The 144,179-nt window shown below is 38.3% G+C and overlaps 4 protein-coding genes and 1 long non-coding RNA gene across 10 annotated transcripts; 2 read left to right on the plus strand and 3 right to left on the minus strand.

Annotated features, from left to right (window-relative positions):
* The first annotated feature begins 273 nt into the window (after positions 1 to 273).
* On the plus strand, positions 274 to 60,194 carry HERC6 (HECT and RLD domain containing E3 ubiquitin protein ligase family member 6). 2 transcript variants are annotated; one of them, XM_071221259.1, is made up of 24 exons: positions 274 to 475; positions 2,600 to 2,759; positions 4,440 to 4,516; positions 7,893 to 8,117; positions 10,483 to 10,577; positions 15,681 to 15,808; positions 16,510 to 16,637; positions 25,201 to 25,268; positions 29,361 to 29,482; positions 30,200 to 30,259; positions 32,563 to 32,656; positions 35,369 to 35,558; positions 37,810 to 37,964; positions 40,899 to 41,012; positions 41,332 to 41,436; positions 44,970 to 45,125; positions 46,937 to 47,080; positions 51,947 to 52,113; positions 53,960 to 54,026; positions 55,229 to 55,299; positions 56,624 to 56,807; positions 56,895 to 56,997; positions 58,054 to 58,109; positions 59,816 to 59,988. In XM_071221259.1, the coding sequence occupies exons 1-24, from the start codon at positions 283 to 285 to the stop codon at positions 59,846 to 59,848; spliced, it is 2,895 nt and encodes a 964-aa protein (XP_071077360.1). In that variant the 5' UTR covers positions 274 to 282; the 3' UTR covers positions 59,849 to 59,988. The 2 variants fall into 2 exon arrangements, with proteins under 2 accessions (XP_071077360.1, XP_071077359.1); XM_071221258.1 differs by lacking the exon at positions 58,054 to 58,109 and having other exon boundaries at positions 59,816 to 60,194.
* Positions 52,330 to 63,476, minus strand: LOC139440852 (uncharacterized). Of its 4 annotated transcripts, none has more exons than XR_011651124.1 (4): positions 63,263 to 63,475; positions 62,049 to 62,219; positions 61,383 to 61,474; positions 52,330 to 54,669 (listed from the first exon to the last, which is right to left on the minus strand). It is a non-coding gene; the product is annotated as an uncharacterized lncRNA (long non-coding RNA). The 4 variants fall into 4 exon arrangements; XR_011651123.1 differs by having other exon boundaries at positions 52,330 to 54,696; positions 63,263 to 63,473; XR_011651122.1 differs by lacking the exon at positions 52,330 to 54,669 and adding an exon at positions 58,124 to 58,520 and having other exon boundaries at positions 63,263 to 63,473.
* Positions 63,477 to 63,588: 112 nt separating this feature from the next.
* On the plus strand, positions 63,589 to 106,425 carry HERC5 (HECT and RLD domain containing E3 ubiquitin protein ligase 5). 2 transcript variants are annotated; one of them, XM_071221256.1, is made up of 23 exons: positions 63,589 to 64,012; positions 66,021 to 66,141; positions 66,805 to 66,881; positions 69,366 to 69,587; positions 70,822 to 70,913; positions 71,179 to 71,309; positions 73,591 to 73,736; positions 75,088 to 75,164; positions 75,868 to 75,971; positions 77,338 to 77,397; positions 79,057 to 79,150; positions 81,903 to 82,089; positions 83,251 to 83,405; positions 86,309 to 86,422; positions 87,332 to 87,442; positions 90,078 to 90,248; positions 92,836 to 92,979; positions 93,860 to 94,026; positions 96,104 to 96,170; positions 97,062 to 97,132; positions 105,047 to 105,230; positions 105,311 to 105,416; positions 106,147 to 106,425. In XM_071221256.1, exons 1-23 carry the CDS (start codon positions 63,745 to 63,747, stop codon positions 106,350 to 106,352), a joined length of 3,075 nt encoding a protein of 1,024 aa, XP_071077357.1. In that variant the 5' UTR covers positions 63,589 to 63,744; the 3' UTR covers positions 106,353 to 106,425. The 2 variants fall into 2 exon arrangements, with proteins under 2 accessions (XP_071077357.1, XP_071077358.1); XM_071221257.1 differs by lacking the exon at positions 87,332 to 87,442.
* A 7,082-nt stretch (positions 106,426 to 113,507) lies between these two features.
* On the minus strand, positions 113,508 to 114,197 carry PIGY (phosphatidylinositol glycan anchor biosynthesis class Y). The gene has a single exon (XM_024574854.3). The coding sequence runs from the start codon at positions 114,195 to 114,197 to the stop codon at positions 113,982 to 113,984; it is 216 nt and encodes a 71-aa protein (XP_024430622.1). The 3' UTR covers positions 113,508 to 113,981.
* Positions 114,198 to 114,262: 65 nt separating this feature from the next.
* On the minus strand, positions 114,263 to 116,112 carry PYURF (PIGY upstream open reading frame). Its single transcript, XM_024574853.4, has 2 exons — positions 115,817 to 116,112; positions 114,263 to 114,437 (listed from the first exon to the last, which is right to left on the minus strand). The coding sequence occupies exons 1-2, from the start codon at positions 116,017 to 116,019 to the stop codon at positions 114,296 to 114,298; spliced, it is 345 nt and encodes a 114-aa protein (XP_024430621.2). The 5' UTR covers positions 116,020 to 116,112; the 3' UTR covers positions 114,263 to 114,295.
* Positions 116,113 to 144,179: the final 28,067 nt, after the last annotated feature.

A 144,179-nucleotide genomic window follows, 5' to 3' on the forward strand; every position in this document is an offset into this window, starting at 1 on the left:
TGTCACACAGCTCATAAACGGCTTACTAGGCTGTAACTCTAGGTGCTCTTCCTCCGGAGTCGCTTTCTGCTGCTCCTCAGCACTTGGCGCTCCTGGCTTTAAGTATTTGGGCCCCGAAAGTCATTCGCGGGGAGGTGTCCGGATGACGTAGGGCGCCAGGGCAGTCCACCGCAGGGTGAGGCCGGGGTGGGATTGACTCATTCTACTACCCGTCACTAGTTCTTGGGAGCCGGTTGACACTGAGCAGCCAGACCCGAGCAGGCGGCCGGGCTCGGTAGCGGGATGTACTTCTGCTGGGGCGCCCGCGCCGGCAGGCTGCAGCGCCTGGCGCCAACTTGGGGCGCCGACCTGCGACAGGCGGCCTGCGGGGAGCGCCACTCACTGCTGCTGCTGAGCAACGGCACCGTCCACTCCTGCGGAGACAACAGCTGGGGCCAGCTGGGCCGGAAGGGCGTGCCGCGTGGTGACCAGCCAGGTGAGCGCGGTGGTGCAGGCGCTGGGAGCCTTGGGTCCTCTGGGGCCACAGCTGACGGGAACCCGCGCTCGGCGCAGTCGGAGCGCAACTCCGGCAGTTTCGCTTTCCCACAAGCCTCGGGTTAGTTTCGGTTTCCAATTCTTCAAAGAAAAACTGAAAGAGGAACTGTGTGCCCAAACAGGACCGCTCTCCCCTGAACATTTTTTCCTCCATGTGGTCCTTCCTACTTGCCTTTTAATACTTGCCTGCGGCCAATCTCCGAAACAGTGGCCTTTAATATGTGGTTTGTGGGTTTTGCACTTGTAACTCCCTCAGAAATACCCTAGGGCGCCTTATTTCTTAATATTAAAAAATGTACAAAGTAGCATTTTTACCATTACTAATTATTGTAGAAACACAGGGGAAGAAATCTCCTATAATTCCAACACCCCAAAACAACTCCTAATATTTCGATGCATTACCTTTTTGCTTCTTTGCACTATATATTTAATCTTTATAAAATTATGTCATTATACTGTTTGTATACTCTATTTATATAATTCTGTAAACTGCATTTTCACCAAATATAGTATCGTGAACATATTGCCTTTCATTATGTATTTTTGAAAATATATTTTAAATTGTTGCATAACATTCCAGGCTCTCGGAGTACAATTTAATTATTCTCCTTTTGTGGAAATTAGTTTTGTTTTTGTTTCATGAGGGACTTTTATAAATAATTCTCTGTTCGATGTTACTGTAGGTAAGTATTTGACAAAATTTCTGATTACTCAGAATAAAGTTTAAGAGTACTGTGTGGGAGCAAAAATTTCTCCTCTATTCTTTCAATTCAGGCAGTAAGGACCTGCAAACTAAACTGACAAAGACAAATTCACAAAAGAAAAGCCATACAACTTCATTAATATTTTTGGTGCACAGGAGTTCACAGAAAAGAAATTAAACTCGAGAAGTCCTTAGACCCAGGGGCATATTGGCAATTTTAACAAAAATATGGGGTTTGGGCTTTGAGGGATGATCAGTTGTGGCGAAGTATATGCAGGAAACTGGTGGAAGACAAAGGTTGTTTTACTAAGGGCTGTTATACAGACTTATCTCAGTGACAGCTCTGATGACGAGTCATTATTGCTGGCGCAGGAGAGGGGAGACACCTTCACAAGGAAAATTTATGCCTTTCTTTCAGGTGGATAAGGGGAGGGAAGAGAACTCTCCCTTCATCTATTGATTTTCAATTGCCTTTTGCTCAAAATAATCCTCATGCCAAAGTGGCATATTCTTGGGTGGCAAATCCTGATCCCCTTCAGGAGGAAAATGAGGGGCAACATGATACTTAATGCCGAAGTGTTCTTCAGGAAGGTGGTACCAGTTTCTACCTCTGTGAGCGCATAAATCTTTGGGAAATCTTTTTACTATTGAAAAGATTTACAGTTTGAAAGTAAACGATTAAAAAGGGATAAGAGCACAAAGACTTTTAAAAAGAAAACTTAAGTGTCAACTAAAACTTCACTGATAATGATGTACTTAACTCCAAACCTTTGATAATACAGAGACACCACTTTGGGAAACAGTCTAGACTGGCGTGTAGGGAAATGTGATCGGGTTTTCACCTGCGGGCACATTTGGCTCATTTAGAGGCATATTACTGCACTCTTTGTTGTGAGAAGATCTGGTGTCTGCCTCTCACACTCCACACTCCTGAGACAGGCACCCTGCTTGTTTCCTGCTGAGCAAGGGATTCCCTGTTCTCTCTGTTTAAGGTGGGGAATCCAGAAGAGTAGAGTGGAGTCAATCCCATCTTCTTTCCAGCTCCCTTTATTTTGCTGGGTTTTGCTACCATCACGGTAGAAAAAAACACTAGCTCAAATACCCTAGTTCCTACAGGTTCCCCTCCTTCACTATTCCCACCCTTCTGAATACGAGTTATATTATGCTCCTATAAAGACAGTATAACACACAATGAGCTAATTCCTTCACACCTTCAGCATGGATTTTAGGCCTTGATTTAAAAGCCTGTTGGAAGAGACAAGCAATCCGAATGACCCTTCTTTTTAAAGATAAGTACTGTCTTAAACTTGCTGTTAAATTAATCTGTGGAGTTTTTGTTTTGTCTTGTTTTTGTTCCCAAAGAGCCAATTAAGGCATTGGAAACTCTCCAGGTGGTTCTTGTGAGCTGCGGGAAGGAGCACTCCCTGGCTGTTTGTCACCAAGGAAGGGTCTTTGCATGGGGAGCTGGTTCTGAAGGACAGCTGGGAACTGAAGAATTTAAGGAAATAGTTTTTACTCCTCAGTAGGTATTTCAACTCATTCATTTATTCATTCATTCAGTCAGTCAATATTTTTGAATTCCACGTGCCAGGCACCATGCAAGATGTCAGGGTACAAAGATGACCATGACAGATGCAGTCTTTAACCTCAGCCGTTACAGTGTAGTGAGGAAGGAGGCAGGAAAAAACTTAAAACACCAATTATTATTTAGAGTCCTATGATGGAGAAGGACATGGAGAAATGAGAAAATGTGACCCTTTGAATATAATCCAATCTATTGGAAAGAACTTTATACCACTTGGACTCCCAGAGTTGGCATAAAGATTATTTTAAAGTGAAAACATTTGAGCTAATGAAGATGCAGAAAGCAATCTTACCTGAGTTCCCCTATTTGACTGAAGCAGTGCCTCCTAAAATTCAGCTGCCCCTAACCATCCTGGCAGGAAGTTTCCTGTGAATTCAGCTGCTGTGAAACAGACTGTCCAGTCAGCATCCAAAAGCCCAGTAGAACCTTCCATACTCTCCCCTGGAAGTTCTAACCCCCCAGTCCCTGCTTTTGCTATGTTGATATATGTAAACCTTTACTCAGGCTATTCCACAAAGTTTTTATTACTGGGAGCTCCCAAGTGTACATATAAATAAACCATGTTTTTTTCTCCTGATAATCTGTCTACGGTCAATTAACTGCAGGTCCCCAATCACAGCACCCAGGTTGGAAATGAAAAAGTTTTTCACCTAACATAACCTTTTTGTTATAAGCCACTGGGTCCTAATATCGTACTTAGTAAAATGGAGAAAAAATTATATCCTCACAAAGAGCTTTCTGGGGCAAATACTATGACAAGCAGTCTGAATTTTGTGTTCATGAATTGCATGCTTTGGAAGTGTTCAAAAGCATGTTTTTTAATACTAGGAAGTTACCTTTTTATTCCCTGTGGTTATTAAATTGTGAGAAATCACTGTGGCTTGGGAGAATGATCATTGAACTTAGAATGGAGAGAACAAGGTTTGAGTCTAGTTCTACAGCTTGAAACTTATTTGATCTCTTTGAGTTCTACCAGGTTCAACCATATGAAAGTGCTGATAGTCATGTTTTGATCCACAAAAATGAAAATTCAATCCAATGGTTTATTTATCTCACAGCACTTAGATTAGGTGATGTAGGTGACAGTGCTCACTAAAATCTAAAGTCCTGTGCTATATGTGTATGATGAAATTTATTCTTTTAGGCCAATAAGTATATAAGTTCGTACATTAAATAATATGTTAAAAGTCCAGTAAAAATCACTTTTACATTATATACTGTTTTGGATTCTGCCCTGTACCTCTGTATATGTTGATGTTGTATTAAAAACAGTGTTCAGAGCTCCCCAGTTCAGAGCTTGCTCTGGCTGGGTAGCTCAGTTGGTTAGAGCGTTGTCCCGATATGCCAAGGTTGCAGGTTCTCTCCGCAGTCAGGGCACATGCAAGATCAACCAATGAATGCGTAATAAAGTGGAACAACAAAGCGATGTCTCTCTCTCTCAAATCAATAAATTAAAAAAAATAGTTCAGAGCTTTTGGAAAAAAGGTACTACAGAAATATAAGAACATAAAATTGTTTTCCTACACCAAAAGTATTGGGATGTCTTAAATATCTGTAGTTCACTTGACAATCCGATCTAAAGAAAGATTAATAGATTTTGTGTCATTTTTATTATAGGAATATAAACACTCTGACTGATAAAAAAATAATACAAGTTTCCTGTGGAGACTACCATTCCCTGGCATTATCAGAAGGTAAAAAAAGGCTTTTTGGATCTCTTAAGTGTCACTAAAAAGTAATTTTTTGAATACAAATAATATCTGTTGATTTTCAATGTATTGAGGTTCATTTTAACACATTAAGAAATTTTTAACTTTCCAGATTTCATAAGATGTATTGTTCTTCATATTTTTTCAATTTTCTTTGTTCTTATTATACTCTAGGTAGTGCCTAATTCATATTTCACTGCCATCTCTGTTTATATGACCTGATTGGCTGATTCTCTCAGAATTGGTTTTATTCCCAGCACTTTGCCCTTTATGCTGAATGCCTGTCTACACTGGCAAACTCAGATGGCAAAGGCCTATTTATCTTTTGTACAATCCTTGGATCAAAGAAAGATAAGTCGAGATGCCAAAATCATGACTCTACCTTTTTTCTATCAACATCCCCAATCCTTTGTCCATCTTGCGGCCAGATTTCTCCAAGGAGAGTGCCAGCGAGGAAACACTTTCCTTTACCCTCTAAGTTTTACCCTTAGAACTTGGGGGGCTACAAATTTAAGAAATGACAGATTACTAAAAGAAAAGGCATATAATTTTTATTGGTACTTTACTTCTTTTCACAGAAAAGAAGTAAAACTCAAGAAGTGGTTAAGTTCTGGGGCTCATATACCATTTTAACAAAGGAAAGGAGGTTTGGGCTGGGAGAGCTAAAATGGGAAACCGACTTGGAAATACGTGGGAGACACTAATGGAAAGTGAGGGCTAGTTTGGTCAGGATTGTTTGTGCACCCTCATGTCAGTGCTGACTCGCCATCTCTGTGATGAGTCCTTCTCCCACTCCTGGTACAGGAGAGGACACTCTCATAAAAGGAAATGGGTGCCTTGCTTTTGGGTGGATAAAGGGAGGGCAGAGAACTCTCTCTGCATCCGTTAATTCTCAATTGCCTTCAGCTCAAAATAATCCTTATCACAAAGTGGCATATTCTGTTCCCCTTTAAGAGACATGTATCATTTGCATGTCCCTCAGGTGGTTTCTTATGCATAATTGCAAGTGTACCACAGGGGCCATGGACAGTCAACATGTCTTGGTTGCCTTCTATGTGACAGTTACTATTAAATGATTTACATGTGTTGTCTCGTGTAGTTGCTTGTGACACAGAAGCTAGGTACTACTTGTATCCTCACTTCAGAAATGAGGACATTTGGGCTCAGAGACTTGCACTAATTTGCCTGAGGTCACACACTAATAGAAGAAGTGGGATTTGAACCTATACTTGTTTATATCCCAACCCTAAGTGCTTAATCACTGTGCCATATAGGCTGTGCAACCAGGGCAATCCCATGGCTTGCTTAGTGTGATTCCTTCTACCAACCATTTCTAGCTCTTTGACCTAAGGCAAGTTATTTAACTTTCTTGGGTCTCAATTTTCTCACCTGTAGGAAAATTGATGCCTAACTTAAAGGTTGTTTAGAAGGTTCAGTGAGAGAAGGTACACAATACAGTAAGTATTAGTTTCTTTTCTTCTCTTTGAAAATTAGAAAATTCATATTTTTATTGAGGTATAATTTACATACAACATTATTTAGTGTCAGGTGTACAACATAACAATTTAATATTTGTACACACTGTGCAATAATCACCACAATAAGTGTAGTTAACATCCGTCACCATACATAGTAACAGAATTTATTTTCTTGTAATGAGAACTTTTAAGATTTATTCTCTTAACAACTTTCGAATACGCAATACAGTATTATTAACTCTAGTCACCATGCTGCACATAATATCTCCTTGACTTACTTATTTTACAACTGGAAGTTTGTACCTTTTGACTCCTTTCACCCATTTTACCCCCAACCCTCGGCAACCATCAATCTTTTCTCGGTATCCATGAGCTTTTTTTTAAAAAAAGGATTGCACATATAAATGAGATTACCGTATTTGTCTTTGTGTGATTTATTTCACTTAGCATATGCTCTCACAGTGCATTCATGTTGTTGCAAATGGTCCTTCTTACTTACTGAAATGATTTGAATTATTTCCCTGGAGTAATGATTTGTCTTTACATTGGGCTGGAATGTAAAAGCCGTGTAGAACCCAGCACTCAATGCATTTGCGATGGTGAACTGTGAGTTCTCCAACACTTTCATGAGAGTTTGACATTTTGCAGTGTACTCTCAAAAATTTTTTTTAGTGATAAGGTAACTTAGAAGAGTTCAAAATAAAAGTTAGATATAATAACATAAAAATCTGGATGTGTTGGCATTTCTCTAGGCAACTAATTAAGCATTAGAATAGCTTTTTTTTGAAGTGATATTAATTATCCATCTCTCGTCAAATTCAACATAAAATGTTCGTTTTTCCCCCCTGTAGAGTCATTTCACAAGTATTTATCAAGTGCCTACAATGTTTCCAGCAAAGAGGAATATAGCAGTTAACAAACCTAAGATCCTGCTTTCGTGGAGCGAACATTCTGAGGGGAAGTAGGGAAATGAACCTTAAATACAGAGAAAAATAGTTATATAGTTTAACAGATAGGGATAAGGAGCATGAAGAAAAGTAAGTCAGGGTAAAGGACAGCGTGCAAGTACTTAGTTGGAGGAAAAGGGTCTTTCTATTTATAAAAGAGGTCAGGGAAACTCTCTTGTAAGGTGACATGAGCAGAGACTAAAAGGAAGAGAGGGAGGGAAACATGATATTAAGGCTGTGATCCAGAAAAATGATCCAAAAACAAAGGTTGTGATGCCAAGTGGTGTGATCAGCAACAGCAGGGGATCTGGAAAGGCATGAGCAAGGGGGAGATGAGGTCGTGGGGAGTAATGGGGACGTGGGGCTTGTGAGCCATGGTAAGAATCAGTCTATTACTGAATAAGCTAGACGCTCCCGAAGGGTTCAATCTGACATATTTTTAAAAGATCACTCTGGCTGCTGCTGTTTGGAGAACAGACTGCTGGGGACAAAGGTGGAATTTGGGAGTCCAGCGAAGTGCTGTTGTAATTTTGTAGGATGTAAATGATGGTGACCTGGCTGCTAATATGCTAACAGTGGGGAAGTGAGAAGTGGTTGGGTTCTGGATAAACTCTGAAGGTAGAGACTTAGGATCTGCTGGGTTGGCGAGTGTAAAAGAGAGAGAGAAGAGTAAAGGATGACTCCCAAGGTTTTTGGCCTGAGCACCTGAAAGAACACAGGTGCCCTTTACTTGGAAGGCGAAGAGGAGCAGATGTTGTTGGAAGAGATTTTTGAAAGTGATCTTGACCATCCCCCTTGCCTGTAATCAGAACACTTTAGCCTCCTTTATCCATGTTTTATTCTTTAAAGATTTTTAGAATTAGGGTGGTAGTTTCTAATTGAATTTGGTATTCCAAAGTGTGTGCAATTATGAATTTCTCTTCTTTATTTTTGTAGATGGCCAAGTGTTTTCATGGGGGAAGAACAGCCATGGGCAGCTGGGCCTGGGGAAGGAGTTTCCCTCCCAGGCCAGCCCGCAGAGGGTGAGGTCCCTGGAGGGGATCCCACTGGCTCAGGTGGCTGCAGGAGGGGCCCACAGCTTTGCCCTGTCTCTCTCTGGGACTTCATTTGGTTGGGGAAACAACAATGCAGGGCAGCTGGCCTTTACAGGTAAAGCCCCAGGTAAGGAGATAGTCTTGTTCCTGCACTAAATTATTATTTCTTTTTGGTCGGAGGACCAACTCTGCGAAGGGTAGTCTCAATGGTTTGAACAGTAGTTCCCAAACTTTATGGCACATTAGAATCACCTAAGGGGCTATATTAATTTTTAAAAACATTTTATTTATTTATTTTTAAAGAGGGGAAGGGAGGGAGAAAAAAAGGGAAAGATCAATGTGTGGTTGCCTCTCATGTGCCCCCTACTGGGGACCTGATCTGAAACCCAGGCATGTGCCCTGACTGGGAATCGAACCAGTGACCATTTGGTTCACAGGCCAGCACTCAATCCACTGAGCCACACCAGCCAGGGCTATGTTAATTTCTGGTAGTTGCTGTAACAAATTACCACGACTTAATAGCTTAAAACAAAACAGATTTACTCTCTTATTGTTCTGGTGGCCTGAAGTATGACCCAGTTCTCACTTGGCTAAAATCAAGGTGTTAGCAGGGCTGTGTTCCTTTCTGGATGCTGTAGGACAGAAGTCTTTTTTTTTTTGCCTTCTCCAGCTTCTAGAGACTACCTGCTTCCTTCATTTACAGCCTCCTTTCTTTTTCAGAGCCAGCAATAGCTGGGTAAGTCTTTCTCAAGTCACATACTCTAACACTGACTCTTCTACCTCCCTTTTCTTCAGTGAAATGACCCTTGTGATCTCCCTGTTTTAAGGTCAACTATTAGCAACTTTAGTTCCATCTGCTTCCTTAACTCCCCTTTGACATGCACCCTAACATACTCTCAGGCTCTGGGAAAAGGGCGTGGACATCTTTAGAAAGCTATTATTCTGTCTACCACAAGAGCATTCAAAAATCCCAATGACAAAATTGGACCCTATACCAATTAATCAGGATGTCTGGGGATGGAAGCCAGGCATCAATCATTAATAAAGGTCCCACAGGTGGATTCCAATGTGCAGCAAAGTTTGGGAACCACTGGATTAGAAGCCTGCTAGTGGTGGGGGAAGCAACCAGTTCCTCAGGAAACCTTTAAAACAGGGGTGTCAAACTCATTTTCACCGGGGTCCACATTAGCCTCGCAGTTGCCTTCAAAGGGCCAAATGTAATTTTAGGACTGTAAACATGTAACTACTCCTCAACAGTTAAGCGAGAGCTTGGTGCTGTCACCAGGTAAAAACAACGTGCTGGGCTAGATAAGACAAGGTGGAGGGCCAGATTCGGCCCGCAGGCCTTGTGTTTGTCACCTGTGCTTTAAACAAAACTCACCGTGAATTCTTCCCCGTGGACCCTGTCCTCTGTTCAATTTTCTTCATTTAGCTGACATATATCTAGTACCTGTTAAGTGCTAGTACCATGCTGAGCACTTATATCTAATTTCATTTAACTTTGTCAAAATGAATTAGGTGCTTTTATTTTCTAAATTATTATTATATATTCACAGAATACATACCGTGTGACAGAAATGAATACAACATGATAACACTGTAATTAGGAAAAAGGTCTTAAAGCTCAGCTCTCCAGGGCCATAGACTCAGGCATTCCTGAAGAGTAAATATTGGGTTGGCCAAAAAGTTTGTTTTTTTCTGTAAGATGGCTCTAATAGTTCTTAGTTGTCTTTAACTTCATTCAAAACAATTTTGTTGGACTGTATTGTGACAGTGGTCATATCAGTGTGCATTTTTTAAAAAAACATATCTAAATTGGTGAATTTTTGTGTAGCCATTTTAATATTGAAGATGGAAGAAAATATGCAACATTTTAGGCATATTATGCTTTATTATTTAAGAAAGGTAAAGACATACCTGAAATGCAAAAAAAGATTTGTGCAGTGCTTGTACTTGAAATGTACAAAAAGATTTGTTTGTAGTTGCAGAGAAGGTGCTGTGACTACAAACATGTCAAAAGTGGTTTGCAAAGTTTCATGGTGGAGATTTCTCAGTGGACGGTGGTCCACGGTCAGGTAGACAAGTTGAAGTTGATAGTGATCAAATCGAGACATTAATTAAGAACAATCAACATTATACCATGTGGCAGATAGCCGATGTACCTCAAAATATCCAAATCAATAAAGTTATTGGTGAATATGAAATATGTGTCTTTTATTTTACAGAGAAAATCATATGGACTTTTAGGCCAACCCAATAGTTTCCAGAAATAAATGCTAAAAGACCGCTCTTTTTTCTTTCCTTTCCTTTCCTTTTCTAAATCAGGGCTTTCCCTTTGTTTTATAATAGTTCTGATTAAATACTTAAAATACTTCTAAAAATTACGTTAATGAATTATAAGGTAATAAAAATATGAAAAATATAATAATATAAAAATTCATAATACCTGATTCTGCTTCTTATACTCTAGAAATTCTGCTTTCTTTCAACAGTGCAAAGGTACAAGCCTTATTCAGTTGGTGCGCTGAAGCGTCTAGGTGTGATTTATATCAGCTGTGGTCGTGAACACACTGCAGTGCTTACCCAGGTAATCAGAAATGTCTTGCTATTTTTTAAAACAAAGACAAATGTTACCATAAGGTACAGTTACTGATTATTCTTGAAAACAAGATGTGGATCAATATCTCAACATATCCATTCAGTGTACAAATATTGGAGAGGGACATTAACCCAGTATAAACCATGAAGTTTTCAAGATCCTATAACAAAAGCTAATTTCAGCTTTAGAATATATTTTTAGATAGCTACTAAATTAGATTAACAAGGGAGACAGTCCTATTAGCAATTATTCATAATGTGGTTCTACAGGTAAAAATTATAGAAGCACAAAATAATTTTTACAGTTTTCAATAACCCACATTACAGACTAGAACATATTTTGTTTCACTTCTCGATTGTTACAGATATGAGCTGGTTTCCTGAATGTTTTCCTCCTCCTCTTGTACTGACCATGTAGGATATTCCATTGTGATGGATTTTCTCCATAGCCATAAGGAATAAAAATGAAAACTGTATGGTTGAAATGTTTATTTAAAAACTAAATATCTAAAATAATTTTTATTATGTTAAAGTCGTGTTTGGATTATATTATTCTTAGTTGACAAGGGAAAGCTAGAGTTGTTTTAATCAAGAGTCATCTTTGGAAGGTACCTTGAGACAAATAAAAAGGAAAACACTGTGACACAAGTTATGGGACACAGTCTAAGAGGGAACTTCATAGCAATACAGGCCTACTTCAAGAAACAAGAAAAATCTAAAATAAACAATCTAACCTTACACCTAAAGGAATTAGAAAAAGAAGAACAAAACCCAAAATGTGTAGAAAGGAGGAAATAATAAGGGTAGGAGTAGAAATAAATTAAATAGATATTAAAAGGAAAACAATAGAAAGGATCAATGAAGTCAAGACCTCATTCTTTGGAAGATAAAAAGATAAAAGGTAAAACTGATAAACTTTTAGCCAGACTCATTAAGAAAAAAAGAAAGAGGGCTCAAATAAATAAAATTAGAAATGAAAGAGAAGTGACAAACAACACCACTGAAATACAAAGGATTATAAGAAAATACTATGAACAACTATATGCCAAAAAATTGGACAACCTGGAAGAAACGGATAAAATCCTACAACCATATAGTCTTCAAGGATGAAACAGAAAATCTGAACAGACCAATAACAACTACTGAAGTCAAATCAGTAATCAAAAAACTCCCAACAAACAAAAGTCCTATATCAGATGGTTTCACAGGTGAGTTTTACCAAACATTCAAAGAATTAATATTTGTACTTCTTAAACTATTGTAAAAATTTGAAAAGGAGAGAAGGCCAATATTACCCTGACACCAAAACTAGACGAAGGCACTACAAAAAAAGAGAAAATTATAGGTCAGTATCCCTGATGAATATAAATGCAAAAATCCTCAACAAAATATTAGCAAACCAGCAATATCTTAAAAAGATCATATACCATGATCAGGTGGGATTTATTCCTAGGATGCCAAGTTGGTTCAATATCTGCAAATCAATTGATGTGATACACCACATAAACAAAATGAAGGATAAAAATCATAGGATCATATCAATAGATGCAGAAAAAACATTTTAAAAAATCCAACATTGATTTATGATAAAAACTCTCAGCAAAGTAGAGGGAACATATCTCAACATAATAAAGACAGTATATGACAAACTCACACCTAACATCATACTCAGTGGTGAAAAGCTGAAAGCTTTTTCTTTAAGATCAGGAACAAGACAGGGATGTCTGATTTTACCACTCTTATTCAACATATTACTGGAAGTCCTAGCAACAACAATCAAACAAGAAAAAGAAATAAAACTTAAATCAGAAAAAAGGAAGTAAAACTGTCATTATTAATAGATGACATGATACTTTATAGATATAACCCTAAAGATGCCAACAAAAAACTATTAGAACTGGTAAATGAATTCAGTTTTAGCAGGATACAAAATTAATATTCAGAAATTGGTAGCATTTTTATACACCAATAATGGACTATAAGAAAGAAAAATTAAGAAAACAATTGCATCAAAAAATACCTAAGAATAAATTTACCAAGGAGGGAAAATACCTGTAAGCAGAAAACTGTGACACATTGAAGAAAAATACTGAAGGAAATACAAATAAATGGAAGTATATACTGTCCTAGTGGGTAGGAAGAATTAACATCGTTAAAATGTCCGTAAGTGCTACTGAAGGCAATCTACAGATTCAGTGCAATCCCTATTAAAATACCAATGGCATTTTTTACAGAACGAGAACAAATAATCCTAAAATTTATGTAGAACCACAAAAGACTTTGAATAGCCAAAACAATTGCAAGAAAGAAGAAAAATGTTGCAGGTATCATGCTACCTGATATCAAATTATCCGTATTATGCTGCGTATAACACATACATTTTGCCCAAGTTTTTGAGGGAAATAAGGATGCACATTATACACAGGTAGTACTAACTCCATGTCTATATAAATGTTTTTAGTTCTTTTTTTATGTTTATGCATTAAAAATGTACATCTAGAAAGCAATAACGATATCTGTATGCAGAATAATACACTGAAATACCATAATTGGTTTTGTTTCTAAATATAAATAAGTAAATAATTGAATTCCAAAATTAAAAGGAAAGATATTTTTCCTGAAAGTTTGGGCCAAAAACGTGGGTGTGTGTTATAAACGGGAGAGCATTATATACACAGCAAAATACAGTATGCTACAAAATTATAGTAATCAAAATAGCATGGCACTGGAATAAAAATAGATGCATATTTCAGTGAACAGAATAGAGAGCTCAGAAATAAACCCATGACTATATAGTCAATTAATCTATGACAAAGGAGGCAAGAATGTACAATGGGGTAAAGATAGTCTCTTCAATAAATGATGTTGGGGAAAGTGGACTGATAATAGGCAGGCCAAAAAGTTCATTTGTTTTTTCCCATAAGATGGCTCTAGTAGCACTTAGTTGTCTTTAACTTCATTCAAAACAATATTGTTAGATTGTCTTTTTAAATTTTATTTATTTATTTTTAGAGAGAGGGGAAGGGAGGGGGAAAGAAAGGGAGAGAGACAGCAATGTGTGGTTGCCTCTCTCCAGTTCTCCACCAGGCACATGGCCTGCCACCCAGGCATGTGCCCTAGACTGGGAATCAAACCAGCGACACTTAGGTTCTCAGGCCAGCACTCAATCCACTGAGCCATACCAGCCAGGGCCAATTTTGTTAGATTGTATTGTGATAGCTGTCATATCAGTGTGCATTAAAAAAACTTATCAAAATTGGTGAATTTTTGTGCAGCCATTTTAATATTGAAGATGGAAGAAAATATGCAACATTTTTGGTATATTATGCTTTATTGTTTCAAGAAAGGTAAAAACACAACTGAAACACATAAAAAGATTGTGCAGTGTATGGAAAAGGTACTGTGACTGACTGAAAGTGTCAAAAGTGATTTGCAAAGTTTCTTGGTATTAATGACGTTTTGGCCAAATAATTCTTTGCTGTGGAGCTCTCTTATGCATTGGAAGGTGGTAAGCAGCACCCCTGGCCTCTACCCACTAGAAGCCAATAGCAGGAGATAGCTGACATTGGAGACAACAGCTGGGGACAGCTGGGACACAGCCCCACTGCCAAGAAGAGTGGTCCACAACATGTGAAAACTACCATATGACCCGCCCTGGCTGGCATGGCTCGGTTGGTTGGGTGTCATTCCTCAAATAGTGGCACATGCCTCTGTTTGGGACCCTGCACCTCGTTTGGAGTGTGTGTGAGAAGCAACTGACCAATGTCTCACACATCAATGTTTCTCTCCCTTTCTTTCTCCTTCCTTTCCCTTCTCTCTAAAAGTAAATAAATAAAGTTAAAAAAAAAACTACCATATGACCCAGCAATCCCACTTCTGTGTATTTATTCAAAGAAATCCGAAACACTAATTTGAAAAGACATATGCACCCCTATGTTCATTGCAGCATTATTTACAAAAGCCAAGATATGGAAGCAACCAATGTGTCCATCGATAGAGGAATGGATAAAGAAGAGGTGGTACATATATACGATAAAATATTACTCTACCAGAAGAAAAGAATGAAATCTTACCATTTGCAACAACATGGATGGACCTAGAGGGTATTATGCTAAGTGAAATAAGCCAGACAGAGAAAGACAAATACCATATGATTTCACATATAAGTGAAATCTAAAGATAAGTGGAATCTAAAGAACAAAATAAAATAATAAACAAAACAGAAACCAAGTCATAGATACAGAGAACAAATTAATAATTTCCAGAAGGGATGGGGTTGGAGGACTGGGTGAAAAAGGAAATAAGGAGTACAAATTGCCAGTTATAAAAAATAAAAATAGTCATGGGGATGTAAAGTACAGCATAAGGAATATAGTCAATAATACTGTAATAGCTATATATAGTGTCAGATGGGTAGTAGACTTACTGGGGTGATCACTTCATATGATATATAAATGCCTAATCACTATACTGTACACTTGATACTAAAATAATATTGTATTGCCCTGGCTGGTGTGGCTCAGTGGATTGAGCACTGGCCTGCCAACTGTAAGGTCGCCAGTTCGATTCCCAGTCAGGACACATACCTGGGTTGCAGGTCAGGTCCCCCTTTGAGGGCATGTGAGAGTCAACTGTTTCTCGCACAGCAATGTTTCTCTCCCTGTCTGTCTCCTTCCCTTCCACTCTCTCTAAAACTAAATAAATAAAATATTTAAAAAATATTGTATGTCTAATGTAACTGAAAAATAAATTTTAAAAAGAATCATCTATTTAGAAAAGATTATTTTCAGAGGAATGCACAAATAAATAAATGTTAGTGTTATTTTTGAACCAGTTAATTTGTCTGTCCATTCATTCTACAAACATATTAAGTACCTAATTCGTAATGGAGTGCCAATGATTTTTTGTGTTTAATGTGTTAACTCTACATTCACCATTAGAAATAGTAAGTACAGCGCCCCTCCTCCAGAGCTCATATACTCATTATTTCACACTCTGCTTTCATATAATTCCGTTATGAAACATAATATGAAACTCTTTTTTAAGTTACTTTCTTTTACTTGAAATTAGCTCTCTTTCTTTTTTTGGACAGAATGGGAAAGTGTTCACATTTGGAGACAACAGCTGGGGACAGCTGGGACACAGCCCCACTGCCAAGAAGAGTGGTCTACAACATGTGGAAAGAATTGATGGCCTAGTTTCACAGATAGACTGTGGAAGGTAATAGGCTTTTTTTTTTTTTTTTAGAATGAGTAGAAACTGTTATATGTTATGACTTAGAAATGACTCATATGGAATGTTTTCAAAACTTTTAAAACCCTAAAATATATAGTTATTTTGTATAGATGACTTTCTTTTCTGAAATTTACTTTTTTCAAATAAATTTTAACTTTCCCATTTCTTTTTCATCCTAGGCATTTAATTTGTTTAATAGGAATTTATTGGAAGCTTACTGTGTATGGACCACCTAACTAGGTGCAAGGGCAGGGAGTGGGTTTATAACAAAAATAGTGGTACTTGTCTACTTCAGGTGGTTGAACAAAGTTAATTTCATGCTCATGCATGTAGAAGATGATGTATATTTGCATATATAGTCAGAGTGTGGCATAACCTAATTATGAGGACACTTTGAGTATCATCTACCTAATTCATAAAATAAAACACCTGCATTTAAGCACAAGCGATAGAAACCATAGTAAAGACTGCTCAATAATATTCTATACTGAAGGTAAGTAATAAATTAATATTCACCTACCATTTGTTTAGCCACATCATTTGGTACCCCCTAACCCTGACATTGTGATAAGGGATCTGCATACTTAGTGTAAAATAAGTCTATTTTTGTGTGGGTTAAGAGACATCATCTTTCTCAAAAGGTGTAAGTATCCTGGACTTCACTTTATGTATTCTCTGTCTTGCAGTTATCACACCCTTGCATATGTCTACACTACTGGTCAGGTGGTGTCTTTTGGTCATGGATCAAGCAGCCTAACTGATCCGGAGGCCCAGATGGAAAACTTTGGCATTAGCTGCATGATTTCTGCTGATGGTATGCGTGGTCCCACTAACTCATGATTTTCTGTTAATTGATGCCACTGAAGGAGAAGTATTATTCAGCTTTCTCTCAAAGGAGTGCACAGAAGTATAGGTCATCGAGTATGCTTATTTTTTTCATTTGTAAAATATATATTTTTTCTTATGCTGTGATTCCTGGAGTGTTTGGTAACCTTGTCTAAAGATTAAGGTAATACAAAAGAAGATCCCAAATTATCTACTCAAGCATCAGAACAATATACTTATATACATGTAATCCAACCTCTTCTAAAGCACATCAGCCTGGTTTCATGATGCAAGTGCATGAAAATTAAATTTTGGGCTAAGTGAATATATGACATGTAACCTGATCACAATCTTTTCTACTGTTCGTAGTCCACATCCATTTAGAAGAACATAAGTTGCCTATAAATAAGTAAATTTGGCTTGGGAATACATTTGATTTTTAAAAATTACCTTGTTGTTCAATTACAGTTGTTTGCATTTTCTCCCCCCCTTCCACCCCACCTCATCCAAACCCACCTCTCTCCCATGCTTCCACCTTCCCCCATGGCTTTGTCCATGTGTCCTTTAGAGTAGTTCCTGAAAATCCTTCTCCCCACTGTCCCCACCCGCATCCTTCAGGCTATTATTAGATTGCTCTTAATTTTAATATCTCTGGTTATATTTTGTTTGCTTTTTTCTTTTGTTGATTATGTTCCAGCTAACAGTGAGATCATATGGTATTTGTCCTTCACTGTCAGGCTTATTTCACTTAGCGTGATGCTCTCCAGTTCCATCCATGCTGTCAGGAAGGGTAGGAACTCCTTTCTTTCTGCTGCATAGTATTTCATTCTGTAAATGTACCATAGTTTTTTGATCCACTCATTTCCTGATGGGCACTTAGGCTGTTTATAGCACTTGGCTATTGTAAATTGTGCTGCTATGAACATTGGGGTGCATAGGTTCTTTTGGATTGGTGTTTCAGGGCTCTTAGGGTATAATCCCAGCAGCGGAATTGCTGGGTCAAAAGGCAGTTCCATGTTTAGTTTTCTGAGGAAATTCCACACTGTGTTCCACAGTGGCCTCACCAGTCTGCATTCCCACCAACAGTGCACTAGGGTTCCCTTTTCTCCGCATCCTCTCCAACATTTGTTTGTGGATTTGTTTATGTTGGTCATTCTGACCTGTGTGAGGTGATACCTCATTGTGGTTTTAATTTGCATCTCTCTGATGGCTAGTGATACTGAGCATCTTTTCATATGTCTCTGGGCCCTCTGTATGTCCTCCTTGAAGAAGTGTCTGTTCAAGTCTTTTGCCCATTTTTTAATTGGGTTTTTTGTCTTCCTGGAATGGAGTTCTGTGGGTTGTTTATATATTTTGGAGATCACCGAAGTATCATTGGCAAATATGTTTTCCCATACTGTTGGTTCTCTTTGTATTTTAGTGCTGTTTTCTTTAGCCATGCAAAAGCTTTTTAATTTGATGAGGTCCCTTTTTTTTTCCATTATGCTTTTTTTTAATATCTGTTTTTATTTATTTATTTATTTAAAATTTTAAAATATATTTATTGATTATGCTATTACAGTTGTCCCATTCCCCCCCTTCACTTAACTCCATCTTGCACACCCCCTTCCTCCCACATTCCCCCCCCCTATAGTTCGTGTCAATGGGTCATACTTATAAGTTCTTTGGCTTCTACATTTCCTACACTTTTCTTACCCTCCCCCTGTGTATTTTCCACCTATCATTTATGCTATTTATTCTTTATACCCTTCCCCCCTCTCTCCCCCTCCCACTCCCCTATTGATAACACTCCATGTGATCTCCATTTCTGTGGTTCTGTTCCTGTTCTAGTTGTTTGCTTAGTTTGCTTTTATTTTTGTTTTAGGTATGGTTGTTAATAACTGTGAGTTTGCTCACAGTTCATATTTTTATATGAAACACTGTTCATATTTTTTATCTTCTTTTTCTTAGGTAATTTCCTCTAACATTTCATATAATAAGGGCTTGGTGATGATGAACTCCTTTAACTCGACCTTATCTGAAAAGCTCTTTATCTTCCCTTCCATTCTAAATGATAGCTTTGCTGGATACAGTAATCTTGGATGTAGGTCCTTGCCTTTCATGACTTTGAATACTTCTTTCCAGCACCTTCTTGCCTGTAAGGTCCCTTTTGAGAAATCAGCTGAGAGTCTTATGGGCACTCCTTTGTAAGTAACTGTCTCCTTTTCTCTTGCTGCTTTTAAGATTCTCTCCTTATCTTTAATCTTGGCTAATGTAATTATGATGTGCCTTGGTGTGTTCCTCCTTGGGTCTAGCTTCTTTGGGACTCTCTGAGCTTCCTGGACTTCCTGGAAGTCTATTTCCTTTGCCAGATTAGGGAAGTTCTCCTTCATTATTTGTTCAAATAAGTTTTCAATTTTTTGTTCTTCCTCTTCTCCTTCTGGCACCCCTATAATTCAGATGTTGGAACATTTCAAGATGTCCTGGAGGTTCCTAAGCCTCTCCTCATTTTTCCGAATTCTTGTTTCTTCATTCTTTTCTGGTTGGATGTTTCTTTCTTCCTTCTGGTCCACACTGTTGATATGAGTTCCAGTTTCTTTCGCATCACTATTGGTTCCCTGTACATTTTCCTTTGTCTCTCTTAGCATAGCCTTCATTTTTTCATCTAGTTTTCGACCAAATTCAACTAATTCTGTGAGCATCTTGATAACCAGTGTTTTGAACTGTGCATCTGATAGGTTGGCTATCTCTTCCTCGCTTAGTTGTATTTTTTCTGGAGCTTTGAAGTGTTCTGTCATTTGGGCCATTTTTTTTTTTTTGTCTTGGTGCGACTGTTACTTAAAGGGGTGGAGCCTTAGGTGTTCCCTGGGGGTAGGGTAATGCTCGTCACTGAGCTGTGATGCTGTATGTGGGGGAGGGGCCGGGAGGGAGCAATGGTGCCTGCTCCACTGTCCACCAGATTTCAGTCACTGCCTCCGCTACCCACAATCAAACTGGGCTCCTCTGGTGCTGGTTCCCGAGTGAGTGGGTTTGTGCACACTCTAGGCCCCTGTGGGTCTCTCCAACAACCTGTCCTGTGAGGCTGGGAGTTTCTCCTGCTGCCACCCCAACCCCCACGGGTGTTTTCAATCAGAGGTTTGAGGCTTTATTTCGCCACGCTGGAGCCCTGGGTTGCGTGGTCTGCTTTGCTCCCCTGCCGTTCGTCCCAGTTTGTCTATGCACGAATGTGGGGCCGCAGGGTGCTACCCACCGCTCTGCCTGCCCCGTTCTCCGCCACTCTGAGTCCTGCCCTCTTGGTTTATCTGTGTGCGAATGTGGGGTCGCAGGGTCTGCTAGTGGTCATACTGCCTGCCCAGTTTGTCCCACACTCCACCAGTCTTGGTCCCACCACGGCAACGCGAGTCCTCTCCGCCCCAGCTGCCCGTCTCCGCCCCTCCTACCGGTCTGGATGAACATTTATTTTTTATCAACTTGGTGTCGGACTTCCTTGCTGTTCGATTTTCTGTCAGTTCTGGTTGTGCGAGGAGGTGCAGTGTGTCTACCTACGCCGCCATCTTGGTTCTATTTGAGGTCCCATTTTTTATTCTTTCCTTTATCCTTGCTTTAGGGAACATATCAGTGAAGATGTTGGTGCATGGGATGTCTGAGATTTTCCTGCTGATGTTTTCCTCTAGGACTTTTATGGTGTCACGACTTATATTTAAGTCTTTTATCCACCTTGAATTTATTTTTGTGTATGGTGTAACTTGGTGATAGAGTTTTGGGGGGTGTTTTTGCATGTAGCTGTCCAGCTCTCCCAACACCATTTGTTGAAGACGCTATTTTTGCTCCATTTTATGCTTCTTTCCCCTTTGTCAAATAATAATTGACTGTAGAGACTTGGGTTTATTTCTGGGCTCTCTGTTCTGTTCCACTGGTATATGTGCCTGTTTTTATGCCAGTACCAGGCTGTTTTGATTACAGTGGCCTTGTAATACAGTTTGATATCAGGTACTGTGATCCCTCCTACTTTGTTCTTCTTTCTCAAAATTGCTGCAGCTATTTGGGGTCATTTATGGTTCCATATAAATTTCTGAAATGTTTGTTCTACATCTGCGAAATATGTCATGGGTACTCTAATAGGGATTGCATTGAATCTATAAATTGCTTTGGGTAGTATGGCCATTTTGATGATGTTAATTCTTCCAATCCATGAGCATGGTATGTGCTTCCATTTGTTTGTGTCTTCCTTAATTTCTTTCTTCAGTGTTGTGTAGTTTTCTGAGTACAGATCTTTTACTTCCTTGGTTAGGTTTATTCCTAGGTACTTTCTTTTTCTTGTTGCTATATCAAATGGGATTTTTTTCCTGATTTCTGTTTCTGATGTTTCATTGTTGGTATACAGGAATGCCTTTGATTTATGAGTATTGACTTTGTATCCAGCTATTTTGCTAAATTCATTTATTAGGTCAAGTAGTTTTTTGGTGGAGTCTATAAGATTTTCTATGTACACTGTCATGTCATCTACAAACAATGAGTTTTGTTTCCTCCTTTCCAATTTGGATGCCTTTAATTTCTTTTTCTTGTCTGATTGCTGTGGCTAGGACTTCCAATACTATGTTGAATAGGAGTGGTGAGAGAGGGCATACTTGTCTTGTTCCTGATCTTAGTGGGAAAGCTCTAAGTTTTTGTCCATTGAGTATGATGTTGGCTGTAGGTCTCTCATATATGGCCTTTGTTATGTTGAGGAATGCTCCCTCTATTCCCACTTTGCTGAGTGTCTTTATCATAAATGGGTGCTGTATCTTATGAAATGCTTTTTCTGCATCTATTGATATGATCATGTGATTTTTGTCTTTTATTTATATGGTGTATTATGTTTATTGATTTGCGAATATTGTACCATCCTTGCATTCCTGGGATGAATCCCACTTGATTATGGTGTATGATCTTTTTAATGTACTGATGGATGCGGTTTGCCAATATTTTATTGAGGATTTTAGCATCTATGTTCATCAGTGATATTGGCCTGAAGTTTTCTTTCTTTGTTATGTCTTTATCTCGTTTTGGGTTTAGGATGATGCCAGCTTCATAAAAAGAGTTTGGGAGTCTTCCATCTTCTTGGATTTTTAAAAATAATCTGTGGAGGATGGGGGTTAGCTTTCCCTTAAATGCTTTGTAAAATTCTCCTGTGAAACCGTCTGGTCCAGGGCTTTTGTGTGTTGGAAACTTTTTGATTACTGTTTCAATTTCATCAGGTGTTATTGGTCTGTTCAGGCTTTCTGCTTCTTCATTGAGTTTTGGAAGATTATATTTTCCTAGAAATTTGTCCATTTCATCTAGTTTTTCAAATTTCTTGGGATATAGTTCTTCATAGTAATTTATTACAATCCTTTGTATTTCTGTGGTATCAGTTGTGATGTCTCCTCTTTCATTTCTAATTGTGTTTATTTGGGTCCTCTCTCTTTTTTCCTTGATGAGTCTACTTAAAGGCTTGTCGATTTTGTTTATCTTTTCAAAGAACCAGCTCCTGAATTCATTGATCTTTAGAATTGTGCTTTTAGTCTCTATGTCATTTAATTCTGCTCTGATCTTGGTTATTTCCTTCCTTCTACTTGTTCTGGGTTGTCTTTGTTGTTGTTCCTTGAGTTCCTGTAGGCATAGGGTTAGGTGGTTTATTTGAAATGTTTCTATCTTTTTTAGGTAGGCCTGTATTGCTATGAACTTCCCTCTCAGGACTGCCTTCACTGTGTCCCATAAGTTTTAGATTGTTGTGAGTTCATTTTCATTTGTTTCCAGAAAGTTTTTGATTTCTTATCTAATATCATTCTTGACCCATTCATTGTTTAATAGCAAGCTATTCAATCTCCACAAATTTGAGTGTTTTGGGTTTTTTTCCTTGAGGTTGGTTTCTAGTTTCAAGTCAGAGAAAATTCTTGATATGATTTCAATTTTCTTGAACTTGTTGAGGCTTGTTTTGTGTCCTATTATGTGGTCTATTTGAAAATGTTCCATGTGCATTTGAAAAGAATGTGTATTTTGCTTCTTGGGGATGAAAGGCTCTATATATACCAGCTAAGACCATTTGATCTAGGGCATTGTTCAATGGCACAATGTCCTTGTTGATATTTTGTTTGGAAGATCTTTACATTTTTGACAGTGGGGAGTTAAAATCTCCTACTATAATTGTGTTGCTGTCAATATCTTTCTTGAAGTCCTCCAAGATTTTATGTATTTGGGTGCTCCTATGTTGGGTTCACATATATTTACAATATTTATGTCTTCTTGATGGATTCTTCCCTTGAGTATTATGAAGTGACTCTCTGGGTCTCTTTTTATGGCTCTATTTTTGAAGTCTGTTTTGTCCGATATGAGTATTGCTACCCCAACTCTTTTTTCCTATCCATTTGCTTGGAATATTTGTTTCCAACCCTTCACTTTCAGTCTGTGTAGGTCTTTTGTTCTGAGGTGGGTCTCCTGTAGGCAGCATATGTGTGAGTCATGTTTTCTTATCCATTCTGCTATTCTGTGTCTTTTGATTGGGGCATATAATCCATTTATGTTTAAGGTTATTATTGATAGGTACTTATCATTGCCATTTTTTCGTACCTGTGTTCCTCTTTCTTTCACTGTTTTGTTTCCTGTTCTTAAAGCAAAGCCTTTGTCATCTCCTGCAGAACTGGTTTGGAGGAGGTATATTCCTTGAGACTTCTTTTGTCTGGGAAGCTCCTTATTTGGCATTCCATTTTAATTGACAGCCTTGCCAGATAAAGTAGTCTTGGTTGCAGGGTTCTGGTTTTCATTACTTGGAATATTTCTTGCCATTCCCTTCTGGCTTGGAACGTTTCCACTGAGAATTCAGCTGCTAGTCTTATCAGGGCTCCCTTTTATGTTACTTCCTGTTTTTCCCTTGCTGCCCTTTTGTTTTTCCCTTCCCTTCCCTTTAAGATTCTCTCTTCATCTTGGAATTTTGCCATTTTAATTATGATGTGTCTTGAAGTGGGCTTCTTTGGTTCCTCTTGATTGGGACTCTCTGTGTTTCCTGGATTTGTGTGACTTTTTCTCTCATCAGATTAGGGAAATTTTGCATCATTACTTTTCAAACAGGTTTTCTATCCCTTGCTCTTCTTCTTCTCCTTCTGATATCCCTATTATATGGATATTTTTACATTTCATGTTGTCCTGCATTTCCCTTAACCCCTCTTCATTCTTTCTGAGCCTCTTTTCCTTTTCTTGCTCATTCTGGGTGTTTTATTCTACCTTGTCCTCCAGCTTGCTGATCCAATCCTTTGCTTCATAGAGCCTGCTTTTGATTCCTTCTACTGTGTTCTTCAGTTCAGAAATTGTATTCTTCATTTCCTCTTGGCCCTTGTTAATAGTTTCTATTTCCTCTCTCATATTGATATAGTTTGTGGTGAGTTCATTGTAGTTCCCCTGTAGTTTTTGGTAGTTCTCTGTGAACTCATTGAGCTTCCTGATAACCATTGCTTTGAACTCAGTATCTGATAGTTGACTTGCGCTTATTTCATTTAGCATTCTTTCTGAGACTTCCGCCTTTCCTTTCATTTGGGGATTGTTTCTTTGTCTTCCCATTGTTTGTGAGACTCTTCTTGTTAGCCTCTGCTTCTTAAATTGATCTTTTCTGACTCCCTGGGTCTGTGGTGTGAACTTCGATGGTAGGAGACCTGTGAGGTTCAGTGGTGCAGTCTCCTTGATCTCATGAGCTAGCTGGTCTTGGGCTGTGGTTTATGTTGCCTCTGTCTTTGGGTTTTGACTGGTTTTGGGTCCTTCCTGGTGGGTCCTTCCCTCCAGCTGGTTAACTGAACTGAAGGTCACTCTGTCCTCCACCTCTTGTTTTCTGTTGTGCAGATGTGGGCAGGTTGTGTTGAAGCTTCTTCTTCCATGTGTACAAGGTTTTGAGGAGTCTCTCTTGCTCTTGTTCAGTTGTTAGTTCTGAACAATTTCTCCAGTATTTAGTTGTATTTCCAGATAGGTCCTGGGTTGAGTTAGTGTGGCTTCCACTCCCTCCTTCACCTTCTTCTGTTGTTATCTGTTGGTGGTTCCTTTGTTGGTGGGTTTCCTCTTCCAGCAGGTATCCTGGTGTTCGCAGCTTCCACCTACTCGTCTAATTTTTCAATGTCCTCTACAATTTTTGGTCTCCAGTCTTCATATATGCGGGGGTACTGTTGGCTGTTCGCTCTGTTCCTCAGTAGATCAGCCAGGTGTTTCACCTGTGTGCAGGGGGTAAATGGACTCAGTTCCCACCTATCTCATCGCCATCCTCACAAAAGCCAAATTTAGAGGGAATCTTAATGTAGGCCACAAAAATTGAATGAGGAAATTAGAAATCCATAGTTTCCTCAAGAGTCGAATGTTAAGTACTAAGAATCTACACTAATTCATGGTAAGATCTGCAACAGATTTCCAGCTCCTGACACTGAGCTCAGCAACCCCTCTGTGACCCAAAGCAGTTGGAAGCCACTGTGCAGCCTCCAGATTTTTTTAAAGACTATTTTTAAGAGTAGTTTTAGGTTTACAACAAAAGATTTTTTACTTATAAAAACAATAAGCATGGATTTATGACTTTCTTTTAGACCTTGTGGATGTTCAAGTCAAACACATTTTTGCTGGAACGTATGCCAATTTTGTGACAACTTATCAGGTATCTATTACATTTTGTTTGTTTTAAAAATCAATTTTCTCCTCTAGATTTCAGAGTCATATTTGAAATATTATATATCATTTATATGTATTCAAGTTCTTACTTAAATAATAAAATCCTCTCATAGAATGCTTTTAAAAAATATTATGTAATTCTCACTTTCTCTTCTGGTTTCCTGTTAGCTGACACCCCCAAATTCATTGCCTTCCCACTAACTTTTTATTATTAAGAATATGAAAAATGATATTAAAGGTAATGAATAATGTCAGTTGTAGTCATCATGAATTAAGCACCAATCTAAGTACTCCAAATGGATCAACAGGTTTAATCCTCATATCAATCCAGTTGGTATTACTTTCTTCCATTTCACAGATGACAAATACTGAGTCTCAGAGAGATAGACTCCTCCACAGTTGCCCTGCTAACAATGGGCAGAGATGATTCGAGGCCAGGCAATGCAGCCTCAAAGTTTACACTGTTACCCACCATACTAGTGCTTTCCTAATTGCTAATTGTTAACAGAGAGGATTTTATTATTGTATTTTTGAATTGTTTTTGTGGAGACATGTAATAGTTATTTTCCTAATCTGTACTTTTTTCTATGATCAGGAATGTTTTAAACTTGACATTCATATAGACCCTTACTATATTCCCTGGGACAGAAAATGGTGAGAAGCAGACATTTCTGTGTTGCTGGGGATAGTCAGGAGATTGTACTTGCTCTGTCATAGCCATTCAATTGGCCAGTCAACAAATGCCTCCTGTGTTTAAGGTGCTTGGGATGAAAGTAAATAATACAAGGATTCTATTGTTTGTACCCAATAAGGTTGCACTCATTCATGGCATTTGGAGTCTACATGGAAGGACAGATAATAAACATGAAAATGCAAAATAAATAAGATTCTGTTAGAGAGTGACCAGTGCTCTGAGGAAAACAAAATGGGTCATTCGAAGTGGGTTTCTTTAGAAATGTCAGTCAGGGAAGACCTCACAGAGACTGTGGCATTTGAGCAGAAATCTTCACCAAGCTTAGATCCAGAGAAAGAGCATTTCAGGTAGAGGGAGGGACATGTAGGAAGCCCTGGCGCAAGAATACAGCTAATCTGTGTAAGGAACAGAAAGAAAGCCAGGCAGACAGAGCTTGATAGGAAAGGATGAAGAATTCCATGAGATGGAGCCAGGGATGTAATGGGGTCAGTTACGTGGGATGAGGTCAGTTAGAAATGTCTTTGGAGAGGGCATCAGAGTCTAGTTGGACGTCTAAATCTGGAGCTCAGGGAGGACATCAGCACTAAAATACGAATATGGTGTCGAACTCCTGATGGTATTTATTTATTTTTTAATAAAGATTTTAATTTTAATTTAATTTTTTTTTAAACAGGGGGGAAAGGTTGGTTGGTAGGCCGGCGCTCAATCCACTGAGCCACAGCAGCCAGGGCAACAGGGGAGAAGGGAAGGAGAAGGAGAGAAACATCAATGTGTGGTTGCCCTTCACCTGCCCCCAACTGGGGACCTGAACTGAAAACCAGGCATGTGCTCTGACTGGGAAATGAACCGGTGACCCTTTGGTTTGCAGGTCTACGCTCAATCCACTGAGCTACCCTTTGGTTTGCAGGTCTACGCTCAATCCACTGAGCTACACCAGCCAAGGGTCCTGATGGTATTTAAAGGCAGGACCCTGGGTGAAAGGCCACCTAGAGGGAAAGTAAAACTGAGAAGAGGAAGGGAACAACATCCAGCCTTGAGGGCTTCTCCAGTTAGAGGTCAGCCAGTGAGGAGGAGCCAGAAGAAGAGACTGAGAAGGACTGGTTTCTGGGGTAGGAGAACACCAGGGGAGGGTGCCTTATCAAGCCAAGAGCAGATAAAGAACTATATCTAGAAGGAGGAAGTACTAATCATATCACATACTGCTGAGAGGTGAATGAAGTAAGATGAGGAGAGTTCCTGTTTGCTTTGTTAAGACTGAGTCATCTCAAGGGAGAATGGATGAAACCTGACTTGGTGGGATGGACAAAGAGTAGGAGAGGAGTAAATGCAAACAATGCCTGTAGCAATTCTGAGTTTTATTTTGAAGGGGAGTAGAGAACTGTGGGAGGGTTTTGTTATTGTCTAGAGAGGTAACAGTAATGTATGTTTGTGTGCCAATGAGAATGAATGATCCATTTCATATGGAGAAAGTAATGATGCATTAGAAAGAGTGAACAACTGTTGTAACTGTAGAGAGACAGTTACACCCCATTGCGGGTGGCTGCTACTGCCATCCAGTGGGTAGAGGCCAGGGATGCTGCTGAACATCCTACAGTGCACAAAACGGTCCCACACAACAAGGAATTATCTGACTCAAAATACCAGTAGTGTCATTTTAGAAACCCTGATCCAGGGCATGAGTGGCTGAGGTGGAGCAGAGGAGAAGATTGGAGATGAGGTCAAGAACTGAGAGATCGAAGTGGGAAATGAGTTAATCAATTCTGAAGTAGCCAAGAATGACAGGAAGAATGATGGCAGGCATACTGGTGCTGAGGAAGACAGTCAGCAAGGTGCTGAAGTTTTCAGTGATTGAAGGGTAGAGACTAGGACATTGGGAGATGATTTCAGAAGGAGAGACAGATGATACAGTCTGATGCCATGCCCTTCGGAGGAGTCCGGAATTTGAAGTAGAAAGTAGAAGAAACGGTATGTAGGTGCCAGTAGGGAGCACCTTATTGTCTTAAAGTTCCTGGCATGTGGGAAAAAAAAAGCTGCTTCATGACTGAACTACATGGGATACCCAGGACTCATAAAGAAACTGGAGGGAACTTGAGGAGTCATGGTTACACCTTTTTTTCAAAATGTCTTTATTTAAGCATTAAAAGACAGTGATGCAGAATTTCCTGACTCATTACAAGTTCAGTGGAGACGAAGGTATAATATAAAGCAGAGCACTAATGTTTTTGGAAGACTATATTAGAGACTGATTATTCTTTCCAAGATGGTGATTTCTGACACCTCTGGCTGAGCCATTTGGTTTCAAGTGTTGTATAGAACCGTGGTTTCTCAAAGTGTGGTCCTCAACCCAGCAGCATCAGCATCACCTGGAAATTCACCATATATATATTCTTGAGCTCCACCCCTGCCATATTGAATCAGAAACTGTGGGGATGGGCCCAGCAATCTAAGCTTTAACAAGATCACCAGATGATTCTGTTGTACACTGACGTTTGAAAACCACTGATATAAAAGTAAAAATCTGTGGCTGGTTAAAGAGGAGAAAGAAACTAGTCTTCATTGAGTACCTATTATAATACAAAGCTTTGTATACCTAATATCAGTTAATATTAATAAGTTCCCAGGGAGGGAGGTATTGGGTATTATAATCTCACTTTTTTATTGTGGTAAAATATATATCTACATATCTATATCTATATCTATACATACATGTGTAACAAACTTTGCTCTTTTAACCCATGTTAAGTGAACAGTTTAGTGGTATTACTTGCATTCACAATGTTGTTGAACACAACCATCACCACTATCTGTCTCCAAAACTTTTCTTCACCACAAACAGAAAACACATTAAATGTGTAACACATTATCTCCTACCCCCATCCCGAGATAATTTGTAATCTATTTTTTGTGTACATATAAATGTTTCTACTTAATATAAGTGAAATCATACAATATTTGTCCTTCTGTGTCTGGCTTATTTCACTTAGCATATTTTCAAAGTTCATCCATGTTGTAGCAGGTATCAGAATTTCCTTCCTTTTTATGGCTGAATAATATTCCATTGTATATATATACACAATATTCATCTGTTAATGGACATGACTATTGTGAATAATGCTGTAATAAATATTGGCCTACAGATTATCTGTTTGAGTTTCTGTTTTTAATACATTTGTGTTATCTCATTTTTAAATGATAAATTAAGGTTCAGACCAAGCAAAGTGGCCAAAGCTAGGAATTGGAACAACCAGACCAGTCCGATGCCATATCTCCTCCCACCAAACCCCACTGTCTAAAGCTGGTCCTATCTATCAGCTTTACTGGGTCATCTGTTACTCTGCACATGTGTGTGTGTTCCTGATTGTTCTATTTTTTTCTTCCTTGAAGGATACTAGTTCTGCAAATGTTTCCAGGAAAACCTTGCCAGAAATAAGCCGAATTAACCAGTCCCAGGTGGAACAGTGGATGGCAGTGACAATTGGAAGTACTGAACATGAAGTGGCTAAGAGGTGGCTCTGTCCGATAATTATAAACCACTCTTATTTAATTCTGAAGCCATGGTCATTTTATCTTAGACATAAGAGAGAGGGCTTAGCTTTGTTGTGAAGGCATTTGCATTTCCCATGATTCTCTTCAGCCACATCTTAATTTGAAGAAGTCACTGACTTATTCATTGATTCATTGCTGACTTAACAGAGGTATACAGGGTGGGGCAAAAGTAGGTATACTGTTGCTAGTATGGAAAATAGTACAATAATTAATAAATAATAATACAAGAATAAACTCTGTGTTTCGCATACTCACAACTGTAAACCTACTTTTGCCCCACCCTGTATTGAGGACATACAATATTCCAGACACCTTAATAGGTGAAGGAGATGTAGGAGAGAATCAGAAATGCCTCTGACTCTCAAAATCTTCCCTAAAGTGAGCTTTTTTTAAAAAAAAAATCTTCATAGTTTATTCTCTGGAGCTGCATAAATTTCTGTTTTCAGAAGGATGGATTTTATTTACATCTAGGTGACTTGACCAAATCAACTAGGAAGGCTGTTGGTGAGACTCAGCAGTACATGCACAAAATATAACCAGCCTTTGGAGGACTCTCAGCAGAATCGTTATTTTTATTGTTAATGGTTGCATATCATCAGTTATCTTCAGACATGAGATAAGAGGAGGCAAACTTTACAGTATTTTATGACTTAATCCTTATGTTATTACTTTTGCAGTGAAATTACAATAATATTTTCATCTCCTGCTTGTCTGACTGCAAGTTTTTTAAAGAAAAGGTAATATTTACATGACATTTACCTTCATTTAAAGCACTGGGGAATATTTTAAATGAAATCTTTGGAGTCGGTCAGTTCAATTTGTGAATTTTGCTATCTACAAACAAAACGCCCAAAACAAAACTCCATGGGTTGTTACAGAATTCTTCCATATTATAACATAATTATATATCAGACCACTATTAAGTTGTAATACCTAATTCACATTGATTACTGACTCTGTTCTGCCCTCCTTGGTTCTCTGACTTGGAAGAATGGTGTTTTTTTTCCTGGATCTTTGTTTCTATGGGTGTCATTTCATTGCCCTAGTACTTAAGAGTCCAAGGCTGTACTTTGCAGTTCTCATTGTGGCGGGATCATTAAGGGAAATAGACCCTATTTATCTTTAGTCTCACTACTACAGAGGAAAATCTAACTTCTCTTTGGTTTAAGAGTTGGTATAACCCAGTAATTTAAACAATTCCTTTGCAAAACGCTCAACGTTTGGTCTTCTATTGCTTCCCCTCCTTCTATACTCATCAGTACTGTGACTAAGAACCATTAAAAGATAAACTGAAGCATGTTAAACATTTAAGAGTTTATTTGAGCAAATATTGATTCAAATGGGACAGTGCCAAACTGGAAGTGATTAGGAGCACTCTGCTGAGAGGAGCCAGGGGAAAGATTGATGTAGTGATAGTGCAGAAGCAAAGAAAGGAAATTATTTGATTGGCTATAGCTTTAAGCATAAGAAAAGCTTTGTAGCATAAGCATTTGAACAGTTGGCTGTTTGTGACTATTGTCTCTAGGTTTTGACTTCATAACTTTGAAGCATTTACAAGCTTAGATTTTGGTCTGTTTATGTAGGCCTCCATGGCATTAGAGCCAACACAGTCTAATGGTTTCCTTGTTTAGTTAATTTAACAGTATAGAAAAGGAGAAGATGAGGAGATTGCAGCATGAAGGGGCCCTTAGGCTGCCCTCTGCCTTCTCTGGAGGCTGGTCCCCTGCTGGTCAATCTGCAGCCCATATAACTCATCCCAGTCCTTGCTAGGTCAGGTCCTGTCCCTCCTCTTGTTGAGCTGGCCTCAAGTTGGCTCATTGGTTCAGATAATACACATCTTGTAACCCCTCCTGGCCACTAGGTGGTGCTGGCTTAACCCCTGTTGCAGCTATTCCTTACCCCTACACAACCCACAGTTATCGTTTTTTTTTTTTAATTTTTTCGATTACAGTTTACACTCAATATTGTTTTGTATTATTGTCCCATTGGTTCCTAAGCCAGATGCATTCTCAGCCACTCCAACTACTTCATCAGGGAGCCAGAGAAGCCCAGGGAAGTTAACTGTCATGGCTTCCCACTGGTAGCTCAAGGGGCAGTATCTTTCTAGAGCTCAAAAAAGCATCCCTGCTCACATCTGCATATCCTGGACAAAGGCAGGAGAAGAGAAATTAGGACACTGCTTCCCTCTGCCATTTCTCCCATTTGCTTTCCTCTTTTTACCATCTTTCCAGGCTGGAATCGAGGGCTTTACCATACAAAGTACCTTCTTTCTTTCTTACTCTAGTCTGCTTCTACACTAAGAATATCATCTTTTAAAGTAGAAATGTATCCTCGCAGGAGTGATGAACCTCAATAAAACGTGCGGTTTTAAAATGTCAAAGGCTGAAAAGGAGGATATATTTAACAATATATTCTTTGATTTAGTTTTTCAATATGGGAAGGGGAGGTTAGGGCTTGACTACAATTGGGAAAAGATACTAGAATCCTGGATGAATGGAAACAACAAGGTTATGATTTGTGAGGCAAGAGATTCAAAGAATTAGCATAAACTGTTGATGCTTTTCTTTGAAGAGTTAATGGGTCCTTTCAGGAAGTTCCCATTATGCACAATCAAACCATTTGCTTGGACAAGTGTCTCTTGGAATAGTGAAGTCATGCTAATGAAACAGTGGAATCCCACAGTAATGTAAATGTAGATGGTAAGGAATGGGGGGGGTATTGGAGTGGGGGAGTATGTAGTTTCAGTTCTTTGTGTGCCACTGAGAGTGGGGGAAATGCTTTCAGCTCTCGGACCCAGCATATAAAACTTTGCTGTTATTGCAGCTACTCTGGAGGTAGTATATTGTTACTTACTCTCTCTTAGCAGAACACAAATTTCATGTAGTTTTTGCCAAGTAAATTGATTATTTTGAAAGGCAGGCTTTAAGAAAAAAGTTTATATCTGACATGTAATAAAATAAAACTAAATAATGACATATGAAGTATAGAAATGTTCCTTTCCATTTATTTATGTGGTTTTTCGCATTTCTTCTATCCAAAGAGAATCTGGAGACATAACTTCCATTGATGTGGACTTAGAACTGGCAAGTGATACCTTCCAGAAGTTAACAAAAAAGACATGGATTTCATTCATGGTAATAGTCAATATTTACTTGAGGGATAAAGTAATAGAATTTCCTTCCAGAAGCAAATATGATTGTAGTTTAATTTTGTTGGGAACTGAGTCGGGGGGCCTGATAGGTGGGGGCTAGTGTTCATTTTGTAGTTGCTATATTTCAGACACTGTATTAGTTAAACTAGAAAAGCTGGCTTTCATGGCTGCCCATCCCTATCAGAACCAATAAGCAGAGACAGGGATTGAATCTCTATGGGTGCTTTATTCAGATGGCCAGAGATCTGAGGAGATGGCGGATTATGTACCCTAACAGACCATCTTAAATTCCATTTCAAACTGACCCTTTTTATAAGAAGAAGAAAAGTATAGATAAGGGGTTTGGAATTCAGGGAAAAATTTAATCAGATAAAAAGCTGCAGCATTCTTTCATTTGTGGACGGGTAATTCTTTATCTGTCTGCCTAGGCAGTGAGCATCTCTCCCTGGAACACAGAGGCTCAGATACCATCTTGATTATTTGCAGGCCTCCTGGGGCACACAGGTGAAACGGCTTGCAGTTTCCCAGAGTCAGAGTGGGTCATACCATCAGTTCCTGAATCAATAGCTTTTTACGTGCATTAATTACTAAGCTTATTGACTATTACCTAAAACTGAAATTTTCCAACTCTTGAGCCCCCCATCATTAGGTGCTGGCTCTTATCTTATTTTTGAACACTTAAATGTACAAATGACAATATTTTTATTTTCAAGATGAGAAAACTAGTGCTTGAGAGGTGAATAACTTCTAGCATAACATGAAAAGAACACTAGTTTGGGAAGCAGGATAAAAAAATCCTTTATCCTTTATAATCTTTGGGTCACACTTATTCACCTATATAAGTTAAGTTCATCTTTAAGGTCTATTCCAATTTAATACTTTGTGGTTGTGGGTGGTATTGGAAGGAAAACTTTCCCTCTACCAATTTAGGTTCAGGGTGTTTGGGGGCTTGAGAACTCACAATAGACAGATTAACAGGAGCACAGAAAACAAGCTTTATTCCCATGCGTGCAGAAGCATTTGTATGAAAAGTTTCCATTAATAGCTAGGGATGAGGGCTTATATACCAACTTAATAGGGAAAGGGAGGGTGGAAAAAGAGAAAACAAACGGAGTTTGGAAGATATGATAGCTTGTGATAGTGTTTGTTTATGCAATTTCTCATCCAAGTGCAATTGAAGCTTGCCCACCTGCCGGAGAAGGGGTTTATGGCTGCTTTATGCTTCGAAGCCTTTAGTCAGAGAAGCTCTGAAGGCTTCTTTCTGCATCAGCTGTATCTCAAATGTCTTCAGTTTAAAGTTATCTTTATATCATTATAACTTTACATTTGAAGGGAAAGGAGGAGGGTGTTCCTTCATGTGTAGTGGACACTATCTTTTTATTTTCAAGATGAAGAATAGTAGATTTTATCAAGTGTATTTTAAAAACAATTTTTTTCAGGTGATACGGGAGATAACTTGGAGTACTATATTCCCAGTGTGTGTTTCAAAGAACATTAGTTACACAGAATTCTCCATGAGAAAGGGTTCTTAGTTAAACAATTTGAAAACACTGCATACTTAGTTTCATTGGCTGGGGCCCTACAAATTAGATGGAGAAAAGATAGATTAATAGATGAAAAACAAACAGAAGTTTGTTCATGGGTGCATCCTTCATATACACTTAATGATGGGAAATTTAAAGGCATAGTTAGAACTTTGGCTTATATAATATCTTAGTACAATAATTTTGTAGAGAAGTGACAAGACAAAGGAAAAGGACTTTGAGCTTCTGGAGGCGCCAAATTGTGGAAAGGCAAATATCTGGGGAAACTAATGGTAGGAAAGGGCTAGTGAGGTTTGTTTGTGTAGACTCTTTCTCAGTGCTAGATCATCCAGATCATCTCTGCCGATATGGTTGTTATTTCCTCCTGGTACAGGAAGTTGGGAGCAGGTGGCCATCTTCACAAAAGGAATTTCTATTCTGTTTTCAGGTAGATAGAGGGAAGCCAGAAGCTTGCTGTCTGTTTTTTTTCACTTGCCTTCAGCTCAAAATGATCCTCATCCCAGAGTGGCATATTTTGGGATGGCATATTCTGCTACCCTTCCCATCTCTGCAGGGGTGACTTGGGCTCCTTCTTTCTAGAGTTCTAGGCTCTGGGACTATTAAATCCTTCAGTAGATCTTTTGTGTTTGGTTGGCAGATTAGGAAAGAGAGTATATAAAATCATATGAGAGGATGTAGGGGCGCCGTGCCTGAAAGTGTCATATATCACCTTCACTCACACTGTGTCAGCTAGAACTCAGTCACATGGACCCACCTAACTGCAGGGGAGGCTGAAAGACATCTTTTGTGAACCCAGGAGGAAGATGAAACATGATTGGTGAGGCGAACATATGGCATTTTCTCTGCCGTGGTAGATTTTAGTTGAAATAGATCTGGGTATGGATGCCTACTCTGCCACTTTCTAACTTGAGCCACCTTCACGAGTCACTCAGTATGACATGCGCACGTGATTCACTTTTACTTCCTCATGCACCCCAGTATAAAGTAGGGAGGATGGTTCTCACATCCTCAGGGGCATTTGGGATGCAAGGAGTGCTGAACAATAGGTTTCAGGAAAACTAAAATGATCATTCCAATCCAAAAGTGGTGGAATCAAATCCATGGTCCAAAAACTTATCCTGGGCCTTTCTGTGATCGTGTTTCAACTGCAGATAATGACATGTCTCCAGGAGAATCTATTCGGAGCTCTTCCACGAGATTCTGTACACCAAGAAGCACTGTCAATTTTCCTTCTGCTCCCACAGTGTCCTGTGATGCAAGATTCTAGGAATTCACAAATTCTGGTGCTTCCATTTGCACAGGTCATTTGTAAAATGAGTACCAGATCTTTAGACATCCTGAGTAAGTTTGATTACTTTCATGTCACTTTATCTGTACTCTCAATAGAGAATCACTGTCTGAAGTAGATGTTGTAGCAAATTTTGGATAGAAGATTTCAAAATGCAAAAATATTTGAGTATAGGATATGTGAATTACTGAAAAGATAAACCTAAAACTGTTATAAACATTACTGTTATCATACAAGGCATGTATAATTCTTAGACTTGGACATGGCTTTGACATCAGAGTTTAATAGCCAGAGGATCCAGTTAAGACGATCCATTTTAAAACTTACTGCTCATGTTGTTTTAAGTAAAACTTTAAGCATTTTAAAAAGAAGTGATGAAAAAGAAATATTATGATTTGTGTTACTTTTTTTATTCACTACTATAAGATGTCCTTTTACAATTTTAAGCTAGTGTTCAAGATCCAAAGCTTAAAAGGTATCAATGATATATACTGTGAAATATCAGACACCCAGTTCCCTTCCCAGAAAGCCATTGCAGATTGTAGTTCCTTGTGCAGCCTTTGAAAGAATGTATTGTTTCTTTTTAATGGTAGCATACCATTCACATTATTTAGCAACTTGCTTTTTCCTGTATAACAGTATGTCACAGACAGAATTCTGTTATTGGACATATGGAACTGCCTCATTCTATAATATTTAATGACTGAATAGTATTCTATTGGGAGGATATATTATGAATAGTTGTTTCTAAACTTTTGCTATTATAATAATGCTAACATGCATTTCTTTGTACATATATAAATTTATACAGGCAGGGAAAATTCTAGAAAGCAAAATTACTGAGTCGAATTGTATATGCATTTTAAATTGGAGATTTTGCTGAGTGACCCTCTGCAGAAGTCTGGGCCACCATGTTGCCCAACATTAAGTAGCCACCATTTACATTATAGCCTAAGTAAATTGCACCTGGGGTTTGGGCAACATGGCAGCCCTGACAGATGTATCAGTTTATGCTCCATGAACAAATATGAGAGCATTAGCCCATGCATTTTTCTACAGTGTTATCAAACTTTGGTATTTTCCAAATATGAAAAAAAGAATCTCTTAATTTTAATTTACTCATTGTGAATGAGGTTGTGCTGGTTTTCTTATATCTCAGTTCCATTTGTATATCATATTCTGAGAACTATCAGTTCTCTCCTCCTGTCCTTTGTTCCATTTGTTGTATTTCTTTTATCTTTAGGGGGTTTTAAACTACTGAGGCAGCTAATCCTTTATTAACAATATGCTACAAATTTTTTCTTTACCAATAATATAAGTTATAAATTTTTTTCTTTAGGTTATTAAAACTGTTTTTAGTTTGTGGTATTTTTTGCCATGCATAATTATTTTTAAACATTTTTATGAAGCCTACTGTATTAATATTTTCTTTTATGGTTTCTGAGTTTGGGTCATACTTCAAAAAGACTCCCTCACTCTGAAACAAACAAAAAAATTCCCATGCTCTTATTAGAATTTTTATTGTCTCAATTTTATGTTTAAATCTTTGATCCATATGAAATTTATCTTGATTAAATTTTTTTCTGGGTCAGTTTCCATCTGTGCACAGACATTTATTGAATGACCTATTTCATTCCCACTAAGATGCAATGCCACCTTTGTCATATACTAAAGTTGCATGTGCATTTGGATCCGTGTATGGAATTTGTGCATTTGGGTCATACTATTTTAATTACATTAGATGGACAATGTATTTTAACATTTGATAGGTTTGTTTTCTGAGAATTGCCCTTTAAAGGTACAATATCTAGGTTCTAATGTCAGTTATATTAAAATATTGTTTTCTGATATTATTTAAAAACATATCCATAAATACCAGGTGTTCATAAAGTGTGAAGACATAGATATTGTTTTTTACAGATTGAAATATATATCTTTGATGACATGGTATGTGTATGTATGTATGTGTGTGTATTCACCTATGTATCTTTTCAGACTTTTTAAATAACCCAAAGAATTTTCAGTTTGAAAATCATGAAATCAATCAAGTAATCAGGCATAAATACCTTTCTTCAGAATCTTGAAAGTATCCAATGATACTTAATCATGAAAAAAAAATGTTACCTGTGAGTAACAAGTGTCCAGGATGATATCCTTAGAAAACATATTTTATGGAGTATTCTATCAGAAATGGAAAATGTGATCTATTTCTCACATTGAAGAACCCAGTAGAAACTGAGGGAGTTTTCTTTGGGGGGATATGGGGGAGTATATATTTATCATGGCTGACTTTACACCCTTCAGGGCAGTACTGGGGATCTTTGCAAGAATCTACTCTCAACACACTGGTCCAGATGCTTAAATCAGCCATCATTGCTCAACTGTATTGTTGGGATGCAACAGATCAGAGTAACTGCAATATTAAAAATCTTCTAGAAGTAATGAAAAAAGTGTATAAGGTAAGGGTTCATCTCTAAAGGGATGTATATGCCATTTTACTAAATCAAAATCTCTGAGGTTTCAGCCATTTGGAGTCTTGTTTTATTATATTTTTCACAACAGAAAGAAAATATTTTATTCAGCCCTTAATAATTCAAAATTTTGCTTGTCTTGCTAACTGGATAGATGGGAAAAATATATATTTTATTAATGTATTATTATATTGTGTTACATATAATTATATGTAATACAATATATAATATATATTATACATATTAGTGTATATATAACATAATATATAACATAATATTGTATTGTATACAATGTTGTATACAATACAATATACAATACATATTGTGTATATATACATACACACATATATTGTATATGTGTGTATATATATACAATACTATATAGTGTATACATAATACTGTATATTACATTATATATTGTATATATAATTGTATTATATTATATATCATTATGTTACATATAATATATACTAGTATAATAATTGTGTATATTATACTATTATATAATAGTACACTAGTATAATATATAATTATACTATTATATAATATATGCTATTATATATAACATATATGGTGCACAAATACAGGGTGGTGCAAAAGTAGGTTTACAGTTTGAATGGAAAAAATACAATAATTAATAAATAATAAAACAAGAATAAACTCTGTGTTCCACATACTCACAATTGTAAACTTATTTTTGCCCCATTCTGTACTCAAACATGAGAGTGATTTAGCATTTTCAATAGAGTACACAGCATAATCTAGAGTAAACAGCATAACCTAAGGTTAGGCTACTAAAAAACTTAATGATTGTTGGAGGTAGGGGGGAGCCCGAGCATTTTAAATGAAACAAGAGATTTAAGTTGATAATGTTCAATTAAAAAAATTAGCTAAATAAGACGCTTTTACAAATATAAATTGCTAAATGGCAGTCAAAGCAAATTTCACCACAAAATATCAGTCTCAGTAGGAGAAAACATGTACAAGAGTTAGCGCTTTTCAGAAGTACTAATGTAGTACTGATATTTCTAAAGTAGTATATTTCTTCTCCAGCTTTACCAAGATATAATTGACATATAACACTGTGTAAGTTTAAGGTGTGCAGCATGTTGATTTGATACATTTATGTATTACAAAATGATTACCATCATAGCTTTAGCTAACACTTCTACCACTTTGCATAACTAACATTTCTTTATTGTGGTGATAACACTTACGAGCTATTCTCTTAGCAACTTTCAAGTATATAGTACAATACAGTTAACTATAATCACCATAATGTACATTAGATCCCTTAATTCACTAGAACTTAATTCATTTTATAACTGGAAGTATGTACACTTTGAAGCCCTTGACAACCATCATTCTAATTTCTATTAGTTCAGCCTTTTTAGCTGCCGCCCCAACCCCCACGGGCGTTTTCAATCAGAGGTTTGAGGCTTTATTTCCCCACGCTGGAGCCCTGGGTTACGTGGTCTGCTTCGCTCCCCGCTGTTCGTCCCAGTTTATCTATGTGCGAATGTGGGGCCGCGGGGTGCCACCCGCCGCTCTGCCTGCCCCATTCTCCGCCACTCTGAGTCCGGCCCTCTCGATTTATCTGTGCAAATGTGGGGCCGCAGGGTCTGCCGGTGGTCAGACTGCCTGCCCGGTTTGTCCCACACTCCACCAGTCTCAGTCCCGCCACGGCAACAGGAGTCCTCTCCACCCCGGTGCCCATCTCTGCCCCTCCTACCGGTCTGGATGAATGTTTCTTTTTTATTTCCTTGGTGTCGGACTTCCTTGCCTTTTGATTTTCTGTCAGTTCTGGTTGTGCGAGGAGGCGCAGTGTGTCTACCTACGCCGCCATCTTGGTTCTCCCTATTTGCCTTTTTTTTCCCTTCCTGGATTAGTCTTACCAGGAAGCTGGGTTTTTTTTTGTTGTTTGTTTTTTAAGAACCAACATTTAAAAATTTTTTATTTATAATTTTTTTCAATTAGTTTACATTTAATATTATTCTGTATTAGTTTCAGATGTATAGCAAAGAGGTCAGAAAATCATGTACTTTACAGAGTGGTCCCCTGTCTCACTGCTTCAGCATCCAAGAACTCCCCCATTTTATTTGTTGATCGTTTCCCCTGTCTATCTGGTTTTTCTCTCCTTAGTTTATGTTCTTAGATTCTTTATTTCCTGCCTTCTGTCTTTTGAATTCATTTGATTCAACAGAGCTTTAGATAACTGATTTTCCAGCATACTTCCTCTAAGAGGCCTTCTTGAAACCTGTAAGTACTACTCCAATGAGAAACTGTATCCTAGATGCCTCTTTACTTGTTTTTGCCAGTTGGCAGTTTACGCACACAGACAGCTTATGGAAACACATCCACACTCACTTGTTTATATATTGTCTATGACTGTTTTGTGCTACAAAATGGCAGGGTTGAATAGTTGCACCAGAGATTGTATGGTCCCAATCTCAAAATATTTACTATCTGGATTTAAGAAAGAGTTTGCTGATTATTATATTAGACACTAAACTCTGTGTAAGCCAGGATAATTTTTTAGCTTATGTTTTGTCCCACACCTGGGAAATAGTGTATACTAAATTAATATTCATCAATTAATGGAAAAGGGCTGAATTTGTCAAAAGTACCTTGGATTTCTATAGTGCTTTTATTCTCAAAGTCTAGAAATTGTATCCAGTAAACCTGTGTCCTAAGAATCGCTTTACTATTTCCACTGGCAACATCTTACATCTTTTTAAATACTTGTGAAATTGAAGAAATAATAGATTAAAAAATGGAAGTTTTATAAAACTTTACTTCATCGTTGATAAATGTGTTGTTTTATTGAGCTCTATTCTGATTACCTATATAATAGCCATATATATAATAGGTTACATAATTTATTGATAAAAAATGATATTCACAGATCATTTTCTTTTTAAGGTCAACAACGCTAACCGTCAACTACCAGAGAATACTTTCAACATAGAAAAACTCTCCGACTGGTTGAACCATTATAAAAAAATACATATAAGGTCCATTATGTATAATAACCTGGTAAGAGTAACATTTTTACTTCTGAATATTTTCATACTTTAAAGGGGACATATTAGTAACTATGTAGGTATCTCTTTGGTAAATCAGTATTTCAAAATATCCTATTGCAATGCAAAATTTGCTAAATCAGATGATCATGATAACTTAAACATCTTTCACTCACAAAACAAATACCTTTTCTTAGAAATTTATTTCTAAGTAATTTGAAGTCTTAAAAACAGATTCCAAAAAAAGTATAAAGGAAAATAAGGTGATGAGGTAAAGGGATGAAGTTTTTCCTCTTTTAATTATCAAAACTGTTACTTTTTTTGTTTTTTAGATACCTGCAGAAAACTGTAACATTATTCTCAGTAAATTTCCCTTTATCTTTAATTTTCTATCCAAAATGAAGTTCTGGAAAGCTGATTCCGACATAAAACAGCTGGTATGTATGCCTTACCTTTTTGTTATTATGCAAAATGTGAAACATATACAAAATAGAGATAATGGTTTAATGAACACCCTCACAAAGTTTTAGTCACCAACATTTTGCCATACTTCAGTTTATTACTTTTGTTGTTTATGTAGGTGTTAGTATTTTTGCTGAATTGTTTTGAAGCAAATCCCAGGCCCACTTTCTTTTCACCTGTCCATGCTTCAGTGAATTATTTCTGGTTGTTTTACTCTTATTTATGTTGAGATTCATCAGTGGGTTCAGTTGGTGACCACATGATTTTTCCATTGTAATGTTTCCCATGGACTATTATTTTATTTATTTATTTATTTTTAGAGAGGGGAAGGGAAGGAGAAAGAGAGGGAGAGAAACATCAATGTGCGGTTGCTTCTCACACACCTCCTACTGAGGACCTGGCCCACAACCCAGGCATGTGCCCTAACTGGGGGTCGAACCAGTGACCCTTTGGTTTGACATCTGGCACTCAATCCACTGAAACACACCAGCCAGACCATGAACCTTTTATTTAATAATTCCATCCATTGTTTTGGTTGAGGTTTGCAAAATAGTGGTATTTCTATTATCATTTATTATGAAGTTATGAACTGAATCCTGTATAGAACTTTTCCTCATCAATCAGGGATGTTTGGTTACCCTGAAAAATCATTCACATAGGGAGGTAGAATGATGGTTGATCCTTTATCTTTAATCATTAAATGTTCTGCCCTGGCTGGTGTGGCTCAGTGGATTGAGCACCAGCCTGTGAACTAAAGGGTCACTGGTTCCATTCCCAGACAGGGTACATGCTTGGGTTGTGGGCCAGGTCCCCAGTAGGGGGCGCTCAAGAGGCAACCACACATTGATGTTTCTTTCCCTTTGTTTCTCCCTCCCTTCCCCTCTCTAAAAATAAATAAATAAAATATATTGTTTTTTAATTTAAAAATAAATGTTCTGTGCATAGAGTTTGTACCAATTTATGTTACCACCTGCAATGTATGAAATGCTTCTTCTACTCTCTCACCAATGCAATGTTACCAAGCTTTGGGATCTTTTCCAATTCAATGGGTTAACCATGATACTTCAACTTAATTTTAATTTACATTTCCCATTATTATATGATGCCTGAGTCCTCACTTTCTTTAGATAATATCCCTTATTTTCCTACTATGAGTGATACTGAAATGATTGTGGAGCTGCTTTTTTCCTCTCCTCTATCCAGTTTTAGTGACTACACTATGTTCTTAGTTGTTAGTCTTTGGATTTCCATATCTGCTGAGTCTTAGAGATTGATTTGTAAGCCCCAACTGATATTCTTTTATTCCCATTGACTTTATTCTGTTTTCCATTTACTCTCTCCCTTCTGTTCTTTTTCTTGTAGTTGTATTATTCCCATATAACACTTACATGCTATTTTGTCTCTCTTATCACCAGCAGCCTTAGTTCTCATTTTTGCTCACCCTGTGCCCAGACATTATGCTAAAGCATTCTAAACATTTTTTGATTGCTGAAGCTTGTTTTCTAGGCCATTCCTTTGGAAAGTTTCATATCTATTTTCTATGATGTTTATACTTTAAAGACTCACAGGAATCAGAAATATACCCATTACTTTTACTAATAATTCAAAGGATATGGACCATCTAAGTGAAATATAGAAAAGCCTGGGATATCACATGCACAAAAGGAGTCATTTCAGTAATAAAACTTTTCCTTTTTATACCCTATTAATTATAGAGCTTCTATGACATTTTCCAATGAGCCATACCTGATAAATTGGTAAATGCAACATTTATTTATAATAACCAAGCTAGAGGGACAAAGTACATCCTACTAAAAGCATTCCACCAGTAAGGACTCTCCCTCAAGTTACTATTATTAGTGTCTATCATCAGATTTGACTTTGTCATTTCTTCGGTTTCTCAGAAACCACCTCTTTTCCCCCCACCAAACATTCCTGGTAATGGGAGAAAATAGATTAAATCTTTCCTTCCCAAACCTAACTTCCCCTTACATTTCCTTTAAGTGAATCTTTCCCACTATGTTATTTTCTTCTATAGCAATTTTCTGTATAAATTATCTACTCTCTTAGTAAGGGTTGAGTGGAGAGTGGACCACGCAGGTCACATACCATGAGGGACTGGGAAATGTCTGAGGACAAGAAAACTCTTAGTTGTAGTTGTCATGAGTGAAGTCAGCAAGCAGACTCAAGAATCCTGCCCTCCAGAGGAGAGATGATGGACATAATCAAAATTGTAAGCTCCAAACTAGATTATGAATTCAAATGCACAAATGTAGAAATAGGAAAACAATACATGGAGAATTGATTAAGTGAGAGAAGGCTGGGCCTACAGCAGGACACATACACCTCTCCCTGCTGTAGTGAGTGCAGGATATTGCGGGCCTCCCTGTCTCTCCGAGCCACGGAACATGTTGCTTAGCAGTCAGTATTGCTGAAGTGTCCCAGAGCTGCAGATTCCTGTGCCACAGGAAGAGATGACACACCACCAAGAAAGACCAGAAATGGCACTTGTTCTATCCCCTTACAAACTGTGGAGCTTCTTTACAACAAACATCTTAGGGAAAAGCCAGAAAAACCTAGTGGAATCACATGTAATTTTTCAGTATATAGTGGTGGCAGAGATCTGGGACAGGGCTTTTCCAAGCCCAGAGCCATACGCACACTTCGTTGAGATGCTTGTAGAGTGCTAATATGGGCAACCACACCCACCCTGGAAACCTGGAATAGGATAGACATCCACCTGTCTTGCTGTCACTGTGGTGGCATTGGTTTATGAGTCCTAAGTCCTCCTTTATTGTCCTTGTGATATAGCAGAAGCCCTCCTAGAGAAGTGTTAAAGGTCAAAGCAAAGATACTAATTCCAAAGCTAGATATCTCATTCAAGAGAGTTCAGCAGAAACAAGGTAGGCGACTAAAGTGGTGAGGACATATTGAAAATCAGAAAAGCTGATTGGAAGTACTGTGTAGGGTGACAGAGAACAATGCTAGGTACAAAATGAGGCCACCAGTAACATGTTTTAAGGGAGTTTCCATGCACATTTAGTAGGTGGATCATAGTTATTTGAAGGAGAAAAGTGAATCTTTTCTGAGCAAAACTTTCCTCTAGTCTTTTTCCTACACCTAACATTATCCCAAAGCTCCTAAACTGCCCTTAATAATCTTGAGGAACACTCTGCTTCTTAAGACTGGTGGGTAAATGTCTCAGTGTGTTGAACACTTCTATTGCCTTTAAGGATCATGTTTAAGTGATCTGAGATAGCTTTTAATTGCTTGGCTGTACATCCGTGATGATTAATACCCTGCACACAATTACCAGTACCATAGTTTCACACATCCTACCATCTTTTTATCTTCCATAGTGTACATATGATGCTCTTTGCCTTAAATAATTACAATATGAGTATATATAGCAATGGTGGGCATAATTGTATGTTAAACAAAATAGATTTATTTGAAATATTAAATACTTATATTCCTACGAGGATTCCTAAAATATTTATTTTTATAGAAGTTTAAAAAGATTGGGCAAATGATTCTACCAGAAGAGAGTGGATTCTCTACATCTTCCATATTTTTACTTCGACTCAGACGAAGTCACCTAATTGAAGATGCCCTGCGTCAGTTAAGCCAAGCTGAAGACACTGACCTCCAGAAAGAATTAGTGGTACAGTAAAAAGTCTCATTAGACATTTCTACGAGTGTGGGAGGGAAGCATTTATATAATGTATCAAAGAAAGAGCGTGCATTTGCAACTATAGTTATCAATCTTATGATTTCCAGAATTCTAGTTATCAATCTTATGATTTCCAGAATTCATCACTTACCCTTCAGAGAAAAGCTATGGGAGTTTACCTGAACATTGGAATTATGAGTTAATCAGTATGGCTATAAAAATGCATAATGAACCATCCCAAAGCTTAATTACTTAAAAGTAACAATAATTTCTCTTAACTGCAATTCAGTTGAGGATTTGCTGATCTAGGTTCAACTCATCTGGTTGAACTCAATATAAGCTAGGCCTGGCTGGGGCAGTCTGGCTCTCCTTCCTGTTTCTCATCTTCTTCTTGGGACTAGCAAGCATGCTCTTCTCACAGCAGTGCCAGAGGTATGAGAAAACAAGCCCAGTCACACAACAAACATTATTTTGGTCAAAGCAAGTCACATGGCTGAACCTACATCAAGGGCTGGCAAAATATACTTAGCCTGTTTAATGGGAAGAACTGCAAAGTCACATGCAAAAAGACGTGGGTCAAGAAAGAATGAAGATTGGGGCCGTTAATACAATCAACAAGCAGCAGGTGAAACAAATACTTTTCCTGCATTTTGGCTCTAGTTTTAGTTATAGACCTTCTACTACTGTATTGGTTCTAACTTGCTATGCTTCACTTCATCCTTTATGGGCACCTGTAGGAATTTTATTTTGTGGTGCCCCAGATTATCTGTCATATTGAGGTCATAAAATAATGACTCTGTAGATTACAGCTGTAGTCTATTCAGAAGGAAACAAAGAAACTCTTTTATAAGCCAGACTCTCTAGTTGTATGTCTCCCTCTGCACCTACTTTCCTTTAAATCTTGACTATGAGGAAATGAAGAGAAAAGGGGCCTACCTACAGCAGATGGCAATCAGGTAAAAGGTGAACTTCAAGACAGATCCAGTCAAAATAGATTCTGAACAAGGCAAGGTTGTCAAGGCCTTTTATGAGTGGGTCCTGAACACAGCGAAGGTAGACCTGCTAGAGTAAACGAGCAGAAGTAAGAACATTGGAAGTAAGCTTAATTTGTTACTGGGATATCCAGGTGGAATGTGAGGCAGGCCCTTGGAGATGATGGTCTGTGGCCAAGGAATTGGTGGATCAAAGTGGCCACAGATAAGATCTTCCAGGCAAAAAGAGAACTCTTAGTCAAGCTTAGTGATGCTAATACTAAAAGGATAAAAAGAAATTAGCCAGCCAGGAAAGGAAGTAGACTTCAGAAAACAGGGACTAGTTGTATTAATTTCCCACACAAGGGATATGGACAGTCAGGTCTGATGGTTTCTGCAAAGGGCTGTTTATCAGAAGTCCTAATGAGGGAGAGGCAGGAGAAATCAGTTGCTGTCTGAAGCCAAAGTTGTGAAGTCTGAATGATGGGATGTAGGCTGCAAGATAAAGGAATCAGGGGATTTGGTGGCTCAGGGGATTGAAGCACATCAAAATCTGGTTTAAGATGGTGGTCAACATAACTGGTGAATGCTAAGTCTTGCTGCAATCCCCCTTCACTGATTCATGTGGCAGTGTAAAGGACCTGTGCACTCAATATACAATAATCTGACAGTAAAGTTCACAGCTGTTCAGTAGCAAATTGAGGGAGTACAGATTGCAGTGAGGTATGGGGTGTGGGATTCTGGGAATTCTGGTGACTACAGGAGGTTTGAAACTTTTCCATAAATGTCAAGGCATTATATTTTAATGCTGCTAGTGTTCTCTTTCTTCAGATTGAATTTACTAAAGAAATTCGTTCTGGGGGTAGAGGAGTAAAGTCCGAGTTCTTCCACTGTGTATTTGAAGAGATGACCAAGACAAAATATGGACTGTTCATATATCCTGAAGAGGGTTCCTACATGTGGTTTCCTGTCAACGTGAGTCTTTTATTTATTTTCTTATGGTTTTTCAGAAGAGAAAGAAGTATACCATATGCTGCACCATGAGAACCATACAAAGTAATGTAAAATTAGGTCATAGAGAGCCTTGCTACTCAAAATATGGTCCACAGAGCAGCAGCTTCACAACCACCTGGGAGCTGTGTGAGAAGCAAAATCTCAGGCCCTACCCCAGATCAGAACATGTATTTTATAGGATTCCCAGGTAATTCATATGCACATTACACTTTTAAACAGTTTAAATGAAGTTACTTGAGATACAATAAACAAGACATAAATTGTCCAATTTGATCCATTTTGATAGACATACATACCCATGAAACTCACCATAATCAAGATAATAAATATAAACATCATCCCCCAAAGTTTCCTCGTATCCCTTTTTAACCTTACTACCCCCTCCCTGCCCCCTACCTCATGCCCCAGCAACAACTGTCACTATGGAGTAGTTAGAATTTCCTAAAATTTTATATAAATGAAATCATAAGTAATCTTTGTGTCTGCCCTCTTTTACTCAGCATGATGATGCTGAGACTCATGCATGTTGTTGCATGTATCCATAGTTCATTGCCTTTTATTGCTGAGTAGTATTGCATTGTGTGGATGTACTATATTTTGGTTATCTAGTCACCCCTGATGGATATTTGGGTGTTTTCCTAAATTTTGAGAGGCAGTAATCTAGAATGTTTCAGTTAGGAAAGAAATTATTAATAGAATCCTAGAGATAATTGCTAATTCTCATAAGGTGATTCATTTCTGCAATAATTATAGTTTTACAAAAATCCTCAAAATGTAAACATTTCCTTAAAGTAACAACAAACACATCTTCATTTCTCTATTAGTAACACAGAGGAAGTAAATTCTAAAAAGAATCACATTGAGCCTCAATTTATGGATCCCCTTTCTAATAAATTTCCAAATGTTCTTCCCACAGCCAAAGTTTGGAACCTATGGGACAGGGAAGAGGAGGAGAAAGATGAATGGGGGTGAAAAAGTACTGAAAAGTGTTGTGTATCTTTTTGAGAAAGAATAAACCTCTAAAAGATAGATATGGCCAACGTGGTATACAAGTGGTAGGAATTTTATGGGTCAGTTAACAAGCACTTATTGACTGTTTCTTGAGGTTCTACACATTGTACTGAATATTGTGGGAGATTCGAGTTAGTATGACACAATGTCTTTCCTCCTTTTGTATATGTCGATGGAGTGATAAGACTAAAACACCAGGAACTTCAGCAACTGTTTCTAAATCAGGGATTGCTGACTTTATGTGTAATAGTTGTTGAGCACAGTAGGGTGGAAAAGGAAGCATTGATGCAGAATTGGAAGCCCAGAATTCTAATCGTGAGTAAAGGTGGGTGGGTCATTTAGCTTCTCAGTTTTCTTCTGAATTTTCAGTTTCCTCACCTATACAATAGCTGTCATAATTTCTGTGCTGCCTGCTTTACAGGACTGTCGTGAGAATAAAACAAGACAAGGCATATATCCAAGTGTGAAAGCACCATGAAAATGTTAGGGCACTATCCAAATTTAAGGGATTCTTTGTTAGGACGAAAAGAAATCAGGGGGACTAAAGTGATTGGAGAAAGTGTAATGGAAAAGTGGAGATCTGAGGTTGATATTGAAGGACGGGGACAAAATAGATCAAAGAGATGCAAGGGAGGTATGGGGAGGAGGAGAAGAAACCTTACATCAACTCTGTGAAGTAGATGGTTTGTCCCCATTTTAGATAAACTGAGGCCCAGAGAGATTAAATAAACTAGGGACATTCAACTAGCAAGTGACGAAGCTAGGATATGAATTCAGTACTGGACAAAGTCCTCACTCTTATGCATAGTGCTATACTGCTCGAGAGAAAGCAGACAAAAGTCTGATTCGTCTATGGCTCAGTGAAGAGACTAAATCAACTATAACCAGGGGATACATTACAGACATGTGAAATAACACTAAATAGGTTAGAAAAAGCCACCTTTGGAGAGTAGTTGTATTGTTTTTTTAATGCATTTTCAAAATTCCAAGGCATTTTAACCTTTATCCTCACAATTACTCTAAGAAGAAAATAGGGCAAGTAGATTAAGGCACAAACTATTAAGTGAGTGGCCCAGAGTCATGCAACTACTAACAGCAAAGCTGGTGCTAGAATAGAAATCTTAAAAGAACTAGCAGGCTATTCATCTATGGCTGGGCTGCAGTGATGGCCTGGCCAGATGTGGCCAGTGCAGAGAGGAGAGTGAAGCCAATATCATCAAGACTCTTCTTCCTTCAACCAACTTCACTGTCAACAGCATCAGTCACCTTCCCTGACTCATATGCTTGTCCCATAAGGACACCTAGGTTGAGAGCTATATTGCTGGAGGGACACCACTCATCTGACACATATCTGACATGCATGATGTGTACTGAGAGTGTAAAATTCACCCTTCCTCCCACAGTGTCATTTTTCTACATGAATTTGAAGGCAAAGACTATAAAATTAAATATTGAAACCTTACTTTATAAGGTATCTGAGCATATTTTTTATATTCCAGACATGCTGTTACTAATAAAAAGTAACTTCAGTTATTTAGTATTGTGAATTCTTAATTTTTATTTTAATTTATGGAAGAGTTTTGAATTGTATTATAGCCTGTTTAAGAATCTCAGATTTTGGTGACTTCTGGTCAAGATGGAGGCATAAGTAGACATGCTTTGCCTCCTCACACAACCATAGAGAGAATTACAACTAGATCTCAAACCAAATAACACCCAGAACCATCAGGAAATTGAGCTGTGAAGAAGTCTGACAACCAAGGATTTAAAGAAACCACAGTCACCCAGGTGGATAGGAGGGGTGGAGTCACAGAGATGGGGGGAGAGGTGCAAATATGGGGTTTGGCATTGAGAGGCAGCAGCAGAACTGATGATCTCACATTCACAAATGGTGGACAAAAATCGGGAGGGATACCTTGGGAGCAGGTGATTCCAGCCCCACACCAGATGGCACAGCCCAGGGTTCTAGCACTGGGAAGATAAATCTCCATAACTGCTGGCTATAAAAACCAGTGGGGGTTGGGGCGTTAGAAGAAACTGCAGGTTTCTCAGGAGACTCAGCTTAAAGGGCCCAAATGGACTAAAATGTACACAAACCCACCCACTCTGGGATTCACCACCAGAGCAACAGCAGGAAAGGCACCAGTTGTATACAAGAAGTGGATGAAGTGACTAGAAATGGGGTGAGTGCCAGGCAAACCTCCAGAAGCCAGGCAGTGGCATTTTTCCCTTCCTGAGCCCTCCCCACACATAGAGCCACGGAGCAGTGAAGCAATTTGGCCCACCCTGGCAATTACCTAAGGCTTCACCCCACACAGTTTTCAGGTGTCTTTTCTACAATAGGCCATGCTACTAAGACAAAGTCAAAGTAGGCCTACCTAATACACAGAAACAATCAGGGAGGCTGCCAAATTGAGGAGACAAAGAAATATGGCCAAAATGAAAGAACAGAACAAAACCCCAGAAAAAGAACTAAACAAAATAGAGATAACCAACCTATCAGATACAGAGTTCAAAACACTGGTGATCAGGATGATCAAAGAACTCATTAAGTAAGGCCACAACACAAATGAAGAAATGAAAGTTACACTAAATGAAATAAAGAAAAATCTACAGGGAACTATCAGTGGAGGGGGGGAAGTTTGGATTCAAATGAATGATTTGGAACATAGGAAGAAATAAGCAGTCAACCAGAACAGTAAGAAGAAAAAAATAATTTAAAAAACAGAGGATAGTATAAGGAGTCTCTAGGATATCTCCAAATGTACCAACATCCAAATCATAGGGATGCCAGAAGGAGAAGAGGAAGAGAAAGAAATTGAAAATTTATTTGAAAAAATAATGAAAGAAAACTTCCCTAATTTGGCCAAGGAAATAGACACACAAGTCCAGGAAGCACAGGGAGTTCCAAACAAGTTAGACCCAAAGAGGACTACACCAAGACACATCATAATTAAAATGCCAAATGTTAAAGATAAAGAGAGAATCTTAAAAGCAGAAAGAGAAAAGCAGAGAGTTACCTACAAAGGAGTTCCCATAAGACTATCAGCTGATTTCTCAAAAGAAACCTTACAGGCAAGAAGGGACTAGCAAGAAGTATTCAAAGTGATGAAAAGCAAGGACCTACATCCAAGATTACTCTATCCAGCAAAGCTATCATTTAGAATTGAAGGGCAGATAAAGTACTTCCCAGACAAGGTAAAAGCTAAAGGAGTTCATCATCACCAAGCCCTTATTATATGAAATGTTAAAGGGACTTATTTAAGAAAAAGAAGATCATCAAAACTCTGAACTTTAAAATGGCAACAAATTCCCAACTATCAACAACTGAATGTAAAAAAACAAAGTAAGCAAATAACCAGAACAGGAACAGAATCATACCTATGGAGATCATTGGAGGTATATCAGCTGGGAGGAGGAAGGGTGAGAATGGGGGAAAAGGTGCAGGGATTAAGGACCATAATTGGTAGGTACAGAATAGACAGGAGGATGTTAAAAATAGTATAGGAAATGGAGAAGCCAAAAAACTTATATGCATGACACTTGGACATGAACTAAGGGGGAATCCCTGGGATTAAGGGGGGGTATCAGGCTGAGGGGGGCAAAGGGGGAAAATTGGAACAATTATAATAGCATAAGCAATAAAATGTTTTTTAAAAAAGAACCTCAGATTTTTATTTTCCTGAAGTCCATTGTGTTTCTAATTTGTGATTTTTAGAAAAGGAAACCAAAAACATTCTTCTACTAATGTAATTATCCCATTAGATAACTGATTTAAGTACATTAGGTTTGTTTTTTTCCTTCTGTTTTTTCCAGACCAAATTTGAGAAGAAGAGATATTTCCTCTTTGGGATGCTGTGTGGACTCTCCCTATACAATTTAAATGTTGCCAGTATTCCTTTCCCACTGGCTCTGTTTAAGAAACTTCTGGGCCAAAATCCATCATTGGAAGATTTAAAAGAACTCAGTCCTGTTTTGGGGAAGTAAGTAAATGGTTTTCCATGACTTTATCTAGTAAGTCTTAGTTATTTAGGCATAAATGATGTTACACACCCAGACACATACAAGGTATTCAGTTTCAATAATGTATGTTTAGATGAATCTGAATTTTAGCATGACTTATAGTCAAGTAAACCTTCAAAAATGGAGAAAAGCCAAGTGTGCCTCTAATTATCAACCAGTAAAATAAACAGAGCCTGGTCTCTTGAATGTATCTAGATGGAAACAGTTACTTTGGATAGTACATGATATTCTTAATGAAAATCCTGCATGCTCTAGATTTTGAATAAATTGTTCTAAGTTAAAAGGCAAACTATATGAGGGGGGACCCTCTGAAAAACCAGAATTATCTTCTGGTAGGTGGGCCCCTTGTAGTACAGACTGCCCCCTCTAGGAGAGTGTTCTAGGGACCCAAATGTATCAGTACCAGCTGGTGTTATAAGAGGCTGCATTTGGCTTCAGTGAATCTTTTTTGAGGACTCTTTCAAAGTGTTTGCCCATTTCATGATGGGTGCTTTATGAGTGCACCTGTCCACACTGCACTGAGTGTTCAGCAGCTTTTGACTAAAAAACATCATGACCCACATTCCTCACCTTCCCTATTCACCTGATCTTGACCTGAGCAACATTTTTTGTTTCCCTGGATGAAAAAAGTCCTCAAAGGGAAATGTTTTGCCAATGTGGTAGAGGTGAAACAAAAAACAGCAGAAGCACTAAAAGGTATCAAAATTGACGAGTTCAAAAACTGTTTTGAGCAGTGGAAAAAGGTGTCTCGATAGGTGTATTGCATCAAATGAAGAGTACTTTGAAGGTGACTGAAGTTTAAACATGTAAGAATAAATACACAATTTTTGTAAGTAAATTCTTGATTTATTTTTGGTTCCACCTTGTATCCTGTGAGGAAAATACTGGCAACATATGATAGATAGTGAATTAGTGTCTCTGATGTATAAATATTCAGGGATGGGCAAAAGTAGGTTAAATTACCTACCATCATTACCTACAAGATAAATCATAAGTAAGAATGTGAAATAATAACAATACAATAATAATAATAAGTAATACAAATCATACAATTAATAAATAATAACAGAAAAAACGGTTTCGTGTACTCACAGCTGTAAACTTGCTTTTGCCAAACCTTTATATATGTGTTATCACACATATGTATATGTAGTTAATCAAAAAATGAAAATATTCTCAACCTTACTAGTAATCAAGGAAATACAAATGAAAATAAAATGTCATTTTTCTGTTTACAGATTGACAGCTATTACAAAGTTTTTCATAAAATATACAATGGACAACAGATTGGAGAACAGGATTCTCCTCTCATGTACTGGTAGTGGAAGAATAAACTGGCTAGATTTACACTGTGTGCCCTGACAATCTAGAGCAGGGTTTGAGGAACCACTGACACTTGTCTGGATCATCCTTTGTGTGGAAGGCTGTGCTGGTATTGTAGGATATGGAGCTGCATATGGGGTCACTACCCACTAGATGCCAGCAGCAACCCTCTAATTGTGACAACCAAAAATACCTCCAGATTTTTCCAAATGTCCCTGGGGGGCAAAATTACCCCTGGTTGAGAATCACTGGTTTAGGGGGAGATGCTCCTTTTTGTCATTTCCACCCAGACACAGCAGTGTCTATGTTACCAGTGGTCCAACCAATCAAAACTGTAAGTAGAGGTTAACTCTAGAAAGGAGGAGTGGGAAGGTGGAATTTTATACATTTCTGTAGGGCCCAAAATTTTTCCATTGAACATTTATTACTTTTGAAATGTTATAAAATCAATTAATATAATTTTTAAACCAAAATTTTCATTAGGAGTTTGCAAGAAGTTCTAAATTATGAGGCTGATGACATGGGAGAAGCACTGAACCTACAGTTTTCTGTGAGTACTGTCAACTGATTGTCATTGGTGCCAATTCAATGCCAACAGGAATTCCCAGTTTGGGGTGTGGTGAAGGGAACTTTGTTCTGTGCAAAACAGCTCAATTGCGATACAGCACAGCTGTGAGGGAGCCCTGGGGCCAGGGCTCTCTCTGGCCAGACACTCTGCTCTGCTTTGCCCCTTTCCGGGCTGCTTTGTGCTGTGCTGGTCTGCTCTATTCTGTGCCAGTCTGTTCTTGTGTGCCCTCGTCTGCTCCACTCTCCTCCAGTGAAACATCTTCAGTGTTTCAACTCAACCAGGGAAACAGTCTTCAGTGGAAAGGGAAAGTGCCCTCTCTGAGCCACATAGGAGGTGGCTTATATAGACAGAAGTCCCAGCCCCTGGTCCCTGATTGACCCATCCTCATGCACATGAGGACTCCAAATCCTTGCAGTTTATTGGTTCAAAAGGCACTGTCATGATTGGTTGGTGAAGATGTTGATAGGGATATAGTTGTGGCAGCTCTAATTAGATGGGGAAAATCTCAGTCCTATTGCTTGAAATAGGATTCCAGGAACTCCTTCATCAGGACTGGCTCAGATGGCAGAAACACGGTAGTCAGGCAGTTCAGTGCAGAGGCAGGTAGTTCAGTGCAGGCTTCTCCCTGAAGTGCAGTTCATGGGTCAGGCCCCTGTGTAGAGATGGCTGCTAGGCTCTGTTTTGTTTTTAAAGTTAGCCACAAGGAGCCCTTCTTAGTAGGTGCCTTCTTTCTCAGGGTCCACCGTACTAATGAACACCAGATTATAGTTTAGCATTAATCTTTTAAAAAAATAATTTTATTGCAATGTCTCAGATATGGGATACCTTTTTTGAATGTATTTTACCTCTGTACTGTAAGCCTTTCCCCCTACCTGTTCGTCACTGTATACCTTATGTCTGTATACTCTCAAATAAACTAAAAATACAAGGCAATTTTTCAATTGATGTAAACAACTGATGTATGATGTAAATGGACTGATGTATGCTTTAAAAGTATTTTACAACATATAGTGGGGAGGGTTTAAAATTTTTTTATGTATTTAAAAGGCTGAACTACATAAATAATTATTTAGCTCCAAGTTATTTAAAATTTTATATGGAAGAATATACTGGCAATAATAGTATTATGATTAATTATTCAGACTTACTTTCATGTTTGCTACCTGAATATATTTTGGTTACAGATACATTGGGACCAAAAGGATGTTAATTTAACTACAAATGAGATCACTATACTTGTGGACCAAACTAACAAGTAAGTTTTGAGACCTAGAATGTCTGTTTTGAATATCTGTTAAGCAAAGTTTATATCACTTTACTTTATAAGTGTATTTTAGTTTCTCAGATGATCATTTTAGCTCCTCATCTTTTAGAAAGAGGAAACAGTTACAGGGTAAGAGAAGTGGAGAAAGGGTCAGAATTAAATATTTCCTTTGCAGCACTTTTCATTAGTTATTCATTTAATGATTATTTTTGAGTCCCAACTCTGTAACAGGCCTTACTCTAGGTATTGGAGATATAGCAGTAAAAAAGGATAAAATCTGGAGCTTAAATTCCAGTAGGATAGAAAAACAATACCTGAATAAATTATGATTACATAATAGAATATCAGATAAGGATGGGTACTCTGAAGAAACTTAAATCCAGTTAAAAGACTAGGGAGTTACAGGTAGAACTATGCTGGAATCAACTGGTACCACCTTGAGCTAATTGTTAAATTTTTGAAAATGTTGAGAGTTGTTTATTAAAGTATTAGTAGCTTAAAATGAGTCATGGTGGGAATATTTATACCACAGAAATTGGCAAATGGTGCCAATGAGCATTCATTCCCTTTTTCTCTTTCATTTTGGAAAACTGGTTGTTAAACATTTACCAGCACACCATCTGTTACAAGGGAGGGCAGAGAGGGGTTAATTTTGATAAGGGATAGTCCAGGAAGGATGCTCCAAGTGTGGGAGACTATCATGTTTCTGGCGGATATCAAGTACAAATACCTTCAGTAACAACCCTGCCATGAGGAAATTCTTCATGTAGTGGAGACAACAGACTTTGAATAAATAATTTTCACGGTGACATGGATTGTAAGTGTGGAAGGAAAGAGGAACAGCGGACCCACCCTGAGAAAGTTATGTGCATATTGAACTCTGATGAATGATAGAAGTTGCCAGGTAAGGAGGAAGCACTGCATGCTGTGGCCTAACAAGAGGGTGAGGCCAAAGATTCAAATGGAATTGGAAAGAGACTGTAGAGTAGGGCAAAGGTCAGATCCTGGAGGGCTTTTTCATTCTGCTATGGAGGTTGGGCTCAGCCTTTGAGAAGCCTTTGAAGGATTTTAAGCAGGATAATATTCAGATTAGTGTTTTTAAAGTATCATCCTAACTGCAACTAGGAAATGGGAGCAAAACAAAGTCTTAATCCTTCTGCTGTATTTATTCTCCAAGGTTCCTTCTTCTAGCTGAGCAGATATTTTTGTATCCCTGGGTAGTACTAGGTTGTATGGTGTGCAAAAGTAATTTACTTTTCTTTCTCAATAGTAACTGGTAAAGTATGTTATTGGCCTTTTGTTTGTTTTTCTTAAGGAAAGACTACATTTCTAAGTGTGTTGATTACATTTTCAACACATCCATACGAGACGTTTATGAGGAATTTAAGAGAGGATTTCATAAAGTCTGTGACGAGGAGATACTTAGGCTTTTCCATCCTAAAGAACTAATGACAGCAATAGTTGGAAATATTGATTATGACTGGAAACAATTTGAAAAGGTTGGTAATAACTAAAGTGCCCCAATTCTTCTGAACAGCAGCTATATATTCCCCTTCAAACCCATTTTTCTCCCTCTTTTTCTCAAGAATTCAAAGTATGAGGAAGGATACTATGAATCACATCCTACTATACTGATGTTTTGGGAAGCTTTTCACAAATTAACTCTGGATGAAAAGAAAAAATTCCTCTGTAAGTATTATAGTAATTGGATCTATAAATTTATTTTTTTCTTAATTTTTTTTGTATTTTTTCCATTACTATTTATCCTGCTTATAGTCCCCCTCTCCTCTGAAATCACCACACTGTTGTCAATGTCCATGAATCCTTTTTCCTTTTTGCTTGACCCATCCACTCCCTTACACCCCCTTATACCCCTTAACCAGAGCTGTCAGCCTTCTCTCTATGAGTCTCTATCTATGAGTCTCTATTTTGCGTGTTAGTTCAGTTTGTTCCTTAGAGTCCACAAATGAAATCATATGGTATTTGTCTTTCTCTGATTGGATTATTTCACTTAGCGTAATATTCTTCAGGTCCATCCCTGCTGTTGCAAAAGGTAGATTTTCTTCTTTGTTATGGCCAAGTAGTATATTCTATTGTGTAAGTGTCCCATGGTTGTTTTACTCATTCATCTACTGATGGACACTTGGGCTGCTTCCAGATCTTGACTATTGTAAATAACGCTTCAATGAACATAAGAGTGCTTATGGTCTTTGGAATTAGTATTTTGATTTTTTTTTCAGATAAATTCCCTGATATATCTTTTAAAAAAGTAAATATCTTATTTGTGGTGCTTCATTTCTATTAACAGCAAAGCAAAACTTATAACTCAAGTTCCCTACCTTCTAGACCAATGTTTGATCTTTTACATAAGCTTGTTCCCCATTAAAAAAAAAGATACTAAAGATATCACTATTTTACTACATTCTCAACATTGACTCTAATTCCACCTTCAATTCTGGTGTGCATCCACTTTCCTCAATCTAGTTGGCTCCTAATCAAGCCTTTTTATCTTACATTCCCATCTTCATTTAATTGTTTAAGTCCTATGAAGTTAGGACAAAGTAAACTGTCTCTAATAGTAATTTAGAAATCATAATAATAGCAGTGACCACTGATAATAATAATAACAGCATTTATTGTGTACTTATTCTTTGCCAGGCATTATACCGATGACTTTGTATATATTGTTTCCCTTTATCCTAATAGCAACCTTATGAGATAGGTACTTATTTTTCCCCATTTCAGGTCTGAGGAAAAAGAGGCTTGGGGCATTTAGTAGCTTGCCTGTGTTCAGACAGCTGGTGAGTGTCAGAACCAGAATTTGAACCCAAAAGGCTGATCCAAAGCCTAGGCTATTGACCACTAAGTTTTGTGGCCTTGGGCTATAAGAATTCTTAGTGGGAACTGTAAGGGTTCTCTAAAATACACAATGACATTCTCTCACCTCCTCATCCCATTTTCAGCTCCTCCTGTGATACACAACTTTCTTCTCCCTGAAAGGTTTTCTTAGGCCCCACCGAGGAATGAATGCCAATCAGCCACAAAACTAAGCAGTACAGAGCTTTATTGGGGTTTGCTGCTCCCTGGCGAAATTTTCCAGTCCGCAGAGCTGGCCGGGGAAGTTGCACACAAGCCAGGAATATGGCGGGTTTTAAGCACCAAATTCTGATTGGCTCCCCTCAGAGGCTAGGGATTGGTCTCCTGGAACAAAGCTGCAGTCCATCATTGGTGGTTTGATAGGATAAAGGGAGGGTTTAGGTTGTCAGGCGGATATCCCCGCCCATCCTGACACTCCTTATTTGTGTTGCTACTGAGGATGCTGGAGGACAATTCCCACTTCTCCACAAACCCAACCAACTTCTCCATACGCCCAAACTACTTTTATAATCTTCTCTCTTAATGGGAAAAGTATACTTCAGCCCAGTGGTTCCACTGTGTGTACTTTCATATCTGTACATTCAAGTGAATTCACGAATTTCTTCCTACCTCAGGCTTTTCCTTAGGATTTCCTCCCCTGCTTTGAACGGTCACTCAGCTCCTCTCCTTGAGAATTAACCAGCCATATGTGGCCTTTGTAAAGCCTCCCCAGCCTGGTGCCTCTCCCCCTGCCTGGAGTCTTAGGGCTTTCATTAGGATCTTCACCTCATACTTCTTGGTTAAGCTAGAATAAACTTTCCTGTATTTTGCTATTATCTTTTCATGTACTGTTGACCCTTGAACAACCTTGGGGGTTAGGGATGCCGACTCACCCTGCCACACACACACACATAGAATGGAAAGTCTGTGTATAACTTTTGACTTCCCCAAAACTTAACTACTAATAGCCTACTATTGACCGGAAGCCTTACCAATAACATAAACAATAGATCAACACATTTTTGTATGTTATATGTATTATATACTGTATTCTTCCAATAAAGTAAACTAGAGAAAAGAAAATATTATTAAGAAAAAAGGAAATGGCCCTGGCTGGAATAGCTCAGTGGATTGAGCGCGGGCTGCAAACCAAAGTGTTGCCAGTTTGATTCCCAGTTAGGGCACATGCCTGGGTTGCTGGGCCAGGTCCCCAGTGGGGGCCACATGAGAGGCAACCACACATTGATATTTTTCTCTCTTTCTCCCTCCCTTCCCCTCTCTCTGAAAATAAATGAATAAAATCTTAAAAAAAAATTCTGTCAGTCACAAAAAAATTTATTAAAAAAAAAATAAAAAGGGAAATACATTCATGGTATTCACTGAAAAATATCTGCATATATGTGGACCCACATAGTTCAAACCCATTTTGTTCAAGGGTCAACTTGTATGTAATTTCCCCCCAACTAGACCATGAACTCATTGAGGACAAAGACCAAATGTCATGATTTTTCTGTGCTCCACATGGTTCCATGTAGTTCTCTCTGCACAAGGGTACCCAATAAATATTTACTGAATGAAGTGATTAATTTCTTCCTTTTTAATGGTTTGCTTTTGCTAAGAAATATTTTAACCAAAGATTTCTCCTTTCCAGTTTTTCTTACAGGAAATGACAGGCAGACTGTAAGAGGATTATTACAAACGGGAATCATATTTTGCTGTCCTGAAACTTCCAGTGAAAGAGATAACCCAAAATCACTTGTATGTCATAATATTCTGTGCCTCCCTAAATATTCTACAATGGAAAGGGTGGAGGAAGCACTTCAATTAGCCATTAACAGCAACAGAGGATTTGTTACACAGTAATAGTGACCTCTGAGAGTCTCAATGAGGCCTCAGATTCTCAGGTTCTCTCACTCTTCCACTCTGATGTTCTTCTTTAGGTCTAATTAGTACAAGGGGTTAATGGATTTTTAATTAGAATTAATATATAAATGTTGAGATAAGCAATAAAGTGGTGAATCAAGATAATATTTTTAATGAATCAACATTTCCTAATTCCTAAACTTGCTACTGGAATATTTGTCTTTTAGTGAATTACTTCCTGAGCAATAATTATCATTTAAAAATAAGCCAATTAAAAGCTAAGAATTATTTTTAAAAATATTGTGCATCTGATAAATACTGCTTACAAATATGAAAGTTTAAAAAAATAAAAAATGTAAACTAATTCAACTCAATTTTGAGGCACATATAAGTGTATTTTATATTTTGAAGTGTCTCCAGTTTTTTAACCAACTACTGAATAATTTATTTGAAAATCTAAATGTTAAGAGACTCATTAATTCATTGAATACTTATACTTAATACTATGTTCCAAGAATCATTCGTTTTTCTTTTTAAATATTTTATTTATTTATTTTTAGAGAGGAGAATGGGGGAGAAGCAGAAGGAGAGAAACATCAATGAGTGGTTGCCTCTTGCATGTCTTCTACCGAGGACCTGGCCCACAACCCAGGCATGTGCCCTAGGTTAGGAATCCTACCAGCGACCCCTTGGCTCATAGGCCAGCACTCAGTCATAAGCCCCCAGCAAAACCTCAGGGTTAGTTTGGACAGGTCTGGTTTCTACAACAAATGGAATAAAGGTAGAGGTGTATTCTTCCTGACTTTTAAGGGAAAAGGTAATTTTTACATCTTAAGGATCCCCAGGCCTCTGACTTTTGGGTTGTGTTCTTCGGGCCTTTCATCCCCAACATTACTTTTTCTAATGCAAATGGATGAACTGTACTAAACATCCTTTACACATTCTTTCAGACAACAGAGAAAGAGGAAACACTTCCCAATTAATTCTATGATGCCAGCATTATCCTAATACCAAAAGCAGACAAAGACATTGTGGGTAGGTGGGGGGGACTATAAATATCTCTCATGAACATAGACATAAAAATCCTTTATAAAATTGTAACATATCAAACGTATCCAACAAAATATAAAAAGGATAATACTTTGTGACTAAGTGGGGTTTAATCCAGAAATGCATTTGAAAGGCCATCGTATTTTACCATAACGGACAAAAAGTCATATAATTACCTCAATAGAGGCAGAAAAAAATTTTGACAAAATTTAATAGCTATTCATGGATGATAAATTCCCCAGCATACTAGGACCAGAAGAAAACTTAACCTGTTACAACTTATACACAGGTAACTTTATACTTACGGGTGAAAGATAATGCTTTTCTACTAAAGTTGGGAACAAGGCAAGGATGTCTTCTAAGCGCTTCAACACTGTGCTAGAAGTACTAGTCCGTACTACAGGGCAAAGAAAAAAAGGAAAGGCATGCTGGTTGGAAAACAAGAAGTAAAACTATATTTATTGACTACGTGGTCATCTATGTGTAAGATTCTAAAGGATTTATAAAACTATTAGAACTACTAAGTAAAAATAAAAAGGTATCAGGATTCAAGGTAAATATATAAAAATGTATTTCTGTATATACTCACAATAATTTTAGGTTGAAATTTTAAAAAGTATCATTTGCAATATCAACAAAAAATAAATGCTAAAGGATATAATTTTTAAGGATAAATTTAACAAAATGTGTTAGACTATTCACTGAAAACTAGAAAATATAGGGGAAAGAAATTAAAGAAGCTTTAAATTAACTGAGAGATATATATGCACATGGACAGAAGAATCAATATTATTGGCATGTCATTTCTTCCTAAATTGATCTCACTTAGCATAATCTCAAAATCTCTGCAGTCTGTTTTTTAGAAATTGATAAACTGATACTAAAATGTATACAAAAATGCAAAGGATCTAGAATAACTAAAACCACACTAAAGGACAATGCTGGAACACTTGAATGATTTTAAGACTTACTCAGAATCTACAGTAATCAAGGCAGGGTAGTACTGGAGTAAAAATAGACATGTACATGGGTAGAACACAATAAAAAGTTCAGAAGTAAATCCAATCATGTGGAACAACAGGGTTTTGACACAGATGCCAAGGCAATTCAATCAGGAAAGGTAAGATGGAACAACTGGAAATCTGTAAGGAAAAAACAAATAAACCTCTACCCTTTCTCACACCATAAAGAATAACTCATTTGAAATGTTACAAAGACCTAAAAGTATAAAACTTCTTGAATATTTAAGGAAATACTTGTAACCTTGAGCTAAGCAAAGATTCCTTAAGTAGGACCAAAAAAAAAAAAAAGGCATGAACTATAAAAGAAAACATACATGGCATCCCAATTAAAAACTTAAGCTCTTCAAAATACACTTTTAATAAAATTAAAAGGCAAGTCACAGACGAGTAGGAGACATTTCAAAACATGTAATAAAATATATGTAGAATATAAAGAACATTTATCAAGAGCTTTTAGATAATAAGCAATTTAATAAATGGGCAAACGATGTAAACACACAATTCACCAAAGAAGAGGTCAGCACTAATCGCCAAATGAAAAGTTGCTCAACATCATCAATCCTTAGGGAAATGGAAATTTAAAGTACAGTAAGAGACCACTACAGACAATAGCTAAAATTTAAAAGACTGATAATACCAAATGTTGGTGAAGATACGGAGCGACCCGAACTCCCATAAATTGCTGGAGGGAATGCAAAATGGCATAGCGCTTTGGAAAAGTTTGGCAGTTTCTTATAATGATATTCATGGACTTACCACACATCACAATTCCATTTTTAGGTACCTACTTTTCTCTCCAGAGGAAAACATTTATCCACTCAAAGATTTGTTCACAAATATTCAGGGCACCTCCATTCACTGTAGTCCAAAACCGTGAAGAACTGAAATGCCCTTCGATGGTGAATAAATTGTGGTCTACCCATATAACGGAATACCACTCACCAGTAATAGAGAACTTTGAACGAAATTCAACAGGGTGAATCTCAAAAGCATTGTGCAAAATGGAAAAAAAGGCACACAGAAACGCCTTCATACGTTTTATTCCACTTGCAAGAAATTCTGGAAAAGGCAAGAACTATATCGCCAGGCGCCGCGGTGCGGACAGGCCGCACAGTTATTTCTTTCTCCCTTTCACTTTTACCTCAAAGTTTAGCTTTCCTTACCTCAATAGTTTCGGGAAATTCTGCAAGTCCGGCTGTGTCAGAGCTCCTTCTAAAAGAAACTCAGTGTTTCTTCGAAGGCCGTTTGGTCCAGGAGTTCCAATGGTCACTCCCGCCCGGGGACAGAGGACACTTTCTTCACTCTGCACCACCCGTCAATTTAAACACCTTCCAACAGCTGGTTTTCTAAAGGCGTTTCAGTTTCCCTTTCCCTTTCGATTTTGGACCCGCCCCCTTCAAAACAACCCTGCGTTTCGTTTCCGACTCCAGCGGCCGGCTCCGCCCCCAAACGAGACGTAAGGATTCTGGCGTCGGAGCCGCGCCAGATGAAGAGCGGCTCCCGTTCCTCGACGCCGCAGAGCGCTGAGCTCTGCGGCTCCGCACCGAGACGCTCTTTTTACTTTTGCCTCTCGGTCCACTGAGCTTCCCTCTCCTCTGAACGTCCGCACAGAAGCAGTGCGGTCGTGGAGCCCGCGAAAGCGGCGATGGAGCGGAGGCCACCGAGGAGGTCGCGGGGCGGCTCGCGGCCGGGGTCGCGTCCGCCCGCCGGGTCCCGGCCGTCAGCCGAGCCGAAGGGCGCGCAGCTCTGGCTCTTCCCCGGCGCCCCGGGCCTCAGCGGCGCGCTGGCCCGGCGGTCCGAGGAGACACGCCAGATGTGCTGCACGCGCGCTCGCCTGGCGGTGCTGGAGCGCGGCGGGGCCGGCGTCCAGGTGCACCAGCTGCCGGCGGGGAGCGACGGCGCCAGGAAGCCAAGTGAGTGGGGCCGGGCCACGCCAGTGCGGCCCTTCGGCCTCGGGACGGCTTGTGAGGGTGGGCGGCCTGGGGCCGGCAGGACCGAAACTTCGCGCCGGGGCGGCCCGAGATGTGGGCGTGAGGTCCTTCTCTAAGAGAGGAACGCTCCTAAGTGAACCCGGCGCGATAGTGGTCCGCGGTGGCCGCAAAAACGCGCCGGGCCCGGGGTCGTGTCCCGCGTCGCGGGCTTGAGGCACCCGAGAGCTCCCCTAGGTCCGTGCCCGGAAGGCGTCGAGTTTGCGGGGGTGGTGGCGAGCCCTGGACAGCCCTCTCGGCGGGGTAGCCGCCGGGGGCGGGGAGCGCGTACATGCAGCATCTTCCCTTTAGCCAGTCTGCCTTTATCCGTGCTTTCTGTTCGAAGTTTGTTTTTCACAAACAAAAAGTGTGCCCCTTTTTAGAACGTAGCGACTCCGATTTTGTGAGCTTTGCAGAATACCTTGTTCTCGACGGCAGTGTCCTACATTAGCGAGCCCTTCCCAGAGCGCTCGCAGTCGCACTTCTCCGAGGGGGTAATCTCCGTGGAGACTGCGTCGGGTGCTGCGGCCCCGGGTTTACGGGGGGGGGGGGGGGGGGGGGGAAGCAAATGGCCGCACTCGCACTCTTACAAATTTTGCCCGTCTGTTGAGGGAAGAAAATGATGTTCTGTGGTTCGTTTTGCTTTTAACTGGAGCGAAGTGGAGCATCTTTTCTTTTATTCTGGTAGTCATTTGCGATCCTTTTTGGTGAACTATCTATTCGGGTATTTGCCTGGCTTTTTAAAAATTGAGTTTTTCTTACTAATTTGAAAGAGTTACATGAACATTAAGTAAGAATAGCCCTTTGTCAGTCATACACGGTGTAATATTTTTCTCAACTTGCATTTAGTTGATGTTTTATAGTCTGCGTCATCAATCTATTATTTTAAGGAGGCTTATGGACTTTGTGTTATGTTAGAAAGTTATCCATACCAAGATTTTTTTAATGCACTCATTTTCATAGAAATTTTAAGTTTTTAGTTTTAAAGTTAAATGTTTTGATAATCTTGGCTGTTATTTTAATTTAAGGAGTGAGGTAGGGGATATAGGTTTATTTGTGTTTTCCTAATGGCCACCCGGGTGTCCCAATACCTTTTTTTGAATAATCCTTCTTTTTTTCAACTGATTTGAAACGCTGAGTCTCTAAAAATCGGTAGTCAGTTAGACCATTTTTTCTTTATTACCAAAGTATTTTGTTTCTCCTACCACGTATAATGTGAAGTGGTTTGTGCTTTGATATTTCACATAAATAGGTTCTATTTTTCATTAGAACTAAAGAGTGAAACAAGGCCCCAAATGTACTGTGACCTACTTTAATTTTTGTGATAAAACTAAATGAGATAAGAGTAAATGTTAATTAGTGAACAATTTTAAATCTCTTAACTTTTAGAAAGGGCTAAATATGCACTAATACCAATAAAAACTTTTTTAACAACATCCTCTTTGAAAATAGTCCCTCAAACATAATGTTAAGAATGTAGCCCTTGGTTTCTCTATGAAGCATTCAGGAGGGGTTTATTATCATTAATTGTTTTGTTTTTGGAAAGAGTATATCTCAGAATATACAATATGTTTGCTCCTACAATGAGTTATGTTGTCTAAATACTGTATTTTCTTATAGACTTTTTCATTGCTGTCACTTAAACTTTAGTTTTTCCATCTCAACTTACTAAGCAGGAATCTAATCTCAAATTTTAATTGGCTTTTTAAAAGATATACTCAATAATAAAGTATAGATCAGTGTGTTCACAATTTTTAAAAAAGTCCAAGGCAATAATCATTGCTAACGTGTCTGCTTTCTGTACTTGAATTTTCTTTAAAGACAAGATCATGTTAAGTCAAAGGTTGTCTAGTTGAAATGTTTTCCGTTTGTTTAAGTGTATTGTAATGAAATCAATGATGAGAGTGGGTAATAATCAGAGTGATGATAGTTCCTGGTTGGATTTGCTCTGCAGAGTGCATTAAGTTAGGAAAAAAAATGAAGATACATTCCGTGGACCAAGGAGCAGAGCACATGCTGATTCTATCCTCAGATGGAAAACCATTTGAGTACAACTATAACATAGAATGTGAAAGGTAGGGAACTATTTTTTAATTAAAAATTATTTAAATTTTACTTAAAAGGCAATCATAATTTCTGTGGTAAAATATTAATTTATATGATTCGAGCCCCCTGTTTTATATAGTGGCATCATAAATAAACAATGAATTCTGAACTGACCATGAGTGAACTACAAACCAATTTATGTTGCTAGGGCACTTACCATGTGTTGCTTTGATATTTAAAGGAAATGTTTAGTTAGTCTGCCTAGCCCCAAAGTGGACTTTCAAATTTATTAACTCATAATAATCTTAGAAATTAGATTTCTAGAATAAAATTTTTCAACCTAGGAAAAAAATACGTTATCATGGAATGATTTGTGACACTTTCTCCTAGTAGATCATATGAATTAGAACTTCTTTTTATCTTGTTTTATTCCTGCATCATAAAATTATATTGTTTGCAAAAATCTTTGAATCGTCTTATACAATTATAACTATATAATGCACATTATTTTCCTTTTAAACCACTAATTAAAATATATCATTTTTATAATAATTTTAGATGTACTAAATGTGAAGCAGTAAATTTGTAAGTTTTTTTCTTCAGCTTCAATTCTAATTAAATACAGTTAATTCTAACATTGATGTTGTGACTTTCATTCATATGATAATATAAAATATATTTTCTTTCATCAGGCTTCAGTGCATTTTACAAGAAAAATATATAATTCAGATCACATGTGGAGATTATCATTCTCTTGCACTCTCAAAAGGTACTTTTCTGCAATATTAATTGTATTTTAGAGGGAGTAAATGTGTGCATATGTAAAACTAATAGAATGTCTATGCTTTACTTTATAACAGGACAGAAATATGGTTTTGAATTTAATATGGTTCAGAGCACTGTTCTTAAAGGAGATATAAAATGAGAGAACTCTTGGACCTATAAAATCTTCAGGTTTCCATAATTACTATTCCTACATTTTATTCTGTCAAATGACAAAACTAAAACAATTTAGTAATGAGTTTGATGTTCTTTATTTGAGGGGAAAATGATCCATGAATTGGGGAGTACAGTTCCTCACAAGCAGTGGAGCATCCTTCCCGGGGATTTTGGGCAAGAGCAAATTTTATAGAGCATTAGAAGACCAAATTTGGAAATAGGGGGTGATTGCCTAGGGTTGTGTATCTGACCTTATTTAGAAAGATCAAGGAAATAAGTATAGAGCCCCAGAGTTGGCTTGATATTTGGGGATCAACTGCCTGGATGTACTGTTTTTCTGGTCAAGTGGAGCATGTATGGAAGGAAACACAAAAATTTGATTGACATGGCACCCCAGACAGGAGCGGCTCCATCTTGGGTCTAGAGATTTATTTCAACAGTTTCATGTTTCTATTTTTCATAAATGAAACTGGAAATATTCTGAATAGTCAAATCATTCTCTCTAGATTCAGGACCAAACACTGGCCAGCCTTTTCTAGAACCTTTTTCCCTTTTCTTAGTGCTCTTCCAGCTCCTATGGCAGAAACTCAGTATCCTTTGGCTCTGCTTCTGTGGACAGTTAGCAGGCCCCTGATGGGTTTTCATATTACGTTTGGAATTCAGGCATTCTCCTTAGCCCTTTTATTATTTCCTATTTCTTACCAGACACCATAATGGATTATTTCCTAAAGACACTTGACCATGGAGGAATAATTAAGACAGGAGGACGATGGAGAGGAATTTGGGGTTGAAAAAAATTTTTTTAATATATAGGACAGACATAAACTGAATGGAAGCTGGGATTCAAAGAAAGTAAATAATCAAGTATTTGACCTGTTTTGAAGGCCCTAAGGAAATTTCAGGGCATGAACTTGTATTGGAAAAAAATTGGCCTGATGGTTTGACTTCATCCATTCGTGAACACATACTTAATTTTGAGTATCTACCATGTTCAGGTTATGAAGACAAAGCAGACACACTGTGCCTTCTAGAACTCCAGGGTCTAGTGATGTAGGGGGGAGGGGATATTTGGGGTTTATTGCTGGTAAATCCCATGTAGGAAAAAGGAAAGTTGGGGAAACAAGAAGTAAAACTGCATTCTCATCATTATATTTTTGGTGGCTGAAAGGTTGGTCAAGGTAATTATGTTAGAAGGACAGGCTCTGCCACTAGATCTTGCATAGTATCTTGAAAATAGGTGTCCAGTAAGCGTTAATTCACTGATATATTTTTTCAGACTTCATTAGTTATTGTCAACTCTATTATATATTGGCTAAAAACTTCTTTACAAATATATTTCATATTTTCAACTAATGGAAGAAGGTGCTGGTTCTTTTAAGATACTGTGTGCAATTTCAACTGTAATTTTGAATATTTACAGTAACTTTATTCATAATCGTCAGAAATTAGAAACACCCCAAATGTACTTTGGCTAGTTAATGAAGAAAATCTGCCATATCATACAATGGAGTACCAATTCACAATACAAAAGAATGGACTTTTGATGAATGCAACATCAAATGTGTTTTTAAGTTGTTTATTTAGGATCTTTAGGCAAGTTAAGAAGAGGGGGTTCACACAGAGAGAAAAGAGTAATTCTAGGTTTTTAGGTTTTTATCTAGATGTAAAATGCTTTTGTTTTTCACGGGCCTATCCTCTTTTTTTTTTAAATAAGTATTTCTTGAATTTAATTATAATATGTTCAGATAGCTTCATTTTGCCTGTCTTTGTCTGTTTGGGCTTCTGTAACAAACATACCATAAATTGGGTGGCTTAAACAGGAGAAACTTCATACACTTCTTGAGGCTGGTAGTCCAGTTCAAAGTGCCAGCACATTTGATGACTGATGAGGGGCCATCTTCTTACTCAGTGGAAAGGATAAGAGAGCTCTCTGAGATCTCTTATGAGGGCACTAACCCCATTCATAAGGGATCCACCCTCACAATTTCATCTAATCCTAATCACCTCCCAAAGGCTCTACCTCCTAATATCACATTGAGGGTTAAGATTTTAGTGTATGAATTGGGGGAAGACACAACCATTTAGTCCACAACACTACCCTTTGAGGTAGGAGGTAAGGAAGTATAACTGTTACTGCTGATAAGATTCTCTGGTTTTTCTGATTCAGAAATACAGGATCTAAGAAGTCCTGTCAATTTGAATGTAAGAGTTTGTAATAGTATACCAGTAATATGGATTGCATTTGTAATGCACTAGGGTAATGTCTGCTGTGTTTTCAATGTAATAAGACAGCATTTTCTTTGTTTATGTCAAGGTGGTGAACTTTTTGCATGGGGACAGAACTTACATGGCCAGCTTGGACTTGGAAAAGTATTTGACTCAACCCCTACACCACAGATTGTGGAGCACCTCTCTGGAGTCCCCTTGGCTCAGATTTCTGCAGGGGAAGCCCACAGCATGGCTTTATCCATGTCTGGAAACATTTATTCATGGGGAAGAAATAATTTTGGACAACTAGGCCTGGGCCACACAGACAGTATGGAAACATATTTTGAAATTCATGTTATCAACATATATATTTGTTAGCTAAGTAATGAATTTAACACAGACATTCCTTTTAAAAATGGTTCAAGTCCTCACTTTTATTTTTACTGTTCTTCCTGGTTCTCTCTCTGTGTGTAGGATGGTTTAAAAGTCATGCATAGTGTGGAAGTCCTTGCTGTAATTGAGACACATGTCAGGGCCGCGTGGAAAGGGGGAAAAGTTTCACTCTGGGGTTTGGAACACGTGGATTGTGGTTCCCATTTCACAGTTAACTAATTGCAGGGCCTTACCCAGTCACTTACAGTTTTTCTCTAGGCCTTATTTTTATTTTCTGTAAAGTGATGAGTTTGGATGAAATGACCTTCAAGGTACATGTGCACTTAAGTGTCTATTAGTATAATTATATTATGACCAAAGGATACTAACATTCTATCTTAGAAACTCACATATCCCAATCATATTCTATAAGCCATTAATTACATGTGTACACATACACACATGGGTGTGTACACAATAAAACATGTACAGTAATTCCCATTATCGAACTACCTCCACATAGTGGAAAACAGAACAACTTAGGATGCCAAACACCTTGTTAGAATTTTCAGGTGTAGCAGACTCCATTGATTTATCAACTCTGGTAATGCACACTTAATCCTCTTGAGTTATGATCAAACACTGCATTTCTACTTGATGTGGTCCCATGCTGGTTACTCAGGAGAACCCATAAGTCAGTGTTAGAAGAATATTCAGAGGTGGCAAAGGAATAAAGGGCAGTTAAACTATTTTTGACAAGATTCAAAAGTGTTTTAACGAGAAAATAATCATGAAAGAAAGAAGGTGTAGGATGAGGCAAGGACACCATAGTAGAGAATTTAAAACAAAAAAAACTTCATTAAAAAGGATAATTTTCAATGGGAATCAAAAATATCAGATATTTTGCAATTACAGTTAATCAGGCTAGGTTAAAAAGAGGAGAATGGTCTCTGGAAAGTGGCTTGATACTTCCATAGGTGAGTACCCCCAAATGTGGTCCTTTACCATTGCCCAATCCCACCCTTAAGCCTAAATACACCTACATAGAGCCTTTCTTGTCACAATGTGTTGGGAACTATTGCTGTTATGCTTGGAGGAAGTAGTCCAGGTATTTTACCAGTAGCACGGAACTCTAGTGTGAAGTTCAGCATTTCCTATTGGTCACTTCAACTATTCTTTCCTTTGTATAGATGAAGATTTTCCTTCCCTTATTGAAGCACTGGACAGTCAGAAAGTTGAATTCCTTGCTTGTGGTGGCTCTCACACTGCCGTGCTCACAAAGGTGCGTGTCCTCATGTTTCCCTGGCTTTTCTTTGGGAAGAACACTTTGTAGTGTAGTGGGGAAAGCACTAGAATATCTAGGTGTGGGCAGTTAGTCTTCCTCAGGGAAGAAAGGTCATCATTTCCCACAAATGGGACTGTCATCCTGATAACTGAGGGTTTTGCTTGACAGTGCTTTTTAATTATTCACCTATGCCTTTGTATCAGTGAATACAACTTCTGTGTCGTATTTCTTCAGAATGTCATACAAAGTTCTATTTCCTTAGGATGGGCTCCTGTTTACATTTGGTGCTGGACAATATGGGCAGCTTGGTCACAATTCAACAGAGAATGAGTTAAAACCCTGTTTGGTGACTGAGCTCGTTGGGAATAGAGTGACCCAGATAGCATGTGGAAGGTAAGTTGTAAAGTATTGATGAACGTTGATTAAGTTCATATAATAAATCTAGATAGGAAGTTTAAAACTTTCCATTGGTTTCATTGGTTGAGATAAAAGTATTAAAACATTTTCAAGTGGATGAAAATGGTTAATTTACATTATTGGTAGATAATCATAGTTTTTATTTTAGCATACATACTTGGGTTTTTTTAGTTAAATCTTTTTTTAATTGTATTTTTTTCATTGCCATTTAGTCCCATTATACCCCCATACCCCCAGCAAGCACCACACTGCTGTCTGTGTCCATGAATCCTTTTTCATAAGATGCCCCTTCAGTGAAATACCTTTGTATCTGTTCAAATGCATTTTGTCTCTAAGAAAAATGTCATTTATTTAGGAAAAATAAAATAAAATAACAAACAAAACAGAAACAGACTTAGAGATAGAGAACAGAGTGCCAGCTCTTAGAGGGGAATGGGGCTTGGGAGCCGGTTAAAAAAGGTGAAGGGATTAAGCAAAAAACAAACAAAAACCCCCATAGACACAGACAACAGCTTGGCGATTGTCAGAGGGAAAGGGGGTTGGGGGGATGTAGGAGAACAGAGGTGAAATAAATGGTGATGGAAGGAGACTTGACCTGGAGTGGTGAACACACAATACAATATACAGATGATGTGTTACAGAATGTACACTTGAAACCTGTATAATTTTAACCATGAATTCAATTAAAAAATAAAGCATGAATCCCAAACTATCATCCATTAATGTAATCACTTTCTCACAACCCCTCAGGGGCCATCATGCTTCATTACCATTCTTTCAGAGTGATCACCTTAAAGTGAAGACAAAGTCATCCTTGGTTTTACTAAAATAGAAGTTTGACTTTCACAGCTATTTTTAAACAAAAGTAGAAAAACGTTCTCAAACATCAATCAATCCACTTCTCACCAGTGGGGTGTTGGTTCTTGGAGTTAAATATTTTCACCCAGATACACCCATTCTTTTGAGCGGTTTTTTTCCTCACTAACCACAACCAAATTCAGACTGTACTGAATATTAAGTTCATTTGTTTGTTTACTCACCCTTTGCTGTTAAACTGGTATAGGTACTTTCAGTCTACAGAAATAGACTCATGATCTCAGAGTAAAATTACATGAATGAATGTTATGAAGGCAGACCACAAATTATTGGGATTGCATAATTCTCTGCATTCACTGATGTCTGCATTATCCAAAGAAACTATCACCACATTGGATTTTTCATAACACACCTTCTTTTGTTCCAAGAGAAGTTGTCACATTAGAGATGTCTTAATGGAAACCAGGGCAGTACCCCTACTAACACAGGAGAATTCACTGGAAAGACAGAACTCCCTGAAAGCTCTCATACTCATGGTCACATTTATTATAGGAGGAAGGCACAAATTAATATAACCAAAAGAAGAGATGCATATGCATAGACAGAGCCTAGGAGGGGTCCAAATAAGGAACTTCAGGCATCTGCTCCCCTTGACAGTGTTAACCTCCTCCCAGCCTGATACATGACAATGTGTAGAGTATTGCCAACCAAGGAAGCTCACCAAAGTCCAAAGTTGTTATTGCAGTTTCATTGCTTAGTTGTGATTGATGGAGTTATGTCTAGGTAGAATTCAGAGTCCAGCCTCTCCCTCCTTGTAGGTTTGCCTTACATGCAGCCAGAGGGGCCCTCCATGAGCCATCTGGGTAAACTATTAAGTGTGGTCTCAGGGGCCTACCAGGAATAATAAAGACACACACCTGTCACCTGGCTAATAATAAGGGTTTAGAGGTTACCTCCCTGGCACTGAGGACAAAGGCTGAACCTCTTTTTGAGTAAGGCCAAATTCTATACAGTGGGAGAGACCATTGAACAAAGTTGTAAGAAAATCAGTGTGATAAAATCTTTGGGAAATAGAAAACTCAGAGGATCATCTAATTCCATTTTCTAGGATGCAAAGAGGTGGCTTCCAAGAGGTGGGGACTCTCAAGCCAAGGTTTAAAGAGGGAGGAAAAGGAAAAGGGAGATGCTTGTTCCTGATGAAGAGAATACTATTTGCCAAGGTGTAGCATCATGGTGTTGAGTGGACTTAGGGATTCCAAAGTCATCTCAACCACATATTGATGGTTTCTTAGTTTCCAGGTGGCAATTTTCATGCATTGGCAATTGGTTAACTAATTTCATTCATTGGCTAACCTTATTTTGTCAGTTTACTGCATTGCTGCGAACTTTCATTGTGGATAATTGAGAACTGACCATATGTGTGTTTTTTTTTTTTTAATAGGCGGCACACACTTGCCTATGTTTCTGATTTGGGAAAGGTCTTTTCATTTGGTTCTGGAGAAGAAGGACAGCTGGGAAATGGTGGAACACATAATCAGCTTATACCACTTCCCATGAAATTGCCATCAAATGAAGAAATCAGATTTGGTAAATTCTATAGGAGCACAGGATTTAGCATAAATATCTTTGTCGAGAAACTGTATTGTGGCAAGAAAAGAAATGTATGACTGTGAAGGGAGTTTCTCTAAATATTGGTTTCATTTTTTACTTAGAATTTAAAATATCCAGTCTAATTTATCAAGTCAAAATAACTTAGTTTCTTCTTACACCTTCAGATGAAGATTAATTTGGACTTAAAATGATACAACATAAAAATAGACTATATAAATTCAGAAGCATATGCAACCTCCGATTCCAGTTTGCAGGGGGGCCTATTAATTTCATGGTGATTTGTTTTCTTACCTGGTTAAATTGATTCATAATCATGTAAAATCCTCAGAATGAGAGCAGCTGACATATGTGAGGTAACTGGGCTGAACACTTAAACATGTGTTATCTCACCTATCCTTGAACAGTTCAGGGAGAAGTGTACTCTCAGTCCCATTTTACTGGAGTGTGCAGAGACTTAGAGAGCAAAGGGTTAGCCCGTAAGTGGTTTGGCTGGATTTGAACTGTGTCCTGTGTAACCTCAGAGCCTGAGCTATGAAACCCTCTACTCTAGAAGTTCCTCTGGCCCTGACTGCCAGGGCTCAGTTGGTGGAGCATCTTCCCGAAAAGCAAAAGGTTGCCGGCTCCATTCCCAGTTAGGGCACATGCCTGGGTTGTGGGCCTTGTCCCCAATGTGCGAGAGGCAACCAATCAGTGTTTCTCTCACACATTGATGTTTCTGTCCCTTGCTTTCTCCCTCCCTTCCCCTCTTTCTAAACAAATAAATAAAATCTTAAAAAAAAAAAAAAAGTTGTTCTTTGGAGCACTTTGGTGAAAGTTTAGTGGTAACCTAAAATACCAGAATTCTCTCAGTTCTCCTGGGAAAATGAACAGTAGGGTTATTTCCTTAAGCAGTGCATATATTTCTTATAACCACTTACATAGACCTTTAAAATAACTTATTTACCTTCCTCACAGCCAGTAGTGATTGGTCAAATCTTGAGTTGTAGGATATAGGTTTTAGTAATAAGGGCCAAATTACACCAAGGAACAGTTAACTAATCAAATATTTGTTTGATTTGTGTTATATATACATATTTATATACATAAACATTTATATTATGTACATTAAACTAGTGTCACATATCAACCTTGTGAATCACCTGTTTGTCTATTAGACTTTACCCTGAAGTAGATATATATTTCTTCTTTACGTATAGGAAAGGTGCTGAGTCTTTGCCTATCAGAAAGCTAAAAGGACTAAATTTAGAAATAATCTGAAATTAAACTGAGTGTGCATGTTTGTTTGTGTCAAATGATACTCTAAACTCTTTTTGTATATCCCTTTCAGAAAGCCGTAACTCAGAAAAGGAGTTAATATTAATTGCTGGAGGGAATCAAAGCATTTTGCTCTGGATGAAAAAAGAGGTAAAAAAAATCTCTAGATACTCTGTAATTTGGTATTTTAAGTAAAACAGTTCCAGAATCCAAGTTTGGTGAATTCCAAAATCATCAGGTAACTAGGCTGACTTTTAGGGAATAGGTGAGACATTACTGATCCTTTATTGTCTAAACTACATAATTACCCACAAAAATCAGATTTGAACCTGGTAAATGTTGAATCAAAGAGATTTCCTTAGACTCTTCTTACTGTTTTGGGAGGCTCCCTGCCAGTGAATGGTATTTGGTCAGTGTTGCCATTGTAATGTAGCTCTGCCAGCCAGTACTGAAAAAGACCTGAGGTTCACAGGCTTACGAATAACGTCCTCGTCCTACTTCACCAAGGCAAATCGTGTTCCTCCCACTTCTACACACAGCCCTTTTAGGACCTTTCCTTCCCCTCAGAGCTGTGTGATGCTGTTCGTTTTAATCCAGTCATACCTGTATAAAGTGCTAAGTGTTGTTGGGGCACTCAGAGAAATTTACTTTGGATCTAAATTTGGGTCCAAACTGGGCAACTAGGCAAATGATGGATTACTTATTGGTAAAATTTCACTTTATAGTTTCCCAGAGCTATGTTATGTTTTTAAAAATCAATATTACTGTCTATCCTCAGAATATGCCTAAAAGTTGGGTTCCTGTTTCTGTTGTTTCTAAATTACTATATTTTACTTTTCTTGTTTGTTTACAGAATCCCTATGTTAATCTGAGGAGGAAAATTCCCACACTGAATGAAGGGACTGTAAAGAGGTGGATTGCTGATGTGGGGACTAAGCAATGGCAAAATACAAAAAGGTATGCTTCATGTGTCTGTCTGCTATGTAGTCCCCTAAAATTGTACCCCCCCCCCCCGCCCGCTTGTTTGCTCAGCACAATACACAGATGTAAGATTTTGTGGTCTACTAAGTGGCCCATTAGCCAGAGATCTCCAGAGAAACAGAACCAATAAAGAACGTTTGTGTATGTGTGTGTGTGGAGAGATTATTTGTTTGATTGATTTTTTAAGGAGTTGGCTCATGGGTTTAAGAGGGCGGGTAGGTACAAAAACGATAAGGCAGACTAACAGGGAGGCCCAGGGAGGAGCTGATTTTGCAGCTTGTGTCCCAAGGCAGTCTGGAGGCAGAGGTTCCTCTTTTCGGAGACCTTAACCTTTTTCTCAGTAAGGCCTTCAACTGATTGGATGAAGCCCACCCACATGTGTATTCTCCACCTATGGAGAATAATATGCTTTATTCAAAGTCTGCTGATTTTAAGTATAATCTAATTTAATACCTTTACAACAACATTTAGATTTTTTTTATTGTTGACATTATTACAGATGTCCCTCACTTTTCCTCCCTTTACCCACCTCTACCCAGCTCCCACCCCCTAGTTTGGTGTTTGACCAAATATCTGGGTACTGTTGCCTAGCCAAGTTGACACACAAAATTAATCATCACAACAAGCATGTAATATCCATGAGAGCAGCTTTCTTTACTGCAGAACTTCTCTGGGCCTTTGATATGTTTGCATGTATTTTGACTACCTGAGAAGGAAACACAGTTTACAGTTTCCTAGGCCTATTTGACCATAGAACCACTTGTTTGTAGACTTCCTATTCACAGCTGAACATCTCCTACCACCTATAGAGGTTATACTTAATTTTTACAAAAATGTCCTTTTTAGAGATATTTTAGGTATGGCTTTCTAATTCTGGAAAGTAGTTGTACAAAAAGTTTCATTATAATTTGCTCAGCATAAACAATCAAGAACTATTTGTGCAGTTACTAGTAAGATGGAACTGAGCATACTCCCCCTCCTCCCAATTTAATTTCTGGTAATTTTTTGTGTTCCACTTAAGTGGAACAAAAATAAATAGGGCTGGGAAAAGTTGGGTAAGATGAGAGAGAGTTTTGTGTTGTCGAAGAAAATACTGACTGTAGGTCAAGCCTTTTCCTCTTTCCCTGTGGCTTCTCTGAATACATATCTTTTTATTTCCCATGTTAGTCACTGAAAATCAGGTTTAATAAATGGAATCAACATTTAGATACCCAAGGCAATAACAAACCATTTGGAGAGAGAGGGAAAAGGACAATTATAAGATGTTTTATTTATCATGTCTCAGGCAATAAGGAAGCATAATCATGATTCGTTTTAACCATTATTTTATTCCTTAACATAGGGAAATCAGAGAGATATTCTCATCTCCTGCTTGTCTGACTGGAAGTTTTGTGAGGGAAAGGTAATTAATACATGTAATGAATTTATAAAATTCTGTTGAAAATAACTGTGTGACTATGGTTAATAATACCATATTGTGTGTTTGGAAGTTGCTAAGAGAGTAGATCTTAAAAGTTAGAAGAAAAAAATTGTAACTATTTGGTGATAGATGTTAACTAGACTTCTTGTTATGATTATTTTGAAATATATACCTATATTGACTTGTTATGTCATACACTTGAAACTAATATATATCAATTTTATCTCTTAAAAGTACTGTGAAAGATTATAAAGAAATGGTTTGAGGATAAAATAATTACCTATGTATTTATCACTTTGAAAATTATTGTTACATGATCGCTATAGAAAATGTCAAAAACACAGTATTACACACACAAAAAAATGAAAATCACCCATAATTCACTACCAAAGAGTAATAGCTAGTAGCATTTGTATGTATACTTTTTCTATGTAAATGTATTTTTTTTATAGAAATGGGATTATGTGTTGATTTATACATTGTTTTACACTTAATATATTTGTCCATTTTTTAAATTATGTTCAATTTCCATATTCATTTCTTATAACATCATTTTTTAAAGATTTTGTTTATATATTTTTGGAGAGAGGGGAAGGGAGGCAGAGAAAGAGAGAGAAACATAATTTTGGTTGCCTCTTGCACATACCCCAACTGGGACTGGCCCACAACCCAGGCATGTGCCCTGACTGGGAATCAGACCTGTGACCTTTGCTTTGCAGGCCAGCACTCCACCAACTGAGCCATGTGGGTCAGGGCTCTGAAAATATCATTTTAATGTCTGTATGGTATTTCATGGGAAGGACATACCCTTCTTTAAAATTTCCTTGTTGAAAGATGTTAGGATTTCTTTGAATTTTTAAATAATATGAGGGAAAAACTTTATAATTCTTTTACTAAATATTTATATAATTTTATTTGCAAGACTTTTTTTAGACACTAAATATATTGCTTTACAAAGAATGTGTATTTTTAGGCAGTGATTGTATTCAGTTCACTACATCATTCATGGCTTAAAATATACATCATTAGTAGTTTTTATTGGAATACAAACAATTTACTGTTCAAACATCTCTGATTTTTTAGTCCCCACTTTCACTTTATATAACTGTCTGATTTTTTAGTCCCCACTTTCACTTTATATAACTGGGAGAAATGGCTTTTTTTTTTTCCTCCCAGGAATAGGAAAACTCTTCCTTTTTTCTGTGGCTATTTTTTTTACCGGAAAATAAATATTTCTTGATTGCCCATTTAAGATAAGATAATGTCTGAAATAAAGTTTGATAGAATATATTGTTAATGAAGCCTTGATAGTTTTGGCATTTTAGAAGTAATCATGTTGTCAACTATATTTTTAATTGTATTTGTTATTCGGCCAAATTATTTATTTATTTATTTATTTATATTTTTCCACTGCGTGGCCCACTTCATTGCCTGCAGCCCACGGGTGAGGCCCGGCAATGGTTCCAGGCCAGGGTGCTCTGGCATGGGGCAAATTATTGTAGTTATTGTAAAGTTGAGTAAAAATGAAAGCAAACTTTAGAAAAAAACTTTATCTAGATAGATAATCTAATAAAATACGTAATTTTGAATTGTTCTTTTTCATTTACTTATTCATCTATTTTTAAAATTTATCTTCCACAGAATAGCTACAGAAACGATGTCTGTTCATTTGGACTTAAATAAAGCAAGAAATGCCTTTAAGGAGTTAACCCAGAAGGACTGTATTCACAACATGGTGGTATTCTTCAAATTGTTTGGAAAAGAAAATCACTAAAACAATTTTTATAAGAATTCAGAATTTCAGAAGAAATATTTTGTTTTGAGAGACTGAGACCCTTTAGTATATCCATGTTAAACTCAGCATTCAGGTGTTTGCTCACATAGGGCTAAATAGTTGGTATAGTAGTCATATAGGTTAAAAATAGTCTAAATAATTCACATATACACATATGCACACATTCTCGTAGAGGGAATTGTTTCAACTCAGAGCTTTAGGAAGATGATTAAAGGATTTGTTGAGATTGGTACACTAGAATAAGAGCATTTTATTTGTAGATATTTTCAACATAAGGATAGAAATGAGCACACTTTTTCTGATTTAAACATCCTCTTTACCAAAGACCACCTGGATTCTTCCTCTCTGTTTTGTTCCATTGCACCTTTTCCGTAGGTTTTAGAATATTCTTGTTCCTTTGAGATTGTAGCTTCTTTGTTTACGGCCCTATCATTACTGTCTTCAGGTTTCCCACTTGCAGATGTTACAAACACACTTCCTTTGTTAATTTAGCCTTTCTTGATTCAGCCTCTATTAATTTATTTCCCTGTTCTATTATGCTGGTTGATCTAGGGGTGGTACTTGGTATGTTCTTTTCTCAGTCTGGTTCTTTCTGGGTCTCTGGTTCCTTTTTCTTTCTCCTTCATTTCTTTTCTCCTTCCCTTCCCCTTCTCCCCTTACTTAACCACTCTACTTTCCCCCTTTCTGTCTGTTCCCTTCCATCCCTCCTTTCATCTTTTCTTCTGTTTCTATAGCTCTCATTCTCTTCCCCTCTCAATCTTGCTCTCATCTCCCTCCCTCCCTCTCACCTCTCTCACCTCTCTCACCTCTGTTGCTCTGTCTGATAGTTAGCATTCTGTATTTTAGCTGCAATTCCCCCTCACACCCATTCCTGTATCTCGGAAAGATGGAAAGTTCAGTTCTGTTAACTTTGTTTGACAACCATGGTGCCATTAGGGATTTGAGGTACAATGGATCCCTAATTATGTATCTTTATCAGGACTCTGCAGCACTTAATGTAAAGTGTCACCAAAAACAGAAGACCACTTCTGTGGGAGAGGGGAAAGGTTGGATCAGTTCATCTCTAAGACTGATCATGCCTTGGTCATTCCAGAACAATATAAAGTGTAACCGACATAATCAAGGAGCAACCTTCCATCATTTCAAACAGGATAATTGGGTCAGAAGACCTGTAATGGTTCTATTTTGAGATTTCTGTGATAGGGATTCACAGACTTGGCATTCATTCATCTATTTAGCAAACATTTGAATGTTTGCTATGTGAAGGGCATTGTGATGAGTAGTCCTGATGAACAATGAAAGAGAGATGCTTCCTGTCCTTAGAAGGTCATGGCTTAGTTCAACACACGGATGCATTCATGGAGCTATTAGTGGGAAGATTGGCTGTGTTTTACGTGCTGCTCTCTTCCCTCGTGCCTAGCCTAGAATGTAGTGAGTATATAGTAAGTATTTTGGATGAGTTCAGTCATTACTAGGGCAGTTGATAGTCAGCTCTACTTAGAGCACCCAAAACAAGGTTCCCAGGGGAAGTAGGAGTTTACCAGGTGCCCACATGGGGAAGGGCATTCCTGGCAGTGAGGAAAGCTGTAGACTAAGGCATAGTGTGTGAAACAGTATTACTGGCTTGAGAGTATTGCAATAGTTCTGAGTGGGTTGGCAGGTTTGGGGATGTGGCTCATCATGAGCAAAGAGATAGGAAGGATGTGTGCTTTTGAGACATTATTAAATAGAGGTGTCAGGTATATGTAACTCCAAAGACCAAACCACAGAGCAGGAGCCCAGTATGTTTTGACAAGTAAAAGTAATTATAAATGCAAACATTTAGACATACCATTTAGCTACTGTTTCATAATTTAATGACTAAGAACTAGGGCTTTGGAGTCAGAAAGATCCAGGAGAGATTCCCGCTTAGTGGTGTGACCTTGAGCAAGTTAATTTCTCTGAAATACAGATTTCTCATCTATTAAAGGGTTAAATGACCTATTTAATCATATGTAAATCATTTAGCATCTGACAAAAACTCCATAAGTAACCAGCTTATCTTCTTAGTGGGTTTTTAACCAAATTATATTATCTGAGCACATGTGATGAATAAAAACTCAGAATTACATTTAAACTTTTCCTGAACACTTGAATTCTGAATTGGAGAAACCAAGGATATTGGAAGGGCTAGAACTAGAGTTTGTGGGGGAAAGAGTTGGTGATGAGATTCTATGGGAAGATGATAGGAAACCATGTTGGTTTTTGCTGCATTTGTTACTTTTTGTTTGTTTTTATGTCTTATTTTTGTTTTGCTTTTGGGAGTTTGAACACATTCTTCCTTTCCTCTGTAAAAAAAAATGTGAGGTGTGGCTCTGGAACCAGAGGTTACAATGTAGTATTTATCATTGGAAGGGTTATTAGTTCTGAACCCACTGTTCCTCCAGTGTAACTCTTGTACATGTAATTTCTTCTTTATCTCTTTCATGCACCCCCAGTAATTGAATGGGGACAATACTTGTCACATATATACACCTCAGGTATTGGGAGACTAGGTGAGATGGGATGTAAACATGGGTTTTAGACTAAATGATTATTCCAGTTTCACGGTACAATGAAACTTCAGGTTCTAAACTTTATTTTGTTTACAGTAAATTGCACCCAGTTCCTACTGTGTTTTGAGTGTCTTCTCCCTGATCTTTTTTGACTACAGATAACCACATGTCTCAGGGATAATCTGCTCAAAAATCTTCCATTTCCTTCACACCAAGAAGCTTTAGGAGTTTTCTTCCTTCTCCCAGAATGTCCCATGATGTATGATTGTAACAACTGGGAGAACCTGGTGATTCCGTTTGCAGAGGCCGTTTGTAAAATGAGTGATAAATCTTCAGGGGCTCTGGGTAAGATTGATGATGTACCTGTGAAAATACTTACCACTCTCTCAATGGAAAGATGTGCCTAGTAAAGTTATAGTAAAACTTAGGTAGATATTGGAAACACATTCATTTTTTTTTACCTTGTATTCTTAGCGTATTCTAATGATGCTTTAATAGTTCCTCTGCTCATCCAAAATATATTGTTTTAGTATCTTTTTAAAGTTCTTATAATGATCTGTGTATGACTTGGTCATGAGGTCCTTTTTCCTTAGCTTTTCATTATGAAAAATTTCATACGCAAAGGTTGGAGGGATAGTACAGTGAATACCCATGTATCTCCTACCTGAGAGTCAGCAACAATATGCGCTTCCTTTCTCCTTAAGTACAGGTTACATCTTTGCTGAATTATTGAAAGTAAGTTGGAAACATCATGACATTTCACCTATAATATTTAGTCATGCATCATATAACCATATGGAAATCTTCATTATCATGACATCATTATCACATCTAGTAAAAATTAGCCATAATTCCATAATACCCAATATCCAGGCCATATTCAAATTTCTGCAAAAGGTATTTCAGAGACTTTTAAAAAATTCTAGGTCAGTTGTCCTGTCGGATATCCCACCTATAGATTTGTCTGGTTATTTCCTCCTTTGTGTTTCCAGTACATTGACAGTTATTTCTAGGGGCTTGATTAGATTTAATGAGTTGGGGTTTTTTGACATAAATAGAATATTCAGCCCAAGTAAGTCCATTCTTTTTTTATGTTTTATAAAATCTAGATAATATTTTAAGTGATGGAAGGCTAGTTTGAGACTTTTTTTGTTTTACAATGCCAAAGGTGTTTTTTAAGAGTTAAAAACTCATGCTGGAAGCACGAAAAGACTTGTGCGATCAGAAATAGTTTTTAATCTAGTTTTCAATACAGTATGCTCTTTCATCGGGAAAAAATGTGACTATTTTCACAGAATAATTATCAAGATTATGGTTCTAGGATCTGTTTTTTAGGACATTACATTCTAAATTTAATTGCAATCATATTTACTGAAAAATGTATTGCAAATGTGTTTTTGTAACTATGATATATAGAAAATATTCTATCAGTTTTAGATCACTTTTTACCTTTAAGAATTCAAGAGAAATTTCGTGCTAACATTGATTTACTTTTGTATTCCCCAGAGGAATATTGGTCATCTCTGCAAGAATCTGCCTTCATTAAACTGGTACAGATGTTTAAAAGCGTCATCACTGCCCAACTGTGTCACTGTACTCAAAGTACTGAGAGTAACCGTCACATCAGAGTCCTCCTAGAAATGTTGAAAAGGCTGCACAGGGTAAGGGTTCGCTCTTTTAGAAACCTATATATCCCTATTTCGTAATAAAAATTCCCTTAGTTTTCAGCTAGCCTGAATCTTAAGCAGATTCTTGAAACATGAAGTTTATATTGCTATTTTTTTAATTTTGTTTTTTTGTGTGAATTAAGTTGTCTATCTGAAGGAGTGTACATAGTGTCTAAGAACAGTTTGTAAGAAAAGTAATATAACAGATAATCAGTGTAACTACTGCCCATGTTGATAAAGAAAGCATTTCCAGTAGTTTAAAAATGCCTGTGTGTTTTTCTCTCAGCTTGCATCTCCTTACCTCCTGGAGGTAGCCATGATCCTGGATTTTGGGTTAATCATTCCCTTACTCTAAGTTATTGTTTTATGACTATTATGCTGTTTAATTTTGCTGTTTTTGAAGTTTATGCAGATGGAATACATGCTTCTTACACATTTGTTTTACAAGTTTCATCCAGAGTAATACTTTGGCTATATTTCATTCATTTTCACTTCTACATCGTAGTCCGTTGTTTGAATCTACCATAATTATCCATTCCATTACTGATGAATATATGTGCTGTTGGCAGTACCTTTCAGGGGGAACGTTTCTCTATGAGAAAACATACTGCTATAAACATTTTTGTACGTATTTCTTGGTGTTCATGTATCAAGAGTTGGTTTTTAGTTTCCATGCCTAATTCTGGAATTAATAGGTTTGTTAGGATACATAAGAGCTTCCCAGACAAAAAACTAAAGGCATTATCATCACCAAACCATGATTATATGAAATGTTAAAGGAACTTGTTTAAGAAAAAGATGATCAAAACTATCAACAATAAAATGGCAAAAAGTGCAAATCTATCAACAATTGAATCTAAAAAACAAACTAAGCAAACAAGAACAGAGACAGAATCATGGATACAGAGAGCGTTTCAATGGGTGCCAGATTGAAGGTGGGGGGGGGGAAGAATGGACGAAGAAGTATGGGGAGTGAGAAGTACAAATACATAGTAAAGAATAGCCATGGGAATGAGGGATATAAAGTACAGCATAGGAAATGGAGTAGCCAGGGAGCTTATATGCTTGACCCATGCACATGAACTTGCTTGAGGGAATGGGGGGGCCAGGTGGAAGGGGGGCAAAGGGGGAAAAAAACAGGACAACTGTAACAGCATAATCAATAAAATGTAATTTAAGCCCTGGTGGTGTAGCTCAGTGGATTGAGCACAGACCTGGGAAGCAAAGGGTCGCTGGTTCAATTCCCAGTTGGGGCACATGCCTGGGTTGCAGGCCAGGTCCCCAGTGGGGGGTATTGATGTTTCTCTCCCTCCTTCCCTTCCCTTCTCTCTAAAAATAAATAAAATATTTTAAAAAATAAAATAAAATGTAATTAAAAAAATAAAAGTATTTAGAAGTTTATCGTCCTGATTATCAATTTCTACTATTAAATGTAGGCATATTTTATGTTCATGAAAGTGTCGGATTTGACAGTAGAGGAATTGGGCCCTTGTGGCACTTTATTCTGGTTAGGAGTTTTTAATTTGCATTTATCCTGATAATCTAATAGCCATTAAGCAAAATTATCTTTATTTTTAAAAATTTATTTATTTTTTATTATTGTTCAAGTATAGTTTTCTCCATTTACACCCCACCACCACCCCTCCCCACCCATCCCTGCCTCCCACCCTTGAACCTACCCCCTTTAGCTTTGTCCATGTGTCCTTTATACATGTTCCTTGATGGCCCTCCTCCTGTTTTCCCCTATTGTCCCTCTCCCCACTCCCCTCTGGGTACTGTCAGTTTTTTCTCTATTTCAATGTCTCTGGTTATATTTTGTTTGCTTATTTGTTGATTAGGTTCCACTTACAGGTGAGATCATAATAGTATTTGTTTTTCACCGCCTGGCTTATTTCACTTAGCATGATGCTCTCCAGTACCATCCATGCTGTCAGGAAGGGTAGGAGCTCCTTTCTTTCTGCTGCATAGTATTCCATTGTGTAAATACAACATAGTTTTTTGATCCACTCATTTGCTGATGGGCACTTAGGCTGCTTATAGCACTTGGCTATTGTAAATTGTGCTGCTATGAACATTGGGGTGCATAGGCTCTTTTGAATTGGTGTTTCAGGATTCTTAGGGTGTACTCCCAGCAGTGGAATTGCTGAGTCAAAAGGCAGTTCCATTTTTAGTTTTTTGAGGAAATTTCATACTGTTTTCCACAGTGGCTGCACCAGTGTATTGGCTACATTCCCACCAATAGGGTTCCCTTCTCTCCACAACCTTTCCAGCACTTGTTTGTTGATTTGTTTATGATGGCCATTCTGACTGGTGTGAAGTGGTATCTCATTGTGGTTTTAATTTGCATCTCTCTGATGGCTAGTGATACTGAGCATCCTTTCATATGTGTCTGGGCCCTCTGTATGTCCTCCTTGGAGAAGTGTCTGTTCAGATTCTTTGCCCATTTTTTAATTGGTTGGTTTGTCTTCCTGGAGTGGAGTTGTGTGAGTTCTTTATATATTGTGGAGATCAAACCCTTGTCTGAGGTATCATTGGCAAATGTGTTTTCCCATACTGTTGGTTCTCTTTTCATTTTACTGTTGTTTTCTTTAGCCATGCAGAAACTTTTTATTTTGATGAGGTGCCATTTGTTTATTCTTTCCTTTATGTCCCTTGCTTTAGGGGACATATGGGTGGAAATACTGCTGTGTGGAATATCTGAGATTTTTTTGCCTATGTTTTCCTCTAGGACTTTTACGGTGGCAAGACTTACATTTAAGTCTTTTATCCACCTTGAATTTATTTTTGTGTATGGTATAAGTTGATGATTGAGTTTCATTTTTTTGCATGTAGCTGTCCAGATCTCCTAAAATTGTCTTTATACATGAAATGTTCTCATAGGTTATATTCTATTTAAGGTCAACAAGACTAAATGTCAACTGCCTGAAAATATTTTCCAAATAATTGAACTCACGCACTGCCTTGATTTTTATGAAGATGCACGTAGAAGGTCCTGTTGGAAAATGAGCTTAGTAAGTATGGCATGTTTAAATGGCATTTTGATCATCAGTAAGTTAATATAGGCATTTGTGCTATAACTTTCTACATTACATGAATTTCCAGAAATCTTTGCTGTCTGCAGAATTGCCCAATAGAAATAATAGGGCTTATGGGAAAAGCAAGATAGACCCCTCAAAACCTCTGCAGTTTTGTAGCCAGAGCACTAACAGAAAATCTTGGCAGATAGCTTGGATCTACCAGACAAGCATGTTGTGGAGAGTGCCATGCGAATATGGAAATGTACGAAAACAAAAGGGTAGAAATCTAGCCATACTCTCATTAGAGGACTGGTGGTACTCAGATAACAGAGATTGAAGTGGAAAGGAACGCTGCTTAGGTTGGGCATAGAAGGCAGCAGTGTGACTAACCAGGAGCCAGCTGTATAGGGCTGCAACTTTGGGGAAGGTACCCTGTGTGTAAGCACTCCTTTTATATTTTCTTAAAAGACAGCTAAAGGGCCCTTGCTGCCTGACTTAAGGTTTTTTCCTTTTCTCTGAAGCTTATAATCCTACTCCTAGCACATAAGCCCTTGCCTGGCAGAAATGTATGAGCTAACCAGCTACCCATATTATTTTATTCCCTTATTTACCAAATATATCTGAACTAATTTACATTTCAGAAGTGCGAGTTGCAGAACAGGTTCTTTGGGAAAGTGTCCAGAGTTTACAATTAGTCGTTAAATTAAATGAGCACTAAAAATACTAGGTCTGTATATCTTTCATTGGTACATGTAAAATGTTTTCTTAGAATTTTATGTACTGACCATCAATTCGAATTGCCTTGGTTTTAAGTACTGAGATTTTAAATCATTAGGGGTTTGAGGCTCTGAGGTAAGACGTAAGATATCTCTGTATCAGAATTATTATCATTTCCATTTTTAGGACACTCCAGTAGACCTCCAGTATCCTGTCATATTCAGTCATTTTCCATTTATCTTTAATATTCTGTCAAAAATTAAACTACTACATGCAGACTCACATTTAAAAATGCAGGTATGTATGCTGATTTCTTTGTCTTCATTAACAAATGAAATGATAAATATGTTAAGCATACAGTGTTTTCGGGTTGATAAGGGAGCCATTCACTGGTGAAACTAATGGTTCTGGCTTTCAAATTGCTTATACTCTAATGAAGAAGGCAAGAAAGAGTCATTTGGGTTGGCTTGGCCTTGAGGCATATTAGGGCCCTAGTAGAAGCTGACCTAGTTGTAGAGCTTTGACCTTGAGGGTGGTGCCTTTAGTCTTCTGAATGACACTCAAAGACATATAGCAGACTTGCACTTGATTGGAATCAACACTGACATTTAGGCAGGTCCAATCTAGTGAAGGAAACATATCAATGGGAATAGAGGTGACAGAGGATTCTTGAACTTTGGACCCAAATGAATGCCTGTGATGGTGCCATAATAAAGACTTGTAGAAAGTATCCCTTTTCAATTAACTATCATCAATGAATATATTGTACTTCATTATCTTTTTCTAAGGATTAAATTTGGTTTTTTTAAGTATATTTTATTGATTATGCTCTTATAGTTGTCCCATTTCCCCCCTTTACTCCCATCTGTTCAGCATACCCTCTCCCACCTGCATTCCCCACCCCCTCAGTTCATGTCCATTGGTCATACATATAAATTCTTTGGCTTCTCAATTTCCTATACTATGCTTAACCCTGCCCTCTTTCTTTTGTACCTACCATGTATGCTTCTTACTTCCTGTACCTTCCCCCCATTCTTTCCCCACCGCCTCCCTGCTGTTCACCCTCCATATGATCTCCATTTCTGTGATTCTGTTCCAGTTCTAGTTGTTTGCTTAGTTTGTTTTTGTTTTTGTTTTTATTTAGGTTCAGTTGTTGATAGTTGTGAGTTTGTTGTCATTTTACTATTCATAGTTTTGATCTTCTTTTTCTTAAATAAGTCCCTTTAACATTTTATGTACTAAGGGCTCAGAGAGTCCCAAAGAAATTGGACCCAAGGAAGGCACATCATAATTAAATTACCCAAGATTAAAGATCAGGAGAGAATCTTAAAAGCAACAAGAGAAAAGGAGACAGACCATAAGACTATGAGCTAATTTCTCCACAGAAACCTTACAGGCAAGAAAGGGCTGGAAAGAAGTATTCAAAGTCATGAAAAGCAAAGACCTACATCCAAGATTACTCTAACCAGCAGGGCTATCATTTAGAATGGAAGGGCAGATGAAGTGCTTTCCAGATAAGGTCAAGTTAAAGGAGTTCATCATCACCAAGCCCTTAATATAGAAAATGTTAAAGGGACTTATCTAAGAAAAGGAAGATCAAAACTATGAATAGTAAAATGACAACAAACTCACAACTATCGACAGCTGAACCTAAATAAAAACAAAAACAGAAGCAAACAACTAAAAATGGAACAGAATCACAGAAATAGAGATCACATGGAGGGTTATCAGCAGGGAGGGGATCGGGGGAGAATGAAGGGAAAGGTACGGGGAATAAGAAGCATAAATGGTAGGTACAAAAGAAACAGGGGAAGGTTAAGCATATTATAGGGGCCCTGGCTGGTGTGGCTCAGTGGGTTGAGGGCTGGTCTGCAAACCATAGGGTCGCTGGTTTGATTCCCAGTCAGGGCACAAGCTTGGGTTTGCAGTCCAGTTCCCCAGTAGGGGGTATGTGACAGGCAACCACATATTGATGTTTCTTTCCCTCTCTTCCTCCCTCCCTTCCATTCCGTCTAAAAATAAAATAAATAAAATATTTTATTTTAAAAAGAAAAGAATGGTATAGGAAACGGAGAAGCCAAAGAACTTATATGTATGATCCATGAACATGAGCTAAGGGGGAGAATTCTGGTGGCAGAGCATTTGCAGGATGGAGAGGATTAAAAGAGAAAAAATGGGACAACTGTAATAGCATAATCAATAAAATATTTTTTTTAAATAATAAAAGACACAAGAAATTTCATTTTGCTTCATCTCTTAACTATTTTCTTCTGACTTTAAACAGGCTTCCAGTAATAGTTTTATAGAACTGATTTCTCTGGTTTGCTAAGAGCCATAGATTTTAGTGATCTCAAATTGCCATTTGGTTTCAGGCGGATAGCCTCTGTCTGTGTCTTTCTGTTGTCTCTCTGTCTGTCTGTCTTTCTCTTTCTCTCTCCCCTTAACTTCTTATATTATCTGTCACCTAAAATCTTCTGTCTGGGTTTTCTTCCTAGAATAGGGTATCTTTGGAGAGGTCTCTTATATCTGAACTTTTCCTGCAGATTGTTTTTTTCTAAACTTTTGAACTTCTCTTTCAAATGAGAATATTGTATTTCTGTGTTTACTAATCAGTCTCTTAACCTCTTGATTATAATTAGCTTTGTTAACTAAAGTATTAATAATTGTGTTTATAGGATAATGTGGTCCACTGGAGCCTGCTGTTGGTCCCTTGCCTGCTCACTTGTTGGCTCCCATTTCTTAGGTTCCATGTTTCTTCTGCTCACTGAGGGTGAATGCTGACTCTATAGCTTATCTCCAGTGGTGTATATAAGACTCTTTGTACAAATGTTTGTGACATACACTTACAATAAACTGAACTAGTTTATTCCACTTTATAAATTTCTACTTAGAGCAAATGGTGAAATGAAGTGAATCATTTCTGTTTTCCTAGGAGAAAAAGATTAGAGCTTATAAACAATGGACTGGAATTGTGGAAGATGGAGGGTCCAGTTTAGCTTTGCTCCCTACCTTTAATCTAACAGTCAGAAGGGGTCACTTAATTGAAGATGTTTTGAACCAACTAAATCAATTTGAAAATGAAGATCTGAGGGGCGAGTTAATGGTAAAGTACAATTTTCAATAATTTGATGCCGAGTTAAGGAAAATATAAAATAATGTAACAGTGGGCTTTACAGAGGGGAAATGATTTCCCTTTGCTGCTGAGATCATCTGGTTTAGACTTCCCCTGGTTTAGAATTTACCTGTCAGTTTCAGGTGACTGGTGCAGGCACTTCATCAGTGCACTTGAGCTAAGGGGCAGTAGGAAAAATGGTTCTCCCCGCCACAACCTGGTTGAGTAGAAAGTCCAGTACTAGCCCTAACAGGTCCATTCTCTCCTGAGGCCCAACCTAGCCTGGCTAGTCACCACCTTTTAAGAATTCCAGTAAGATGGGGTTGATGCAGAGGAAAATTGATGGTTTGTTTCTACTCAAATATGGGACCCAAACCCAAATTCTTCTGTGGGAGAGGGAACTTTCTGTTTATTGACTACATAGTTTTTGAGGGTGTAACTGTAGATATTACCATGTTCTAAAGATTTATAAATGATCTTTGATTTAGTAACCATCTAACTTGTCTTTACTAGTGTATATTTGACACAGAATAATAATGATGACTGGTAGAGCTAGTGAATCTTTTTCTTGTGCCAGATACTGTTGTAAAGGCTTTACACTTACTTGTGTAATGCTTCCTACAACACTTTGTGGAAGATTCTGTTATTCCTTCATTTTACAAATGGGGAAACTGAGGTACAAAACTATCAGGTAATTTATCCAATGGTAATACAACTGATAAGCATCAGCCAGGATTTGGGACCAAGTATCAGGTCCTAGACTTTCCACTTAAGACAAAGATTTGTCTGATAATATTTTTAGAGTGTTTTTGATGGAAGACTCTAGTTTTTCACTTACCCGACTCAGATTAAAGGAAGATTGACTTAACTAAAGCTCAAAATACTATTTTAAAAAGTATGTTGCAATGGGGTTTGCAGTTAGAGTTGTGATTTCCATATATTTTTACACACAAATACTTTTTAAAAATCTGATGAACTCATGTGATTCTAACCAGTCTACTTAGCTGTTTTAGTTCCACTTTTATATTTCATTCATTCATTTATTTAAATTTAGGTAATATTTGATGAGCAGTTATCATTTTCCAAACTGTGTAAGACATTTTCCATGTGTTACTTAGGCTTTCTGATGATCTTGTTGGAAAACTAGAGCTTTGTGAGATTAAGGAAGGGCAGGTTTAACACCTGGTCTTATAAAGGTTTGAAATACTTTACTGAGGTTTGAAATTTGCATCTCTGTAAAATGGAAGAGGCATTCATCCAAATAAACCAGTGAAAGGAGCTTTTTGGTGGAACATCCATATGGAAATGTTGAGGAGGCCTTTTGGAAATGAATGTGTGTTAATCAGGAACTAAGATGAGTGGGTGTGAAGGTTATATGCCTGCAAGTAATAAATGCAGTTTTAAAGAGAAAAATTAGAATATAGGGAAAGAACAGAGAAAGGAATTTCAGTTTTAAAGGAGCAGGAAAAAAGAGGAGAAAAATAAAAACCTAAATAGTGCTTCATAAGAGAAAGCAAGGGAGAAAAGAGTTTGAAGAAAGAGGAGGTAGTCACAAGTGTAAAATGAATTAGCAAAATTAAAGAGATCAGACATCAGAAAAAGTACTTGGAATTGGGGATTCCTGGTTCTTGGTCCTGTTGGAGAAAAGCATTTAAGTAGAGAAATGGGTTTGGAAATTGATGACACTGTTCTCTGAAATTTGGCAGTCTAGAGCAGGAGGAGCCAGTGATGTCTGTTTCTGAAACAAGGGTGTTGAGAGTTCCCTCCCTGCCCCACCTTTTAAGGATAAGGGAGAACTTAACGCATTTGTAAACAGAAGTGAAAGATTCCACCCTGGCTGGTGTAGTTCAGTGGATTGAGCACTAACCTGCAAACCAAAGGGTCCCTGGTTCGATTCCCAGTCAGGGCACATGCCTGGGCTGTGGGCCAGGTCCCCAGTGAGGGACGCATGTGAGAGGCAACCACACATTGCTGTTTCTCTTCCTTTCTCCCTCCCTTCCCCTCTCTCTAAAAATAAAATCTTAAAAAAAGAAAAAAGTGAAGGATTCCAAGAAGGAAAGGCAGGAATGGAGCACATAGTGGAAGGAGGAAAGAAGGAAAGATGGGTTATGATAGATTCATCTTGGGGAGGAATGAGTGTCGTCTCCTTAAGGAGTACAGACAAGCCCATAAGTGCTTTATGTGTGCTCTGGCCTTTTGGTTTTTTAACAATCTTAGTATTTCTACTTTCTTTATATTTATTTTTATTATACTTAGCATACCTCATAATAATGATGTCAGTTGAGGTCAGTTGAAGTCAATTTAGTGTTAAAGACTTCAGGCTCTGAGGTTTCACAGACATAGGATTAAACCTGGGCTGCACCATTCAGTGGTTGTAGAACCTTGGGAAAGTTATTTAAACTCTTCAAGCCTCGTAGAATTAATAGGATATTAAATATGATAACATGAATATGATGCTTACCATAGTGCCTGCAAAATAGTTGGGCCCATGATAATGTTAGCTCTTACTGTCAAATGAGATTTAATACTTAGAATACACAGCCTCGGAAGTGATGCATTATTCATTCTGTTTCTTCAGGTTTCATTTAGTGGAGAAATTGAACATGATTTTGGCGGAGTCAGGGCAGAATTTTTCCACTGTCTGTTTGAAGAGATGACTCGGCCAGAATATGGGATGTTCATGTATCCTGAAGAGTCTTCCTACATGTGGTTTCCTGTTAGAGTAAGTCTTTCTTTGTTTACGGTATTTCCTGACCGAAAAGGTATGTTGCATACCAAAGAAGATTAGGTTGTCTAGACTGTTTTATATTAGGAGAGGAATTGATTATATAATTTTGGAAATAAATTTGGATTCTAAAAATGTGATCTTTTTTCCTAAAATGGGGTCCACTTTCCCTGGTTTCTCACGTCTCCACAGGAGAAATTAAGTAATATATGTTTTGACCATTTATGGAATGTATGGATGATATGAACCCCTTCCTCAGCTACTCATTCTTTGTTACAGTTCCATTTTTTCCTGATAAACTTGAAGACAAAGACTGAAAGGAAATTGTGAACACTTTATAAGGATTGCTGAGCCTAATGTGCTTTTCTGTTCTTGTTCATGCTTTCATTTATTTTTTTATGGAAATAAGTAACGTATATCATTGTGTAAATTTAAGGTGTACCTGTTGATTTGATATTTATATATTATATGGTTGCCATTGAAGTGATAATGGCAGTATAATGTTAAACAGGTACAACAGTATAATATTAAACAATAATATAAACACTATAATGACTATTGTTGTTTATATTATATAAACAATGTGCGTTGGATCTCTAGGACTTACTTACTACTTGGTGCAGTTCTTCCCCCCAAACATCTCTCCTATTCCCTCAGCCCTTATTCTGTTAATGCTTTTAGTGACCAGAACTGTGACAGGGATTTAAATTGACTTAATAATTGTATGTAAAGGCTGAATATTCTTATCTCAAGGTTCTTGGTTTTAATTTGTTATGTGATTGTGTGAAAGGGGGAAAAAAGGCTGGTTTACCTAATGTAAATACGCTGTCATACTGGTAAAAATTCATAATATGATAGGATTTTTTTCTCTTTTCAGCCTAAATGTGAGGAGAAGAGATATTTTTACTTTGGGATTCTGTGTGGACTTTCTCTATTCAACTACAATGTTGCTGACATCCCTTTCCCACTGGCTCTTTTTAAGAAACTTTTGGACCAAACACCATCATTGGAAGACTTGAAAGAACTCAGTCCTGTTTTGGGAAGGTAAGTAAACATAATTCCTTTGTTATTTAAATCCTTTGTGGGTCTGGGCAATGTTTTGAGAAGCTCTGATCTCTACATTCAGTAAAAGTCCAGTTTTAATCCCAGCAGGTTTACTATAAAACTTGACAAGTTGATTATAAAATTTCTGTGGATAAACAAAGGGCCAAGAATAGCCAGGAATAATTCATAAGATGAATAAGGATGGGGGACTTGGCCTACCAGATATCAAGAATTATTAGAAAGCTGAGCCCTGGCTGGTGTGGTTCGGTGGATTGAGTGCTGGACTGTGAACCAAAGGTTCAGTGGTGCGATTCCCAGTCAGGTATGTGCCTGGGTTGCAGGCCAGGTCCCCAGAAGGGGGTGCATGAGAGATAACTACACATTGCTGTTTCTCTCCCTCTCTTTCTCCCTCCCTTCTGCTCTCTCTAAAAATACATAAATGAATAAGAATCTCAAAAAAAAGAATTATTAGAAAGCTGCATTAATTAGGGCAGTATGGCATTGGTCCAGGTTTTCCAGTGGAACAGAAGAGAGAGCTCAGAAACTGAGCCATGCACATGTGGAACTTTGTTAGATCATTGGGAATGGGAATACCATTCAATTAATGCATCTGAGGAAAAACAAGTGAAGATACCTTATGTTACATATAAAAATCAACCTATGTGGATGAAAGACTTAAAGATTAAATGTAAAAATGATGGAAATATGGACAAAATATCTTTCTTACCTTTTGTATTTGTTAACTAAAACATAAAAAGTACCAACAGTAAAGGAAAGATTGATAAATTTAATTTCAGTAAGATTAAAGAAGTTCTCTGTTCATCAAAAGAAACCTTAATGAAAGAGAAAAGACACTTGTCCAACTGGTAGATATTTGTAACACATTTTGGGGGTTAAAGAAAAATGGGATGGAGAAGGTCTCTCCTATAGGTAGGTATAAGATACTAGCAATGTTTTAGTTCTTGTTTTGGGGGGGCAGTTTCCCACGTGTTCTTTATAAACCCATAAATAAGCCATTCATGGACATGTAATGAGAGTATAATGGTGAATCCAGTTTTGTTACCTGAGTTCCCATTATTCTCCTTTACTGCCCCCCCCCAAAAAAAACATAAATAAAAGATTGTCTTTTTTTTATATCACAATACTGAAATAAAAAATCCAAAGGGGAAAAGAGTCAACTTTATTTCCACCATCTCCCAGAGGGAGATCTTCCCAATGACGTTTCCTTTCAGAAAGAGTTAACCAAAACCAAATTTTCCAAGTTATACCTATACTATTTACATAGGTTCTGGCTGCACTTACCTCACAGTACTGTAGGTGAGACCTTCCTCACCTTTCCTACTAGTCTCAGGGTTTACTGACAGGAAAGGAATTAGTCTCAGCTTTACGTCCCTTGTGTCATGTTAAGAACTTAATAAATGTTTGTTGAATGAATAAATAAGTAAAGGAGTAAATTATATAATATGAGACATATTACTTTAAATGCATTTATAAAGTACCATAGGATGACAGAAGATGGAAATATAAAAAGACTGGCTGCAATCATTTTGATATAACTTCTGTTCTCTCAGATGCCAAGGTAGTCAAATTTCAGGTCTGTCTTAAACTTGATAATGTTGGGACAGCAGATGAGAGAAGGTCCTTTGACTTATCTGCTCCGCAGATTTCCTAAGTAATACCTGCTATTTAAAACAAGATCTAGTATTAGTTCTGTAAGTAAAGTCCCAAAGTTTAAATAAAGATAATACCAGTTTCAGTGAGTTTCAGTGTTAGTAAATATGTTTTCATTTTTTTTCTAAGTAGAAACCTACAATCACTAGGTAAAGGAATTTAGGGTAGTAGGAGGAGAGTGGGAATCAGGTGGGAAGCCTGCAGAACTGCAAATGAACTTCTAACCTCACAAGTATAGATAATTGAATTCTGGCCCTAACTGGACTATCAACACAGGGAAAAGTGGGTGTTGTGAGCTGTATCTGACCTCCTGCCTTCAGAATAGTCATGCACTTGACATTTATTTTATAAGATGTATCTAGTGATCACGATTATTGATTTTTAAAAAACAAAATTTGTTGTTTAGGAGTTTGCAAACACTTCTGGAAGATGAACGTGCTGACTTTGAAGAAGAATTTTATACCTATTTTAATGTGAGTAACAATAAAAACCAGATTACAGATCAAATTTAATCCTTATTGACCCATTACATATGCACCTAAATATGCTACCCTTTCATGAAAAAACAAACTTCTGAATTAAATTCGTAGTGCTAAAGTTTTTCCCCTCATTTTTCATGAGCTGGGTGTATCAGTTAGATACGTTGACTGTGTGACAGATAACACCTAAAGTTAGTGGCTGAAAACAATAAACACAATTCTGTGTGTTTCTGTACTGGGCCAACTTGGCGGAGCTGGATGGCCTACAGTGGTCTCACCCACATTCCTGGTCATTGGCAGGCTGGTTGGTTGAGGTGTCAGCTAAAACAGCTTGTCTCTGTTCTGTTATCATCCAGCAGGCTAGCTGAGGCTTCTTCACAGGATGGTCTCAGTGTACAGAGATGGCGAGCCCCAACACACAAGCTTCTTTTCATGTTTTTGCTTCTGCCAGATGCCATTGGCCAGAGTACTTCACAAGGTCACAACCAGATTCGAGAGCTAAAGAAACAGACTCCCCTCTTGATGGGAGTTGTTGCAGAGTCACATTGCAAAGGGACGTGAATACCAGGATGGGAGGGATTTATGGCCAGTTTTGCAAATTACCACACTAGGTCTATACAGTATAAAGTAAATACTGAAATGTGGCAATTTTCCAATTAATTTTTTTAGTATGATGAGTTAAAGATAATTCAATTTTTTTAAAACTCATTTTTCATTTTGCAGAAGATGGTAATTTTTATTTGTACACTCATTACTAATCTTTGTGACAACAGTGCATTTTTACCTATTCTTGAGGAAAAGAGATATGCTTCAAAGTGTTTTTGTTGATGATAGAATGTTCAAGATTATTTTGGAGACGCTGTTTGAGTTCATTTGTGTTTGCAGGTGCATTGGGACAAAACTGATGTAGAGTTAATTCCTGATGGAAGTTACATAATTGTCAACCAGACTAACAAGTAGGTAAATAAAAAAAGGTGAAAATATTTGTTTTGTTTATATACTATATTTCACTGAGCTCTAAACATTTCTTATAGTTATAATTTTTCATTCTCAGTTTTTTTTCTTCCCCCCATTATCCCTCTCCCCATTCACCTCTGGTTACTCTCAGTTCTTAATTTCAATGTCTCTGGTTATATTTTGCTTGCTTGTTTGTTTTGTTGCCAATTAATTTTTTAATGAGGTAGAGAGTTGCTCTGTGTTATGTATATATGCATGTCTTCCGGAGTTTATGTTCTGATAGGGAAGAAAATTACTTTCTCACAGAGACCTTCCCTTATTTCCTATCTAGAATTACACCACCACCTTTTCTCTCTACCCCTTACCCTGCTTTACTTTTTCTTTTCATATCACACTTTATCTGCCTTTAGGATTTACTTGCTTATTTCCTTATCTGTGTTTCCCCGACAATGATGAGCCACATGATGACAGGGCTGTATCTTTCTTGCTCACCACTGTGTATCCAGTACCTCAAGTCGTCTACCCTAGTGCCTGATCCAAAGCAGCACTTAGTGTTTGTTCATGTTATTAGATGATATTGTGGTATCTTCACCTCCCAACACTTTGTGGCATTTAAAGGAATACAGTGTGGGATTATAGAACGTTCCCTTGATAGCTGGTCAGAAAGGCAAAGAGATATCTAGTGAGCATTCTGGCCTAAGCCAAACATTTTTCTTTAATTTTTAATCTTTATTTTAAAAATCTTTGTATTGAAGTGTAATATCAAGAAAAGTGCACAAGTGATAAGAGTACAGATCAAGAAACAAAACATTTCCAGATCTATAGTATATTTCATGAATATGCCATTTATCCATAGTATTATTCATGGATATAATAAGGTTTTCTGCCTCTTCCAGCTACTTTTTGCTCATCTTCTTCCCCTGAAAGAATTGGCAAATGTGCCCAAAGTGGAAAAATACAAGTCAAATGCTGGGCTCACCTCAGTGAGCTTCCCTTTTTTCCTTTAGTCCAGAGGTCTCTTGAGTCTTGCCTCAGATTTGGAAGCCTGAAGCTTACATGTGTTTCTGCATATTAACTGCCGTTTTCTAGTTCTTTTTTTTTTATTATTATTGTTCAAGTACAGTTGTCTGCCTTTTCCCCCCACCACTCCCCCCTCCCCCGCACCTCAGCCATACCCACCTCCCTGGCTCCCCTGATTCCAACCCCCTTTGGTTTTGTCTCTGTGTCCTTTATAGTTGTTCCTGAAAACCCTTCCCCCATTTCCCCCCATTATCCCCTCCCACCTCCTCTGTGGTTACTGTCAGTTTGTTCTTAATTTCAATGTCTCTGGTTCTATTTTGCTTGCTTGTTTGTTTTGTTGATTAGGTTCCACTTAAAGGTGAGATCATATGGTATTTGTCTTTCACCCTCTGGCTTATTTCACTTAGCATAATGCTCTCCAGTTCCACCCATGCTGTCGAAAAGGGTAGGAGCTCCTTCTTTGTTCTGCTCTAGTTCTTCTAATTGGGAGCATTTGCTACAATCCACTCGGTCATAGCTAGAAGTATAAATCCCTTCTTTATTTGTGTTAACCACAAATAATGTTAATTATTCCCTATAACAAATTCAGACAATACAGAAAAGTATAAAATAAAATAAGAAATTTCCCCCACCTCCAAGCCCATTTCCCAGACATGACTATTAGCAGGTCAGGTTTAATTCTTCCAAACTTAAAAAAAAAAGATTACTGGTATTTATTTTACCTTGAATTTACTCCCAGGCAATAAGGTTTTGTTTCTTGAGTTTCTTCTGGGATATATTTTTCTTCTGTGAAACCTCTTCTGGTTTAGGGATAAACTGCTCTTTTTCAGTAGGACATCTCAGTGTGTCAGGGAGAACTCATGGGTTAACCACCGTAAATTCTGCACTACATCTTGAGAATTTTATTCACTAGTATGTGCTCAATGACCAGAGAATCTACATCTAAACCCTTAAGTTCAGCATTACACTCTGCATTTTTAAGCATGTGCAGTAAAAATTCAGCACTCTTTTGGGGCCACTGACCCTGTGTCTAGCTCTATTGTTTGGCTTGGGCACACCTACCAATTCCACCACTGTAATGGTAGAAGGGCACACATTGCTTCTATAAAGTGACATCCTGAAGATACTTGGTGGCTTTTCAAATTTACATGCTTTGATGGCCTGGGTAGTTTCACCAGTGTTCTTGAAGTGAACATGGAGATTTGAACCACTTGATTTGCGTGGTTTTGTGGAATTTTCTGGGTCAAGTGAGTAGTGAACCATTTTCTGAGGTCACCTCTGGCCTCATTCAGGAAGAGCCTTCCAACTTTTTCAATTTTATTTTTCTTTGTCCATTTGTCCAACTTTATTGCTTTATTTATCTTACATACTATTATCCTTTATTGCATTCATTTTTCTTCATAGTGGTAAAATTAATATAAACTCATTACTACCCATTTGGATAATAGAAAAATGTGTAATAAAAAAACACTAACCACTTGCAGTTCCACGCCTCTGGATATTTTTTAAGTATTTTTTATTGATTATGCTATTACAGTTTTCCCAATTTTTCCCCCTTTATCCCCTCCCCACCTTGCCCCCCCCAACTCCCGCATCCCCCCACCTTAGTTCATACCCATGAGTTGTACATATAAGTTCTTTGAGTTCTCGGTCTCCTATACCATTTTTTATCTTTCCCCATCTATTTTATGCCTACTAATTATTCTTCTTCTTCCCTGTACCTTTTCCCCTCTATTCCTCCCTTCCCCCTCCCCACTGAACTCCCTCTGTGTGATGTCCATTTCTCTGATTCTGATTCTGTTCTAGTTGTTTGCTTAGTTTTTGTTTTCCTTGTTTTTATTTTCTTCTAGGTTCATTTGTTGATAGTTGTGACTTTGTTGTCATTTTACTGTTCATATTTTTTATCTTCTTTTTCTAGGATAAGTCCCTTTAATGTTTCATGTAATAATGGCTTGGTGGTGATGAACTCCTTTAACTTGACCTTATCTGGGAAGCACTTTATCTGCCCTTCCATTCTAAATGATAGCTTTGCTGGTTAGAGTTATCTTGGATGTAGGTCCTTGCCTTTCATGACTTCGAATACTTCTTTCCAGCCCCTTCTTGCCTACAAGCTTTCTTTGGAGAAATTAGCCGATAGTCTAATGGGCACTCCTTTGTAGGTAACTGTCTCCTTTCCTATTGCTGCTTTTAGAATTTTCTCTTTGTCTTTAATCTTGGGTAACTTAATGATGATGTGCCTTGGTGTGTTCTTTGGGTCCAACTTCTTTGGGACTCTCTGGGCTTCCTGGGCTTCCTGGAAGTCTATTTCTTTTGCCAGATTGGGGAAGTTTTCCTTCATTATTTCTTCAAAGAAGTTTTAAATTTCTTGCTGTTGTTCTTCTCCTTCTGGCACCCCTATAATTCAGATATTGTAATGTTTCAAGTTGCCCCAGAGATTCCTCAGCCTCTCTTCATTTTTTTGGATTCTTGTTTCTTCATTCTGATCTGGTTGGATGTTTATTTCTTCCTTTTGTTCCAGATCATTGATTTGAGTCCTGCTTTCCTTCCTGTCACTGTTGTTTCCCTGAATATTTTGCTTTATTTCATTTTGAGTATCTTTGATTTGTTCTTTAATTTTTTGACCAAGCTCAATCAGCTCTGTGAGCATTTTGGTTACCAGGGCTTTAAATTCTCTATCAGATAGGTTGGCAATCTCCTCATTGCTCAGTTCTGAGGTTTTGCTCTGTTCTTTCATTTGGGCCATATTTCTTTGTGTTGGCAAAGCTGGTAAGTTGTAAGGGGGTGGGGCCTTAGGTGTTCACCAGGTGGGGCAATCATCTTTGCTGCCCTGCAGCACTGCCTGTGGGGGAGGGGCCAGAGAGGGAACCAATGCAGCTTGCCTGCTCCTCTCTAGCACACTTTTTGAAGAACTCTTATTCCAGACTGGGACAAACTCCCACCGCAGCAACCCCAGCCTTAACCCGCTTGTCAGCTCTTTGTCTGCTTTCCGGTTAAGTCAGCCCCTCCCGCGCGCAGCCAGCCTGGCCCCTCAGCCACCTCATTGCAGTTTTTCTGAGTTGGCCTGCCGGTATGCTGCCTTACTGGTCTGGTGGTTCTGGTTGATTTTTCTCTTTAATTCCTTGGTTGTTAGAGTTCCATGCAGTTTGAGTTTCTGGCATTTTTGGTTGTTTATTGATTTTAGATTGGTTGCTATTCTCCTTTTGATTGTGCAAGGAAGCAAAGTGTTTCTACCTACACCTCCATCTTGGCCGGAACTCCCAACTTTATTTAAATGGCACCATACTAAACTACTCTTTGGCACCTAGTATATTTTCTCTGAATATCACTGTTTTTTAATGTAATCTTCTATTTTTTCCATTACCATGAGTCCCTTTTCCTTTTTGCTCAATCCCTCCACCCCCTGACTTAACACCCCTCTTCAACAGTCATCCTGCTCTCCATCTACAAGTCTGTCCGCATTTTCCTTGCTACTTCAGTTTGTTCATTAGATTCCACATATGAGTGAAACCATATGGTATTTGTTTTTCTCTGACTGGCTTATTTCACTTAACATAATGTTCTCCAGGTCCATCCATACTGTCACAAAGGGTAAAAAATTTTTTTTTTGTTATAGCCAAGTAGTATTCAATTATGTAAATGTCCCATAGTTATATTTACTCATCTACTGATGGACACTTAAGCTCCTAGCATATCTTGGTGATTATAAATAATGCTGCAGTGAACACAGCGGAGCTTATGTTCTTTTAAATTAGTATTTTGGGTTCCTTTGGGTATATTCCCAGAGTGGAATAGCTGGGATGGAAGGCAGATCCATTCTTCGATTTTTGAAGTATCTCCAATTTTTTGAGGTGGCACCAATCTGTATTCCCACCAACAGTGCAAAAGGGTTCCCCTTTCTCCACATCCTTGCCAGCACTTGTTGTTTGTTGATTTATTGATGATAGCTATTGACAGGTATGAAGTGATATCTCATTGTGATTTTAATTTGCATTTTTCTGATGATTAGTGATGTTGAGGATATTTTCATGTATCTATTGGCCGTCTGTATGGTCTTTTGCCTGTATTTAATTGGGTGGTGGTGGTGGTGGTGTTTGGTGTTATGTTTTGTAAGTTCTTTATTTATTTTGTATATTAACTCCTTATCAGATGTATTGGCAAATATGTTCTCCCATTCTGTGGGTTGTCTTATTTTGTTGATGATTTCCTTTGCTGTGCAAAACACCTTTTAGTTTGATGTGGTCACATTTGTTTATTTTTTTCTTTTGTTTCCCTTGCCTGGTGCAATATATCTAATAAAATATTGCTGTGAGCAATGTCTGAGATTTTGCTGCCTATGTTTCCTTCTAGAATTTTTGTGGTTTTGGCTCTAACATTTAAGTCTTTGATCCATTTGAATTTATTCTTGTGTGTGGTGTAAGAAAGGTGGTCTAGTTTCATTTTTCTGCATGCATTTGTCCAATTTTTCCAACATCATTTATTGACTAAACTGCCTTTAGCTCATTGTGTGTGTGCTTGATTCCTCTTTTGAATATTAATTGACTAAAAAGATGGATTTATTTCTGGGCTTTTTATTCTGTTCCATTGATCTGTGTGTGTGTTTTTATGCCAGTACCATGCTGTTTTGATTCCTGTGGCCCTATAGTATAGTTTAATGTTAATGTGATTCTTCCAACTTTGTTCTTCTTTTTCAGGAGCACTGTTGCTATGTGGGGCCTTTGGTGGTTCCATATAAATTTTTGAAAATTTGTTCTAGGTCTGTGAAATATATCCTTGGAATCTTGATAGGAATTACAGTGAATCTGTAGATTGCTTTGGGTAATATGGACATTTTAATGATGTCAATTCTTCCTATCCATGAACATGGTACATGCTTCCACTTGATTGAGTCTACAGGTCTTTTACATCCTTGGTTAGGTTTATTCCTAGGTATATTATTATTTGTTTGTAGCAATTGTGAATGGGATTGTTTTCTTAATTTTCCTTTCTGTTAGTACATTATTGGCATATAAAAATGTAACTGGTTTTTGGATATTGTATTCTGCTATTTTGCTGAATTCATTTATCAGTTCTAGTAGTTTCTTCATGGATTCTTTGGGCTTCTCTATGTACAGTGTCATGCGATCTGCAAATAAAGACAGTTTTACTTCTTCCTTTCCAATTTGGATGCCTTTTATTTCTTCTTGTTTGATTGCTGTGGCTAGGACTTCCAGTACTATGTTGAGTGAGAGAGGTGAAAGCAGACATCCTTGTCTCATTCCCAATCTTAAGGAGAACTCTTGTAGTTTTTGCCTGTTGAGTATGATTCTGGCAGTAGGTTTGTATCTTCAGGTATGTTCCCTCTAATCCTACTTTGCTGACAGATTTTATTATACGTGGGTGCTAGATTTTTATCAAATGCTTTTTCTGCATCTATTGATATGGTCTTGTGGTTTTTTCCCTTCATTTTGTTTATGTGGTGGATCATATTTATTGATTTGCAAATGCTGTACCAACCCTGTCTTCCTGGAATAAATCCCACTTGATCATGGTTTATGATCTTTTTGATGTGTTTCTGCATTCAGATTGCTAATATTTTGTTGAGCGTCTATGTTGATCAGCAATATATTGGACTATAAGTTTCTTTCTTTGTAGTGTCTTAATCTGGTTTTGGAATTAGGAGAATGATGGCCTCATAAAATGAGTTTGGGAGCCTTCCCTCCTCTTTAATTTTATGAAATAGTTGGAGAAGGAGAGGTGTTAGCTCTTCTCAGGATGTTTGGTAAAATTTACCTGTGAAGACATCTGGTCCAGGGCTTTTGTTTGTTGGGAGTTTTTTGATTACTGCTTCAATTTTCATTAGATATAATCTGTCTATTCAGATTCTCTGATTCTTCCTGATTTAGTTTTGGAAGATTGTATGTTTCTGGGAATTTGTCCATTTCATCCAGGATGTCCAGTTTGTTGGCATTTAGTTGTTCATAGTATTTTCTTAAAATCCTTTGTATTTCTTTGGGGTCAGTTGTTACTTCTCCCCTTTCATTTCCAATTTTATTTATTTGGGTTCTTTCTCTCTCTTTTTTAAAATTTTTATTGTTATTCAATTACAGTTGTATGCCTTTTCTCCCCATCCTTTTTTTTTTTTTTTTTCTTGATGAATCTGGTTAAAGGTTTGTCAGTCTTGTTTTCTTACCAGCTCTTGGATTCATTGATCTTTTGTATTGTTTTTTTTAGACACTATTTTGTTTATTTCTGCTCTGATCTTTATTCTTTTCTTTTTTAGACAAAGAGGCAAAGGGAGGGAGAGAGGGAGAGATACATGTGTGTGGTTGCTTCTTGAGCACCCCCTATCGAGGACCTGGCCCACAACCCAGGCATGTGCCCCAACCAGGAATTGAGTCAGCGATCCTGTGGTTCACATGCCAGTGCTGGGTGGGCCAGTCTAGTTGTGGTGAAGTGGTTTCTTCTATCTGTTCCTGGTTATAAGGCTTCTCTCCAGCTAGTGTTCAGCTGTTTATTCAGAGTGATTTCTCTATGGTTTAGTTGTAATTCCAGATTGATCCTGGGAGAAGGTTAGTGTAGCTTCCACTTACTTTTCCTCCATCTTGGATTCCCAATCTTTTTCTATTCTAACAGTGTGTCAGTTCTCTTAACTCTGATCCTGAGCAATCACGTGACTTTGCTGGGAGTTTAGTGAGTTTCCATCTCACTAAAATGTCATAAGAATCTGCCTCAAAGAGTTTTTGAAGATTAAATTAAATAATATATGAAAAATACCTGTAATAGTCTATGGCACATGGTAAGTACTCAGTTGTTAAGTGTTCTAGCTCTTATTTTTAGCCCCCTCCTACCTACCCTTCCTCCCATTTTGTTCAGGGTATTACAGTAATCTGAGATCATTTTTTGTTTCATTAAAGGACAGAGTACGTTTCTAAGTATGTTGATTACATTTTCAACACCTCCGTAAAGGCAGCGTATGAAGAATTTCAAAGAGGATTTTACAAAGTGTGTGACAAGGAGGTTATTGAAATTTTCCATCCTGAAGAACTAAAGGATGTGATTATCGGAAATACAGATTATGACTGGGAAACATTTGAAAAGGTACATTATAAAGGCCAAGTAGTCTGAATTTGAATTTCTTTTCTGTTTCCTGAATACTTTTTCTTTGCATTTTTCTGTAGAATGCACAGTGCGGACCAGGATATGATGACAGTTCTCATCCCACCATAGTCATGTTTTGGAAGGCTTTACGCAAATTGACTTTGGAAGAAAAGAAGAAATTTCTTGGTAAGTATTACATCAGGAATAGATATATAATCTCATTTCCTTTTCATGGAATAAGAAGAAAATCTTGTTTGTTTTAGGTACCATTTGCAACGAGTCATACTTAGTGTAGCAGCCACTCCTAGTCTAGTTAAATGTCCTCTGTGTGCAGTTGTCACATTAGAAAATAAATGTTAATAGAGGTCTTTTCTCCTTTGAGTTCAACACTGCCTGTTGCTTTAAAATTTTTCTTTTCTTCATCTGTAGTTGTGTCATCATTCAGTGACTCAGGTCCTGTGGTTCTTTGCACCCTCTCACTTCCAGGCTCTCTCCAAAGCTCCTTGCCCTTGCTTGAACCTTCACCCACTTCCTTTGTCTCTCTAACCCTTTCCTTCCTAAAATGTCCAGTTTAATTCGAAATTCTCAGAAGTCTCCCAGTCATCCCTGATTCTTTCTCCCTGCTCTGAACCCCGCAACATTTACACTCAGAGGCACTTAGTTCTATGACACCTTGTTTGGCTGCCTTACCCACTTTTATTTTTGCCTTTTTCTGCCCAAGAATTTAATATTCCCAACCAGACTGTAAGTTGCTTGAGGGCAGTGACTGTGTGTCAGACTTAGTTCTGTATGGTCCCCAGTGCAGTATAATGTCAGACTCTGTACACGGGCCCTCAATAAATGCTTAGAATAAATACATTTTCTCGATAAATTTTGGTGATTTGTGAAGATCACTTAATTTTATTCTGCTTTTTAGTATTTCTTACAGGAACTGACAGAATCCAAGTAAAAGGTATAAAGAACATGGCAATAACATTCTGCTGTCCTGAAGATGTGAATGAAAAAGACCCCATGAGAGCACAGACATGTTTCAGTATCCTCTGCCTCCCTAAATACTCTACAATGGAGAGAGTGGAAGAAGCGCTTCAAGTGGCCATCAACAACAACAGAGGATTTGGCTGACATTACCTCACACTCTACTCCTTTTTGGAAATATTTTCAAAAATAAAATCAACTCAAATTTATTAACTTAAAAGTCTTGCTGACTATTCAGTATGTTTACCTGTTTTGTTTTTTAGAATCACTGGTTTTGCATGTAAGATCTATTAGTTATAATATAGATTAGGCTGTTAAAAGGCGACCCCAAAACATAGTGCATTAATAAGACAGAAGTTTATTTTTCTCTCATAAACATCTTGGTAGGTTGTTCTGGACTGAAGTGGTACTTCTCCCACTCAAACTGCTATAATAAGTTACAGATGATTTCTCTGTTGCAAATTTCAGTGGACACTCGCTCATTTCCATTTTATATCTACTGCATTTGAAACTATTGACTACTTTCTCCTCAAACTGTCAGGAACTGTTAGACTGGCTTTCTTTTTCTCGGCTTGTTTCTCATCTCCTTTGCATGTTTTCTTACACTCTCCCGACTTTAAATGCTCGTGCAGTCCTGTTTTCTCACTTTCCACATACTCCTGATTACCAATTTCATGGCTTCAGTTAATACTTCCATGCTGATGATACTCAGATCTCTCTCTCTGACCTATAGGAACTGGTATGTTCCAGCACCACAGCCATTTTTCTATGTAGCCTGTGCCTCTTCCTACATGCCCCTTGGCTCCATAATCTCAACATGTTCGAGGAGAAAATTGTTTTTTCTGTATTCCACGAGTTGGGGTGGTACCACCAATATTTCCAGACAGGAGCTTAACAATCATCTTTCCTTCCTCCCTCTTCATCCCCCCACATTCAATAATCAGTCATATCCTAACAATTCTTGTTCCAAATCTGTCACTACTGTACAGGCTGTCGTCATCTGTGCAATCACTGCAACAATCATCTCTCAAATGGTCTTGTTTCTAGACCAGCACTCTCCAGGAGAACATTCTGTGAGGCTGGAAATCTCCCATAGCACTGTGCAATAAGGGGGACCCTTGTGTACATAAGGTTCGTTGACAGTAGTGGGAAAAACAGTTTAGAGCTATGTTGTTCAGTATGTGGCTTTTTAATGAAAAATAAAATTTAAAATTCAGTTTCTCAGTTACACTAGCCACATTTCAAGTGCTCAGTAATTACATATGACTGGTAGCTACTGTACCAGCAAGCAAATGTGAACACTCACCACCACAGGAGTTCGTAACATACAAACCCCTGTAATTTTGAATGTGTTTTTTTTCCTGGAAAGAGGAGCCATCATGGTTATATGATTTGAATGATTTTGAATGATTAAATGATTTGAAAAGTTAAGCAATGAAGACCAGCTACAAAATCCTTCCTGATGTGCCCCCTGTAAACTCCAACGCCGTCTCCAACCATTGCCCTGCATACATAGCATAGTTTGTTCTAGTCATTTTTAACAGTCTCAATTTCCCAAGTGAACCAGTCTTCTGTTTTTCACACATGCTTTTTCTCCTGCCTGGAACCCTCTTCCTACCCCTATCTCCTTCACCTTCTGTCTTCAGTTCCACTTCCCCCTGAGTTATACCCACTTGTTCTTTGGGATTCACTTTAGCTATCATGACATATGCCATGCAAATGAATTAAGTGATTGTGGAATATGGCTACCTAGCTCAGCTTTTTGCAGGTACAGTCCTCTGTGTGCTTAGTTGTCAGTGCTTCCATTAGTTAGCCAGAAGTGCCACCCAGTGGCATATGCAAAAGATAGCAGTTCCAATGGCACTTCACTAAAAGGGACAAAACTTGGAAAGCAGATAGGCCATTCTCCCCATAACTACACATAGTAGTGAGAATCCACTATTATTTCTTAGCTATGTTAAGTGAATTCATATTTTCTACCTTACTTAAAACTTCTACCAGGTCTGGAAGTAGGTACCACCCTTTTTATCTTACAGATGCTGAGTCAGAAGTTCAGAGTCTTCCTTAAAAGCTCACTTTGCAAAACTAAGAAAATGAAGAGGGACTAGATCATGACAAGTCCTTTTTGCTCTCTCCCTCAGAGTGGGAAATTGTTAATTACAAAGTTGGTGGGAAGGATGTTATTTAGGAGGTGATTAAAGATGATACCTGTCAGTGATGGCAGATAAGGACACTAGAGAAGATAATCTTAAGAGGCTCTAAGGCACAGGCAGCAAACATAAGGCCTGCAAGCTGAGTCCGGCTCTCCACCTTGTTTCTACCTGGTAGCAGCACCGAGGTCTCGCGTAACCGTTAAGGAGTAGTTACATTTATAGTCCTAAAATTACATTCAGCCCTTTGAAGGCAACTCTAAGGCTGATGTGGCCCCTGGTGAAAATTGACTTTGACACCCCTGCTCTAAGGAATCGAGAGGTCTCCTGTCATTGTGAAGTCAGCTAATGATTGGGGAGGGGGAATGGGGAAGAGTCACAATCTGAGAGAGTAAGTATTTCTGTGGTGGGTTTATAGTGAAGTCAATGTGTGTGTGGCATAAGCTTATGTAATGGGAAGCTAGTGAAGAAGAGTCCCCTCTAATGGTTGGAAGCCAGGATGATTTGCTAGTGAAGAACTCAACTCGGAAGATCACCAGGAAATGAGAATTTTCAACAAAGGGTGTTCTATCCGACAAAATTTAGAAGTCTTAAGAACTAATTCTACTTTTCGCCATGCCTCTAACTAGCATTTGACTTCCAGCAAGTAGCTTGGGACCACTGTGCTGTGCCGTACACTGGAAATTTAGATAAGCTTTTTTTTGGGGGGGGGTGGCGGGAGTAACAGCTTTATTGTATATAATTCACATAGCATGTAATTCAGCCAAAAAGTATACAACTTAGTGGATTTAGTATACTCACAGAATTGTGTCATGATTGCTACTATTTTTGAACATTTTCAACTCCCCAGAGACCCTGTACTCTTCAGCCATAACACAATCTCCCTTTCACCCCCAGCCCTATGCAACCACCAAGCTACTGTGTTTCTATAGATTTGTCTATTATGAACATTTCATATGAAGTTAACCATGTGATTTTTCTATAACTGGCTTCTTTCACTTAGCATGTTTTCAAGATTCATCTATGTTGTAGCATGTAACAGTATTTCATTCTTATTTTTTGCCAAATACTATTTCTTGTACTTAAGCAACATTTTATTTATCCATTCATCACTTGGACATTTTGCTTGTTTATGGCTCTTATTAATGCTGCTGTCGTGAACATTTGTGCACAAGTTTTCGTGTGGATTCAATTTTCCTTGAGTATCATATACTTAGAGGAGAGAAATTGCTGGGTAATATTGTAACTCTGTAACTTTTGGGGGGACCAGCTGTTTACCAAAGAAGCCGTAGCATTTTTTATTCTCACCAGCAGTGTATGAGGGCCTGAGAAATTTAAAAAACTGCTGATCTATTAAGAGTGCCAGTGACCCCTGACTGGCGTGGCTCAGTGGATTGAGCACCAGCCTGAGAACCAAAGGGTTGTGGGTTGATTCCCAGTCAGGCCACATGCCTGGGTTGCGGGCCAGGTCCCCTGTAGAGGGCACGAGAGAGGCAACCACACATAGATGTTTCTCTCCCTCTCTTCCCTTCCCCTCTGTCTAAAAATAATATAAGAAATGAAGATCAAAAATATAAGCAGTAACATGACAACAAACAACTATCAACAATGCAACCTAAAACACTAAAAAATGAACTAAGCAAACAACTAGAACAGATTCACAGAAATAGAGAGCGCATGGAGGGTTATCAGTGGGGATGGGGAGGGAGAGGAATGGGGAAAAGGTACAGGGAATAAGAAGCATAAGTGGTAGGTACAAAATAGACAGTGGGAGGTTAAGAATAGTGTGGGAAATGAAGAAGCCAAAGAACTTATACGTAGGACCCATGGACATGAACTAAGGGGAGGAATGTGGGTGGGAGGGGTACGTAGGGCAGAGGGGACTAAAGGGAAAAATAGGACAACTGTAATAGCATAATCAATAAAACGTATTTTAAAAAATAAAAAATACAAATAAAATCTTTAATAAGAATGCCAGTGAAATAACAGAAATATTACTTCTAGGCAGTCCCCCCCCTTTTTGTGCTATTGTCATGCATATTTCACCTACGTGTTACTGCCCAACAATACTTTCTTATAATTATTACTTTTATTTATTGTATCAAACTGAGATAAGGAGAACATATATATATTTATAACATTGTTATATTAATCTTATGTACCTTTTCTGGTTCTTTTCATTTGTTCCTGTGAATTCAAGTTAACCATCCGGTGTCATTTCCTTACTCCAGTACAGCTTTGCTCCCATCCACTTCCTTTGTGCTGTTAATGGCAATATGATAGACCCCAAAATACAATTTTATACATATTGTTTTATATAGATGCTCTACAAATCAATTCAGAAAAAGAAAATATCCATTTACTTTTATAATCACTTAATTTCCTTTACTATGCTGGTGGCCTGCACCTCCTGAAAAGATACATAAGCCTCAACTAGGAGAGACGGGAAGAGGGAGCCCTGCATTCCTGGCTATGCCCTCCTGGAGTGTCTCTCACTCTGAGCTGAGAGGAGGGGAAAGATGAGTGGTGGTTCAAATGCCACAAACTCTGCTTATTTGTCGAGTTTTAGATGGTCTTGTTTCCTCATTTGGCTGTATGCCCTTAGAACAATTTCCAGAGACTGTTCTCTGGAAACAACATGGTTGTTTTGTTTAGAATTTTCACCGGTTAGGTTGTTTCCTGGGAAATTGGTCTGCAGGGTTCCTTGTGCTGCCATTTCAGTTGCCATTATTGCTTAGTCTAAACTGGAAAGCATTTCTTTACAAAGTGCTTTCACATGTAATTTAATTTGTTCCCCACAATTGTATAAAAGCAGCAGGGGAAGGATTTCTAGCCCTGAAGATGAGGTTCAGAGATGGTAATTAACTTGCCTAAAATTATAAGGCTTGTCAGAATCATGAATACTCCCTCTCAGGAAGTTCCAGGCTTATTGCCTGCTCTGTGCTAAGCATTAGATAAGAAATGTTGAGAAATTTACTGTCTAGACAAGAGACAGAAAAAGGCAATTACAGTACAGAGTGCTAGATGAGAGGCAAAACAATTGTTTTTAGGAAAACAGTAAGGCATTAGCCTTGAATAAGATTTTGAATCCAAGAATTTTGATTCCTAATTCTGTTTCTCTTATAAAAGATGTTCTCAAAATAAACACTGTCAAGTGATTAAGAAGCTAGACTGAAGCCACATTGCCATATGGTTTCAATTTCAGTCCAATTATTGCTATTACCCTGGGTAAGTCACTCAATCTCTGTGCTTCAGTTCCCTCATCTGTAAAATGGTGCTGTTACCTACCCTACCCCTTAGATTGTATGATTATGTGTAATATGCTCAAAACTACCTAGTGCACAGTTTATACTATATAAGTGATTGCTAAGCAAATTCTATTAGTGAGAGGATGGGTTAATACTGAACTCCTACAGGGGTATACTTGTAGTTTCCTGATAAAATGCTGAATTTGCAAAAGCTTGAAATAGACTTTTCAGAATACCATGTTTATCAGCAAAATTGTTGCATTTACACTGACACAGGGAAATTTAGGGTAAATTAAAAATAAATTTCAGGAAATGATAGGAATCTCAGTAGTCTTCTAGGTTATCTGTAGATTGCCATAAATTTAAAAAATGTGATGTGTACTGCAATATGAAATTAATGCAATGCAAAATAAATTTAATGTCACATTCTAATTTTCTTTGGTAAGGAATGTGGCTGTCATGTCAGACTTAGAAGTCTTAACCCTAAAACTGGAGTCAAACCCTAGAAATGAAGAGTGTTCACTACCATCCACATAATACCAACAATCCAGTGAAACAGGCAGAAGGCATCAGTAATGAAACTTTGCAGCTTGAGTCAGATGATTTTGTTATCTGCCAAAAGCCCATAGAACTTCTTGGTGAAAAAAGTGAACAGTTTGGAGTATCTGTTACACTGGAGAACCCATCCATGGATGTGGGTCCTGCCCGCCAACCTCGCTCCCCACTGGCTTTTCTGAGTGGGGGCTGATCCACATTTCCCACACATGGAACAGTTCCCCACAAAGGAAGAATATGTCTAAAGCTTCTGTTAAACTACTTTAAGATTTCAGTAAGAATTAAGTTTAGTATATTCAATTCTTAGATTTCTATAGGAAGCTACTTAAATATTTGTTAGCCCTGGCTGGTGTGGCTCAATGGATTGAGTGCCAGCCTGCAAACCAAAGGGTCACATTTGATTCCCAGTCTAGGGCACATGCCTGGGTTGTGGGCCAGGTCCCCAGTTGGGGGCGCTCAAGACGCAAGCACACATTGATGTTTGTCTGCCTCTCCTCCTCCCTCTCTCCCTTTCTCCCTCTCTCTCTCTAAAATTAAATCTTTAAAGAAAATATTTGTTATACCTCTGAAAGTTATATTAACCTCAGTCATTCTTGTTCAAAGTTCTGGAAAATTGTGAACTATTGATATGTCAAATGCTCATGTCCTTAGTAGTGCTAAATTGGTCTCCTAAGGCAGGAAAATAAACTGAAAGGTGGTTCAAAACATAATTCTAAGTTCAAGAGGACACAATCAGCAAGACTTCTGTAACACCTCACCTCTACCCAAAGGTAAACACTTTCCTGGGAAACTACCACATTTTGCCGTGTATAACACACACTTTTTTGCCCAAATTTTTGAGGGAAAAATAAGGATGCATATTATACATGGGTAGTATAATTCCGTATCTATATAAACGTTTTCAATTCTTCTATTTATGCTTATGCATTAAAAGTATAATGCTGGAAAGAGAAATGGTATCCATATACAAAATAATAACCTGGAACACATTTATCAATTTTGTTCTAGATATAAATAAAAGATCTGAATTAAAAAATTAAAATTTTTTCCTGAAAGCTTGGGCCAAAAACGTGGGTGTGCGTTTTATGCATGGGAGCACATTATATGTGGCAAAATACAGTATTCTATTTGGGTAATAAGTGCTTGTCTAATAATAGCCTACACTTTAAAATTTAGAATATTTTTACATGTTCCCTCCTTAGAACCACACTCTTATGACCAAAAACAAAAAAGAAAATCCTGCAAAATATTTTATGGAAAAGTGTCAACACCTTGTATTATTATTACTAATGTAAGCATTCGATACCAAAGAAATGAAGGTCATTTTACAAACTCAGAATTTTTGCAAGTCCATGAAACTTCCATTTTATTATAGTTTTAAATCACACTAGTCCCAAAGCATTTCTTTACAACTACTGCAACACAGGTCCTTTGGAATTATTCCAGTTATATGTAACATGTGACTTTACCAAAGACTTTCTAAAACAAACGAAGTTGCAAATTATTAACTTTTAGATGAAAGGGAGATGAAATAAAAGTCATTAGATGATGGTTGGGGTTGTTCATTTCCAACAAGCCACTGTGTTGAAATGCTGCTTCTGATACAGCAGTTATGAATTAGAACCTTCAAAAACAAGAGCAGAACCAAAGTATATTAAAGAAGTTTCTGCAGCTTAAGCCTCCCATAGTTCTAAACCTTTGACAGAAGCAAGGTACAGGGTCCTTCTTGAAAATTAAGTGGGTTTCCAGTACTCCCATGCAGTGGAGCTTTCAGATGCTCAAGACTCATTATTAATGTATATACCATTTTGGCTCTGGCTGCATTAATTATGCCTGAAGAGTTTAATGCCCATCCAAGTCCAAAGGTGGAAGAACACATACACTGGTATGGTAATGGGCAAGAGCAGGCTGTAAAAGCAGAGGCTGGCTGTGCTTGTGCAGCCCTGTGGGAAGTTTTCTTCCATAGAGGCCGAGTAGAACAGTCCTGCTAAAGAGACCAATGGAATAAGTACAGTCAACGTAGGTAGAGACAGAAACATTCTTCTCTCCCACTTATTACCTGCCACCCTGACTTATTTTTAAAAAGTAGACAGTATTAAGAAAATTTAGTTTTTAAAATTTGGTTTTTAATTGTGATTTAATGGTGCTCAGTATCTTCTTCCTTCTTATTTTGATGTGTCATCCTAGCTGCCTGAGGTATCATATTAGGAATCCCATCAATAATTGGATAGGCTATTCCCAACTCTTCATTAATCAATTCATTTGTTGATGCTTCGTATCTGAGGGAGGGAAAAAGAAAAAATGAACTGTGAAAAACAAATGCTTAGAAGAGCTGATGTTCAATAAATAACACCACTTACCCAATTCTTGACACAGAGTTAATCTCAGAAAAGCAGAATTAAACTTTTAATTCTAAAAGCAGTGATAGCCAATTGAATAATTTCTTTTAAAAATGAATGTCTAATTGTTCCTATTTTAGTGTTTCTACCTGTTTTTTCACTTTATTCTCAACTTACGCCTTAATTTAAACAAAAATTCAGAAAAAGATTCCCCTTACAATCCAGCTAGTTCTTCATTACTCTGGTCACCCCCAAAACCATCCCAGTTAATTTACTACTGAAGAAATACTGGAGAAAAATTCAACTTCTTCATTTTAGAATACCTGAGAGCAAACTAACTGATCCATCAGAAGGAAACCAATGGAAAAAAAAAGTTTGAGAAAGATAAAACGGCAGAAGTGAGAAAACTGGGAAACTGCAAATACGCAGTGAGCTAGTTACAGTACACTAAACTAAAAGGTAAAACAAATGATAATTTCAATGTTTAAGAAAATTTAATAGGCTTATTATGAGAAAAATATAGAAAAAAATGCAAAAAAAGAAAATTAAAATTACTAGCAATCTACCACCCAAAGATGGTACCACACATAACACTGTGGTATTTAGCAAATCCAATTTGCAATACTCGTGTTGTAAACGTTCGGTTCTAGTGGCCTGGAACTGTAGAGCTATGTATCCTAAGGACTCTAAGTTAAGGTGAAAGAGGCCTTTACAAAAACCAGCTAGTCCAGAACGAAAAGCCAAAGAGTAGCACACGAAGCTTACACGCTCAAGTTCCGCAGGTATCAGCTGTACACGGCATTTTCACAAGGATCTGCAGGGCACCACAGTATTCTTCACCATCTCGGCTTAAAAACCTCAATGCCTTGGACTAGTCCTAAATCCCACAACTTCGTAAACCTGGCCATACATTAGCATCACTTAGACTCCTTTGAAAGAGGTAATTGCTCAGGGCCCGCCCCGAGACCTTCGGTTTCCGCCACCTGGGGTGGCGCCCGGGGAATCGCCATTTTTAAAAAGGTTCCCCGGTGGTTCTAATGCACAGCCAGAGGCAAGCCTATAAACGCTTCGATCTGGCCCTGCGGGTCGGCGGTTTGATGTGGGAGGCCTGGGGCTCAGCTCCCCTGCGGCCTTCTCCAGTCCCTCCCGCCGCACAGGGAGGAGCGTGGGAGCTGGCGGGCCGCCAGAAAGTGGCAGCGGTGAATACCCGGACTGACCTCAAAAGCTCCCCAAAGGGTGTAAGCGGCCGCGCAGTCCACCTGCCTCCTCCCGCAACAACAGGCGGCCGCTACCGGGAAGCCGCAGCTGACGAAGCTCACCTGAGCGGCTTCTTGGAGAGCGGGCACACCAAGAACTCCAGCAGCACCGGGTCGAAGGCGCGGGGCGGTCCCTCAGTCCCCTCGCTCTGGTCAGCCGACGGCTGCGACCCCGACCCGCGCAGGCACCTACGGGCGACCGCAGACGGCAGCGCGCGTGTACTGCGCAGTGCTGAGGGGAGCCCGACGATCGCCGCACTCAGCATGGTTGGGCAGCCAGCCACCGCCCCTCACCGCCCTCACGCAGACCGCGGCGCGTCCGGCCCGCCGGCCAGGCCCCGCCCCTCGGTGCTCAGGAAACGCAGCCCCAGCTGGCGGGAGCTAGCGCTTTGGTTCCGAGGGCGTTCCTGACCCGAATGCTTTTCCCGGGGCACCGCTTGGAAATTAGAGCGGTGTTTACAGCCAGTGTCCTCTGATGGCTGTTCCGTCGCGTTTACAAGTGGCAAACAAACGCAATGCGTAAGTGGGGGTGCTTTGAGTTTTCACCAGGCCACGTCGCCGGCTGCCAGGAAGTCAGAGGCCTGACCTCAGAGCCCCACAGTGTTAGACTGAGACCTACGTTGTTATCTACAAAATGAGGTTTCAAACACTCTTGTCATAGTGGGTGTGTTAAGAGCATTCATTTGTTTTAGGTAAATCTTTACCACAGTTCCTGTAATCTTGTTTGGCCTTTTTGCTTTTCTTCTACTATTTGAAGAAATTTAAGAACCTGAAAAGAATATCTCAGTCCTCTTAACGTTCTAACACAGCCATACTCTTACCCTGTGGGACTCATTTTGAATTCAGTTGCATAATAAAGTACAATTAATTTACTTCTCTAAATGAGCGTGGAGACAGCAAGAGTCTAAATAGCTGTATAATTAGGCAAATGTCCATTAGTTAAAGGGGTAATCCATTGTGGATTTTTCGCCCCGTGTTTGTCACTGACTCTCCAAGGAAGTAGTACAGGTTTGATTTTTTCTCCTGTAGTAGGTAAGAGAGCTTGGGGCTCTGGGGCCTAACAGCTTGGTTCCACGTCCAGTTTACTAGCTGTATGACTCCAGCAAGTGACTTAATTACACAGTTTCCTTATCTGTATAAGATTAATAACTGTTCCCACCTCGAGAAATCCCCTTGCGGGTATTAAAATATGACAGTGCATTCAAAGAGCGTTTAGAAAAGTGCCTGGGACAAATTAATGCTCAAATAAAGTTATTATTTTTATTTTTCCTATTCTTCCCACTTCAATATACTAGAATATTTTTTGTTAGTCACCATGTTTTCCCTTTGTTTTGCTGAATATTGATTTGAATCTTATTTGTATCGTTGGGCTTGACCATTTCAGACTGAGCTCCTGGGAGGTAGGGATGGGAGTGAGGGATATACAGATACAAATATAAGATTACCTTATTTTTCTGACTATAAGATGCACTCCCCCCCCAAATTTGGGAGGTAAATGGGGGTGCGTCTTACAGTCTGAATGTAGATTACCTGGCTGGAGGGGCCTGGGGGGCGGCAGCAGTGGAGCGGGGTTTTTTTTCCCCTATTTTCCTCTAAAACCTAGGTGCGTCTTATGGTCTGGTGTGTCTTATAGTCTGGAAAATACGATATATTTTCAAATTTGTCTTCCACTCAACAGTGTCCAAATAAATTGAGAAATTTGTATATTGTTTGTTCACTCTATTTTTAAAAATTCACTACATTATTTGGTGATCTTTGTTTACTAATGCTCAAAAGATTTGAGCATAAAGCAGTTGTCAGGGATATAGGCTCAAGAAAAACTATCGTAAAGTTCCGACGTTACCTTCGCATTATTTCCTAGTAGGGCAGGAATTAATCTTTTAGTTTGTAGTTAGTTGATACGTTGGGTCCTACAGAGGGAGTGGACAATAGGAAAGATACGTTTCAGTGAGCTCTGAGGAAGCAGAGCTTGACTTCTGCCAGAATGAGTGGGCTCAGGCCAAGCTAGGCAGGCCTAGGGCCTTTGCCCCTGTGGGGCAGGAATAGGCGCCCATGCATAAGGCTGGCTTCATTAGCCTCAGCTGCCTGGCCTGGCTAACAGATCCCTATCAACTGGGTTTTCTAACCAGTTATAAATAAATTAGTTTCAGTTTGACTCCACATAGAAGGTTTGAAGCAGATCAGTTTAGTTTACGTTAGTATTGGGGAAAATCGAGAGTAACAACAAAATATTGAAATCCAAATTTATAGTACCAAAAATCTGCACCCAATATTTAAGGAACATCTGAGTGTGTGATGTATTAATCCAAACAATGTACGTATTAAGTTGCAAAACATCCCTAAATAGCCCCCAGTGATTAAGGAATATAACTCATTTCTGCATGTAGTATACTAAGCTGAACGTAGATGACAGTATAGAACTGTAAAATCATTAGTCCTTTTTTACTGTTGGTGAGACTATTATCTTTCCCATCTCAGAGCCCTGCGTACATGTAATAACATGATGGGCTCTGGGCTAAGGTACCTTATTAGCTATGTGGACTTGGGGAAGCTACTAAATTTCTCCACCTCAATGTTATCATCTGTAAAATATAAGCATTCCTCTTTTTATTGCGCTTCTTTTTATTACAATTCACAGATATTGTGATTTTTACAAACTCAAGGCGAGACCAGCAAAAATATTATGACTCACTTTATTGTGATGTTTGCTTTATTACAGTTATCTGGGACTGAACCTGAAATACCTCCAAGGTATGTCTTTGGTATAATAATAGTACCTATCACATTAGAACTGTTGAGAGGATCAAATCAAACAATACAAGTAGTACAGTTAACACAGGCTGGGCACAGACTACACTTTTAAAAGTATTTAGCAGCAGCAAAATTACTTCTTGTGGTAAAGTTGGTGAAAATCCATTAAAAATGTTGATGAAATAACGTCTAGCCCAAGAAAAAGTCTTAGAAGGGTTTATTTGAGCCAAATTGATAACAGTTGCCAGGAAGCAAAATCTCAACAGATTGAGAAAATGTGCTGGGGAATGGCTGTTTTACAGCTTATTTTATATGTTAGAATCAGAGGAGGAGACATATAGGGGGGTTACACGAAATTCCTCGGTGGTAGATTAGGAAGGTAGGAAAAAGCAAAGCAGAGAAATCTCTGAGATTGGATAAAAGGTAAATGGAGAGCTATATACTTCTTTTGCATTGGTGAAACAGGGTAGTTAATAATGAACATTTATAGCATATACAGATGGTATGTGGGCAATAAGATAAAAAGGAAGTGTTCTCTGTTCTCATGCTCTGATAGGAGGCTATACCCTTAAGGGTCTGGAAAAGGGGGATTACTCTGACATTTCAAAAGTGTGCGATCTTAGATAAAAAGAAAACAATAGAGAGGCTTACTTAAGGTAAAGATTGACCTCGGTCAAGAAAGCTATAGGCCTAAAAAAAATGTCATTAATCACCATGGCCCGCTTATAGTTAGGGATTTTTATGTTCAGACTGTCCTATGTGGTTGCTTTTCAGTCTCTGAATTTGCAAGGCTCTTTCATTCTGGCCTTCCCTGAGCTTATCGCGTGTAGTAGGTGGCTCCTTCTTCATCCACAAAAAAGGAAAACACAATGTACCAATGGGCACCTTAATTTTAACTGACATGGAATTTTTATAGTTTCCAATGTGGATAATGTTGAAACACACTCTTGCGCTATTATATACATTAAGTGAGTTAGAAATCTCCAGTCAAAGGAGAGACTAGAATATATATTTTTAAGTATTTTGTAAAGATTTTATTTTTTTTATTTTGAGAGAGAGAGAGAGAGAGGGAGAGAAACATTGATGTGAGAGAAACAGCCATCGGTTGCCTCTCCTGCACATTCAGTCCAGGAGCCGAAATGGCACACCAGGCAGGTGCCCTGACCTGGGATCAAACTGGCGACTTTTCACTTTGTGGGATGATGCCCAGCCAATTGAGCCACACGGGTCAGGGCTAGAATATATATTCTAATAAGATCTCATACCAAATTCAGGGGCATTGAAATTTGGGAAGCTCTGATTCAGAGAAACAAGTTAAAATCAATTTTCCACTAGATGGCATCATTCAATATTTGAACAAACATTTATTTCAGCTTGTACTTTTCTTTCTGTGATTATAAAGATTTGCTTTAATTTGGCTACTCATTTCCTTAATTTGATGACATCTACATTAAGAAAAAAAATAACAATTTTATTTTACAAAATTTTTTAATAAGTTTCCATTTAATGCATTCATTAAAATGAAGGGTCCAATAGATAAATGAGCAGAAACTGAGAAAAAAATTTATGAAAGAGAAAATGCAGTTGCTCAATAAACATAAAAATATTCATCTTCAATGGTAAAGTAATGCAAATTTTAAACATCAAATACATTTACATTTCTCATTTCAATATATATAATATGAGGAATTGAGTCACATGATTCTGGAGGCCAAAGAGTCCCATGATGTGCTGTCTGAAAGCTGGAGAACCATTGGAGCAGATGGTGTAAATCCCAGTCCAAGAACAGAAGAATACCAATGTTTCTCCTCAATCAGCCAGGTAGGAAGCAGGTTTGAATTCCTCCTTCCTCTGACTTTGTGATCTATTCAGGCCATCAGCAGATTGGATGATGCATATCCACATTGGGGAGTGCAGTCTACTTTACTGAGTCTACTGATTCAAATGCTAATCTCATGTGGAAACACCCTCACTGACACATCCAGAAATAATGTTTAATATGGCCACCTCTTGGTGTGTCAGTTCTGCGTCAAACTGACACAAAAAATTACCCATCATAGTGTCCTAGAGGCTCAAGCTGTCCTCTGCACCGTTATACAGTGTTAAAAGTAGAAGCTCATCATAACAACACAGAAGGGATTATTAACTATAACAAGCAAAAAAACAAAAACAGGACACAAAATTTTACACACAATGACTACGATTAATTTTTAAACCAAGAATTTAGGAATAGAAACCAAAATGTTGGTTGTGTTTAAGTGCTTGGAATGTTGCTGAATTGTTTTTTAACTGATTATCTCTTTTATTTTATTTTTTAAAAGATTTTAGTTATTTATTTTTAGAGAGAGGGGAAGGGAGGGAGAAGACAGGGAGAGAAATATTGATGTGACAAAAAAATATGGATTGGCTGCCTCTCATCTGTGCCCACACCGGGTACCAAACTTGGGACCTAGGCATGTGCACTGACTGGAAATGGAACCAGCGACTTTTCACTTTTGGGATGATGCCCATCAAACAAGGCACACGGGTCAGGGCTGATTCTCTCTTTTAAATTTTTCTTTTATAAAGTAGTTTTAAAATATAAATACTTGAGGTTAATAATTGATATTTTATATTTTAAAATTATTTTATATTTAAAATATAAATATATTTTTAAATGTGTACTTAAAAATTATTTTATATTTAAAATTACATTCTATTTAAAAATATAATATGTAATATATTATATTTCAACATTATTGATTCCACTTAATGAATATTTATATTAACTATTCCTATATTCTCAGTATTGTGTAAGGAGGTAAAAAGGAAGGGTATAAGGGCATAAAAGATATCCCAATTTTTAAGATGCTTATAATCTTAAGTGGACTAAACAGCATAGAATAAAGTTAACTAAAAATTCAGCATTTGTTGAATTAATACTGAACATCAGCAGGGACTAATAGCTGAAAGGATAGGGGGTGTCGGTAAAGGATGGGTCATGTACCACTATCAAATTTATTTACTTAGGTCTCAGGAGACATCATTTTATCCCCTTTTAAAGTCTTTTTTAGTCCATGAAAACAAAATGTTAATTTTGCAAGTAGGATATGAAGTTTGTTGGCAGAGCAGAGTTTGATGAATCACCCATACTATTGTATATTGCAGCTCTGAGAAAAATGAATAATGTGGAATTGAGTGGATCTGGAGGACTGCAAGTTAATATATATTTTAATTGGCTTCCATATATAACTGTCCAATTTCAAAACTGGTTTAAAATTTGGCCAGGTTTGATCTTCAGCTTAGAATTTCAACATAATTAATATGTGAACGTACAAAAAGAGAAATGGTGCTTCTTAAAGAGACTCATCACCAATATTTTGTTCTTTAAAATGTTCTATTCCTACATATTTTGAAATACTTAAAAGCAGGAGATCACCAAAACTATTACAAAGAGGGAGTATGCAGATAAACAACTCCCCATAATTTTAACTTGTTTATTTAGAATAAAGTATATCAAGGAAAAGTGGCAGACTTCCAGTCAAGATGGTGGCGTAGGCAGACATGTTTTCCCTCTTCACACAACCCCACCAAAATTACTAAAAACTAAATCAAGTCTAAGATATAGATTTCAAATCTAAATTATAGATAAAATATAGAAAACTAATCAAAATTAAAATATAGAACAACCATCACTCAGAACCATCAGAAATTGAGTTGAATGGAAGTCTGACAACTACAGACTTAAAGAAACCGCATTCATCCAGACTGCTAGAAAGGGCACAGATAAGGAAATGTGCTGGTCCCTCACACGTGTGGTGGCTAAAAATTTGGAAGGGATAGCTCAGGAGTAAGGAGGCCTAGCTCCACACCAGGCCCCCCCGCCCAGGGTTCCAGTGCCAGGCAGATAAGTCCCCACAACTTCTGGCTGCAAAGACCAGTGGGGATTGAGTTGGTGGAAGAAACTTCTGGAGCCCCAAGCAGTTCCTCTTAAAGAACCCACACATGGACTCACCTACTCAGACTCACTCCCTCTAAGCTCCAGCAGTGGAGTATCAGCTTGAAAGGCACCAGTGGTACACAGGGAGAAACTGAAGTGTCTGTCTTCAAGCCGAGCAGAGGCCACTGTCACTTTTCTAAACCCTCCCTGCGCAGAGCTGGCAAGATGGTGCTGTATTTGAGAGTCCATCAACCTGGATAACACTGTTTAACCAACTTTGGAGATCTCCAGAGACTCCGCCCCACCCAACTGATGGGCCCACCTAAGCCACTTTTCCATATCAATGGCTGGTCTTGGCTCATGCTTCACAACTTTTTAAATCCTCTCAAACAAGCAACCGCTGGCTAAGTGGTCCCAGGCCTGGCACTAGCAGTAGCCAGCTTAGCTTTGTCTGGGAATCTTCAAGCCCGGTACAAGTAGCAGCCTTCTCAGATTGCTTTATAGCTCAGGCAGGGCTGGCCCAGGTAAAACACGGGGGTTGGGGGGCTGACCTTGGCCTACACCACCTGGGCCCCCAGGCTCAATGCACCCAGTGGATAGTTACAGACCATGCTGGAACACCATCACCCTGCCCCAGCACAGCTGATCATCCAGAGAAGGCAGAGGTTGGTGGTCAGTGGTCACAACCAATCTGTGCAGCTGACTGCTGGGTAAATCCCTCCCACTGATCTGCCAACAACAACCAAGGCTCAACTATAAGAGGAGGGTGTACTCAGTTCACACGAAGGGCATTCCTCAAGTACCCAGCTTGGTTGATAGGGGAAGCTGTGCCACTGGGCCCTATAGGACACCTACTACATTAGGCCGCACTCCTAAGACACAGAGTCAAAAGCAGCTCTATCTAATACAGAGAAACAAACACAGAGAGGCTGCCAAAACTAGGAGACAAAGACACATGGCCCAAATGAAAGAGCAGATCAAAACTCCAGAGAAAGAGCTAAACGAAATGGAGATAAGCAATGTATCAGATGCAGATTTCAAAACACTGGTTATAAGGATGCTCAAGGAACTTAGTGAGGACCTCAGCAACATAAAAAAGATCCAGTCAGAAATGAAGGATACATTAACTGAAATAAAGAACAATTTATAGGGAAACTACAGTAGAGTGGATGAAGCCAAGAATCAAATCAATAATATGGAACATAAGGAAGCAAAAACCCAGAGTGACAAGTAGAAAAAAGAATCCCCCCCCACAAAAAAAATGCAGATAGTATGAGGAGCCTCTGGGACAACTTCAAAATGTCTAATATTTGCATCATAGGGATGCCAGAAAGAGAAGAGAAAGAGCAAGAAATTGGAAATAACTTGAAAAAATAATGAAAGAAAACTTCCCTGATTTGGTGAAGGAAATAGACATGTAAGTCCAGGAAGCACAGAGAGTCCCAAACAAAATGGATGCAAGACACATCATAATTAAAATGTCAAAGGTTAAAGATAAAGAGAGAATCTTAAAAGCAGCAACAGAAAAGAAGTTAGTTATCTGTAGGGGAGTTCCCATAAGTTTGTCAGCTAATTTCTCAAAAGAAAGTTTTCAAGCTAGGAGGGATTGGCAAGAAATATTCAGTCATGAAAGGCAGGGACCTAAAATGCTCTACCCAGCAAAGCTATCACTTAGAATCAAAGAACAGAGAAAGAGCTTCCCAGAGAAAAAACAAACAAACTAAACAAAAACACCTAGAGTTCATCATCACCAAACTATTATTATATAAAATGTTAAAGGGACTTATTTAAGAAAAAGAAGATCAAAACTATGAACAACAAATAGGCAAAAAATACATGTCTATTAACAGTTGAATCTAAAAAACAAACTAAGCAAACAAGAAGAACAGAGACAGAAACATGGACAGGAGAACATTTTGATGGTTGCCAGATGGGAGAGATATGGGGGAATGGGTGAAGAGGTGAGGGGATAAAGAGTACAAATAGGTAGTTACGGAATAGCCGTGGGGATGTAAAGTAAGCTATAGGAAATGGAGAAGCCAAAGAACTTATATGCATGACCCATGGACATGGACAATGGTGTGGGGATTGCCTGAGGGAGTGGAGGTAAAGGGGGGAGAAATCAGGAAAACTGCGATAGCATAATCAATAAAATATAATTTTAAAAAAATGGCAGGATGTTCTTTCCAACTGAACTTTAAGTAGCTAGCACAGATGCGTAATAATACTGGTTTGGCCAATAAGTCCATTATATTTTTTTCTGTAAAATAAAATATGCATTTTTCATTTTTACCAATAACTTTATTGATTTGGATATCTTTTTAAAGATTTTATTTATTTATTTTTAGAAGAGAAAGGAGGGAGAAAAAGAAGGAGAGAAATATCAATGTGCAGTTGCCTCTTGCACACCCCACACCAGGGAACCTGGCCTGCAACACAGGCATGTGCCCTGACTGAGAATTGAACCAAGGACCCTTTGGTTCACAGGCTAGCATTCAATCCACTGAGCCACTCCAGCTGGGCTTGATTTGGGTATTTTGAGTATAGGAGCTAACTCCTGCTTTTGGCTTCTAGTGGGTAGAGGCCAGGGGTGCTGCTAAAGATCTTCTAATGCATAAGACAGCCCCACAGCAAAGAATGATTTGGCCAAAATATCAATAGTACCAAGAAACTTCGCAAATCACTTTTGACATGTTCTATCAGTCGCAGCACCTTCTCCATACACTGCACACGTCTTTTTTTGTGTTTCAGTTGCATTTTTACCTTTCTTGAACTAATAAAGCATGATATGCCAAAAATGTTGCGTATTTTCTGTCATCTTCAGTACTAAAATGGCTAAACAAAAATCCACCCATTTTGAGAAGTTTTTTAAAAAAATACATGCTGATATGACATGTGTCACAATACAATCTAACTACGTTGTTTAGAATGAAGTTAAAGACAACTAAGCACTACTAGAGCCATCGTACAGAAAAAACTAACCGAATTTTTGGCCAACCCAGTATTAGTATGCATCTGTGCTAGCTACTTTGACTCTCTTAATCTCCATTTCACCCTCCTTCTTTTTCGAGAAGTTGGAAAGCTAAAAGGTACATTTCCCAGACTCTTGCAGCTAGCGTTGTGGATGCACGATAAGTAATAAACATGTACGGGAGATTTGGAAGGGAGACAGAGGAGAGCTCCCTGCAGCGGGGTGAGCTGACAAGCAGGTTCTGGCAGACACAAGGTTTGCATGGCTAGGGTCCATGTTGCCCGCTAGACACATTTTCCTGAGGTGTCCTCTGTGGTGGCAACAGCAGTGGTAGCAGTAGTGGCTTCCTGCCTTCTGGATCATAGTAACTATGAGGGCACGACTCCAGAACAAGCCCCCTATTTGTGCTCTTTTAGCTTTTTCAATGAATTTACAAGCACATTCCTATAATAAGCCAGAAATATCTAGAATAATTTATTTTTCGTACTCTGAACCCTGTGTGATAAAGTACTCCATATTGTTGATGTGAGAATTAAATGTGGTGATATATGCAAATCACTTTGAATAGTTCCTGGCACTTTGAACTCAATACATGGTAGTTATTTAAATTTTTATTAGGAAGATGAGTTCAATCTGAAAAGAACAATCTACACCAGTGGTCAAAAACTATGGGCTGCAATCCAAATTGAGCTGACCACGTGTTTTTGTAAAGTACTATCAGAACAGAGCCACAGCCAATTATTTACATGTCATACATGGATGCTTTCACTTTACAAGGTTGTGATTGTGACACCGACAGAGAAGACCCCAAAACTTAAAATATTTCTTATCTAGCCCTTACAGAAAAATATTGCTTACTTCTGATCTGAACTATCAAAAAGACTCAGGAGTATGAGTGCTGGGAACCACTCATGAAAACAAACATCCTCTTGACACGAAGTTGTCATATTTAGAAATGCAAGAAATATTTTTTCTGTGCAAGGGTTTAAAGTAGAGCACTGAGGAGGGATGAAGATAACTTACTTAAATAACTACATGATGCAAACTTCTGATTTTGTAAGTAAAGTCAAAGGGATAAAAAGAAGGCAAAACTGATGTTACCTGAGGCCTCAGCAAGTAATTCCGTGGTACTCAGAGTATCATCTGCCATTTCCCAAGGTTTTCCTCCGGATAATGAGGCCTAGCTTAGAAAGTGACCATGTGAGCAGCAGCACCCCAAAAGTCTATTCCTCTTTCATCTCCAGCGGATCACCAGGTCTTACAGTTCATTTCTTCATCAGTCCCCTGATGCTCCCTGACTTTGATCTTAGTAGTCACTGTTCTAACATAGGCCTCAGTAACTTAAAACTGTGCTTAATATAGTCCTAACTTCCTTGTTTCTAATTGTTTTCTCCTTTAAAATCTCAATTTAAAAAGTTTTGTTTTTTATTTTTCTCACTGGCAACTTTGTCAAAAACTTCACAAAATGAAAAATTATTTATGCTTAATTTATTATTTTTCAAAGATTTCACTTTTTTAAAGCAGTTTTAGATTCACAGCAAAAATGAGAGGAAGGTACAAAGATTTCCCATATATGTTCCAACTCCGCACGTGCATAGGCTCCCCCACTATCGACATCCCCAACTAGAGTCATACATTTGTTACAATTGAGGAACCTACATAAACATATAATTACCCAAAAGCTATAGTTTACATTAGGGACAAATGTTTAATGCCATGTGTCCACCACTACAGTATCTTACAGAGTAGTTTCAGTGCCCTAAAAATCTCCTGTGCTCTACCTATTTTTATGTTTGATTTTTAAATTTTACGTGTTTTCAATTTTAACCAAGTTTTTTAGCTTTTTTTTTTTCTCCTCTTTTCCCTCTTTCCACCCTCCAGACTTCTTCCCCATTTCCTTCCTGCTGATGGATATATATGATCCGTATAATCTGACAGTGCTTTTCAAATTTGAAAGTGCATGAGTCACCTGGGAATCTTTTTGAAGTGCAAATTCTGGTTCAGTATATTGAATAGGTGGCTTAAAATCCTCATTTCTACTTAAAAAAATCATCATTTCTTAAAGGCTTCCAGGTGATGCTGAGTTTCAGACCACATTTTCAGTAGCGAAACTCTAGAACAGTAGTTCTCAAACTGGGGTGATTTGGACTGCCAGTGGACACTTGGTGAGGTGTGGGGACAGTTTTTGTCGTTACAGCAGGGATAGTGCTACGATGTAGAGATCAGGAATCTTATTGAACATCTTACCACGCACAGACGGTCCTGATAAGAATGACCTGGCTCCAAAGGTCAAGATGGAGAACTCTGCTCTAAAATAATCCCGAGCATTATAAATTCTCAGTAGGTGTCTCCTATGAATGTAAAAGGGTTTTTTTTCCTCCCTAGGAAAAAACTTTTCAGGTAGCTCACAGTCCTCTTCCCATTTTTTAGGTAGTTCCTGTGATTGAAAGTGTTCTTATAACAGAAAGAATTTTAGACTTTGAAAAGTCTACCAGCACTCAAGTAATTTCCTCTTTCAATTTATTAAATTAAAATTATGAATAAACTTTTTCATGACAGTGACATGATTTTAAGAGCCCCATAATACTGGAAAAGGATGAAAAATTAAGGCAGCAAGTTTATAGGTTGGAAATGTGTGATCTTATATGACTTTTGTATTATTTGTATTTAGACTAGGGCAGTGATTTTAAGCCTTTTTTATCTTATAGCCAATCTGACAAAAAATAGGTATAATTTTGATTTATTCACACTGGATGGCAATTGTGTTGGCTGTTGTCATTTTTTATTTGACAGTCTAAGGGAAAGAGGTCAGTGCCCCTGACTAATAGTGAGGTATCTCATGTTTTAACAATTCTTGAGGCATACTGGTTGAAAATTGCTGTGCTAGTGCATTATGAGGTCTTAAAAAATAATGGAAGCAATTCTCAAAATGACAATCAGTAGATGTTTTACTCTGTGTATGTTTCCAGTGACTTTTCAGAATATATCAAATAGTCCATGCTAAAAGAAAATGATCTTAAAAGGAGATTTTCCTGTATTTAGATGAAGAAGATGGAGACTCTCTCGAGAGTTCTTCACTCTGACTGTAGGAAGCTGTATTTTCCATGGTTAGAGAGATTAGGGAATTTGGTTTCCTAGCTTAATTTCACACTCCAGTGATGTAGCTTGCACAACAAAATTATTGCATATGAAAAAATATGATTTTAGCAGAATCATGATTAAATGAAAGTAAAGGAGACTAAGGTTTGAATATTGTTATTTAAACTATGGTCTCAATTCCAAGTTTTTGAAAGTCTGTTTTTTCTAATTTTCTCAGCCTGTTAGGCATCTTTGGCTGATTCAGAGCCCAACATTGGACGTCCTATCCAGCACTACCTGGCCTGCCAGCATCTGGGGCACAGCCCTGTGATTCATTCTGTCCTGGTTTCTTCTTGATTTCCTGCCAAAGGATTTTAAATAACATTTGGTCTAGTCTCTGAGGATATTTTCTTATAATGCAATGATCTCATTGAAATGTATTTTACTTACTAACTTACAGAATTCATGCACTGAAAAGTGTTATACAATGTGATCAAATCAGACAGTGAGCCTCTTAAACATATTATCTCCCTCCCCAACTTCCCCTCCTCTTTTTTAAACTTAGTAAATGATACACCATCCACTGAATCACCTGAGGCCCAGAACTGAAGTCATCCTATACTCCCTTCCTCTCACCTCCCACATCCAATCAGTCACCAAGTCCTGTCTTTGTCTAGGTGCTCATGACTTCTGTCCTATTATTCCACAATAGTGTTTTAGCCAGTCCTGCCTCCAGTCTTGTCCTTTTCCAATTCATCTCCCACACTGTTGCCAAATATTCTTTTAATACTTCATTCTTAGTATTATAAATTCTATAGGCCTGGACAAATGTATAATGACATGTTTCCACTATTATAGTATCATACAGAATTGTTACATTGCTCTAAAAATCCACTGTACTTCACTTGCTCATCCCTCCCTGGCCCCAGACCCCTGGCAAGCACTGATTTTTTTTAGTGTCCCCATAGCTTTGCCTTTTCTGGAATGTCATAGAGTTGGAAACATATAGTATGTAGCTTTTCAGATTGGCTTCTTAGCCTTAGCAACATGCATTTAAAGGTTTCTCCATATCTTTTTAGGCCTTGATAGCTTATTTCATTTTAGTGCCAAATAATATTCCATTGTTTTAATGTGAAAACTAATCACAAAACTTACCAACTGAAAGCCTTTGCTTAAAATATACTTTCTAAACTTCCTAATGTGGCTGCTTTAGGGGAATTTTTTATTTTAATTCTTCCAGTGGTCTCCAAATGTATTTCCTTATTAAATTTATTGTTTAGAGCAGTTGTAAGGTCACAGTAAAACTGAGTGGTGAGTATGGAGAGTTTTTATATATCTCTCACCCCAAAACACATACAGCCTCCCAGCCACCAACATCCCCTCCTAGAGTAGTACATTTGTTAGAATTAACAAACTTTCATCGACACAAAAAATCCAAAGTTTACATTAGGGTTCATCCTTTTTATTTTTTTAAAAGATTTTATTTACTTATTTTTAGAGAGAGGGGGAGGGAGGGAGAAAGAGAAGGAGAGAAACATCAGTGTGTGGTTGCCCCTCAAATGCCCCCAACTGGGGACCTACCTGCAACCCAGGCATGTGCCTCGACAGGCAATCGAACCAGCAACCCCCCAGTTTGTAGGCTGGCACTCAGTCCACTGAGCCACACCAGCTGGGGCTACATTAGGCTTCATTCTTAGTATTATAAATTCTATAGGCCTGGACAAATGTATAATGACATGTTTCCACTATTATAGTATCATACAGAATTGTTACATTGCTCTAAAAATCCACTGTACTTCACTTGCTCATCCCTCCCTGGCCCCAGACCCCTGGCAAGCACTGATTTTTTTTAGTGTCCCCATAGCTTTGCCTTTTCTGGAATGTCATAGAGTTGGAAACATATAGTATGTAGCTTTTCAGATTGGCTTCTTAGCCTTAGCAACATGCATTTAAAGGTTTCTCCATATCTTTTTAGGCCTTGATAGCTTATTTCATTTTAGTGCCAAATAATATTCCATTGTCTGGATATAACACAGTTTGTTTATCCATTTACCCATTGAAGGACATCTTGGTTGCCTACAAATTTCAGCAATTATGAATAAAGCTGTTATAAATATTTATGTGCAGGTTTTGTGTGGACATAAGGTTGGCTGTAAATACCAAGGAATATGATTGCTGAATTATACAGTAAGAGTATATTTAGTCTGTAAGAAACTGTCAAACTATCTTCCAAAGTGGCTGTACCAGTTTTCATTCTACCAGCAATGAATAAGAGTTCCTATTGTTCTACATTCTTGTCAGCATTTGATGTTGCTGGTGTTTTGGATCTTTGCCATTCTAATACATGTGTAGTGGTATCTCATTATTTTAATTTGCTATTCCCTAATAATGTGTGAAGTTGGGTTTCTTTGCATATGCTTATTTGACATCTGTGTATCATTTTTAGTGAGGTGTTTACTAAAACCTTTTGCCCGTTTGTATTTTATTTTTTATTTGAAGTATATTTTATTGATTATGCTATTATAGTTGTCCCATTTTTTCCCCCTTTGTCCCCCTCTGCCCTGCACCCCACCTCAGCATTCCCTACCCGCTTAGTTCATGTCCATGGTCTTACATGTAAGTTCTTTGGCTTCTCAATTGTCTATACTATTGTTAACCTCCCCGTCTTTTTTGTACCTGCCATTTATGCTACTTATTCTCTGTACCTTTTCCCCCATTATCCCACCTCCCTCCCCCTCCCTGCTGATAACCCTCCATGTGATCTCCGTTTCTGTGATTCTGTTCCTGTTCTACTTGTTTGCTTGGTTTGTTTTTGTTTTTATGTTCAGTTGTTGATAGTTATGAGTTTGTTGTCATTTTACTGTTCATAGTTTTGATCTTCTTCTTTTTCTTAGATTAGTCCCTTTAACATTTTACATAATAAGGACTTGGTGATGATGAGCTCCTTTAACTTGACCTTATCTGGGAAGCACTTTATCTGCTCTTCCATTCTAAATGATAGCTTTGCTGGATAGAGTAATCTTGGATGTAGGTCCTTGCCTTTCATGACTTTGAATACTTCTTTCCAGCCCCTTCTTGCCTGCAAGGTTTCTTTTGAGAAATCAGCTGATACTCTAATGGGAACTCCTTTGTAGGTAACTGTCTCCTTTACTCTTGCTGCTTTTAAGATTCTATCCTTACCTTTAATCTTTGGCTATTTATTTATTTATTTATTTATTTATTTTTAAAGGTTTTATTTATTTAATTTTAGAGAGGGGGGAAGGAAGTGAGAAAGAGAGGGAGAGAAACATCATTGTGTGGTTGCCTCTTATGTGGGCCCCACTGGGGACCTGGCCTGCAACGTAGGCATGTTCCCTGACTGGGAATCAAACTGGCGACCCTTTAGTTCGCAGCCCGTGCTCAATCCACTGAGTTATACTAGCCAGGGTAATCTTTGGCAATTTAATTATGATATGTCTTGGTGTGTTACTTCTTGGGTCCAGCTTCTTCAGGATTCTCTGGGCTTCCTAGATTTGCATGTCTATTTCTTTTGCCAGATTGGGGAAGTTTTCCTTCATTATTTTTTCACGTAAATTTTTGATTTCTTGATCTTCCTCTTCTCCTTCTGGATTCAGATGAGAATCCAGATTCTCACCCCTATGATTCAAATGTTGGAACATTTAAAGTTTTCCCAGAGGTTCCTCAGCCTCTCCTCATTTTTCTGAATTCTTGTTTCTTCATTCTGTTTTGGTTAGATGTTTATTTCTTCCTTCTGCTCCAGACCATTGATTTGAGTCCCAGTTTCCTTACTTTCGCAGTTGGTTCCCTGTATATTTTTCTTTATTTCACTTTGCATCACCTTCACTTCTTCCTCTATTTTGCATCTGTACTCAATCATTTCTGTGAGCACCCTGATTACTAGTGTTTTGAACTCTGCATCTGATAGGTTGGCTATCTCTTCATCACTTAGTTCTATTTTTGGAGGTTTGATCTGTTTTTTCATTTGGGCCATATTCCTTTGTCTTGGGGCACCTGTTATATTGTAAGGGGTGGAGCCTTAGGTGTTCACCTGGGTGGGGCAATCCATCTCTCTCTGTCATGGTGCTGTTTGTGGAGGAGGGGTCTGAGAGGGAACAATGCTGCTTGCTGGGCTGTCACCTTGCTTTCAGCCACTTCCCCTGCTACCCACAAGCAAATTGGGCCCTTTTGGTGCTAATTCCTGGGTGGATGGGTTTGTGTACATTCTAGGACCCCATGGGTCCCTCCAATGGACTCTCCTGAGAGACTGCTAGTTTCTCCTGCTGCCACAACCCTCACAGGTTTTTACAGCCAGAGGTTTTGAGGCTTTATTTCCTCGCACTGGAGCCATGGATAGTGCAGTCTGTCTCACTCCCCAGTTGTTCCTCCCAGTTTATCCACATGTGAATGTGGCCCAGTCCTCCAGCTGCCACCTTGCTGTGTGACCTCCCCACCCCAGCTCCCTGTCTCCACCCCTCCTATCAGTCCGGATGAATGGTTCTTCTTTAACTCCTTGGTTGTCGGACTTCCATTCAGTTTGATTTTCTGGCAGTTCTGGTTGTTTTTTCTTTTTAAATTTGTTGTTGTCCATTTTTTGGTTGTGTGATGAAGCAAAGCACGTCTACCTAAACCTCCATCTTGGCTGGAAGTTCCCTTTGCCCATTTTTGAAATTGGGTTGTTCATTTTCTTATTGTTGAGCTTTAAGAGTTCAGTGAATATTTTGAATAACAGTCTTTTATCAGACATGTCTTTTGTAAATATTTTCCCCCAGTCTTTGGCTTGTCTTCTCATTATCCTTACATGTGTTTTTTATATAGGAGTAAATAAAGAATCAGAATCCTGAGACAGATATAAATTAGAAATATCTTTTTCATTAAGGACCTTTCATTTTTACTCAAACTAATCGTAAGTAATGAACGTCTATTTCCTGTACTCTCTCCTCAACTTTGTGATTACAAGGCTTCTCTCCTTCACTGATGAACTCTTTCTAAAATGTGAGCAGAGGTTTTTGACTCCTTGTCACCCTGATGAGAGGCAAACAAAGAAGTTCACCAGAGGTCAAGTACTGTGGTCTTGACTGAGCCACTATTTCCCCTGTGGGGCGACTGCAAGATAATTGACAGTGATGACATTCAATTACAACTTGAACTTTCTCATTTGGTAGATTGAGAGTCACATCCCCTCCAATCTCTTACAGTGATATTTCAAAGTAGATAGAAAGAATGAAAATATTTATCATGTCATAGTATAAGGTATAAAGATGGCAGAACAGTCCATTCTCTCTGTCCCATTGTCTTGGAGTAATTAACACAAATCACCTCACGAGAAGGAAATGACCCACTTTTATGTATCTTGATTCGTATTTAATAGTTTAACAAGTTAGATATGTACAGAAACAGACAAGTGGCCAAAAACTCCCAACCACATTTCCATAGGACTGTGCAAAGGTTCCTGTAACCATGACTTATGAGGCCCTCAAAAAACTAGCCTCTGCCTCTCTTGAGCATCTTTTCTCACTTTGGCCACTTCTCATCTTGGATTCAGCCATTCTGAATTATTTGCTGTCCCACTAATACTCTAGACTGTTTTATAGCTCCATATCCTTTGCTCATGTCATTCATCCACCCCATCCCGTGGCCCATAGGCTGCTTTCCATTTGCCCATCTAAACTACTATTCGCCTTTTAAGACCCAGTTTTAACATGATGTATTTTAAGAAGATTTTTCTGAGCACCTCCTTTTTCCAGCTCTCTGGGAATTGGCCCATCCATCCTTTGTTTACAATGACAGACAACACACACAGACAACCACAACTATACTACTTGATTGCAATTGTTCATTTATATGTTCATTCCTCCTACTAATCTGTAAGATTCTTTAGGTCCCAGACCATGTATATTTCATTTCTTTATCCCTATATCTAGCACAGCGACTGGCACAAAGTAGGTTTTTAATAAATACTTGTAAAATGAATTTCATTTTCTACTACCAAATATTTAGTTGTTTCTCTTAACTTGCCAGCAGAAAAGCTATTACACAGTCATGGAACATGCTGGGAGCACCAGTGAAAAGAAGAGCACAGTGAGCTTCTCTTTTTCAATTGGGAGAGATCAAAACATAAACCCTTTTCCAGTCTGATTATAATTTTGAGCATAATGAGTTAGGGTGGAGGTACTCGAAGGAGTACTGTATTAGATCTGTGTTTTAAAATCCTGTTTTGTTTGTGTTTGTTTATATTTTAAACTGATATATAAAAATTGCAAAACTAAAACAAAGTATTCTTCTATACTGTCACCTAGCTTCCCTAAGTTAACAGCTTTCTATAGTTAGATTTTTAAAAAAACTGTTTGAGAGTAACTAGCAGACATGAGGCTTAAGCACTTAAAAACAAAAACACAAGATATTATATTACCATGGTACAATGATCAAAATTAGGAAATTAATATTGCTACAATGTTTTTGTGTGTGTCATCTATGGATTTAAATTTTACCAGTTGTCCCATTAATGTACTCTTTTTCCTTTTATTTTTAAATTCAATTTATTAGGGTTTACACTAGTTAATAACATATATAAGTTTCAGGTGTACAAATTTATAATATGACATTCGTATATTCCATTGTGTGCTTATCCCCCAAAGTATCATGTCCTTCTAGCCTATTAATGTATGACTATAGCAAAATAAACAGCATCTCTTGTTCAGGATCCAATCCAGGATCAAACATTGCTTATAGTTATCATGTCTCTTTTAATATAAAACTTCCTTGATCTTTTTTTTTTTTTTGCCTTTTGTGATCTTGACATTTTGAAGCATACAATTCAGTATTTTCACAGCAAGTTCATCACTCCATTTCACTGTCTGATAGTTCCTCATGATTAAATTCAGGTTATGCATTTTTTTCTGGGAGTACCACAAAGAGATGCTGTGCCCTTCTCAGTGCATCATACCTAGGAGCATTATTGGTGGTGCTGGCTCTAAACATTTTATTAAGGCGGTGCCTACAAGTTGTTGCCATTATAAATCACTGTGTTTTGCTATGTAATTAATAAATATCAAGTGGGGATGAGGTTATATTTAAAACTAAACAAAAGAGATAGCAAGTTTTCTTAAGTGATCTAAAGGGAAACTGGTTAGCTCTTCTATTTGACCTTCTTAGAGATTACACACAAGAAGTAGAAGACTGTTTAAAATGGAAGTATTCTGACATTTTTAGTGCTCTAGCTGCAAAATTATTTATGAAAACAAGAATTCCAGCTGATCTATCAAAGGGACCAAAAACAAGAATTCCATAGAGCTGAGTGGGTCGTCTGAATTCAGCAGCTCCCGAGAGGTATGAAGTTTGAATAGCTTCAGAACTGCAGTTTCTATGATGCTCTATGCATTTGGCTCACTATTGGATCACTCTTCAAAAACTTTCAGGAATATAGTATCTTATACTATTAGTCATACTTTACAATCACAAGAACAGGTTTATGTTTGGGTTAAGGTATATACAATAAAATGTTTGATATAAAGTTGGCCCTCTGTATTTGAGGGTTCTGTGTTTGAGGATTCATAAACTGTGGATCAAAAATATTTGGAAAAAAATGTTAAGTTGCTGCTGATGTGTACTGCTATGCAGTTAGGCCTATAACAGTTGAGTATGTACTGAACATGTACAGATTTTTTTCTTGTCTTACACCCTAAACAATGCGATGTAACAACTACTTCCATAGCATTTACATTGCATGATGTATTGTAAGTAATCTAGAGACACTTTAAAGTATATGGGAGGATGTACACAGATTATATGCAAAAACTGTGACATTTTATATACAGGACTTGAGTATCCGTGAATTTTGGTATCCACGGTGGTGGTGATAGGGGTTGGGATCCTGTAACCAATGTGCCACAGATAGCAAGAGATGACTGTACATATACATTGTGAAGTGATTACTATGGTTGAGCTAATTAATATATCCACCACTTCACATAATTATTTTTATTTGTGTGTGTAGTGTGAACATTTAAGATTTACTCTCTTAGAAAATTTCTAGTATATAATATTAAACTGTAGTCACCATACTATCTGTTAAATCTCTGGAACTTATTCATCTTGCAAAACTGAAACTTTGTTTTTAACATTTCTATCTGCACACCACACCTTTCTAGAGAGGCTGACAGGCGGGGGAAAGTAGGCACAACCAAGTCCTGAGCAGGTGGTTGAGAACCATTATGGCTTTTTTCCTTCCAACCATTAGCATTTCTAAAGTGTTTCACTGGCATGTGTAATGTGGGGAATGGATACAGAAATAATCAATTTCAAGTTTCAAATATTTACAGTGGGATAGTATGCAGAATTATTTTTGTTCTTCTCAAACAGAAAACAATTCTGAGAAACAGCCTGACAGATGTGGATTTAAGTGAAACACTTTAAGTGAAGTGTTTTATGAACTTGCGAAAGAAAAAGTAATTTTCTTAGTAATAAAACAATCTCTTAAAGTTGAAGGGCTACTATCTTATAAAATGCTTTTAAAATGCACTAAGATTCTTATATTAAAAAAGTAATTTAAATGTAGAGCACTCTCCTCTGCCTCCTGCCTCTCCTTATTTTTGTTGAATGATCCCCAAATCAGGTTGAGGGGAATTCTTTTGTTTATTGAATACATTTCTTTCTTTTTTTTTTTTTTCTCTGGGTGGTGGTGGGGAGTGGTGGGAGTATGAGTGACTTTTATTGAGTTTATCCATGAGAGTGGAAATAATGTTGTACAAAACCAAGTTCCTATAACTTCTGCACCACAATTAAAATACAAACTTTTTTTTTAAACAGTCAACAATCAAAACCCACTGCTTCAGAATCAATAGCTTATTTGAAGCCACAGTAACACTTAAATATGGTTCAGGCTTGAATGAAGAAATGTGGTTGGTTGGAAAGTGAATTAAACATCCAACTTGCTCAAATAGAATTACAAAAAGGCAAAACTATGTTTTTCACAGAGATACAGTCCACTGGAATCACCTACACTGGGCAACTGTCAGAGTATTTAGGGTCCTGAGATAACAAGAAATCCTTTAGACGGCATCCTTTAGACAATTGCCCTTTCCATTCAAAAATCTGTGGACGTGTGGAATGACACCACCGAGCAGCAATTGTAGCCTTGATGAGAGAGTCTAATTCACCTCCACCAATAGCAATTTGCAAATGATGAGGGGTAATACCTTTGCCTTTAAGTATTTTGATGCATTTCCTACTAATTCAAGTCCTTCTGCGCTGAGGTTCTCCAGGACGACTGCACTGTATACAGCTGCAGTCGCCCACACCTCCATGGCTTGTAGTACCAGATTTCAGGTGTCCATGAAACGACCCTCCCCGGAAACTGCAAGCTGACTTTTTTTTTCTTTTTTTTTAATTTTAATTTTGTACTGTTATTCAATTACAGTTGTGTGCCTCTTCTCCCCATCCCTCCACCCCACCCCAGCTGAACCCCCCTCCCTCCCCCACCTCCACCCCTCCCCTTGATTTTGTCCATGTGTCCTTTATAGTAGTTCCTGCAAGCTGACTCTTTGTGAGCGGGAAACTGCCTTAGTGTTGGCCTTTCCAGGGTCCTTCCTAGCCTTACGCCAGCCATTCTGAATTCTGCTGAAGCTCAAACAAGCAAGGCAGAGAAAGCACTAGTCAGACACCCAGCGAGATCCCACCACCTACTCTGTTGCACCGTGATTCGAACTGAACACCTTTTTCTTGAGTATTCCTGTTTCCCAGGAATTGGGTACACAGTAGTTACTGGTCCAGATATGGCTTCTGCCCTCATGGAGTTTAGTTGATGTTGGCAAATATTTATTACATACTTACCTTGTGCCAGACATTTAATACCAGGTTCTCATTTTAGTCTGATATCAGCTCTGTGAGGTAGGTACTATTTCCCCCACCCATTTAGAGATCAGGACAATGCACCTGAGGAGAGTTAACTATTGAAGCTGGTAAGCAAATCATCTGCAGGAATAATCAGATTAGTGATGGGAATGGTTCTGAAGGGAAGTGGGATGGCTCATGTTTCAGAGCAATGGTGCCTGTGTGGACTTTCGGTGTCCATGACTCTAAACTAAGTAGCAAAAGTAGAAAGTAGCTTTGGATTGAAAATATTTTCTAAAGATTTCTTCTGAACTCTCAATTGCCCTCTGCCACCCACCCCCTGCCTCCCAAATCCTAGAAGGATGAACTTGATGTGAAAACTGAAAGGCTCAGGTACAAGTGTGTAATTTCCATTATACCTGAGACCCTATTCTTTTTTTCCTTTTTTAAAATACATTTTATTGATTATGCTGTTACAGTTATCCCATTTTCCCCCTTTATTCTCCTCCGCCCTGCATACCCCCTCCCACCCACATCCCCCCCTTTAGTTCATGACCATGGGTCGTACATATAAGTTCTTTGGCTTCTACATTTCCTATACTATTCTTAACCTCCCCCTGTCTATTTTCTACCTACCATTTATGCATCTTATTCTCTGTACCTTTTTCCCCTCTCCCCCCCCAACTCCCCCACTGATAACCCTCCATGTGATCTCCATTTCTGTGATTCTGTTCCTGTTCTAGTTGTTTGCTTACTTTGTTTTTGTTTTTGTTTTAGGTTCAGTTGTAAATAGCTGTGAGTTTGTTGTCATTTTACTGTTTATATTTTTGATCTTCTTTTTCTTGGATAAGTCTCTTTAACATTTTGTAACAAGGTGCAGCCAGAGTGGGGGTGGCCCACATAGGGATTTGTAATGGGGTCCAAAGCTCAAGGTGTTCAGGAAATATTAGAGAAAAATATATATTATGTCCTCACCCCCACCAGTCTGAGCTGGGGAAAGGGACACATGGAGCAGGGCCATTCAAAGCTGTTTTGTAAAGCAACAGCTGTGCAGCTAACCTCTGGTATGGTCATTTAACATATATATAGCCTTTAACTGGTTTCATAGATATGTTAAATAGCTGTGCCCATGCTTTGAGCCAGGGGGATGGGAGTGACTTCAACCCAGGATGTAACTGGAAGACAACTCCCCCTGGTCATGGAGCCTGTGTGAGAGCTTGGAGATGATTGGCTCCACGCCATGGGGCCACACCTGCCCGGACTTACTATGGCAGCCCAGTAAAGCTGGAAGAATAGGGGGATGCCGGCAGGTGTAACTGATTATAGGAGGAGTCAGAAATGGGGCTGCAGAGGAAGATTGGCACAGGGATTTAAACCCAGGCATGGCAGCCATACCAGAGAAGATCACACAGCTTTGGGGTGCTCCCTTTTGCCATGTGGCTTAGGCAGCAGGAGAAACTTTGCCTGGAAGAAAAGGGGAGAAAGGACTCCTGCTGGCGGGCCACAAGAAGGTGCCACATGGCTCCGCATTAACTGGAGATCGAGATGGAGACACAGTGGATGGTGCCGGAACCAAAGGGCCGCCTGAACCATGGACTTCTACTTCTTGTCCTGAGATATGGTACCCCAGACTGGGCAGAGGGAGAAGGAAGGACTGTGTGCGTCTGTGGGTATTCTAAAGGACTTTAGTATTTTCATGAAGACATTAAGTCATTACTCTAAGTCTGTATAACTTTTAAATAAATAATTCCCTTCCTTTTCACCAATCTCTGGCATTTAGAGATGTCTTTCCTCTAGCGGCGGACAAAGCAAACCTAGTAGGTCGGGGGGACCCCCAGAAAAAGGGGGGGTCCTTTTGGTAATAGTATATTGTTCACGCCCCCCCAGGTCTGTTCTGTAGCAATTTCATATAATAAGGGCTGGGTGATGATGAACTCCTTTAACTTGACCTTATCTGAGAAGCACTTTATCTGCTCTTCCATTCTAAATGAAAGCTTTGCTGGATACAGTAATCTTGGATGTAGGTCCTTGCCTTTCATGACTTGGAATACTTCTTTCCAGCACCTTCTTGCCTGTAAGGTCCCTTTTGAGAAATCAGCTGAGAGTCTTATGGGCACTCCTTTGTAAGTAACTGTCTCCTTTTCTCTTGCTGCTTTTAAGATTCTCTCCTTATCTTTAATCTTGGCTAATGTAATTATGATGTGTCTTGGTGTGTTTCTCTTTGGGTCCAACTTTTTTGGGACTCTCTGAGCTTCCCGGACTTCCTGGAAGTCTATTTCTTTTGCCAGATTGGGGAAGTTCTCCTTCATTATTCTTTCAAATAAGTTTTCAATTTCTTGCTCTTCTTCTTCTCCTTCTGTAACCCCTATGGTTCAGATGTTGGAACGTTTAAAGATGTCCTGGAGGTTCCTAAGCCTCTCCTCAGTTTTTTGAATTCTTGTTTCTTTATTCTGTTCTGGTTGAATGTTTCTTTCTTCCTTCTGCTCCAAACCATTGATTTGAGTCCCGGTTCCCTTCTTGTCACTTGGTTCCCTGTACATTTTCCTTTTTTTCATTTTTCATAGCTTTTACTTTTTCCTCTATTTTGTGACCATATTCAACCAATTCTGTGAGCATCCTGATTACTAGTGTTTTGAACTGTGCATCTGATAGGTTGGCTATCTCTTCATCACTTAGTTTTATTTTTTCTGGAGCTTTGATCTGTTCTTTCATTTGGGCCATATTTGGGGGGGAGGTCTCAGCGTGCCTGTTTTGTAGTAAGGGGCGGAGCCTTAGGTGTTCACCAGGGTGGGGCAACCATGTTACTGCGCTGTGATGCTGTATGTGGGGGAGGGGTCTGAGAGGGAACAGTGCCACTTGCCCCACACTCTGCCGGTTTTCAGTCACTCCGCCCACTACACACAAATTGGGCCCTTCCAGTGCTGATTCCCAGGTGGGTGGGTTTGTCCAACAAACTCTTTTGTGAGGCTGGGAGTTTCTCCTGCTGCCACCTCAACCCCCACAGGTGTTTTCAGTCAGAGGCTTTGAGGCTTTATTTCCCTGCGCTGGAACTATGGGCTGCACAGTTTTATCTCTCTCCCCAGTTGTTCCTCCCTGTTTACCTGCACACGAGTGTGGGACCACCTGCTCCACCAGCCACTGCCTTGCCGTGAATCCTGTCTGCCTGGCTGCCGGTCTCCGCCCCTCCTACCAATCTGGATGAATGTATCTTCTTTAACTCCTTGGTTGTTGGACTTCCATACAGTTTGATTTTCTGGCAGTTCTGGTTTTTTCTTTTTAAATTTGTTGTTGTCCTTCTTTTGGTTGTGCGAGGAGGCACAGTGTGTCTACCTACACCTCCATTTTGGCCAGAAGTCCAACCCTATTCTTTTTCATAGGACTTTGCTATTCTGAGGCTTGTGAGATTTGTTGGTCTCCAAATCTGCCATTCTTAACAAGGGAAGCATTTGGGAGTCTCTAAACAACCCATGCTTGTGCTGTAACCTGACTCCAGTTTGAATATAATGTAGATATAATTTTTCTGTATAGAAAAAGTTATCTGGAACTACTGTATTCCAGTACAATAAATGAAAAATATGGAAGGCCTGTGAATTGGTGGTGTTAAAATTAAATACAAAATGGAGATGGGACTTGAAAATTCCCTAGCAGACAAAACCATTTAAGCCAATAAGCACAACTAACTCTAATTTATTTCTTGAACATAAATGAGTTAACTTAGGTTTCTTTTTCTTGTATATGCTTCTGATAATCATAAAAGTGACTTATCATCCTAAAAATGATATAGGACAGTCAATCTTAATGAATCCCCAGCCATCTGGAAACCTCCATTGTAATAACCAATTACTGTAAAGGTTAATTCCCATTTTTACTTTATAAGCCATCCTGCAATATAATACCCCTTTGCTTCATATTAGTTTTAAATTTGAAAGCTCCAAGTTCATGGACTGTTCTTATATGCACAATAAAATCTTACTAAATACTATTTATTGATCTGGTGGTTTTGATTTTACTATTTCTGGATGTCTGACAGTGTTATGGGTTGAATTGTATCTCTCCAAAATTCATATTTTGAAGTCTTCATCCATAGTACCTCAGGGTGTGACTATATTTGGAAGTAGGATTAAACAGGCAGTTAGGTTAAAATTAGGTCATTCAAATGGGCACTAATCCAAAATGACTGGTGTTTTTATAAGAAGAGGAAATTAGGACACAGACGTGCAGAGGGAGGACCACGTGAAGAGGACACAGGGAGAAGAGAGCCATCTACAATCCAAGGAGAGAGGCCTCAGAAGAGACCAATCTTACCAATACCTTGATCTCAGACTTCTAACCTTCAAAATTATAGGAAAATAAGATTTTGTTATTTAGACCACACTGTCTGTGGTACTTTGTTATGGCAGCGCTAAACAATTGACTTCCAAATATGTGCTAAAAGGGTTGTGAATTTGGAAATTATATACATTAAATTTAGATAATATCTTATAGCAACAAAGAAGAAATCTTCCAAAAGAATCAATTTTGACAATGTAGACTTACTGATAAATCAATTATACTCTACTAAGGAATAACTCAAAAATTCAAAGTTATGGACCTTGTTCAGTTGGTGGCAGTTAATGAAGTGTACGTGGCCTTAAGCCATTTTCTAACCAAAAATTGGTTTATTGATTTGTGAAGTTGATATAATTACAGTCTTTTCCTTCATGAAACCTATGACTAAAATTATATAAATGGGGAAATTTTAATTATAAACCCCTCATTCAAAGTAAAGTTGGCAATTTGATTTTGTTACCTGAAAAATTATATTTTGGTGATATTCATCTTTGGTATCAGATGCAAAAAGTATGGGACAAGACTCTAAAGAGAAAAACAACAGGAAGGGTATTCACTTGATTTTATTTAAAACATTATTTGTAGGGAAGATGGCAGCAACATAGGTGGGAGCGGAATCCACTTCCCCTCAGCGCCAGGGAAATACCTAGCTGATCTGAGGAGCAGAGCGAACAGCCAACAGTACTCCAGCATATATGAAGATCAGAGACCAAAGATAGAGGACATTGAAAGATCTGACGGTAAGAAGAGTGCTCAAGGACAATAAGGTCCCCGGGAACCGGGACCGCGCGGTACAAGGGCTGCAGAGGCGCCAGCCCTGGCGCAGGGGCTGCTGCAGGAGTCCTGGGAGAGGGCCAGGCTGCGCTGTGAGCAGCCAGGTGCTTGATTGGACCAGGGGGGCTTGAAAAGGAGGAATTTCTCAAAAAGAAAAAGAAAATAGAGACACTCAGGGGCTAGTTAGAGAACTCTCGGTGGTGGCCGAGGCCCCTGGCGCCCCTCCCCCCTCCGCCCCAGGGCTGCGAACGCGGAACGCGGGATAAACAGCACCGCGCTCACCTGAGGTCCGGTTGCTCGAGGTCGCGCGCGCGCGCGCAGATTAGCGAATGGGGCCCATACGTGAAACCCCGGAGGGGCGCCCACACCTGAAACCTCCGAGATCTTTTGGAGCAGAGACTAGCTGCTCCACCCACAGACCCAAAACCTCGGAACCGAGTACCGCGTGATTCGGTCCCAGGGCGGCCCCGCCCACCCGAGAGTCTCAAGCCCCGGGCGGCTGGATCAGGCCCCCAAGCGTAGAGCCTCTGGCTCGGCGGCGGGCTGCGCGCTCACCAAGCGTAGGGCCGGCTGGATGCGCACTTCCCAAGCACAAAGGGGCTGGCGAGAGTCGTAACACCAAGGCGGCTGAACCAGCAGCTTGCAGCGCACCAGCCTCCCTAGCCTGGGCGGCTCGATTGGTCAGCCGGCTGCGCGCTCAGAGCCCAAATAACGTCACAAACCCGAAGTGGCTGGATTCCCCTGCTGCGTGCGCACGCGTCTGGAGCCAAAGCGGC

The sequence above is a fragment of the Desmodus rotundus genome, chromosome 4, assembly GCF_022682495.2.
Source record: "Desmodus rotundus isolate HL8 chromosome 4, HLdesRot8A.1, whole genome shotgun sequence".
Lineage (NCBI taxonomy): Eukaryota > Metazoa > Chordata > Mammalia > Chiroptera > Phyllostomidae > Desmodus > Desmodus rotundus.

Bases quoted from the DNA above. Each gene is read 5' to 3' on its own strand.
- HERC6 (XM_071221258.1), top strand. From the start codon at position 283: ATGTACTTCTGCTGGGGCGCCCGCGCCGGCAGGCTGCAGCGCCTGGCG. The intron at 10,578-15,680 runs GTAATCAGAAAT...TTTTTTGGACAG, and splicing joins ACACTGCAGTGCTTACCCAG to AATGGGAAAGTGTTCACATT. The intron at 56,998-59,815 runs GTAAGTATTATA...TCTCCTTTCCAG, and splicing joins TGAAAAGAAAAAATTCCTCT to TTTTTCTTACAGGAAATGAC.
- HERC5 (XM_071221256.1), top strand. From the start codon at position 63,745: ATGGAGCGGAGGCCACCGAGGAGGTCGCGGGGCGGCTCGCGGCCGGGG. The intron at 70,914-71,178 runs GTGCGTGTCCTC...CTATTTCCTTAG, and splicing joins ACACTGCCGTGCTCACAAAG to GATGGGCTCCTGTTTACATT. The intron at 87,443-90,077 runs GTATGTATGCTG...CTGTTTTCCTAG, and splicing joins ACTCACATTTAAAAATGCAG to GAGAAAAAGATTAGAGCTTA.
- PIGY (XM_024574854.3), bottom strand. From the start codon at position 114,197: ATGTTTCTGTCTCTACCTACGTTGACTGTACTTATTCCATTGGTCTCT.
- PYURF (XM_024574853.4), bottom strand. From the start codon at position 116,019: ATGCTGAGTGCGGCGATCGTCGGGCTCCCCTCAGCACTGCGCAGTACA. The intron at 114,438-115,816 runs GTGAGCTTCGTC...TCCCTCCCTCAG, and splicing joins CTCTCCAAGAAGCCGCTCAG to ATACGAAGCATCAACAAATG.